Source organism: Macrotis lagotis, chromosome X (assembly GCF_037893015.1).
Source record: "Macrotis lagotis isolate mMagLag1 chromosome X, bilby.v1.9.chrom.fasta, whole genome shotgun sequence".
NCBI classification, from domain to species: domain Eukaryota; kingdom Metazoa; phylum Chordata; class Mammalia; order Peramelemorphia; family Peramelidae; genus Macrotis; species Macrotis lagotis.
Window position 1 is genome coordinate 165,398,914 of NC_133666.1, and position 144,179 is coordinate 165,543,092.

Sequence of the window (144,179 nt, forward strand, 5' to 3'; positions counted from 1 at the left end):
TTCTAATGGGTCTCTCTGCATCAAGTTTCTTCCAACTTCAATCCATCCTCCATTCAGTCACAAAAATGCTCTTCTGAAACTGCAGATCTTACCAACTCATCCCCTAGTCAATAAACTTTTGTGATTCCCTATTCCCTTTAAAATTGGGGAGGGAAGAGGAGAAAAGGAGAAAAAAAGAAATTTATTATATATTATATAAAAATTATATATATATTATAAATTTATTATATATGTAAATTAAATATAAAATTGTATATAATAGATTTTTTGTTTCATATGAAATCATTTTATTAATACTATGTTATATCTTTTATACTATAAATTAAAAATAATTTTCTAAAAATCAACTGAGATAAATAAAAATAAAAAAAATTAAATATAAAATAATCTGTTGTTTAAAGCTCTTTATAACCTATCTCCTTCCTAGCTTTCCATTCCAATTTTTTTTGGGGGGGGGGTCAATGGGACTAATTGTCCAAGTCATACACTAACTAGTTAAGTAACAAGTGTCTGAGGCTGGATTTGAACTTGGGTCCTCCTGACTTCAGGGCTGGTGCTTTATCCTCAGTGCCACCTAGCTGCTCCCTTTTACATTCCTCTTGAACTACACTCCAACCTAAACCTTCAGCACTCCAATATTCCATCTCTATGCCTTTGCACTAGCTGTCTCTTATGCCTATGTCTTCCTCCTTACCTCCACCTGTTCAGTCACTAACTTCTGTCAATATTCAGCTCAAATGCCTTCTGCTGGATGCCTTTCTCCATAGGGGCCTCAGTTCCAACTCCTGACCTTGCCCTGTAACCTCCTCCTCTCTCAGCGCTAGTGACTTTCCCCTCTGTAATGTCTCTTTCTTTTTAGCTCTATATACATACACATGTGTATAACTGTATGCATGTATGTAAATATATGTATGTGTGTATATGTATACATATATATTAAATATACTCAGTTATTTAGATGTTGCAAAATTTTTCCCTATTAGAAAATAAATTCCTTGTAGGCAAGTACTATTTTCACTTTTGGGAGGCATCTCCAGTGTTTAGCAAAGTGCCTGATAATTAGAAAGTATTTAATAAACATTTGTTATTGATTAAAGACAAGCGAATGTGAGGAGATGGAAATGAGAAACATGACATGTATTGAGTTTAAAACCAAGCATCATCATTTTCTCATTTAACTTTGTGACATTTCTAATATTAAATATTCTTTTAGAGACCTATTTAATTTCCTGATCATTTAACTCATCTCTTACTTGCTCTCATAGTTATTGATTATTGATGATCATTGGGGCTATGATTTTATTTTGTGGAAATCTACCTATCAAAACACATAGGAACTATCTGAATACAACCACAAAACAATCTTCCTACAAATAAATACAGATTTAAATAACTGGAGAAATATCAATTGCTCAATGATAATATTATCTCTAATTCATTTACTTATTCAATATTATGCCAATCAAACTACCATAAATTTGCTTTTAGAGCTAGAAAAAAAATATGACAAAATACACCTGGAAGAACAAAAGGTCAAGAATATCAAAGGAACTGGGAGGAAGGAAGAGTTATACTGCAAAGGTATAATTATCTAACAATTTGATACTAATTAAGGAATAGAGGGATGGGTCAGTAAAATAATTAGGCATAAAATATGAATGAGAAAAATGAATACAGTAGCCTGGTATCTATTAAACCCAAAGATCCCAACTACTAATTTAAGAACTCACTATTTGGAAAAAAACAAATTGGAAAAACAGAAAAGTAGTTCTAAAGAAACTATGTATCAACTCAAATCATACACTGCATAGCAAGATAAATTCAAAATGCATATAGACATGAATTAGCCATAGAGGGTAATATCATAGACAAAACAGAGGATCAAAGAAGAAATTATCTGTTAGAAAAATAGATTGAGGAAAGAGTTCATGATGAAGAATTTCACAAGAAGTAAAGATAACAATTTTGATGTCATGAAATTTAAATATTTTTGCACAAATAAAATCAGAAGAGAACGGGTAATGGGAGAAAAATTTTCATCATTTCTTTCATAAGAGTCTCATTTTTAAGATAAATGGATAGATAGTTACATAAAGATAGACAATTATACCCATATATGTGTATACACACACACATATACACAACACACACAGAACCGATGCAAATTTCTTAGAATAAAACTCATTGCCCAATTGACAAATGAGACAAGAACACAAATAATCTGGGGTTTTTTTGGTTTGTTTTGGGAGGGTTTTTTTGAATTATACATATTGATTTTATTTATTTTGAGTTTTACAGTTTTTCCCCTAATCTTACTTCCCTCCCTCCACCCCCCCACAGAAGGCAATTTGCCAGTCTTTACATTGTTTCCATGGTATATATTGATCCAAATTGAATGTGATGAGAGAGAAATTATATCCTTAAGGAAGAAACATAAAGTATAAGAGATAACAAGATCAGACATAAGAAATCGATTTTTCTTTCTAAATTAAAGGTTATAGTCCTTGGTCTTTGTTCAAACTCCACAGTTCCTTCTTTGGATACAGATGGTATTCTCCATTGCAGACAGGCCCAAATTGTCCCCGATTGTTGCACTGATGGAATGAACGAGTCCATCAAGGTTGATCATCACCCCCATGTTGCTGTTAGGGTGTACAATGTTTTTCTGGTTCTGCTCATCTCACTCAATATCAGTTCATGCAAATCCCTCCAGGCTTCCCTGAATTCCCATCCCTCCTGGTTTCTAATAGAATAGTAGTGTTCCACGACATACATATACCACAGTTCATTAAGCCATTACCCAATTGAAGGACACTTACTGAAACAAATAGTCTGTTTTAAGAAAAAAGAAATTCAAGTTTTCAATTGCCCATATGACAAATGCTCAGTAATTAAAGAAATGCAAATTAAAACAACTTTGAAGTTTATATTTCAGATGGAAAAGTTGAAGAAAAATGAAAATGATACATAGTAAAAGAACTCTGAAAAAATCACATTAAAGTACTATTGTTAGAGGTATGAACTGGCCAAGCCATTCTAGTAAACAATTTTGGAATTATGCACATAAAGTTATTAAATGGTACATTCCCCTTTGACTCATAGATACCACTATTAGATTTATACTCCCAAAAAAAAGATCAAAGAAAGAAAACAAAAGCTTTAAATGAATAAAAATATTTATTGTGCATTTTTTGTGGTAGTAAGCAGTTGAAAGTTAAGGGGATGCTGTCAAATGGGAAATGGTTGAGCAAGTTATATAATACACAAATTTGATGGACTATGATTGTGCTGTAAGAAATAACCTCAGAGGACTTTTTTGATCTGTTTCAAAGCCAAGTGAGCAGAACCAGGAGAAAAATTTATACAGTAGCAACAATATTGTAAAATAATCAGCTCTGATAATCATAATCATCAATGATAATTTCAAAGGACTTATGAAACACACTATCTACTATGGATAGAGAATTGATGAACTCAGAATGAAAATTGAATTTTTTTTATTTCCTTCTTTCCCTCTGTTTTTGGACTTGGTAAATGGGAATTTCATCTATACATCATACATATATACATATACAAATATTTGTAATAGGCTTTGTTTATCTTGCCTTATCCACTGTTGGAGGAGTAAGAAGGGGAAAGGAGAGAATTTGAAATTGAAAATAAAATAAAATTGAATTAAAAATATTTATAGTAGTTTTGTGTGTGTATGTATGGTGAAAAGAATTCTAAAGCAAAGAGGTATCCATTACTTGGGGAATGGCTATACAAGTCATGGTATATGAATATGATGAATGACTATTATGCTATAAGAAATGAAGAAAATAATTTCAGAGCAACTGGGGAGACTTATAAAGAACTGATACCAGAGTGAACTAAACAGGAGAAAAATTTATACAAAAACAACAGCATCATAAGGAAAAACAACTTTGAGTTAAGATCTCTGATCAATGTAATGGCTAACCATGATCCCAGAGAATTTATGTTGAAGCATGCCACCTATACCCAGATAATAAAATAATGGATTCAGGACAAATTGAAACATTTATTTTTATATGATCAATATAGGAATCTGTTTTGCTAGACTATACATGTTTGCAAAAGTTTTCTTCTTTTGTTTGTTTCTTCTATTGTTTGTTTCTTTTTGTCTTAAGAATTTTGCAAGGCAAATGGGGTTAAGTGGCTTGCCCAAGGCCACATAGCTAGGTAATTATTAAGTGTCTGAGGCCGAATTTGAACTCAGGTACTCCTGATTCCAGGGCTGGTGCTCTATCCACTGAGCCACATAGCTGCCCCTGTTTGTTTGTTTCTTTTTTTTTTAATTTTTCAAGACAATGGGGTTAAGCAACTTGCCCAAGGCCATATGGCTAGGTAATTATTAAGTGTCTGAGGCCGAATTTGAACTCAGGTACTCCTGATTCCAGGGCTGGTGCTCTATCCACTGAGCCACATAGCTGCCCCTGTTTGTTTCTTTCTCTTTTTTTAATTTTTCAAGACAATGGGGTTAAGCAACTTGCCCAAGGCCATACGGCTAGGTAATTATTAAGTGTCTGAGGTTAGATTTGAACTCAGGTACTCCTGACTCCAAGACAAATGCTCTATCCACTGTGCCACCTAGCCGCCCCATTGTTTGTTTCTTTCTTAATGAAGGATTGGGGGTAAGAGAGATAGGAAAGAGAAAGCATGGGTTTTCATTGTCGCTTTTTGGTAAAAAATAGACACAAGTTGAATTTTATCCTTCAGATCTCCTAACTTGGACATCTTACCTTAGAACCTCATCCAAGTCCTTTAAGTTTGTCTTAGTTCTAAAAGTCTTCAACTGAATGACCAGAGCTCCTTGTAATTCTAAGGTTTGTGACACCATCCAACTGTTCAAGCTCTGAGTACTCTGAGTTTATGAAGTCATTAGAGATAAGTGAATTTATTAATTTATTAATTTATGAAGTTATTAGAGATAAGTAGAGACATTAGAACTTTCAGGGGGAAACAAGGAAAAAGGAACTATGTATATTCCTTCTTTTGACATGAGTGATTCCATATTAAGTTAATTTAAATTTCAATATAAAGTCTCCCTTATTTCTCTGTCTCTCTGTCTCTGTCTTTGTCTCTCTCTCTTTCTCTCTCTCTCTCTCATCCTGTCTCTGTCTGCTTCTCTCTCTCTCATACACACACACACACACAAACATTTTAGCTTTATTCAAACCCCATACTATTACAGCTATATAGTAAAATAACATTGTCTTACTCTGTTCTCAGAGGCTAACAAGCCAATTCCTCAAAGTCAACTTCAAACCCAGACTTACTCTGGTGTTTTCTGCAACATAATCATATATAGATAAATATGTGTGTATGTATATGTATATATATATATATATATATATACCATATGTATGCCTGTCTGTATGTATATATATGCATATATAACATATTTTATAGAAATATACATTCATTCTTTACTACATTATATATTGTATAAATATATGAGCATATTATACATATAAATATATTCTTATTTATATATATATATATATATATTTCATCCATGTCTCTACCATCTATCTCTACATGTAGGAAGGAAATTATATTCAAGGCTCACTCAGATGACAGGGAAATTCTATTAATTTCTCTCTCCCTATGGCTTATAAAAACTCAGGGTGGGGGGGACTGATTTCCTTGACTTTTACTCAGATCTTACATGATCTTTTATTCCATGGCACGTACAATTAACATGTATCAAATTTTGATACAGGAAAATATTTGTTAGCTATTATATAGAAGAGTACAGTATTATTGTTTATGAGTCTAGAAATATATCAAATCTTTCTCAGGAGAATTTTGTTATAATCAGAATGAGACTATGAGATATCTTTCAAGATCCTTGATTTCAGGCCATAACCCCAAGTATTTCAATTCTGACTAAGCACTTATCCTTTACCTAAAAATTTAGATTCAAACTAAAAGTAAATCCCTCTGGACAAAGTAATGCTCCATCCATTATCAAAACTACTGTGAATTGAAGAGTCTTAAAGCAGGTCCCTCATGATCAACTTTAGAGGAACTAAATGACTCCCATTGGTCTTCTAATCAACACTGCTATCCCTCCTATTTATTTCCTTGCTAGAACATCAGATAGCATTGAAGAGGGATGAATGAAAGGGGGAAAAGGAGGAAATTTCTTATGTTCTTAAAAAATCTATAGCAAACAAATAAAAATTGCAACCAAATAGAGAAAGCTGGCATGTAACAAAGAGTTGCAAGGTTAAACTCCAGGAAAAAAATATTCATGATACAATGTCCTTTACTGTCCTGCTCTCTTTAACTGTGTGGTTTATTTTGTAGCAACGGGCATGTTTCCAGAGCCATTTTTCATAAGCTTTGCAGCAGATGTGATAATTACAAAAGATGCCATCATAGGATTTTGGCATTTATCTGTTTTCCTTAATTTCATTTTTTACTACCTTTCCTTTAAAGACAGCAAGACACAGACTGAGTCATAAACTGTCAAATTTCGTATCTTATGAGGCTACCAATTTCCTGAAATGCAATATGATTTAAATTTCCAATCGAATGGACAGATATGGAAATACTTCGAAACTCCAGCAGGAGCAGTAAAGCTCTCAAATGATGCCCCTCCCCCCTTTAATCTTTATCAGTTCAGTATAATAATATAGCTGGGGAAAAAATATATTTTCACATTCAAAATTAGATGAGGTTCATTGGAGCCAGAGTCTAGATGACTAGATGCAGTCTGGGACTACTCAACAGTAGCCTGTGTTCCCTTTATCTTCGGTGGCCTTAGAGTGAAAATATGCCAACTGTAATATGAAAAAATCAAGATAATAATGCTTATCGAAAGCACAGAAACAGTTGGGAAAGTGTTTGTAATCTTCTTTAGAAAGTCCTTTTTTTCTAATGATGAAAATACTAATACTGGTGATTTTTTTTATTTGGTTGCAAAGAATGACTTTGGCATGTAGAACAAGTCCTCTGTGGACAACATAACAGATGTCACTAATTTTTAAGATAAAATAAATGGAACTACAATTAAAAGATGATACCCTTCCTCTAGCTCCTTTACCATCATGACTTTTCAGATTTCATTTCCATCATCCTACATGTATGTCTGTTCACATGCATTTTCTTGCATACACACTCCAGAAAAAAAAAAAAGATGACTATTGGGAAGCTGCCACACCAAGCAAATGGATCACAGGGTCCTAGTCAGCATCCTGGCTCCAAGCAGTGGCCTCCAAAGGGAAATAGCATTTAGAGCATATGGGGATGGTTGACTGTGCTAGCTATTGTCAAGCCTTGAAAAGAGACAGCACAGGCGGATTTGCAATGCCTAGCAAACTGTCCAAAAAGGAGCCTCCAGCTAAGCAGTACTGATAGTATACATTTGGTAAGAGGCATGGAAAAGTAAAGACCACCTGGGACCTTGGGCTAATTAGATGCAATCTTCTTTCTACTTCCTTCACTGCTGAGCAACATGAGCTTAAATCTCTTCAAAGCCCCAAATTTGCAGCCATATTCATCTCATTAATTACTGTGCCTGTTTAACTTTATTTGTAAGCATGGAAGCTTTCATAATGGTTTCACATCTCTATGCAAGGTGTCAAAGAAGCATAAAAGCCCAGGGGGAGTGAGGAGAAGAAAAATCACACCCAGATTCATCTGGTAGAAATACAGCACCTCTAACACTCCCTCAAGTATTTCACAACAGACCTGCAATCTCTCTTTAAATGGTCAGGTCCTAAAAAGAGCTGCCAAGTCACTAGAGATTATAAATCTTTTTAGTTTTTGTAGACCAGCCAATCATAGGCATGTTATTTACCTGTATGCCTTATTTTAGACAGGTGTTATGAGAGGAACAATCTCCCATGTATGCTATGTTTTTCCTTAAAAGATATTGAAAAAGATTTGAGACTTAATTAGCTTAGAAGATGACAGGTTTGAGCTATTGACAAAGTTTCCTGCTGGCCTAGGTCCAAAAATAGCCTGGACAAAAGGAATTAGCAAGTTCTTCCATCAAGTTTCTGACCAGCAACACAAGGATAGGAAAGCTGCATCCAATGGAAACAATGCTATACTTGTTGATTATCCTTCCTTCCTATGGTTAAGTAATTCTTTTGTTAATCATCAGCTGCTCTCTGAGACTTTCCTCTTGTTTCCAAACCTGAACTACAAGACTCACCTGAGTCAGACCTAGCCTACCTACTATATAGATGAGTCCTTGAAAAATTATGTATGGATTAAAAATAAGCTGAGTACAGGATATCACTTCTTAAAGAACTGTGAATTCTTGTGTAAATTTAAAAGAAACCCTTTCATAATGCTACTTAAAGGCAACAAATAAATTATATGTTTTCAAAGTTCAGCATTTCATATACCAGATCATTCTAAACTAGTACACATTTATATAATTCTTCATTTCCACACTGTGAAAGTAGTACAAAAGGTTTTCTCAGATATGAACTGATAGATGAGTGAAATGTCTGGTCAAATACACCAGTCAAGTACCACGAATCTGTATCCCACAACAAAGGAGAAACTCTGGATGAACTACAAGTTTCTTAACTGATATATCAGCATCAGGGTTTAAACTAATCAGAGATAACCCAAAGCTTGAATCCCAAAGCAGAACTCTAAAGATCTTGAAGAGTGTCTGAATTCACTCCAGTGACTGAGATTTATTTTATTTTATTTTTCTTTTAGAATACATTTTTATTGATACCCTTTGTTACCAAATTTTTCCAGAAGTTTTCCCCTTAATTGAAAAAGGAAAATAAAAAAATCAGCAAAATTGATCAATGCATCAAAAACTATGAAAATATGTGCAAAGTACTCATGAATTCCTACTTTTGAAAAGAAGTGGGATAAGGATATCTTCCCAAATCCCTTCTCTGGAATGATACTTATTCTTTATAATTATGGAAATCCCTTGAATTTGGGTGTTTATTCTTTCCATTTTCATTATTGTAATCATTTTGTATATTGTCTTCTTATTTCTGCTACTCCATTCTGCATCAGTTCATAAAGATCTTTCAGTATTTCTCTATAATCAGCATCCTTTCTTTTTTTATTTGTTTTGAATTTTACAAATTTTCCCCTAATCTCACTTCCCTCCCCATACAGAAGACAGTCTGTTAGTCTTTACATTGTTTTCATGGTATACATTGATCTAAGTTGAATGTTATGATAAAGAAATCATATCCTTAAGGGAAAAAAATAAAATATGAGATAAAAGATAGTAAGATTACATAATGAGATAACTTTAAAAAAAAAATTAAATGTAATAGTCTTTGGTCTTTGTTCAAACTCCACAATTCCTTCTTTCTTCTTCCTTTCTCAATACAGATGGCATTCTCCATTGCAGATATCCCAAAATTGTGCCTGATTGTTGCAATGATGGAATGAGCAAGTCCATTAAGGTTGATTATCACCCCATGTTGCTATTGGGTGTACAATGTTCTTCTGGTTCTGCTCATCTTGCTCAGCATCAGTTCATGCAAATCCTTCCAGGTTTCCCTGAATTCCCATTCCCTCCTGGTTTCTAATAGAACAATAGTGCTCCCATCCCCCCCCACACACACATTCACATATATACCACAATTTATTAAGCCATTATCCAATTGATGGACATTCACTCAATTTCCAATTCTTTGCCACCACAAAGAAGATCAGCATCCTTTCTAACAGCATAGTAATATTTCAAAACATTTATGCAGAAAAATTTGTGTAACAATTTCTCAATGAATATCTATTTTGTTTCCAATTATTTACAATCATTAGAAGAATTATGATAAATATTTTGATGTATATGGGAAATTACATGTATTTTGGTACCTGAAGTCTTAATTGCTCTAGCTGTGTACCCCTAGAGAGCACCTGAACTCAGTGTAAGAGTCAGATTTTGAAGCCAGAGAAAATAGATATAAATCCTGGCTCTGTTAGCATCTAAATGACCCTGGACAAGTTACTTCACCTATTTGGACCTCAGCTTCCTTATTTAAAAAATGAATGAATTGTACTAGATGACCTCAAAAGTCCCTTCCATATTTAAATCCATCAGTCTATGATTTTAACTTTTGCTTATTTCCCAAAACTCCCAGCATTATTTCTGGTTCTGTCTCAGGATTTGGCATGATCTTCATTCATTTCACCAAATATCATTGTCCTACACTAATTATTTTCTATGTAACTTGGAAAAACATAAAAAAAAAAACCTGGATCCCCACCCTCAAATCTTGTGTCAATGGGTCACTACAGAGGGATCCCTTATTATTCAACCCTGATTCTAGTTCAAATCAAGAGTCAGATTAGATTTATGAGATAAGAGAGCTGGGGGGTGGACATAGAATCTGTAAGAGCCAATCTGAGCAATCCACCCTTTTATTCCTAACTTGCTACATTGTAGGTAGGAGCTTAATACATGCTTGATGATTAATTAATGAATGAATGGTACTTCTTTTCATGACTGGTTCTATTTCACCCTCATTTCTTGATTGAGTCGAGAATGATTTTTAATGAGCTTTGCAAATGCATGTATTTTTATGAGCTAAAATGGAAATCATTCACTTGACAAATAAAGGTCAGGGTCTTATATTTCCTGCCATTTATAGTATTATCAACTTCTCCTATTGGTACTCTCTGTTCACATCAAGCATTCACTGAAAGGGAGAAGTGCTTTCATGTAAAATAATGCTTCTCATATGTGATTGTGGTCTATGTAAACTGCTTTAAAGGGATTGTTTTCATTACTGCGTAACAGGTTGTGAAAAAAGTTTTAATTTTACAGAAAGTATCCATTCAATAAGAGTTGCCACACTCTCATCTTATCTGCTGATGAGTGAAACTATTTCTTCCCCAAAGAACTTTTAGAATATGGAATATATTCTATTGATGCTCTGATAAATCTTCAATTGCTCTTCCAGTCATGCCAATCATAACCCCTCTAAGCAGGGATATCCTAGTAAATTTTTAACAATTGACTCTCTAGAAAATAACCTATGTATGGCACACTTGTAAGTTTAATCTGCATTATTAACATTTTTCTATCACTTTATTAAGCCATTATAATCAACAAATATATATCTATATATACCCACAATAACCATACTGAAAATTTAATTAATTCACTCTTGTTAAATAAATAGGAGCTGGTTTCAGTATAATTGTTGTCATGTCTCTTATGTCATGTGATGCTCACCCAAGACATCTTGACATGCATGATGTTAAAGGTCCATGGATTTAGAGTTAAATAACAGGTTCAAATCTTAGCTTTTCCACTTACTACCTTTGTGATTTTAGACAAATCATTTCATTGAGTCTGTTTTCTCTTCTGTAATATGAAGTGGTCAAGCTAGATGGCCTTTAAGATTAACTCTAGGTTGAAATATGTGACCCTATGTCTTCCCATAAATCATTCACAGAGAATACACCCTTCATCCAGAAGTCTTTCTTTGTTATTTTCAATATTTCAGGGATACTAAAAAGTGCTTAGACTGTCCTCTTTTTTTTTTTAGGATTTCGCAACGCAAATAGGTTTAAGTGGCTTGCCCAAGGCCACACAACTAGGTAATTATTAATTGTCTAAGGCTGGATTTGAACTCAGGTAATCCTGACTCCAGGGCTGGTGCTCTATCCGCTGCTCCAACTGTCCTCTTTTTAAAAAACATTTTTTTGTAGCTTTTATTTTTATTTCATCTATATTTTTTCAATACCAGAGAACCAACTTTTATGACAAAAAATAGAAATCAATCAGCAAGCATATATTAAGTTTTTGTGATGTGCAACTTGCTGTGGTAAGCATGGAAGGCACAAAGAAAAAGTCAAAATGGTCCCCCTCAGAGATTACAATTCTAATAGGAAAGAAAACTTGCAAATCAAAACATATATAATAAATACAGAGCAAATGAAAGATTATCTTAGAACACAGGTGACGTGGGACAGAGAAAAATGAAAGAAACTTTTCACATTCATGTTTTCCTAAAGGGGAAGGGTAGAGGAGGGAGGGGGAGAGAGAGAGAGAGAGAGAGAGAGAGAGAGAGAGAGAGAGAGAGAGAGAGAGAGATTTTCTTACCATCCTTGGGTTCATTATAATTTCATAGCATCCAATGCCAATTATATTGTTATAGCCATTCCTACATTTACATTGTTTTTGTTATAGCTACTGTTGACCTACTTCAATTTACTTCACTTTGTATCAGATCATAGGTCATTTCATGGTTCTCAATATTTAACATATGCAACATTGTTTACAATACAGTAATATTCCAGTGTAATATTCATGTACCATTAACTACCAATCCCCTATTAATGATCATCAAATTCCCTTATTATTATTATGATGAAATCTAAAGACTCCTTAGAACAATGTTTTTAAATACATAGGATTTTAAGGAAACTAACTACAGACAGATTGAAAAATGGAAAAAGATAGATAGATTTTTCAGTTCATGGAGGTTAAGAACCCCTAAATAGGTTAAGAACCCCTAAATAAATCATAGAATGTTTGTAATTTGCATTGGTGGAAGTCTGACTGGTAAAATCACAAATCTCTGAAGTATTGAAAAAGTTAATGGAAAAGTAATTGGAAATTTTAGAAACAAATGCCAATTGAGCAGACAGTTGGAACCAGAAAATTTCTGAGAACTGGTACAGAAAAACCATAAACTGAAATTCCTTAGGAGTTGTCTAACACCATATTGCTTACTCACACATCTGGAACCTAGGACATAAGACAGTTATGCAGTAACTTGGAAATAAAGAATCAGTGCCAAAAACAAGAGACAAATGCAGCTTGGGTCATTGTTAATCCATTTCACTAGCCACTAAAAGGATATTGTCTTTTCAGCACAGGAGCCTAAACATCAGATTTTATAGTGGATACCATTTACAATCTGGTTTATCTCAAGGACAAGTAGAATTCAGAATCATGAATCTAGATCACAATGAACCAGGATTACCAAACACCTTTCATTAGTTTACCAGGATAGCTCAATCCTTTGGATGTTGCAATGACAGATTTAATAGGAGATGAATTGTGTTTAGCCATGTAGGTAAACTTCAGGTGTTGGCATGACTGTGATACATACTGAAACTGAAGACTTCAAGCATTTATATATAAGGCTTGGGGGGGCGGGGGGAATAGGGGAAAAAAACCCTAAAACTGATAGCATAAAAGTGCCACCTCTCCTAATGTGATATAAGGGTGAGCTAAGGCATCATAAATCATGGATATTTGAGAGCACATGGGTTCACATGACACAGCATTCTGTTCTATAACACAAGTCCTTTAAAAAATCTTATATTTAATTGAACTCATTGTTTCAGTGAATACTTGCTCCCAGCTCAGACAGCAACTCTTCAATCAGTATCATTTGGCAGCCTTAGAGTGAGTGTTCTTGGCAAGAGAGACTTTTTTCAACTGTGTGTTGATTGTTAACTTGGTCTGTCCACCAAGTTCCCCTCCTCCACTCCGTCATTCCCCACTCCCCACTCCCCCCCTCCATCCCCCTAGTTCACTCTAACAAACACACAAAAATCCTTGCTCTCTCCAAGCCTAGGCCTCTGACTGTACAAGCCAGTCAGCTCTATGGGGAGTCAACGATGGGGCTCGAGCCACAGCAAATGAAGTGAATGCTGAGAAACTGCCAAGTAGCCTGTTCCTGCCTCTTTGAGCTGATGTATTGTCGAAATCTGTGCCAGAGAATGGTGAGGACAGACCATTTTATTAGGAGTCAGGGCTGTACCGTGGAGTGTTTCCAAGGCGTCTTTCACATGTCCTTGCTACTCCCCTAATAAACTGGAATTAACCATAAGCAAAGGCACATGCTGTGGGGAGAGAACCCTGTAATTTTTATCTTACAGGGAGGCCCTGAAATTCTGCATTGCTTTTGGCAATGGTGGAGTTTAACCAGATGCTTAGCTACTTGACCCCGCCCCTCCATTCATTGTGAGGCCACACCTCTCATGAGCCATGTCCTGACATGGTCTGCATATATGTGGGTGTAATGTGTGGGTGGATGTTTGGGTCTTCACCTTGTATAGGAACAGGGGGGCGAGTTTCCCAACTACTGGAAGAGTGATCTCTTATAGGTCAGGACAATATCTGCCAAAATTGGGAGCCCAAACATATGAGAAAAGGACTATGGAGGACATAGGACTCATGTCTTGACCACACAAACTAATCACTTTACATCCCAAAGCATACAATGAGATGACATCTTTTCTAAGACTAAGATATGCATTCTATTGATGATATTCTGCCTCTCTCTTTTAAAACGTTGATCCCTGAGCAAAAAAAGGCTTACTGTGGTTTCATTCATTCAAATACTGTTATTTTTTTTAGTGATGTTTTCCTCTATTACAGAAGGTTTCCTTGATCTCTGATGCAAACGCAACTAAGAAAAGAGGAAAAGTCACAGGAGACGTGACAAATCAGCTCTCTGATCTTATTCCACAAACACTTCAGTATTCTCTGTGCCCAAGACTTCATGCAGGGGCAGCTAGGTGGCGAAGTGGATAAAGCACCAGCCTTGGAATACCTGGGTTCAAATCCGATCTCAGACACATAATAATTACCTAGATGTGTGGCCTTGGGCAAGCCACTTAACCCCATTTGCCTTGCAAAAAAAAAAAAACCTAAAAACCTAAAAAAAAAAGACTTCATGCACATAAGATTGACCACCAGTAATAATGATCATAGTAATAATAATAACTAACATTTATATAATGCCAAATATACATATATGCATATATGTATATATATATAAAATGTGCCAGGTTCTTCCCTAAGTGCTTTTCCCCACAGCCTTCAGAGGGAGGGGCTATTATTATCCCCATTTTATAGTTGAAGAAACTGAAACAAATAGAGATTAAGTGATTTGCCCAAGGTCACACCAGCTAGAAAGTATCTGAGGTTGATTTGAACTCAAATGTTCTTGGCTTCAGGCCTAATTCTCTATACCACATCATCTATCTACCCTAATACACACAACACAGAAGAAAACAAAAATAATGGGAAAAAACAGGAAGAGGGAAGGAAAGAAAGAAAGAAAGGAAGGAAGGAAGGAAGGAAGGAAGGAAGGAAGGAAGGAAGGAAGGAAGGAAGGAAGGAAGGAAGGAAGGAAGGAAGGAAGGAAGGAACTCATAACTTCCTCTTCCAAAAACAAACCTCTCTTCATCTGAAGTAGAAAGGACTAGACTAATAGATAATAACTCAGAATCTCTGCTTTACTCTCCATATAGTGTTTCCCAAAATAGTTAAGAACTTATTTAATTACCATTATTATTATTTAAGCAATTAGAACTTAAAAACTGCACCAACACTTTTGGGACACTCTGCATGTGTTGCCTCCAAGCAACCTCAGAGTGGGAGAGTGGCTGGCTGGAATTGCCTTTGTCTAACCCTGCTGATCAGCTGCAACCACTTATTTAGTTGCATAACACATTGTCTCTCCCATTCCCCAATTGTGCTTCTTTTGAAAAAAATTGTTTTTTGGAAGAGAATTCTGATTGGAGTCAGAGATGGGTTTGAAGATGTCACAGAAGAAAAAATTTAGGTTAAATCAACATTTATTGAGCACTTACTATATAAAACATAAAGTGCTATATATTAAGTATAAAATAATCATAAAAAAATCCATAATCATTTTTACTTTCATTGAATTTAGCCAATGATTGAGACACAGAAATTCCTTACCTTGTTTTCATTGTCCTCTCTACAGGAATGCTGGAGTCTAGATAGCATTTATGAAACTGAGTATGACTTAGGAAGCTATAAAGAGTTTCCTAAGTCATACTCAGTTCCATAAATTATGTCCAGTTATTTTCAGTCCTGTCATATCCTTCATGACATCATTTGGGGGTTTCTTGGCAAAAATCCAAGAGTGGTTTACCATTTCCTTCTCCAGATGAGGAAAGTGAGACAAACAATTAAGTGAATTACTTAGGGTCTTGATTAGTGTCTGAGGTTGTATCTGAATTCAGGTCTAATCTGACTCCAGTCCCTGCACCCTAGGAAGTTCTACTCCCAGGCTTTCCTGAGCCTTTTTCCTTGTCACTGAAGTAGACTGTATCTCAAACAGATTTACCTGTTCATCTCCTGAATTCCAATAATCCTGTAAGAGCATTCTTAACTCAGCAATCAACAGACACCAGGTATGTAATAAGAAAGTCTGGTGTACAATTGTCAAACATACAACTGCAACACTCCTGAGTGCAGCCCAACCCAGATTAAATGTAATTGGGAAATATTTCACAAAACATATAAAAAAATTCATTAGAACATTGAAAACAGTATATTTTAAAATTAAGTCAATAGATGATCTACTAGAACCCTTATGGATGAATGGGTGGTCCCATTTCTATTTGAGCTTGACAAGTGTGTTGGAAATCACATTGCATGGCTAATATGTTTTTTATGAACTTATATGTAGAGTGGATATTATATTTATTTTCTTCTCAATGGCTGGCAAGGGGTGGAGGGAAGGAAAGAATTTAGAGACTGAAAATAAAAATTAAATTTTTAATTTTTAAAAATTTAAAAGGAAATCACATGAAACTTAGAGACCTGAGTTCAAGTCACTATTTAGGTGTAAAGGAAGTCATTTAAAAACTATTCTGAGGTTCAGTTTCCCTAATTCTAAGACTGGAATAATAAAATTTGCATCATATAACTTTCATGGCCTTAATGTCAAAAGTGCTTTGTAAATTTTAATGTACTGCATAGATGCAAGTTATCAGTAGTAGGAAGGCATCCTTTCACCATTATCCCAGAACTATGTCCCAAATAATTAGCACCTGGAGACAGAGCCTACTTCCACAGCACTTCTCCTAAAGTCAATAAAAAAGAATCTCGTCTATCTCTATACCAACTCTGCTCTTTCTTCTTTTGCCTTTCATCCTCTATTGAGCAAGCGTTCTTAACCAAAGACCTGTGACCTTGCTTTTAAAAAATATTTGATAACTATTTCAATGTAATTGGTTTTCTTTGTAATCATGTGTATTTTATTTTAGGAATTTAAAAATATTATTATGAGAACAGGTCCCTTTTTCCAAGATTTCCAAAGGCATCCATGACATACCAACAAACTAAATTACAGATGAATAAATTAATGATAGGTAAACAATGAATGAATGAATGTGAGCTAGATGGAAACTTCTTTGAACAAAATGAGTTAAAGTCATGTGTTAAAGTTTTGCTTTTTGCTCCAATAAAAAGAATTAGATTTGTTTTGTCCACAAGTAAGGACTCTAGTGTTTACTAGTGTCCAGAGGGAACAAATAGAACTTGAAAACTAAGTAATATAAGAAATCCTATTTGACAAAATGGCATCCAGGTTAAATGAAAAGGGTCCATAAGGGTCTGTCATAGAGAAGTTAAAGTTCTTGTTCCAACATGAACCAAAATAATGCAGAAGCTTTGTGCACAGGTGTTTAAGTATCTTTTCTCTTCATATGAGTGAATTTACAAAGAGAGGCTTTGTCAGCCAAATTTTTCTGGACATAGAGTGGTAAAGGTAGTATATTGAGGTAGATGGATTATTATTAGACTTTGGAATCAGAAAGACTAGGATTTAAATTCCAATTCAGATCCTCTTCCTATACAATCATAAACTACTCAGTTAATCTCTCTGTGCCTCAGTGTCCTCATACATACAAAATTTTGGGATTGTACTCAGGAGTTTCAAGGTTCCTTCTAGACCTAAAGCTATGATTCTATGAACTCTTGAACTTACAAATTGATAATTTCAAAACCTTCCCTGCTTCCGTGCCCTCCTCCTTAGGAAAAGAGACACTGTAACTTCTCTTTCCTACAGGATCTCAGAATATTAATTTAAGACCAATTTTAAGAGCATAATATTATGTTTATAAAGTAATTATAGCAATTTCCTACTTCCATAAATTCTATTCATTTCCCCTCATTTTTCATATCTTTCTTTCATTTCTAAGAGGGGGAAGACTTGTGAGATAAGTAATTACTTAGCAGGAAAAAAACATCTAATTTTTTCACATTTGCAGCTGTGAAAATCACCCTGCACCTGGATCTTCCCCAATATTGACCTTTGTCCAACAATAGGAGTCAAGGATCCCCCCCTCCCCACTGAAGAGGGGATTTGAGTCAGAAAATTGGAATTGGGGAGGAGTTAAATCCATATTCAAGGATGTGCCTCAGTCTCTGCCTTCAACACTCATTAAACCCACTCTTTTCTGGAAACCAGCCACAAGAAACCTCTCCACCCCCAGAAGAAACACCTGGTACATCTGGGACAAAGGCACCAAGCATTTTACTGATGATTCAGATATGACTTCTTATTATGATATCTTGGACTAAGATAGGTTATTATGCCACACACAGAAGCAACCCACTTTAAGCAAATACAAAATACAAAATCTGAACAAAACATCCTTGTATTTAAATCAGAAATAGATTACAAAAATCACAGGTTTAGAGCTAAAGAGAACCTCAGAGGCCATCTAGCTTAACATCCACCTTTTTTTTACAGATGAGGAAACTGGAGCCCAAGGGGGTTAGATGACTTTCCTAAGATCTCATAAGTAGTAAACATTAGAATAAAGCTTTGAATTCGTATCATTTGATTCCAAATTCAGGTTTCTTTTCTCACTATCAAGCAATCTTCCAGGTGATGAGTATAATAATGTTGACTATCAAACTTTTTTTTTTTAGGTTTTTGCAAGGCAAATGGGGTTAAGTGGCTTGCCCAAGGCCACACAGCTAGGTAATTATTAAGTGTTTGAGACCGGATTTGAACCCAGGTACTCCTGACTCCAAGGTCGGTGCTTTATCCACTACACCACCTAGCCGCCCCAACTATCAAACTTTTATTATGAAATAGTGATAGTTTTATAAAAGATATGCCATCAAACTCTTCTAAATAAATTGTCATGCATATAAAATATGATTCTATTTATAACAATCCAAACTGCATTCTTTTATAGGAGCATATCAATTGCTTAAACAAGAGTCACCTACCTCAAATCTGGATGAAGTAGGGAGGAGAAAGAAGACCACTATCATTGGTCCATTTAGAAGATTCCAAATTCAAGGATTTTTTATTCCTTTACAAATATTTATCATTCAATTATTGCTTTATTTTTATTTATTTTTAAAAAATTTTCCACAGTAATATTCAAGTTCTTCTTATGAAATACCCTACACACATCCAAAAGTTGAAGCATTCAAAATGTTTTGGACTTAGCAACTAAAGAAATAAGGAAGTAGCTTCAAAAGATAACCATCAGTTCCGGAGTCTATTCAAGGATGAACAATCTATGTATCCAGCCATGTCCCCTAAAGGGTGAGAGCCCCCCTGGAGTCCTTTTCTCAGAGCACTGGACATTGAATACAACACTGGGTAAAGCATCTGAATTTCTTTTCAGCCGTTTGCTTTCAGCTGTTCACAGGAGCAGTGAGTAGTGCTGAACACAGTCCAACTCTGGTTGTTTCTCTTTTGCAGTGGAAAAGATCATATTTTAGCTCAGATGAATGCAAGCTGAATGACTTCTTTTCCTGGAAAGCATATGTTTATGCTCCCTATTTTTTACAAGAACCAGGCAGTGTAAATTTCATTTATTAAAACATGAATTTAGCACATTGGCAACAGAGTGGCAATATTTATTCTTCCTAAACTCAAAATTATCTTGGATGGTAAAAGAAATCCTTAATTATACATAGATGTAAGACAATAGAGCATAACATTTAATTTTTTTATGCTTCCCAAGAGCAAGAACAAGACTTCACACATGGTTTTGCTAAGTAAAATGAGAGACTAAAAGTTCTTAGTGTTCTTATAGTCTTCATTTCATATATATTGTGGTCTACAATTAGTAAAAGAAAATGCCCTTCTGTATGAGAAACTCAGTTTTATGAATTGGCTCAGTTTCCTCCACTGGCTCTAAGAAAATGACAGCCATTTGACAGGAAGAAGAGTCTTTCCTGATTTGTTCACTCTGTGATTCTCTAGTGCGCTATGATTACAACAGGACGCAACCAGAGAATAGAGCAGATACTGCTCTATTGGGCTGCCTGCCATGGAGTCACCATGGCTGTTGAAAAAAATAACCTCTAATGCAAAATAAAAGAGGTCTGACTGTGGGACTGAGAAGTCTACAATGCACCCTGAAAATACTGAAGTAATCTCACCTCTTGACTTCATATAGGGGGAGCAGGCAGTCATCTTGTTGATAGAGAGAGTTACTAAGAAAATAACTGAGAAAAAGTATCTACTCCTGGTTCTAACACTAGTTCCCTCTGGGACTTTGGACGGTTAATATTATAATCATTTCTGAGTTGATTTCCTCTTTAGTAAAATGATAGATTAGATTAGATTTCTCTATGGTCTCTTTTAAATCTAAATTCTCGAACTTCAATAATACTATAATATTTTGTATATTTTCAGGGTCACTAAGAGTATATCCCTTCCACTCCAAAAATCCTGCACCACTGGTCTAATATGATCTTCAAAATCCCTACCATTAAATCTGTCTTTGGGTAGAGGTCTAGAAAGTCTTCATTAAAACCCAAGTATGTTCTCTGGGGAAAGTAGCCTATTCACTGTTCCTCAAATGGAACATTCTCTCTTTTACTTTCACATCTTTGAACAGAATGTCCCTTATGCCTGGGATATTCTAGCTCTGTCTCTTTAGAATTCCAAGTTATCTTTAAGAACTCAGCTCATATCACCTCTTTTCTGAGCCACCAAATTGTTAGTGTCCCCTCCATGATTACTTCCTATTTATTTTAAATGTTTTGTATTTACTTATCTATGTACGTTGCTTCTCTGCCACAAAAATGAAGTACCTTGATGGCAGAATCTGTTTTCATTTTTGTCTTTTTAATTCCCTTACCCAGCACAGTGCCTGGCATGTGGTAGGTATTTACTAAATGATTAGAAAACTGAAATTGAACCAACTCCTGAAATAAGCAGAACCAAGACAACAATGTATATAATGATTACAAAAATGTCAATGGAAAGAACAACAAAGCAACTGAGAATGAATGCTTCAAAATTACAAAGAACAATTTGGGGCTTAACAAAAATATATAAAAAACTACCCATTCCATTGTAGTGATGGAGGAAGAGTTTTAGACCACAACACATAATATCAGAGGGGTTTTTTTGTGTGTGTATTGCTACATTTTGCTGAAATTTTTTTCTTTTTTCCATTTTCTTTGGTCTTTTTTAAAAATATCTTTGTTATAAGGGATGACTATATGAGAAGGGGAGAAGGGATGCAGAAGAAAATTCAGACAATGCAAAAGCAAGATATATCAATAAAATTTATTATTTTAAAAAGAAATTGAATCATGTCTCTGCAATATGAATATTAAAGGTCACACCATTAAAAAAATTAAAATCAGATAACTTTCAGAGTTATGCCTAGGAAGAGAAGTTTTATCCAAAGGATAATCACATAAGATAAAATAAATAATTTTGACTACTTGAAAATGAAAAATTTCTTTATGACCAGAATCAATACAAAGGATACAAAAGGAGGGTTTTTTTAATCAAATATCTCAGATGAGGGTCTGACATCCAAGATATACAAGAAATTAATGCAAATATTTAAGGCTATTCATTCCCAAATGCTTAACTAGTCAAAGGATATTAACAAACAGAACTCAAAAGAACTGCAAGTGAATCACAATTGTATGGAATATTGCTTTACCATTAATAAAAGAAGTAAATATCACAACAGCTCAGTTTCATTTCTCATTGCAAAAAATAGCAAAAATGGGAACTATCTATGTATGGAGGGTATTGGAAAGGCAATGCTAATGTATAATTGATGGAGCTGTAAACTGATACACTCATTCTACAAAGCAATTTGGACTATGCCAAAAAATGTTACTAAAGCTATTTAGTTCCTTTTTGTCTTAAGATTCACCTAAGAAGCATATACCTTAGTAGTGGGAAATGTCTACTGGTGAATTTGAAGTCTCCAATGCCTGTCTACCTCAGTCCCTGGAAGCTAAGGCTACAAATATCCCTGAAAAGAAAATATTTCTCATAACTAGGGGTGAAGGTTAAGGGGAAATAGCACAACTGGAGGTGAGATGTTTGCAAAAGCACTGAGAAGTAGGCAAGAATCTGAAAACAGCCTGCTACCATAACAGTCCAGAGAAATCACAGCTCTGACAAACAGTGTGGAGAAGCAAATTGTCTGTCACAATCCTATATCCCATCAGAAACCACCTTTTCCATATGCAGGCTTCAACTTATGATGACTAGAAGCTGCATGGTTTTCAGTTTCTCATCCAGAAAGAGAAAAGAGAACACCTGGAACTCAACACACCATTGGTGTTACTACTACTACTGGCTTCTACTATCAATCAGGGGAAAATGAGGTGTAGGACCACTTGGAACCAGATTATGACAGTTGTCTGTCCTGTCCACTTTTTCTCCCTGTTTCTCTTCCCTCTTGGGACAAGTGCATATCTATTTTAAAGCTTCTTCCTTTTTTTAAGTTTATATTTTACCTTGCTATTCACCTGTCTCTAAAAGTAAGTTTTAATAAAAATTAGATAAACCAAAACATTATTTATATGTATGTATTTCATATGTTCAAGAGTACTCAAGAACTTAAGGTAAGAAACAGAAAAATAGAGAAACAAATAAAGAGACATAGAGAAAGAGACTAAATCATTGAGATTTCCCCAGAAAGGGTTTTAATGAATGAGATTTTGTTAAATATTACAGTTACTCTTCAAAAGAAAGGAAAAGATTAAGTTAAAAGAATAAAGACCATCTTGGATTCCAGTGAACACGAAGAAGTCAGTAGTGATAGGAAAAAAGAGGCTTGATTAAGAAAACTTTCCTCCTAAACTCTCTCCCATAAAATGTCCTTGGGCAATTTTCCTATTCTTCCTGTTCAGAGGGAGGGAGTAACTAGTTCTCTTCAACAGAACTTCTCCAATCTCTAGCAGCTGTTACACCTCAAGAAGGTCAAAGATAGAAAGAACCACTCCCATACACAACAAAATATTTATAGCTATGCTTCTTGTAATCTCAAAGAACTAGAAACAAAGTAAATGCAAAATGACTATACTGACTAAGGGACATTACTGCAATGGAATATTATTGTTCTGTAAGAATTGGTGAATATGAAGAATGCACAAAGGGCTGGGAAGATTTCTAGGAGCTGATATTAAGTGAAATAGATCTAGGAAAATGATATATGTAATGACTAAAAAGATGTAAATAAAAATAATAATTATTTTTAAAACTTGCAGAGTATATAATTTTAATTTTTTGGACTAAAAGATGAGAAAATATCCCTCCCATCTTTCTTTATACAGATCAAGGATTATGAATGCAGAATACTGAATATATTGTCAGAAAGAGTTGATGTGCTGGCTAATTTTACTGAATTGCTTTTTTCTCTTATATTTTTTATATGTAGGGGAGAGAAAGGGGATGTATTTCGAAATGAGGCACTGTAAGATAAAAGTTATTCCAGTTTTAAAATGAAAAACATTAAATTGAGGCATCATTGACCATTAAAACCTTGAAATTTTTAGTTTATCAAATTAGCTAATTAGGAAGGCTGGACCAGAGGTGGCATATGCAAACACACTCATGACAACCAACTTTTGAAGGAGACAGAGATTCAAAGAAGAACAAAGACTGTGGAGAAGCAAAAAGCCAATTGTGGTGTAAGATGACTGAGAGAGAGAGAGAATAAAAAGCATTTGATTTAGAGTTCAAGTATAAGTCTCAGTTTCTGCAGTCACTTAGCCTCTCTAAGCCTCATATAAAGTAAGATCTGCCTTACCTATAATATTGGATTGATGTGAAGCTTTATAAAACTTAAAATACTGTGTAAATTCCTCTTTTTTTTATCACCCCTTGTCTAGTAGCCATTCAAAAAAATTTAGATAAATGTGAGATTTAGGGTTAGTTATGCTGTGCATTGGATAAACTTCTTGATTGATCATAAATCTAGAGCAGGAAGTAACCTCAGAGATTCTCTAATACTACCTCTAATTTTATAACTGAGGCCCAAGGAAGTTAATTGGCTTGGTTAAGGTCAAAGAAGCACTAATTATAAGAAGCAAGATGTTTGAATGCTTTAGTTTATCCCTTGCCAAACTCCAGCCTGTAAATTACTATACTATCTACCTCCACTCAAATTCACATGTTGTTGAAAGACCTAAAGAAAGTCACAGGACCATGCTGACTGATATAAATATATATTATGTAACTTCAATTGTAGCCTCACTACAACAAGGCAATCCTTTTATCCCTCCCTAATTGATTTCCCAGAGAAGTTATTCTATACCTCCATTCCCCCCTCCCTCATTTCACTTTCCCTCCAACCTACTCAGGTGCAGAGCTCTCTCTTTTCCCCTACTCTTTATTTAAAAACTCTTTAAAATCACCTTTCCTAACTTTACTCCTTTCCTAGAGTCTCTATTAATGAAGTAGTCTTTCTTCTTGCCAAGACCCTCCACATAGAATCTTCATCCCATCTGCTCCTGTCTTCTGCAGTAGAACTGTCTTAGAACATTTTGAAATAACTTGAGTTCATCAAAACAAAATGATCTATTCTTCCTTTCATTTTGCAGCATGCAGTAAAAGAATTTGCAGTCTTAATCCATTTACATCATCATTTGCATTGGATTTTCTTAATCAAATCAATTTCCTAATGATTGACATGTTAATGATTTGATTAATCCATTGGGTTTGATTCATTAACATCAACATTTCTATTTTGGCAAGAATTATTTTCAAGGAGATAATTAATGTCCTTTACTGACTGCAGAATTTCTTAAAGGCAGGAAATTAGAATTTTTTATTTATTTTACTAAAGTCTCAACTCAAAAAAGGATGATGCAAGATTAACATCTGAGTTTTAACTTTTGACCAAAGTATATTCTTCTATACCCAGAAAAGACTGTCATTCTCTAATAGGATGTATTTTCTCCTTATCATGGATGCTGATTAAAAAGGCTAGTTTTAGGTCATCATCTCCAAGAAGTCTAGATTCTCAGATGTTTGCTGCAGAAGTATAAACAAAGATAGGAGACTGGGTATTTTATCACATTATCTCTCTTTAAAAGAAGTAGAGCTTATCTAATGGTGTTGGTGGTTCCATGAATAGAACACTGAAATTGAAGTCAGAAAACCATGTGTTCAAATGTGACCTCAAATACTTACTAGCTCTGTGACCCTAGGAAAGTCATTTAAATCCTATTTGACTCAGTTTACTCACCTGTAAAAGTCAGCTGGAGGTAAAAAAAATAGTGTCATTAAGAATTGGGCACAATTAAACAGCAATAACAAAAATGATCAAATTAATGCCCTCTAAGATGTACAGAATTTTAAGTATACTTTAACTTACATCAAAGATAATACACCAGATATATCTGCTCCCAAAATACAACCTCTTTTCACACCCAAAATAAATTACATTAAAATTAACAGTTTTAAACCCAAATCCAACAATATAAGTTATATATTTCTCTACCTTATTCCATAATTTTTCAATAATTGTAATATAAAAGTAGTTAAATTTGTAAGGAAATCTAGAAATCAAATATCCCTTCGAAAAATGAAGAAAATAGGACCCAGAAAGGTTAGAGAAAATTCCTAGGATGACCCAGTTACTCCCTTCAAAGTCCTATTTTGACGCTTCATTATGGTGTAGCAGTGACACTGGACCCTCAGACCTGATACTAGTGGCACACAAATTCTGTCAGGCTCTTCTATGCTGGAAAAATTGAGACTGACAGAGTATTTACAAGTTAAAGACCAACCTAGTTGAGTACAGAGTCTGGTGGATTAAGTGGCAAAATATTTGTACTATTAACTCTTGTTACCCTTAACTGTAAAGTCTTTGCCCGATGACCAATGAGTAAATAAATTTCTCACTAGGGAAGAACTAAATCCTATCAGTTATTGTATTTATTTTTTAAAAAATTAATGAAAATTATAAAATAAATAGATTATAAATATAAATGTAACTAATTAACTAATTTATTTATAAAATACAAGCTCAGAGCTGAACACTCTGCTGGGGCTAAGAATTCAATGACCAAAAATGAAACAATCCCAATTATCCACAATTTTCTCTCTATAAATGAAACCAGAATATAGAAATAAAAAGAAGATATCACCAAGGAGACGTGACCAAAAAAGGAAGTGGGCCAGTCATGCGATAAGACAAAGGATAATAGATGGACAATCTGAGAGCTTCATTTATAATCCCTTTATTAAATACTTACAGAACTGGAAGAATACACACACACCTCAAGAGCACTGGGTGAACCAAATATGGAGAATTTATCAGAGGATATGAATAAGACTAAACAAGATGAGACAATACAGTTCTGTACAGTTCAGATCTGTACAATTCAAAAGTGATGTGACCATACACATCACTGAGATCACAGATATCATGACATCTATCTCTGCTAATGGCAGAGCCTAAGCTAGAAAAGAAAGCTGCAGGCTCTTATACCATGCTCTCTTCACTCTTCCAAGCTTTCTTCCTTCATCCATTGAAAGAGGAATTTGTTTTAATTTTACTTCTGTGAAAAATTATGAGGTCAAATTCATGTTTGGAGAGTGCACCAAGATCTTTCAAGAAGATCTGCATAAATGTAGAGAAATTAGTGTACTTCCATTAGAAGGATAATGTAATAGAGTTCCACACTGTAAACCAATTCCTATACTTCACTCTCTAAATAGACTGTAACTGTCATGTCTGTAATTTCTGTGTAATTAAATTGAAATTAAATGTCAATTTACTTTGAATTACAGAGTAATTCTATGTATACATGCTATGCGATCTGCATTTTGTAGATGACAATACAAAAGTATCTGGACAGTTCCTCTGTAATTACATAGCAATCTGATTAAGATCAGTTTGACAAAATACCTGCCAAGGAGAAAGGAAGAGGAAACCTTTGGGAATGGGAAGAGTCTGCAGAGGTTAGGGAGAGGAGAGAAAGAGGACAGTACATGATTATCTGTGGATATAAACCTCACCAGACTTGCTATTAACCCCACACAACTCAAATTGCAGAATCAATTTTACAGGCAGTGGGAGTGATTCCTTAAAAGAAGGTTTAATTATGGAACATATTAATTGACATTACTTTCTTATCATTTTTGCTCTAATCCACTGGGTGGATGTTAGATTAACAGACCACATGATAATGAAAAATTTAAAGATAATATGCTAAAACTATTAGCCAAGAATTTTATTTTCTTCAATTTTCAAAATGAATTCTGTCACAGAAACAACATCATAAGACATGCCCCTAGCAGGCTAGGCTAGCTTTTCCTTAAAAGGCATTGAATTATCCTTGAGATAAAGATTTGAGTAATTAATATAGCTTCCTGGTGACCTGGTTATAAAAAAGCCTGGGCTGGAGGAATCAATGGCTCTTCCCTCAGACTTCTGATTTATAGACCAACAGGTAAACAATACAAAGATGAGGTGTTTCTTCCAGTTGAGTCAATATTATTTTTTGCTGAATATCTTTTCCCTGATCTTTTCAACATTCTATTATTAGTTAACTGTCAGATGTTCTTCAAATATCTGTTTGTTTTTAACCTTGAATTTGAGGGGCCACACTAGTCTAAATCTATTATAGACTCCATCTACTTAGGAAAGGAACCTGGAATTATCTTATATTTCAGAATAGTATTTCTGAAAAGAAAACTATATACATATATACATATATATATATATATATATATATATATATATATTAGGATTTTGCAAGGCAATGGGGTTAAGTGACTAGCCCAAGGCCACACAGCTAGGTCACTATTAAGTATCTGAGGTCAGATTTGAACTCAGGTACTCCTGACTCCAAGGCTGGTGCTCTATCCACTGCACCACTTGGCCGCCCAAGAAAACTATTTTTAAAAAACTAATCTGGCTACAGAATATTGATAAAAGTGGGATAAGTCTGACTAGGCAGGATAAACCAGTGGAGAGAGGAAAAAAGAGCTGACTTTGAAGTCAAAAGATTCAATGCTCATTCTGTAACTTACTATTCATGTAATCCTTAGGCAAAGCAATTTGCCTTTTAAGTATTTCCTCAATTGAGGGAAAAAGCTGATTGACTGATAAAGAAGTTGATTGATGTGATCCTTTTACAGTCATCCTATTAGCAAAAATGGTCAAGGAAAAGAGAATGGATTGTTGAATGGAACTAGGGGAAAGCTTGCACACAAGTCCACTTCTTGTGAAGCTATAACCCAACCTGGAAAACAATTTATGCAAAAAAAAAATTTGAAATGCCAAAGTCTTAAGATTCTGAAAGTCCTAAGATGTTTAAAATAGGCCACTGGTCTAAAAAAAAATCAATGTATCAGCCAAAATAGAAGGGGCAACCATCTGGAAAGGAGGAAGAATAAGTGTTTGTGAGAACCAAAAAAGGCCAACAAAGATCAACTGCTGCTTTAGAGTCAGGGTTCTAAGTAGTTTTTGTGACTCAAGGATTAGATGATTCTTATATAAAAGAACCAACAAAGAGATTTCCCTGATCAATAGTTTAGTCCATACAAATACCAAAATAATTTCTAGAGATGCAATAAAAATGCCTTCAAAACCAAAAGCAGGGCCAGACTTAAATAAAGATTTCTTTGAGGTTCTCAAATATTCCCACTGTTGAAAGACCAGCTGTGTTGCACGAGTCCTTAAGGAATTGCTCTCTCTCTTCTACCTGACTCTGAAGAACCAGATATATTGCTCTCTACTCTTATTTTTCCTTAAATTAAAACTTAATGCAAATCTCTAAGCTAGACCTGCTGCTGTGAAGATGGCATTTAGCCAGCTATATGTTTGCTGGCTGGCCAAGGACACCAGCAATGTGAAATGAATCTTGATATATCTGCCTGAGTGTTTTTTAAGCTTACTGAATTTGTTGTTTTCATTTCTTATCTTATGAATACTTGAGGATTGCATACCAAGAAGTCAACAATTCCCTTAAAAAAGTAAAGTCCCATTAACATATTGCAGAAATTCCAAATTTTTTAAGGAAAACTACAAACATTAGCTATTCTAGAAAAGACCTATAAGATAAACCTGCAAATTTCTGTGCTCTTTTATACTCTCCCACCTAATCATTGATAGGTAACTAATAATATATCGCCAGGTGGTCATGAGAATGAGACTCAGTTCAGCTCTTGAAGTGATAATTGAAAGATCCTAGAGAATAATATAGGTTCCATGGGATCAGAAAAGGTTAAATATTATCCTTATTTCCAATAAAAGAAGAAAATGAAGCCTGCAAACTATAGTCCCTGAACACAACTGCAATTCCTGAGAGAATCCTAGAAGAGATCATTAAAAATTTGTGAAGATCTAGAAAGGAAATGGCAGGATTCATTCCAAACTAGCCACATTTCCACTTTTAGGGGTATATGAAATGTTTAGGGAGGACTAGTATCTCTGTTTTCAAGATTTACTGAGATCTCTTCAGGGTAGCTCATCCACCTTTGGTGTTCACCTTACCAATTCTCACCTGTGGCATGTGCAGGGACCACATCCCAGTAAAATCATGATGGACTAAACTAAGTTGGGTATAACTGGCAAACCTCAACTCTATTGGTGAGTTAGGGGGATGTCTATCTCAAACATAAAAAAGACTTCCTGGAATGAGTAGATGAGAACAACTTGACCATAAAGGCAACTGAAGCAGTTGCTGTGGAGCACTTAGAACTTGGAATTCAAAAGTGCCAAAATCATCCATTGCATCATTTGACTTTGTCTTGCTACAGGATGACTCAGGAAGAGAGAGTGGGGCTGACAACTTTGTGCAACTCTGTCTCACTTAAATCCAGTAGATCATCCATGATGTCCTTGGTCCTCTTCAAAAATGTTCAATACTTCCTCTTTTATTGAGTTAATTAACTACTAAAACAGCATAATATCATAGAGTTTACTTAGACTTTATCAAAACATTTGATAAAATATCTTACTCTATACTGGTAGGAAAAGAAACAATTGTTTCTGAAGCTGCTTAAGCAACAGAACTCAAGTAGTAGTTGTTTTGTTTAGTTTGTTGGGGGTTTTTTGCATGGCAGACAGAGTTAAGTGGCTTGCCCAAGGCCACACAGCTAGGTAATTATTAAGTGTCTGAGGCCAGATTTGAACTCAGGTACTCCTGACTCCAGAGTCGGTACTCTATCCACTTCGACACCTAGCCACCCCAAAGTAGTAGCTGTTAATTGTCATTTGTGAGTACTGAAAAATGTCTAGACATGTATTATTTTACAACTGATGAATGTATTAGTTAAAGGCATGGTTGACATCTCAAATTTGCTTTAACACAAAGATGAAAGTAACACACAGGCTAGCAAAATTGGAATCTGTTAAGATCTTAACAGTATAGATCTCTAGGCTAAATTTAAAATTCAATAGAAGTGAATAAAGTTTTTCATTTGACTTCCAAAAAATGAACAACACAAGAATAGGCTAGATAGTATATGGCTAATAAACAGTTTGTCTGAAAAAGCTCTTGGGTGCTAAGTGAGCCACAAACTCAGTACAAGTCAACCATGTGATAATGGCAGGCAAAAAAGGTACTAAGAATAATGAAATCTTACCCTGCAGTAATTGAGGCATACCTTCCAAGAATAAAGTGATGATTCCTCATTATTCTAACATGTTAAGGCCATATCTGAAGTATCAATTTTAAATCTGAGTACCAGAATTTAAGAAGGATACTCTAGAGATCATCCAGAGAAGGACACCCAATATGATACATAGCTTTGATTCTGAATTATATGAAGATCAATGAAAGAATTAGGGTTGTTTAACCTGGATAAGAGAAGACTTTAGGGGCAACATAATAATTATGTTCAAGTATTTTAAATGCTGACAGAGAAGACAGATTACACTTATTGTCTGTTGCCCAAGAAGGGAGAAGGAAGAAATAATAGATGGAAATTACAAAGAGGCAAATTTAGGCTTGACGTCAGGGAAACCTTTCTAATAATTAGAACTCTCCAAAATTGGAATGGACGACCTCAAGAGATGGTTTCCCACCACCTATTAGAGATCTTTAAATAGAAACCGAATGACCAGTCTGTCTCTTCAAAACACTAACTCCTGTGATTCTATGAATGTGTAAATAGTTTCATGTTTTGCACTTCTGTTTCTGTATTTTTAATTGTTCTTAAATCTTTTTTCTTATATATTTGACTTTCTCCAGATTATAAATCACATAAGGAAAAGAGTTGACTTCTATTGATTGGTAATTCCTTCACCATTCAAAGGATTGCACTCTGACATAGTTGAAAGTCAGTCATCTTTAGAAACATAGAATTATAGAACCTCAGTAGGTGTTAATGATTGATTACTAGGCAGGCAGTCTCTTCCAAGAGAAGAAATTGGCACAGTTTCAACTCATCTCTGCTGTGAACCTGGGAAGGTCAATCACTACCCATATACCAAAGAATCCAGAGGAATGTGTTTACCACTAGAACTTGGGCTCATGGGTATGAGAGGGGGAAGGGACTAGTGAAAAAATCTTTGAAGAACAAGGATAGATACCACTTCTGAGATAGAAGCAAGCACAAGGTGTAAATATTATTGGTAAAGTCTGCTCATGGATAACAAGGAATTTGGAACCTAAGATATTTTGAATACAGTGATTCTAAAAGGTTTATAGGTATTCTGCTCTCTCTCTCTTCTGTAACCAGCTTTCTGTGTATTCTTGTTAAGTCAGTTTATTCAGATTAGGGGGGAAAAGATGGTTTAAAAAGACAGGGTCAAATACCTAAAGAATATAATGCCTTTTGAAGAATTCATAACTCTTTAGCTGACAGATAGTAATTACATAAACTATGAAATTTGTGCAGAAGATTCCTAAGACAGAATGTCATCACATCTGGGGTAATATACAAGAAAAGTTTTCTATAGCAAATATGCCAATGGCTCTATGCAGAAAAGTTAGGATTAGCTAAGAAAAAAATAAAGATAATGAAAAACTTCCTTCTAACTCTACAAACAGAATAGACTAGCAAAAATCCTACCACTTTATAGATGAGTAAATTGGGTCTCAGAGAAGTAGTGACTTAACCAAATTCATGGTGACTAAAAATGCTTGTATTTTAACATAGGTTTTCTGACTCCCAAACCAGTACCCTTTCTACCATTTCACACTGTCCCTCAAAATAAAAGTTCTTGTTAAAATGGGGTAGGAATTAGTAGTCTCAATGAATAAAAGTCGACTAAATCTATTATTCTATTTTTGTCTAATTTAATTTTATTTTTCCCATTAAGATGAGCTCATTAATAAAATAAGATATTTGTAAAGTACTTAGTGAATTTTAAATTTGCTATGTAAATGTTATCTGGAGAGCTAGGTGACACAGTGAATAAAGCACTGGAACTGGAGTCAAGGAGACCAGAGTTCAAATATGACACCCTGGGCAGGTCACTTAAGCCTGTTTGCCTCAGATTCTTCATCTATAAAATGAGTTGGAGAAGGGAATGGCAAACCACTTCAGTATCTTTGCTAAGAAATTCCAAAATAAGGTAATTGAGAGTTAGGACACAACTGAAACCACTGCACAACAACAACATAGATATTACTATCTGGGAGCTAAGTGATTCAATGGGTAGAGCATCAGGTCTACAGTCAGGAAAATCTGAGTTCAAATCGTCTCAGATTCTTACTTGTACAATTGCTTGCATACTGTATCCCACTCTCCAAGCTCCCCAAGTTAGATTGAGAGCTCCTTGAGAGCTGGAGTTTTCTTTTACCTTTCTTTGTATATCTTTGTATAATGAATTCTTAGCACTTAGCACAATGTTTTGATACACAATAGGCTCAATAAATCTTTATTAAATGATGAATTCACTGACAGATAGTTCTTTAACTATCTGAAGAATGTTAAGATATTTCCCATAAGTCTTCACTTCTCATCTTTTAACCAGTCCTCATTTAGCATGAACTTAAAACCCTTCACTGGTTACCTTTCTCTAGACACTCTGGTATAACAATGTTCTTTCTAAAATATGCTACCCAGACTTGAATAGGAAATTGCAGATGTGCCCTGACAAGGATAAAAAGTAAGGAAATATCTCCTCCTTATTCATGGAACCCAGTACTTTCCCAAATGAAGTGTAAGATCATGTTAAGTTTCTTGGTTGCCATATATGAAGACCTAAAAAAAAACTAATGGAGTACACACATATTGGGCAGGTGGAACAGCTGTCTCTTAAAAAGGTGACCAAAAAACCCTGCATGGTAGAGCTTGAAAAGCTTACTGGGGGGAAAAACTGTCAAATCATCAACTGGCAGTTGCCTAAACTTTGTGGGGGAAAAAAATGAAACACCGACAAAACAATACTAATCTCCTTTTATGAAAGAGTGATGACCTAGCAAGAAACATGATAGATATTGACTTTAATAGGCCTTTGATTCAATTCCATAAGATATACTCATTAGTGAGATGGGAAAGCAACATAGAGGACACTTTCTTATTTTTCCTCTGAAAACAAGAGTGTAGATTTATTAAGCATACATAATTAAAGTATACATTGATCACATCGCTGACATCTTGACTCAAAGACAAGTATGCAAATCATCCTTCTCCAAATTGAGAATTGGCTCATTTAGGTAACTACTTTACATAAGGAATTAAGCCTTAATAACTTAGAAGAGGTCCTCCTAGTTAGAAAGAGAGGCAGTTCAGAGATTAACAGGACTAACTTTAGTGAGAAGGAAAATACATAAACACAAATTGAAATATTGAGAAATAAAGCAGAATGCACAATTTCTAGAGAAAGCATCTGAAAAGATAAGACAAAGAAAAATAGATACCATTTCCAGATTCCCTTTGGGGTTTCCTGGAAATGTCATTCCTCTACTTAAAAAATCCACCTTAGATGGAAGCATATTTTTTTGTTAGGTTTTTCCAAGGCAAATGGGGTTAAGTGGCTTGTCCAAGGCCACACAGCTAGGTAATTATTAAGTGTCTCAGACTGGATTTGAACCCAGGTACTCCTGACTCCAGGGCCACTGCGCCACCTAGCTGCTCTGATGGAAGCATATTTTTAAAAATTTTCTTATTTTCTTGTTTTTTTGCAATATAGCTAATCTGGAAATAATTTTTGCAAGATTTCATATAAATAAGAGACATCATATTGCTTGCCTTCTGAATAAGAAGGTGAGGGACTTGCAGGAAGAAAAAAATTTGGAACTCCAAATTTTTAAAATAAATTTAAAAATAAATTAAAGATATCTACATAAGTAATAATCATAGCATTATTATAAGTGTACTAGTTCCTAAATATTTTTTAATTTCTTTGTTAGGTTTTTGCAAAGCAAATAGGGTTAAGTGGCTTGCCCAAGGCCACACAGCTAGGTAATTATTAGGTGTATGAGGTCAGATTTGAACTCAGGTACTCCTGACTCCAGGGCCGGTGTTCTATCCACTGAGCCACCTAGCTGCCCCTAGTTGCAAAATATTTAACAAAGCTCAAATTCTTTGCCTGACATTTCAAGGTCACCACACTCTCTTATCTCTTTATCTTTCCTACCTTATCTCCTAATATATCCTTCATTCATTCAATACACTAGGAAACAATAGGCTATTCTTTATCTAAAAATGTACTCTGTGTGCTCACCTCCACCCTGGAGGTCTAGGATACCTTCAAAGTCCAACTCAAGAGCCAGTTCTTCACACCACATTCTCAGAAACCCTCTTTTTCTCTCACCTTACCTTTGGTGCTGACCTTGTGGCTTCACATGAAACTTTCATTTGCAATTTTCTAAAGCACTATCATACTGATATTTTATCTGACTAAAATTCCATAAGGACATACTTTCCAGGTACTATAAAAATGCTTTAAAGATATTTGTTGAATTAATAAAACCATTAACCATTTTTACGATTTCAAAACACTCTTATAGTCATTATCTCTTTTGATTCTCAAAACAAAACTATGAAATACATAGGACAGAAATTATTGTCCCCATATTGCAGAGTAGTTAAACAAAAGCTAAGTAAAGTTTAACCAAAAAAAAAAAGTGGCAAACTAATTGGTCCATGTTCAAATGCTCAAACAATTGGTGGGGAAGAGAATCAAATCAAGAATCTAATAGGTATTACATTTCATAGTTCAGGGTTTCTTATAAAAGCTGCTATTATTCTTATAATTAGTGAGGAGAAGGAACCATAGATTAGATTGTAAACTTCTTCAGGGTAGGAATAGCTCTTTACCTCTTTTTTGTAACCCCAGCATTTAGCACAGTATTTGAAACATAATAAATTTAATTTATTTCATAAATTTAATAAGTAAATATTTAATTTATAACATTTAATAACTAAATGTTGATTGATCAATTAGTCCAGATCATTAATCTAAAGCAGAGGTATCAAACTCTCTATCTATAGAATTATAAAACTCCTGAGGGCAAGTGAACTGGACTAAAATGTATGTATACTCAGGAATTTAACAAAATAAATGAAAAATTCAACAAAGATAATGTTAATTTGTGGTATCCAGGGGCAGCTAGGTGGCACAGTAGATAGAGTACTGGCCCTGGAGTCAGGAGTACCTGAGTTCAAATCCTACCTTAGACACTTAATAATTACCTAGCTGTGTGGCTTTGGGCAAGCCACTTAACCCCATTGCCTTGCAAAAAAACCTATAGAAAAAATTTGTGGTATCCTAAGGCAAATATTCTATCTGCATTTCTAGTTGATTTTGACATCACTGGTCTAAAGATTTTCCTCTTTCAATGCTTAATGACAACTTGCAGTGTGACCTCAGAACACCTAGGACTTTGTCCAAGGTCACCTAGTTATTGTGTATTAGAAACAGGACTTGAGCCTAAATCTTTCTTATTCCAAGACTAGATCTCTACCACCTCACACTCTTCCTCATTCACATAACATATAAAGGGGGGAAAGGAGGGAAAAAAGATGAATGTCAAGACTGAGATCAGTTCAAATTTTTATCTCTTTCATAGGCAAGAAGAAAAAAATTATTTTTGTCATCTAGATCAATGGAGAAAGAATCTAACAGCTGAAATAGTAGATTCACTGAAGCAACAACTAAGCTTAGTCACGAATAAAGAAACCTCAAAGTCTCATTTACCAAAACATTGCCTAAGTAGGGATATGGGAAGAAACACTCAACTATAGGTGAGGCTAAGGACCTGATTTTCACTGTGATTTGTTTTATGTTATTTTTAATTTATGGAATATAACAAGCATTTCTACAATAGAGTGTAATAAAAATATGATTGCATTGCAAATCTTTTATGTACAACTTTCTATTCCTTTTAAATAAAAATAAAATTATCGTGCAAATTTTTTTTTCCTTTTTTTCCTCTTCCTCTCCACACTCTAGAGATGACAAGCATGAGTCAGAAATATGTAGATAGATATGTAAAACCATTGAATGAATAATTCTATTTATCAATTAACATCTGATTTATGTTTGTTCTTACCCTAGAATAAAGCCATTTGGTTTTGTGTGAGACTCTTTTCCTGCTTCTCTATGAATCATATTATATATATTTGAGTTTATCAGCCCCTTTTCTTTATAGAAGAAAAATAGCTGACATTTATACTTTTCTTATCACACTTATGAAAAAACAGAAATTATGTACTATAATATATGAATTAAAATTATATACCAACTTCCATCAACTAATTGAACACTGTCATCAGTCTCTCCTCATGTCCATCTAGTATTTTTCCAAACACAACAAGATCATCTAGTTACATCAATACTTGCATGAAATCTAGGTCCCCAATAATTTAATTAGTCAGTGAAAAGTAATAGGAAAAGAACCTATATTTTCTAAAATTGAAAAGCAATATGAAATTATGCCCAAAGTATTATTAAAATTCCTATACCCTCTGACCCATCAATACCACTACTATATTTCCAGGGTGATTAGGGGAAAAGGAAAAGGTAAAGAATCTACATGTTCTAAAATATTTAAAGCAGCTCCCTTTGCAGTGGCCAAAAAGTGGAGAATGGTTAAACAATTATTGTATATGATTGTGAAGGAATACTACTGTGCTTGATGATCTTAGAAAAATATGGCGAGATATGAAATAATGAACAGTAAAATGAGCAGAATTAAGTGAATGTTTTATTACAAAACAGCAATATTGTTTTTAAGAAAAACTTCCAAGTGAAGAAGTCATTTGTACTATTATAAATACCCATATTAACTACAAAGGACATATGAAGGAAGATGCTATCTACACCCTGAGGAAAAAATTGATAACTAGAAATATGGATAGAATAAACATATATAGGTACATTACATATATTTGAATATATGTATTATACACACATACATATAAATATATATATATATATATATATATATATATACATGTTTGTATCTAATGTAGTCATCAAGGATGGGGGGAGGGAGAGGAGGGAAGGGAAAAACATTTACATAATAACTTTATTATATATTTAAAAGGAGTAACAAGTTGTATGTACATAATAGATTTTTAGTTTTATGTGTAACAATCATTTTTATTGAACTATGTGTTGAAAATGCTTGTTTTCGGGTTGGCTAGGTGGCGCAGTGGAAAGAGCACCAGCCCTGGGGTCAGGAGTACCTGAGTTCAAATCCAACCTCAGACACTTAATAATTACCTAGCTGTGTGGCCTTGGGCAAGCCACTTAACCCCATTGCCTTGCAAAAACTAAAAAGAAAAATGCCTGTTTTATTCAACAAATTAAAAATAATATAAAAAGAAAAGAAAAAGATAGAAAGAGATTTCTGATTAAGGAAGCAGAATTAAAAAAAGCAAACCCCATAAAACCTAAATAATAAAAGAAAAAGGCCCTGGAAAGACAAAATATAATGAAATCTGAAAAGAAATAGAGGTAAGCCCTTCTATCCAGAATTGCACTCAAAAGACAGTCAGAAGAGAGTAGAGACTGGTAGAAGGATGGAAAAAAGGAACCAAGGTCAGGTCAAGCAAATGGAGAAAAAGCATTCAACCATGGAATTGTTATACCAAAGGAAACTGATATGCTAGCTAAGGAAGGTATGCAGGAGGGAACTACCTGATAACCCTACATTGAAATCTGAAGCCATCTGATGCTTTAAACAAGGATGTCACAAGCTGCCAGTCCTAATAACTGGACACCTGAAGTCATATTATAGCTCTAGTTAGTCAAAATAGAAGCAGGGGAAAGAAGTTGCCTCAGTAAGTCACTGAGAAAAGGAAAAGGGCCAGATCCTATATTCCATAGAATAGTCCTACTGCAAAAGATGAAGACACCTCAGTACCTGCACACCAGTTCTGGGAGGGCTATGCAGGAAACCTGATATCAGAGAGATTTCCATCATCCCACTGGAACAAGTTAGGGACAAAATAGGAGAACCAATTCCTGCTTAAAGAGCATGTGAAGATGACATGTGAAGATTTGAGAATTTTGAACCCAAATTGGTCCACTAGGAAACTAATACAGAAAGCTATGTATTGAGATAGATGATGAGTCTTGTCACCAGCTACCTCAGAGGAAGTGGCATCTAGGCAAACAAAGAAATAAAAGCAAACAAGACCCAATCAACCCATACAAAAAGGGACAAAGATAAAAACAAAATCTTAATCTAAGCACTGAAGCCAAAATTATAAATAGAACACATTCAACAAAATTAAGAAATACTGTAGGAAATAAACTTAGAAGAAAAGATTAAAACAGCAGTCACAAGAAAAACCTCAGAAGGGGGGAAACAGTTTTGCCACAGGTCCTATAGGAATATCAAGAGGGAAATAAAGCAAGTGATTAAAAATGAAATTAGAAATAAAATAAGAATTTAGGAAGAATACATTTGAAAAGAAACTAAAAAGCTCTTTGCCTAAAAATTAGAATATACTCAACAGAATTCATTATCACTGAGACCATGAAAAATATTAAAACAAAATATAAATACTAAGAAAAATTAAATGAAAATGTTAGATATCTACTCTCAAAACAACTGACCTATAAAACAGATCAAGAAGAGATAATTTCAGAATCACTAGATTCCTCTAAAACTATGGTCTTAAATGTCTTTTAATTTCTGATATATTTTAGATGTCAGAATCTTATCAGAGCTATGTGATGTAAAAAATTTTTTTCTCAATAGACAATTTCTTGTTTTATCCTAGCTGCAATGAATTTATCTGTTTAAAAGCTTTTCAAATTTATCCAACTTAAATTTAACATATTTTGCTTTTGTGATCTACTCTATCTTTCATTCAATTAAAAATTCTCCCTCCAGCCATTGTTGTAAAAGATAGAGTTCTATCTATTTTCTTCCATTTTTTTTATAGATTACTATCTGTTTGGAAGTTATTTTGATATGTGGTGTAAGATATTGATCTAAACCCACTTTTTTGCCAAAACTTCTCTTCAGTTTTCCCAATAGTCCTGGTCATAAATAGAATCTTTCCCAAAACAATTCATATTCTCTGATTGAATAACTATTTTAAATAAATTCCTATTTCACTCCAAAGTGCTGGAACCATTTCTCAATAAAAAAGAAATAAATATCTTATGTAATAGTCAATATTTCTATAGCACTTTAAAGCACACAAAATTCTTTTTTATTTTAACTGTTTTGAAAAGTAGGTAGTTTAAACCTCATTAACACTGTTTTAAAGATGAGGAAACCAAAGTTCAGAGACTTATCAAAGGTCAAACACTTACTTGAAATGAGCATAGAATTTAGAGTGAAAGGAAATTGAAGACCTCATTTTACAGAAGAAGAAAATGAGGATAATACAGGAGAAAGGGTTGAGGAGTGTAAATATTGTTGGAGTTGTTGCTGTTTTTAAGAAAAAGAATAGAATCTTAAAAACTATAGATCAGTGAATTTGACTTTGTTTTCTATTTTTAAAAAAATGACAGAATGGTCCATTAAAGAGATAGTGAATATCTAGAAAAGAAAGTGATGATTATAAAGAGCCAGCATAGCTTCATTAAGAATAGATTGGGCTGTTATAAATTTGCCTGAAATATTTAACTTACTTTTTATTATTTAATTTACTTTTAAAGTTTTTATTATTAAATTCATGAATTTATTTTTAGGTTTTTTTGCAAGGCAATGGGATTAAGTGGCTTGCCCAAGGCCACACAGCTAGATAATTATTAAGTGTCTGAGGCCGGATTTGAACTCAGGTACTCCTGACTCCAGGGCCAGTGATCTATCCACTGTGCCACCCAGCCACCCATGAATTTGCTTTTTATACAAGGTTTCTAACTAGTAAATGAAGATAATGAAATATAGTTAATTGATTTTAGCAGAGAACTTGATTTCTCATACTATTTTTTGTGCAAAGTATGGGGATATATGGATTAAAGCATAATAAGATTAGATGAATTCATATCTGGTTGAATGGTTGACCCAAAGAGTAGCTATGAATAGTGTTGTGTCAGTTTAACAGGCAGTCTCATTAGACATACCCATCTATGCAATCATGCTAACATTTTTATAAATTGCTTTGATAAAGCTATGGATGGAATGATTATTAAATTTGTATATCTGCAAATGAGGAAAAGAAGGAAAGGAGTAAGGAAGGAAGAAAGGAGGCAGGGAGGGAGGGAGAGAAGGAAAAAGGAGGGAGGGAGAAAATAAGTCTAATAAATATTTCATTAAGTATCCACTATAAAAAAGCACTTTATATACAATCTTCATTTTGTATTTTATATTCACAATGACCTTTTGAAGTAGAGAATTAGACCATAGTTAAGATACTGAAATTCATTATAAATAAATATAGAGTCTTACACTTGAGTTCAAAAAATCAACTTCATAAAACCAAGATGTAAGAGAAAGATGAAAATATACCTGAAATAATCCTGGGTGTTTTAGGAAACAGAAAGGTCAAAATGAGTTAACTATGTGATAAGGTAAACCAAGAAGCTAATGTTGCCATGGATAACAATTGGAAATTAAGAAGGTGATTTTCTCTCTGTATCTTGGGTCCAGTTAGACCACATTTGTATTATTGAACTCAGTTCAGGGCATTTCAATAAAAGGACACTGATAAACAAGAGTGTCTAAAGAAGAACAACCAGAATGGTAAAGTATCTTATTATATCAATTATCAAACATTTATTAATCATCTATGATGGGATATTGGAAAGCACTGTTCAATCATAGACAGAAATTCCCTAATATTTATCTAGATTCAGACCCTGGGGAGTTTTTGAGATTGTACCTGAAAAACTGATTTCTCCTTTATCCTACAGACTTGGTCAGAGCAGAAGTCCTTAAAGGGTGTGAAACCTGGAATCAGGGGAAACCAAGATGAGAAGACAGAAATGGTGTGGTGGGTTATAAGGAGAACAATAATGGCCACCTTCAATATCCATAGCAGAAAAAAAAAAGAATTGGCAGTGGGCTTGTGACAGAAGTCTCACTTAAAGACTAGAAATAGAGGAACAAGAGACTGAGAAAGTAGAAAACCCAAGGAACAACTGTCAGAAAAGGAAGTACATAATTCAACAACATGAGTTATGTCTGGATAGATCATGGTCTTGCTGAACTCTGGGATAATTAGAGTAAACATGATGAAGATGTCATGGTCCTCTTCAAGAACAAAGGATAAAACAACAACATGGGATGGACACTGCAGTTACCAAGACAAAGATGAATCGATCTTTTCCCTCAAGGTGCTTACACTGTATCAGAGGAGACAAATACACAAATACACACACAGAAAGAGAGCAATATTGTGTGTGTGTGTGTGTGTGTGTGTGTGTGTGTGTGTGTGTGTGTGTGAAAGAGAGAGAGGGAGAGGGAGAGAGAGAGAGAGAGAGAGAGAGAGAGAGAGAGAGAGAGAGAGAGAGAGAGAGAGAGAGAGAGAGAGAGAGAGAGAGAGAGAGGTATAATATGGCTAGAAAGTCAATTGGAAGCTGGATACACAGGTCTCTAAAAGTCAAACAAACATAGAAGTTTACACTTGCTTTTAAAGGAAATTGAAGTGTTAATGAAATTCATTGAGTAAAGAAATGATATGGTTAAAGCTTTGCTTTAGAAAAATCCCTTTAATATAAATGTAGAGAATGGTTTGGAAAGGGGAAAGATGAAGCAGAGAGAGCCAAATTGTATTGTACATTGTATTATTGCAGAAGTGGTGAAAGTTTGAACTTGTGTGATGTTTATATGACTGGGAGAAAGGACTCCACTGAACAAAGTAAGACTTTTTTAGATCTGAGAAGACTTAATGAGGACATGATGATTGGGTTCAAGAATTTGAAGGGTTATCATGTAGAAGAAGGATTATACTTATTCTACATGGCCCCATAGGGAAGAGAGATGGATGAATGAGAGACACTGCAATGATTTGAATCAGGTCAGGAAAAATTTCCTACCTGTTAGAGTAATCCAAAAATACAATGAGCTGCATGGGAGAAAGTGAATTCTCTCTCTCTCTCATTGGAATTCTTTGTGCAGAAGTTGTTTGACTATTTGTTGGATTTTAAATAGGATTCCTTTTAAGTGAGGTCAGATTCCAGGGCCACTGAGATCCCTTCAGACCCCCAAATTCTGTAATTAGTTTTTTTGGGGGGGAAATGTATGTCTTTTTAAAAAAAAGATTTTTGACATTTCCCTTTAGGTTCTTATTCCTCTAATTAGACAAATTGTTAATTAGAAGTGCAGGACTTCTTGGGAGTTTAGGTTTTAAGTCTTTTTTTTCAAGCTTGTTAACTTTCTTAGCTTGCATTTGAATTCTTTTTTAAATCCAGCATTGTGAGGTAGTGGGAGAAGCACTGAATTTGGAATTAGAATCTGTCATCTAAAACTAGAAGACCCTAAATACATCATTTAACTTTGTACTAACAGTTGTTTTAACTGTAAAATGAAGATAATAATAGTATTATTTTGTAGATAATATTAAATATTCCAATACAATGGATCTCTGATCTTTGGATAATCCTCTGAGTGATACAAAGATGCCACTCATCCATACTGTCTCACGATCTTGGAACACTTGTTCATGTTTTCTCCCAAGAACTTCTTCCAGGGTCTACCCAAAGCTCAATATCTTCCTCTAGTTATCTTGGCATTATAGGGGTACTATTATGATAAGATATCTGTTGAGAGGTTTAGGGGACACACCAGGTCAACCTCTTAATTTTGTGGTATGATAGAATTATCTTCTTTTCAAGGTGTACATGACTTTGATGTCTTTTATATTACTTCCGGGACATAATTCTTCATTGAGAGTATGCCAAAAATTGTTTCCTCCTTCATATATATGGTCCCAGCACCTATCACTATACCTAGAATACAAGAGGTACTTAATAAATGCTTATTGATTGATTATTCTGTTGAAACCAACTTACCCATCATGACTTTTTCCATTGCCTTTTGAGTGGTTCACACTTAAACTGGCATTTTGTGATTTGAAAATAGAATTCAAAAATCATTGTCAAATAGATGGGCCTTTTTCATTTTTTATTATTTTACTTTTGGGGGGTTAGGGAAAGAGAAAAGCTAAAAACCATTAAAGGCACTGCACAGTTTCTCAAAGGTAATATGGGCCACTCCTGTCCACTTATTCATATCTAATTATTGTCCTTCTCTAGTGTCTCTCCAAAATATATACAGTATTGAACCAGCACTGGACAATGAGTATTCTTTATCCATATGGGGTTTTTTTTTGGGGGGGGTGCATGATTAAGTTAAACTTCTGAATGAATATGGATCTTATTGAGGCAACTCTACAAAGTCCCAGGATCTGATGAAGGACAGTAGAATGTCAGCTACAAACAAGAGCAAGTTGAGGGTTTTGTTATTTATAAAGAATCCCTCTTTCATTTAGACCCTATATTGCATGGCAGTGGCAAGAACCTTTAGTGAATATACATATCTGTGTTTTATGACTATTGTAATGAATAATCTGAGGATCTTCACTTGTACTTGTTATTGTACCTTTCAAGGAGTGTTATGGGATTCTGAAATTGTATTGGATACAGTATTGGAGATCTTTTAAGCCTAAATTTTGCTGTATCAAGCCATCATTTTTTTTTAGTCAAACAATGATCTTCAAAATGAAATTGTGCAATTGATACATATTTCAGTAAATTTTGTAATTTTAGATAAGCAACACTGTTGTGGATTATAATTTTTTTTGTAAAGTCTTATCTTTACCCTTTTTATAATTTAATCAAGTATGTCTTCTATACATATATAGCTTGTTCTCTTTAAAAATCACTTAGAAATGAGAAAAAAAGATTTATGGATTAACAATTATTTGTTTCCTTAATAATCTTTTAAGCTAGTAACAATGTCCAATATTATTCCAGTTTATTATCATTTCTTCCTCCCAATATATTAAGAATTGCTCTCTTGATGTCCTCAATATGACCTCTAACATAAACCTCCTTAGTTGCATACTAAGTCTAATACAGTTACCCTTCCTACAGATTGTTTTTGTAACACCATTTCTACTTCTCAAAAAATATATTGGGAATAGTTATGATATAATATAAATATGCCATTGTCACTGAGGGAGAAAATAGTCTAAAATAGAAACCTTGATAAGTCTTTTCAATTTTTCATATTTGTTGTTCACCTTCCAATTTTATCCTTAAATGGTCTCGGGATGATTTGACTTAATTAGGTTCAGCTTTATATAAATCTGTTTTCTCTCTGTTATTATTCACTATTTCAGGAAAAATTCCTGCTCATAATTCCCTACCCTCCTCCTATATAAGATGTTACATACTAGTTTCTTTTATATGAGTATTGCCCATAGTTGTCATTTCTCTCTAAGTGCCAAGAAGATGTGAATGTTTTCTGAATGAAGTGGCTCCTAGGTTCTTTTGGCCCCCTCATTAAAGCAACTGATAAATCAATTAAACATCTTGTGTAGCTCTCATATAGGCCATAAGATCTTGGGAAAAAGACTCAAACTTATGACAATTTGATTTTTTTTTTCTCTTCAAGGTATAGGCACTGGAGTCTCTGATCTAGTCCAGGAGTTTATATCACAGAGAAGGGGCAGCTAGGTGGGTACAATGAATAGAGTACCAAATGTGGAGGCAAGAAGATCTGGGTTCAAATCTAGCCTCAGAGCTTTACTTATTGTATAGGACTGGGGAAAGTGATTCAAACCTATTTATCTCAATTTCCTAATCTAGAAATTGAACTAGAGGAGTAAATGGCAAACTACTTCAGTATCTTTGCCATGAAAATCCCAAATGGTGTCTCTAGACATTGGATATGACTAAAGATCAACAATTACAACATGGATATCAGACTCATCACTGTAGCCAGCCCAGCCATGAAGTTGAGGAATGAAAGTTTAAGAATGCAAGTCCAGTTGTGCCTTTGAACTTGAACTTGTGAGATGTTTTCTAAGTAGGGAACTAATCCCTGGGTCTAATCCAAATCATCTCCCTAGAGACCAAGGTAATATAGGGGAAGTATACCATCAAGTATTTTTATGTTTGGTCTTATTTTTATCTTTGAAATAAATAAATTTCCTTAACAAATGATGATAGATTGTTTAGATACTATTCTTTTTCCATTTTTCAATTTTATTTGGTAGTTTCAACAGATTAGGTTGGAAATGTTTTCTTTGTATCTTAGCTTCTTTTGATTTTAATTCTTTATTCTAAGTTGATTTTGCTTCTAACCAATGCTTTAATAAATCAATAGGTCCACTATTTACAAAAGGCTAATTTAAAATTACTCCAAGCGGAGTCCATCAATTGCCCATCAACAGGAAATAGCTGAACAAGTTATAGTATATTAATATTATGGAATACTTTAATGCATTTAATTGTAAAAAAATGATAAAAATGATAAAATGATAAAAAAATGATTTCAGACAAACATTAATAAAATAACAACTATGTTATAAAGACATATGACTTTGAAAGATTTGAGACTATGATGAATACAATGACCAAAATAAGAACTCATGACAAGACATGCTACCGTTCTCCAGGTATAGAGGTGATATACTCAGGTAAAGATTTAAATTTTGGAGGTGGGGACAGAGATATGACCAATGCAAAAATTTATTTTATAATGGGTTTTTGTTTTCCTTGCTTTCTCAGTGAGGGGCTAAAGAGATGGAAGGGGAAAAATGTGGACCTGAAAATTAAATAAATTTAATTTTAAGAAATTAACAGTCTTCACCTTTCTGAAAAGATATGATCAATTTCATTTCTTGTTTGCTATTATATGAGTTGCTGGCATGTTCAAAAACCTCTTCACTCTTTTCTTGAAGAAAGTATTCAAGATGCACTGAAATGAAGCTTCTGTGTAGTCTATAAGCCTTTAGCTATTTCATTTCTTAAACCAGAACCATATTTTCCAAAAAAAATTTTGCTTTCTTTAAGAATGCACAACTTTGCATTTTTTCAGCAAGTTAGAAAGTATATGTAAATTTAATTTATAGGGTATCACTGAGTTCTTCATAGAATTTGTTTACCTTCTCATTTTCTATAGGGGAAAAAACTTCATTTATCATAATCAGCTGTCATATGAGATAAATATAAGATACCTTTACAAACAGTGAAATGTTATACACATGTAAAGTATTTTATTAAAAACAACCAGATAATTCAGAAATGGAAATGATCTTGGAGACTATGCATAATCCAAAGTTTTTATTCCACATGTATGCAAGGAAGTTCAGAAAGTTCTTATAATTCCAAACTTAATGAATTTTAACATTTTTACTATATCACCCTCCCTCACATTTTGACCTAGTATAGTACCACCAATGCTACTGAGGGATATTTCATAAATGCTCAAAGAGGAAATAAAGATGCCAGTTCCCCATGAAGTATGGAAATGAATGGAGACATGACCAGGATTTTCTTTTTGCTACTTTCTATAGCTAGAATAGGGTTCAGGACTTTCATGAATTTAATCTTTAGTATACTCCTAAGTTCTTGGAACTTGAATTGGGCAAGTAAAGACTTGAGAAAAGGGTTTCAAGAGCCAAGTCCTTTAGAAAATAACACTGGTTCTATTGCAACATCTCATTGTGCTTAAGATATAAAGTTTAAAATTGAAAGAAACTTTGAAAATGAACTAGTCCTTCACTTTATTTTTATTTTTTTTTAGGTTTTTGAGAGGCAAATGGGATTAAGTGGCTTGCCCAAGGCCACACAACTAGATAATTATTAAGTGTTTGAGACCGGATTTGAACCCAGGTATTCCTGACTCCAGGGCCGGTGCTTTTATCCACTGCGTCACCTAGCCGCCCCCAGATGCCTTCACTTTAGAGATGAGGAAATTGAGGCCAAAAAAGTTTAAATGGCAATCAATATCACATAGGATTTAAATCCACTTAAAATCCATTGCCCTTTGCACCTCTCTATAGAGAAAGAGGAATGAAACAATGAGGGACAGTGGCTGGAGTTGACCACTGGAAGCAGAAAAATTAGATAAATCAAAGTGTTGTTGTTGTTGTTGCTCATTTGTTTTAGTCATATCTGACTCATATTATGACCCCATTTGAGATTTTCCTTAGCAAAGCCACTGGGGTGATTTGGCATTTCCTTCTCCTACTCATCTTATGGATGAGGCAACTTCAATGTCTGGCCAAGTCACTTCATCTGTAAAATCCTCTTCATCTCAAGCCCATCTCCAATTATCTTGACTCTTTTCCTGCAACTAGATTTTGACATTCTGGAATGGAGAGTGAGATGGATGATTTTAGACAACTCTGCCTTACTTAAATTTAATTCAAAGCATAAGTAAAGACTACACCTGTGAAGTCATTGATTCTACTTGAAAGTGAAGAATAAACAAAAACAAATGAGGAAAGTGAGACAAACAGGACTAAATGATTTGCCCAGGATCACACAGCTAGCAAATGTCTAAACTCATATTTGAACTCAGATCTTCCTGGTGCTCTGATTCCACTGTACTTGTTGTCCAGATAACTCAAGCCCCTTGCCCATATTATTTTTTCATTGGCAATATTTATATAATTACAGCTAAGTGACATAGTGGTTAGAACATTGGGTCTGAACTTAGGAAAATCTTAGTTTAAATTTGAGCTCAGACACATATTATGTGACCCTAAACAAGTTATTTAACCACTGTCTGCTTTAGTTTTCTCAGTGTAATATAAAATGGAAATAACACTAGCACCATCTCCTAGGGATCATGTGGAATATTTATAAAGCACTTAACATAGCATCTAGAACATAGTACGATCTTAATAAATGCTTGTTCCCTCCCCCACTGTACTCTCCATTTCATTTTATAAATACAGAAGCAACCTGATTTTATCAATTTCCTGACTGAACAAATATAGGCTGGCTCCTGTTGAGCAGCTGCATCAAAAGGAATGTGATTGTGAGAGTCAGAGATGCATAAAACAGCAGGACCAACAAAAAGCAGGCTCAGCAACAAACTAAAGTCTTTGCACGTGAGCAACATGGAAAAAGTGTTGATCCTGCACTGGTATCTCAACCCCAATTACACACTTAGAAGTATTTGTATTTCAAATATTATCTTCATGTATGAATCATTTGAGCACAGGAACATATATCAAATTCAGGACCTAACTAGGTCACTGAGATCAATTGGAGAGAAAATATTGTGATGGAAAGATTACTGACCAACCTTGCAGTCAAAAGACGCAATTCAAATCCTAGCTCTAACACTGTGGGAACTTGGAAAAGCCATCGAATGTCTTAGAACTCTTGTTTACTCATCTGTAAAATGGGGATGAAAAAAACTTATATTATCTAATTTATAGGACTAATAGGAAAGAAGGTTCTTTATAAACCTTGAAATGGATAAATTTGAATTATTATCTTCTACAAGGAAGATTGTGATTATGTTGACCCTATTATTCTCAAACTAATGGTTCATCAACTAGTACAGAGTTGCTATTGTTTAAGTCCCATTGATAAATTATTGAGTAGTGCTTTGTTGGTTTTTGTTTTGTTTTGTTTTGTTTTGTTCTTACTCTTACAAAGCATGTTATAATGGGAAAAAGTCTGAACTTGGTGTCAAAAAACCTGGGTCTAAGTGCCAGTTCACATTTTACTCAATTTATAACTATTAGTTAAGAAACTTAAAGTCTCCAAACTTCAGTTTCCCTATCTGAAAAACAGAGATATACTACCTAATCTACAAAATTGCTCTTGAAAACAGAGGCTTTGCAAAATGAGTTAGTTTCAAAGCCAAATGTGGTTGTTCTTGAGAGTGGAAGAGTTCCAAGTAAGATGGTAAAGATTTATCAACATATTCTATTAGATGGACATTTCACAAACAGAAAATTATAACAAAATAGAAAAATGGCTTTGGAATGTCCTTCAAATTAAAAAATGTATATATTTAGTAAGTATTTTTACCTATAAAAAGTAAATCTGTAATACCTTGTTAGAGTAAATGGAGACCATTTTACTTCTAGGGAGAGACAAGCAACTATGATGGACTTGCTCATCTCAGCAGTATAATAATCAGAGATAATTCCAAAGGACTTGTAATGAAAAATACCACCTACATCCAGAAAAGAAACTGAAGTATGAACACAAATCAAAACTTGCTATTTTCAATTTTTAAATTTCGTGTTATGTATTATGGTTTTTGCCCTTTCTTGTTTTTATTCCCTTTTTAATTTGATTCTTCTTTCACAGCATGATTAATATGGCTATATAAATAACATATACATGTCTAACCTATATTTGATTGCTTTCTGTTAAGGAGAGGGGGGAGGGAAAGGAAGGAAGGAGAAAAATGTGAAATTCAAAAACCTTACAATACATTATCTTTGCAGGTAGTTGGACATATAAATAATATATTTTTAAAATTCTAGTGGAGATGTGAAGAAAAGATTCAAGCTTTAAAATGTTAAAAATAAATAATAAAGAATTAAAGAGAGAGAAAGTACAAGGTAGCTGGGTGGAAAATGATACTAGCACTTGGGAAATAGGGAGGAAAGATTTCATTTAGGAGATGGCACTTGATTTATGTATTAAGGGAAGAGAGGGATTGCACTAGGTAGCAGTGATGAGTGGGCCATGCATTCTAGGTATGGCGAGGGAACCAATGCAAAGACAAGAGTCAGAGGAGATGGACTGATATGTGCAGAACAAAGAAAAGCCAGATAGGTTGAATGGTAAGAGTTTAGAGATGGAAGTAATATATAATGACAAAAAGATTTATGGGAGGAAGGCACTATGTCCTTTGCAAGAGCTTCAAAACTAAAATAAAATCTTCTCTTCCCTGAAGGAACTTACGTTCTATAGAGAATACCTCATGCATATAAGTTACTAAACGTAAAGTAGACAATCTCAAAAGGGAGCATCCTAATAAGAAAAGGTCTCATAAGAAAGGTGGTACCTAAGCTCTGCTTTGAAAGTAACTAAGATTGAGAAGAAGAGAAAATGTATTCCAGACACAAGAGTCCCTTGGGCAAGGTGTAGAGGCAGGAGATGGAGTGAATACAAACAGGTAGTTATAGATTTATACTTCTAGCTGTTCAACTGAGGTCCAAACCATGCTATTTCTCTACAGAACTAGGTTGGTGGCATAGCAAATAGAAGGTTGGGTCTGAATTTAAGTGGACCTACTTCAAATCAGGTCTTCCAACATTTACTCGATGTGTGACCCAGGGCAATTCATTTTTCCCCTTTGTCTGCCCCACTTTTCTCAACTATAAAATCAAGATGATAATAGAACTTACTTCCTAGGTTTATTGTGAGAATTAAATGAGATAATGTTGGTAAAGCTCAGCAAGTCACTTAATCTCCTCAGTTTCCTCAACTATAAAGTTATGATAATAATAGCACCTACCTCTCAGGGTTTTTGTGAGAATTAAACAAGATAATATTGGTAAAGTGCTTAGAACAGCTCCTGGCAAGTTGAAGATGCTTAATAAATGTATATTCCTTCCTTGTTCTTCCTCCTTCAATGCATAATCAAGAACAGGAACGCCAGGCCTTCAATTTATAGGGAGAAAGCTCTTATTTTTTTGTGAGACTTCATGGCAGTTCTTCTCCTTTGCTGACTTTCTGATTAAGTATATGACCCTTTTTTTGTAATTGGCACCTTATTGATTTTACCATCTGCTGGTTACTGCTGGAATTGTTTTATGTATTTTAATTAAATGTCATTACTTTCCACTTGCACCCTACAGTTACCATTCAGGGTCTAATTTTAAAATTCAAATAAAGACTTCTTTCATCTCTCCAGAGTGGACAATCTGCTCATATTTCTTCTTCTGAAAAAGAAGTTACCAATTCTTTTGATTTTTTTCCAGTCCAGCTCTTACTCCTCTTCACAACTTAAATGATACCTAACCTTCAGCTTGCAAACCAAAGCACTTTTGTTCCATAAATGTGGAACAAAGAGGATCAGAGTGAAGCCCTGCAGTGATTCAGAACTGAATAGTTCATTCATACAGTTTTACATTTTCATCCAACCTGAATCTGGGTGGGTTAACATTTCCAACAGAAAAGAATTTACCTTGCTTGACCACAGTTTATTCTGGTTTATGGAGCATTCTATTTGACCCCAAGTAGCCAGATTGGGATGGCAGACCAAGTGATTTCAGAATTATTATTGGTTTATAAAGATCTTTGCTTTATGTGGGGATGAAAAGCACTTTAGAAATACATGAGATTATTATAGAAGAAGTCAGCTTAGAAGAAGGCATTATTAACAAGTGCTGCTTCTAATATCTTCTCAGGTGGCCATTAAGAGATATGTTTGAAGCTGCAGATAGGAGGAGATCCAATTACATCTTTCTGATAAGAAATGTTTTAAGTGTCCAACAAGTGCTAATCAGAGAAGGTCATCAGAGAATTGCAATTTCTAATAGAAGCAAAAAGCAAATTACTCCCCTGAATGTAACAGCCTGGAGACTAGTTTAAGCACATTACATTCCAGAGATTTTTAAAATAGTCTGGTTATATTTACAAAAGCAATGCCCATAATAACATCTCCATCTTCCAGTTTGCCCCCCCCCCCCCAAGTCAGTTGCATTCTTAAAGACTAGAGTACATTACTATTCTTCTCTTCAACTCACATCTTACACCAAAATGCTGTGTTTAAACATGAAATTAAATTTAGGTAGCATCTATTGAACACATCTTAATATGAACAAGATATTCCTGTATTATTTTTCTCAGATTTCAGTTTGTGTTCATTTGATTCTACAAAAAGCATTTACACCTTAGCCTGTGCCTCAGACTGAAACTATGCATTTTGGGCAATGGGGTATCTCACGGGCTCATATAACAAATAAGATGGAGAGATAGCTCCTGTATAGTATTGCATTCTATAGTATAGCAGAATATGGCACTTGGAGTCAGGATAATCTGGGTTCAAATTCCACTTCTGATACTAGCTATATGCCTATGAACATTCACCTGATCTCTCTGAACACCCTCAGTTTATTTAAATATAATGGGAAGAATTATACCTATAGAACCCCCCTTATACAGTTGCTGTGAGGTTCCCAAGAGTTGATGTACACAAAGAATTATGTAAACAATTATGTAAGCAAGTGTTATATAAATATCAATTTTTTTATACCAAGGCAGTAAAAAAAAGGATATTTACAGTTTCTTTTCTGGATCACCAAAATAAGATAAGGATTTGAGTAGTCATAAAATTGAATGATTCTAAATTCTGATTTTTTTATATGCTTGAATAATATTCAAGTGTCCCCCCCCCAAAAGTCATAGCAAATTAAGCAAATTTACCAAATTAAGCACATTTACCAAATTAAGCAAATTTACCAAATTAAGAGTATTCATTTCTTCCCTATCATCACCACCCCCAATTAATAGAATACAAGTTCTCTTGGAAATTATGCTCATGATTGAAAATCTGAATTAGAATAGGGTAGATCCCTTACAGTTTCTATTCAGATTTCTTAATTGATGACTAATTTATTTGGTTAACATCAACCAAAGTGAAAATCTACAGACAATTTAAGCAAGTCCTTGTTCTGTATACCATATCTACATACCATATGTCACAGAAAAGTGGAATACTCAGGATGTTGTTGAGGCCAAGTGGAATTTGATCAAGGAGCTCTTCAGAGTGCAATTCTTCAGTTCAGTCTGTTACCTCTGAAAGTTTAAATTATCTCATTAGGGAAATACATGAATACGTGATTCCTGATTGCTCCACTATATAGAGATTACAAGGTATTTCATTGATTGCTCTTAACCTTCCAATAAATTTTCCAATACAGTGATACATAAGGGATGATCCCATTTCAGAAATCATAGTATAATATTCAAAATATTGGTCTCACTCTCATTGGTCTCGCCTATGGAAATCCTTGCCAACCTAGGTTCAGCTCAGATACCATTTTCTCTAGCATTTATTGATCTCTCTATCTTTCTCTCTTGCCTTTCTCTGTCTGTCTGCCTCTGTTGCTCTCCCCCATCGCTTATTTTGCTTCTTGTGTGTCCTTCTCTTCATCTTACTAACTTGACTGTTGTCACCTTGAGGGCAGGGACTGTGTCTTATATTTCTTTTTATCCAATGAAGTGTCCATCATCTTAAATAAAGTACATCAATGCAAAATATTTGCATCAAAGCAAATCACAAACCCTCTACCCAGTCAATGATAATCATCAATCTCCTGGTGATAAGCTCCTCCATATTCAACTTCCCACCTTGATAGGAGCTTCCAGATAAAGCATAGATATGGAAAAAAGTAACCTCCATGACATGGTGATGCAAGAGTAACACAGAGGAGATATTCAGCAAAATGATAACAGAGATGATAGTTAAGATGAGGAAGAGAAGGATTAAAATGAATTCCTATGGCATATATATATATATATATATATATATATATATATATAGTGCAGATATGTCAACTATATACACACACACACACACACACACACATATATATATATATATACATATATATATATATATATATATATAATATACTGCTATTTCATAGATGCTAGCCTTGCCACCCATCTAGATTGTAAGTTTCTGAAGGATAAATATCATGTCTTAACATTTCAGCTTTCTCTTCCACAGCACTGATCAGTGTTGCATATGCAGTATACATTCAATAAACAGGATCCAAAATTTAATTGATTGTGTAGTTGATATCCAACAGCAATCAAAAAAAGTTAAAACAGGATGTTCCAAAAGTCTTAGTGCCATTTTAAGGTTTAATACCTTATATTATCCTATCTTAAAGCTTTAATATCTCAAAAAAAGCACTGAGACTTTGAGGCATCTACATATTATATTTGTGTTGATATTTCTCTTTTTCAATTTAATGTCCTGGGCCAGCTAGATGGTGCAGTGGAGAGAGTACTGCCCTGGAGTCAGAAGGACCTGAATTCAAATCTGGACTCAGATTAATTACCTAGCTATATGATCTTGGGCAAGTCACTTAACCCCATTGCCTTGCAAAAACCAAACAAAAAAATTTAATGCCCTGCTGCTTATTTGACTAAATAGCTTCTGACATCTTTACTAGAGATTTTAAGTACATGCAAATAGCATTCTTCATTCTGGTAAAGTGTTTTTTTTTCAGAACTATACTTTTATTCCCAAAACTAATTAAATGGATTTTCATATCTTTCTATGTACTTATAAACATGATAAAGACAATTAAAGAAGCAATGAATTGGCAATCAAAAGAATGCAGCATATTACTTTTCTGATTCTTAATAGGTATTAGCTATTATATATAAATATGATATATGATATAGATACAGATAGTATTCTACACAAATCTCTAAGATAGAAAGTCACAGAAAATGTGCCAACTACTTTGGTAGAGGGAGTTCCCTAGATCATTGAACTCACAGGTTCATTTCCTAACTCCTTATCTATCAATCAATCAATCAATCAATCAGTCTTCTATCTTCTATCTATATCAATTTGGACACCAAAAGGATCTGTAATATAATCAGTTCAGGAATTCCCTCCAATGTTGCAAATAATAGCCCATCCATGTTTGCCCATTCTGGAAAACTCCATACCATGTTCTATAAAATTTTTCATAAGGAGAATCCACCCAATATGCTTTCCCTTGACATACAGAAGACACCTGTGGAGTACTCAGGTGCATATCTTTCATGTTATGTTCTTGTTATCTAATCTCTCTTTTCTTTCTTTTACATTACTAAGAGTCCCTTATTATTTATATGCTGCAGCTTGTTCACACCTAACATGCATCTCTGATAACCAGTTTTGGTTCTTCAGAGATAGTGATGTTGCACATCTGGTTACCATATGATAAGATTGGTAAAATATTGGTATTGAAAAGATAGGACTTTGTTTTCATGGAAAAATTAGAGTCAATAAAAGAGCATCACAATTTTCTGAAAACACTCCAACTTGCTTTCCTCTCATTAAACTTTGGGCCCAATTCATCATCCATATGTATTGCCTGTTCCAGATATACCTAAATATAGACAAGTTCTATAGAGTATCCAAAAAAATGCATGTTGAAATTTGAACATTAGACATCCTTCATCAAATGTCTTTTCCTGGATGAACAGACTAAACTCCTCTGTGACATTACGATTGATTCAAGGAGGCTCTTCAGTATTCTGAGGCTTGATCAACATCTCCCACAAATATAAACGACTAGAGAACCTCAGCAGTATAGGGAATTCTCTCTTGATATGGCCACTAGGCTTGATTTCCTCCATCACAGTGGCAAGTATCATTAGTGAGCATACATCTTCTTAGAACTTTCCTGATCTCCATATTCAAAAGGTTATTAAATAGCATTATTTTCCAAGAAATTTTAAGTAATATTGATGTATACATAGGAGATATCCTGTTATAGTCTATAGTCTATAGTAGTTATAGTCTATATTTTGTAAAGTTTTCTTGTTTCCTTCATAATACCCTTATCAAGGATCCTTTAATTCATATATGGATGACTCAGATAAAGCTTTTATATAGTTTTAAGAATTAAGCAAATAGGTTAATAGTAATTAAGGTTTTCTAGGACACTTTTTCTGTGGATTAATAATGTACATGGTTTCTTCTTTTCCTTCAGATTCCTCCTATGTTGGGCCATCAACATCTCACCTTTATGTCAACTCCAAAAACAGATTTCCCCTATATATACTTGAAACAATCTATGTACTTTTCTTATGTTCTCATCAGTATCATTTCTACCTCCTCTAGAAGCACAATAGGTTTTGGGACATGATAGGTCAAATAACTTTAGCATTATTATCCGTTTAAAAGAAAAATATTAGTGACTTATAAAAATTTCTATTTTTCTACTTTTTGTAGTCCTGTTTTCATACCTGAATAATGTATAATATTGCACTCTCTCTTGCTCTCTCTCTCTTTCTACCTACACCCTCCAACACACACACACACACAAACACACACACACACACACACATACACACACACACAAATAACCAGGTGTTTAATAACCAAAATAATAACTCTTTTAATCTGCTTAATTTGAATATTAATTTACATAAGTTAAAATTCTGGATAAACTTACTAGAGTCAATGTAAGGGTCATTTCTATTGTCCTTTAGCCTTTTTTTTTTATAATTTTTTTTTAGGTTTTTGTTTTTTGTTTTTGCAAGGCAATTGGGTTAAGTGGTTTGCCCAAGGCCCCACAGCTAGGTAATTATTAAGTGTCTGAGGCTGGATTTGAACTCAGATACTCCTGACTCCCAGGCCAGTGCTCTATCCACTGCGCCACTTAGCTGCCCCCCATTAGCCATTTTTTAAAATTGCCTATTATTTGATTAAAAATAATTCAGGGAGGGGCAGCTAGGTGGCAAGGTGGATAGAGCACTGGCCTTGGAGTCAGGTGTACCTGAGTTCAAATCCAGCCTCAGACACTTAATAATTACCTAGCTGTGGGGCCTTGGGCAAACCACTTAACCCCATTGCCTTGCAAAAAATAAAAAATAAATAAAAAATAAAAATAATTCAGGGTTAAAAGTTCTAATTATATGCTATATATTTCCCATATTCTTTCTTCATTTTTTAAGACATTCTGCCATTATTTACTAGCATAGAAGTCAGTGGTCTGACTGTACATGGACAGTTGACTCAAAGATAGCACAACAATAATAATGTTTTCCTTTAAATAAAATGTACTGGGGTGGCTAAGTCGCACAGTTGGATAAAGCACTGGAGTACCTGGGTTCAAATCCGGTCTCAAATACTTAATAATTACCTAGCTGTGTGGCCTTGGGCAAGTCACTTAACCCTATTTGCCTTGCCAAAAAAAAACCCTAAAAAGAAAAAAAGAAAAAGAAAAAAGAAATAAATAAAATGTACCCTATTTAATTCTGTAGTGAGTAGGTGTCACTGTGGAGCAAAGTTCATTGAACCAGTTCTTTCTTTACTCCTCCTATCAATAAATGGTCCTGAGAAAATGACCTTTCCTTCTGGTCATCTTGACATCCCATATCCTCCTCTTTGGGTTAGAGATTGGAGCTTCTCATAAAGTCTTTTCCCTGGGTTATTAGATCAATTACATCTAGCTGTAACATTGAGTTCATTTTTAAGCCTAAGGATAAAATGACTCCTTGTTCCAAGTGAATCCCTTTCTCTGCTATCTAAGGAAGCTATATGAAAAACAAATTATTAATAAAAATCACATATAACTCTTAAACCTCTCAGATACAAACTGATATCTCAAAAGTAGGACAGGAAGATGGGATCATTGATCATTGTTCTGAAAAGAACTTTAAGACTATCAAGTCTAGTAGCCCTTTCAATTTATAGATGGGGAAACTAAGAAATAGAAGTAAAATAACTTTCTCAAAGTCCCACAATTAGTATCTAAGGCAGGACTTAAGCTCCCATCTTTCTATCTGTTCATTTGTCTATTTATTTCACTATCAGTCTTTATCACCTTCAGCTATGTTTTAGTTCTGTGTATCCTGGCTAACTATTATTTCCATGATGCAACTCATATATGAAGTAATTGTACAGATAAGCAATAAAATATTCATTATTAATAATGAATGCTATAGTCAGCAAAGGCTCAATGTAATGAAACATTTCTAATAAAGTGCAATATATATCTATACATTTATAAATATTAAATATATATATATGTATATATATACATATATATATATATATGTCACATAGAATCATCCATTTACGAAAAGTCCAAGGGAAGGATACATATCTTTGGAAAAAGTAAAGCTTTTCAAAGACTGCTTCAGTATTTAAAATGGCAATGGTAACAAGTAGACTCAACTGGAAACCTTTGTTCTATTTAACAACAGCTGTGCCCACCTAGACTTTTACCCAGCAAAACCTGCTACTAGATCTGTATCCCAAAGAGATCAATGAAAAAAAAGAACCTATATGTGTATACACATGTATATATCTACTACCTCTTATCATGGAAACAAAGAATTGGAAACTGAAGGGATGTCCATCAATGGAGAATTTCTAAACAAGTTGTGGCATGTGATTGTATTGGAATACTATTGCGCTATAAGAAATGATAAAGAGGATGGTTTCAGAAAAACCTGGGAAAACTTATATGAACTGATGCAAAGTGAAATAAGTAGAACTAGGAGAAAAGTGCACATAATAATAACAAGATTATAACTGTTCAACTATAAAAAACAACTATTTTGATATAATGTTCCAAGAAAATTTCAAAAAATTCATGATGTAAAATACAATCCATCTCCAGATAGAAAATTGATAGATCCTGAGTAAAAATGAAGCATAGTTTTCCTTTATTAATTGTTACTTTTTTTTTACAAAATGGCTAATGCAGAAATGATTTGCAAGACTTTATATATGTAATAGGTATCCTATTTCTTGTCTTCTCCATAGATGGGGGAGAGTAAAAGGGAGAAAAAGAATTTAAAACTGAAATTAAAATTATATTTTTTTAAAAAATGCTTAGCATGTCACGGAATCCTCCCATGCTATCTTATAGACATGCCTATCCATGTGCTTTGTATTCTCTGTTCCATTTGCTTCATCTCTCTGTAATAGATTGTATTTCCTTTTTTAAAGCTCTTGGGCACTGCCACAGTCTGTCCCAGTTCAATGAGGTGAAACAGCCCAAGTTTCTTGAAAAGTTTGGAAGGCATACCTGCCCCTCTAAACTCCAAATCTTTATATGCTGGTCATACCTCAATATGCTTTACATTTCTTCATTGTGTTATTTGATAATTTCCTTGTTCAGGTCCTACAAATTGTTTTTTAAAGGGAATCTTCATGACATAGAGGTATTAGATTTCTGTGTAATCAACAAATCTTTGTCATATTCCTCTGTGTCTCCCTCTATCTCTCTGTTTCTATCTGTGTGTCTTTGTCTGATTTTCTCATCTGTCTCTCCCTATCATTCTATCTTCATCTTTCTCCGAACTTATTTCTAGCTCATTTTCTCTGCCTCATACAAACACATGCATTCACATACATACATACCCTCTCATATGTTTGTGTATTATGTGTGTATGCATTCTGATCAACATCAAGAATAATAAATAGGTTGGATTCAGAAAAAAATTGGGAACTCTTTTATGAACAGACACAAAGAGAAGTGAGCAAAGCCAAGAAATATTGTACAATGATCAACTATGAATGACTTTCACTATTCTCAGAAATATTTTGATATAAGACATTTATGAAGGATTTATAAAAAATTCTATCTACCTCCAGTCTGAATGTGGGAAAAATGTACTTTTTTAAACTTTATTTTTCTTTTTTTTAAATTTTTATTAAAGATATTATTTGAGTCTTACAGTTTTTCCCCAATCTTGCTTCCCTACCCCCACCCCCACCCCACAGATAGCACTCCGTCAGTCTTTACTTTGTTTCCATGTTGTACCTCGATCCAAATTGAGTGTGATGAGAGAGAAATCATATCCTTAAAGAGAAGAGAAGTCTAAGAGGTAACAAGATCAGACAATAAGCTATCTGTTTTTTATCTCTAAATTAAAGGGAATAGTCCTTGCATTTTATTCAAACTCCACAGCTCCTTATCTGGATACCGATGGTACTCTCCTTTGCAGACAGCCAAAAATTGTTCCCAATTGTTGCACTGATGGAATGAGCAAGTCCTTCAAGGTTGAACATCACTCCCATGTTGCTGTTAGGGTGTACAGTGTTTTTCTGGTTCTGCTCATCTCACTCAGCATCAGTTCATGCAAATCCCTCCAGGTTTCGCTGAAATCCCATCCCTCCTAGTTTCTAATAGAACAATAGTGTTCCATGACATACATATACCACAGTTTGCTAAACCATTCCCCAATTGAAGGACATTTACTGGATTTCCAATTCTTTGCCACCACAGACAGGGCTGCTATAAATATTTTTGTACAAGTAATGTTTTTACCCTTTTTCCTCATCTCTTCAGGGTATAAACCCAGTAGTGGTATTGCTGGGTCAAAGGGTATGCACATTTTTGTTGCCCTTTGGGCATAGTTCCAAATAGCTCTCCAGAAGGGTTGAATGAGTTCACAGCTCTACCAACAGTGTAATAGTGTCCCAGATTTCCCACATCCCTTCCAACAATGATCATTATCCTTCCTGGTCATACTGGCCAATCTGAGAGGTGTGAGGTGGTACCTCAGTGAAGGTTTAATTTGCATTTCTCTAATAATTAATGATTTAGAGCATTTTTTCATATGGCTATGGATTGCTTTGATCTCCTCATCTGTAAATTGCCATTGCATATCCTTTGACCATTTGTCAATTTGGGAATGGCTTTTTGTTTTAAAAATATGACTCAGTTCTCTGTATATTTTAGAAATGAGTCCTTTGTCAGAATCATTAGTTGTAAAGATTGTTTCCCAATTTACTACATTTCTTTTGATCTTGGTTACATTGGTTTTATCTGTGCAAAACCTTTTTAATTTAATGTAATCAAAATCATCTAATTCGTTTTTAGTGATGTTCTCCAACTCTTCCTTAGTCATAAACTGTTCCCCTTTCCATAGATCTGACAGGTAGACTAGTCCTTGATCTTCTAATTTGCTTATAGTATTGTTTTTTTATGTCTATGTCCTGTAACCATTTGGATCTTATCTTGGTAAAGGGTGTGAGGTGTTGGTCTAATCTAAGTTTCTTCCATACTAACTTCCAATTATCCCAGCAGTTTTTATCAAAGAGGGAGTTTTTATCCCGGTGGCTTAACTCTTTGGGTTTATCAAACAGCAGCTTACTATAATCCTCTCCTGATTTTACACCTAGTCTATTCCACTGGTCCACCATTCTATTTCTTAGGCAATACCAAACAGTTTTGATGACTGATGCTTTATAATATAATTTTTGATCTGGTAGTGCTAAGCCACCTTCATTTGCATTTTTTTCATTAAGCTCCTGGCAATTCTTGACTTTTTATTTCTCCATATGAATTTACTTACAATTTTTTCTAGCTCATTAATGTAATTTTTTGGAATTTTGATTGGTAGGGCACTAAACAGATAGTTTAGTTTTGGTAGAATTGTCATTTTTATTATATTAGCTCTACCTATCCATGAGCAGTTGACATTTGCCCAGTTATTTAAATCTGATTTAATTTGTGTGAGAAGTGTTTTATAATTGTTTTCAAAAAGATTCTGAGTCTGTCTTGGCAAATAGAGTCCCAAGTATTTTACACTGTCTGAGGTTACTTTGAATGGAATTTCTCTTTCTAGCTCTTCCTGCTGTTTCTTGCTAGTCATATATAGGAAAGTTGAGGATTTATGGGGGTTTATTTTATAACCTGCAACTTTGCTGAAATTGCTAATTGTTTCCAGTAGTTTTTTAGATTATTTCTTGGGATTCTCTAGGTAGACCATCATGTCATCTGCGAATAGTGAGAGTTTTGTCTCTTCCTTCCCAATTCTAATTCCTTTAATTTCTTTTTCTTCTCTAATTGCTGATGCTAACATTTCTAATACAATATTGAATAGTAGTGGTGATAATGGGCACCCTTGTTTAACCCCCGATCTTATTGGTAATGCCTCTAGCCTCTCCCCATTGACTATAATGCTTGTTGATGGTTTCAGATAGATACTGCTAATTATTTTAAGGAACAATCCATTTATTCCTACACTCTCTAGTGTTTTTTAATAGGAATGGATGCTGTATTTTGTCAAAAGCTTTTTCAGCATCTATTGATATGATCATATGGTTTCTGATAGGTTTGTTGTTGATATAATTGAGTATACTAACAGTTTTCCTAATATTGAACCAATCCTGCATTCCTGGAATAAATCCTACTTGATCATAATGTATTATCCTAGTGATGACTTGTTGTAGTTGTTTTGCTAAGATTTTATTTAGGATTTTTGCATCTATATTCATGAGGGAAATAGGTCTATAATTTTCTTTCTCTGTTTTAACTCTTCCTGGTTTAGGTAGCAGTACCATATTGGTTTCATAGAAAGAGTTAGGCAGAGTTCCATCTTTCCCTATTTTTCCAAAGAGTTTATATAGGATTGGAACCAATTGTTCCTTAAATGTTTGGTAGAATTCACTTGTGAATCCATCAGGCCCTGGAGATTTTTTTTTAGGGAGTTCACTAATGGCTTGTTGAATTTCTTTTTCTGAGATAGGGTTGTTCAGGTATTTAATCTCTTCTTCATTTAACCTGGGCAACTTATAGTTTTCTAAATATTCATCCATTTCACTCAGATTATCAAATTTATTGGCATAAAGTTGGGCAAAATAATTTCAAATTATTACTTTAATTTCCTCCTCATTGGTGGTGAGTTCACCTTTTTCATTTATAGTACTAGCAATTTGGTTTTCTCCTTTTTTTTAATCAAATTGACCAGAGGTTTATCAATGTTATTGGTTTTTTCATAATACCAACTTTTGGTTTTATTTATTAATTCAATAGGTTTTTGCTTTCAATTTTATTAATTTCTCCTTTGATTTTTAAAATTTCTAATTTGGTATTTGATTGGGGATTTTTGATTTGTTCTTTCTCTAATTTTTTTAGTTGCATGTTTAGTTCATTGATTTCCTCTTTCTCCAATTTATTCATATAAGCATTTAGAGCTATAATATATCCCCTGAGTATCGCTTTGAATGAATCCCCTAGGTTTTGGTATGTTGTTTCATTATTATCATTATCTAGGATAAAATGGTTAATTATTTCTATAATCTGTCTTTTGGTCCACTCATTTTTTAAGATGAGGTTATTCAGTTTCCAATTTGCTCTGGGTCTATATCTCCTTGGCCCAGTATTGCATATGACTTTTATTGCATTGTGATCTGAGAAAGATGTATTCACTATTTCTGCCTTTCTGCAGTTGATCATTAGGTTTTTATGTCCTAGTACATGGTCAATTTTTGTATAAGTTCCATGTACTGCAGAGAAAAAGGTATATTACTTCCTATCCCCATTTAGTTTCCTCCATAAGTCTACCATATCTAATTTTTCTAACCATCTATTTACCTCCCTAATTTCTTTCTTGTTTCTTTTATGATTTGTTTTATCTAGATTTGATAGCAGGAGGTTGAGGTCTCCTACTAGTAGAGTTTTGCTGTCTATGTCTTCCTGTAATTCTTTCAGCTTCTCCTCTAAGAATTTGGGTGCTGTCCCACTGGGTGCATATATATTCAATATTGAAATGACTTTATTGTCTATGGCACCTTTTAGGAGGATAAAGTTTCCTTCCTTATCTCTTTTAATGCTATCTATTTTTGCTGCTGCTTTGTCTGAGATAAGGATTGCTACCCCTGCTTTTTTGACTTCAGCTGAAGCAAAATATATTTTGCTCCAACCTTTTACTTTTACTCTATATGTATCTCTCTGCTTCAAATGAGTTTCTTGTAAGCAGCATATTGTAGGATTCTGGTTTTTAATCCACTCTGCTATTTGCTTACATTTTAAGGGAGAGTTCATCCCATTCACATTCAAGGTTATGATTACTAATTCTTTATTGCCCTCTGTGCTATCTTCCCTCTGTTTGTATTTTCCCCCCTTTCCCCTCCTTTTATCCATATTCCCCAGTATTTTGTTTTTGAATACCACCCCCTTCAGTGTGTTTGCCCTCCTATATCACTCCCTCCCCTTTCTTTCCCCTTTCCCTGTTCCCTTCCCTTCCTTTTGTTATTTCCCCTTATTTCCTCCACTCCCCTTCCCTTTCTCTGTCCCCCCCTCCCCTTTTCCCTTTTTACTTCTTGAAAGGTTAGATGTTTTATAAGTTAACTGAGTATGTGTAGGTTGACTTTAAACCAAGTCTGATGAGAAGAAGATTCAGGTGTTTCTCCTCTGCTCCCTCCTTCCCCACTATTACCATAGGTTTTTTGTACCTCTTAGTGTAATGAGATTTGTCCCATTCAATCCCCTCCCTCCTCCCATCTCTTTCCTGTCCCCCTTTTTAGGGAGATAGTGTATTTTTTTAGATCATTCTATCTAAGTCATAGAAAATTCTGAGTGTCTGTCCCTTCTAGTTCAGTATGTTCTGTTGAATAGAGTCCAAATTCCTGAGAGTTATTAGAGTCTTTCCCCCCAGTGGAGTTAAAGCCAGTTACATCCCATTAGATATCAGTGTCATGGATAGGTCATGGATGTGCAGCATTTCTGGCTAGGTATATTCTCTCTGTTAGAGTTACATTTCTCAGGATTCTAAGGATTTATGAGAGTCTCTACCCTCCCCCTCCCCCATGCTGGGATATAGCCACTTTCAACTTGCTGGATTGCATTTTTTTCCTTTTACCACCCCCCCCTTTTTTTACCTTTTCATGTGTCTCTTGAACCTCCTGTTTGATATCCAAATTTTCTGTCTTTTCATCAGAAATTTTTGGAATTCTTCCATTTCGTTAAATGTCCATCTCTTTCCCTGGAAGAGAAGGCTCAGCTTTGCAGGAAAGTAGATTCTTGGCTGCATTCCAAGCTCCTGTGCTCTTCGAAATATCTCATTCCAGGCCCTTCAGTCCCTTAAAGTTGATGCAGCCAGGTCCTGCGTGATCCTTACTGTGGCTCCTTGATATTTAAATTGTTTCTTTCTGGCTGCTTGCAGGATTTTCTCTTTTATCTGATAGTTCTGGAGTTTGGCCACAACATTCCTTGGTGTTTTCCTTTTAGGATCTTTTTCTGGTGGGGATCGATGTACTCTTTCAATAACTACTTTGCCCTCCGATTCCATGATGTCAGGGCAGTTTTCCATCACTAGATCCTGTAATATTAGGTCCAGACTTTTTTTCTCTTCAATGTTTTCAGGAAGTCCTATAATTTTCAGGTTTCCCCTCCTCGATCTATTCTCGAGGTCAGTGGTTTTGTTGATGAGGTATTTCACATTTGCTTCTATTTTTTCTATTTTTTGATTTTGTTTAACTGACTCTTGCAGTCTCTGGAGTCATTAGTTTCTGTAGACTCCATTATTTTTTGGGGGGGAGGAGTTTTCTTCATTAACCTTTTCCAATTGGTCAATTCTACTTTTGAAAGAGCTTTCCATTTGACCAAATGAAGTTTTAAGAGAATTAATTTCTTTTTGCATTTGCTCATTTGAGGATCTGAGAGAATTATTCTCATTTTGTAATTGTCCAATTGATGATCTGAGAGATTTATTCTCCTTTTGTGTTTGTCCAATTGTTCTTTCTAAGGTTTTGTTTTCTTGTTGCAAGGTATTAATTGTCTCCCCCAAATTTTCCAGTTGATTTTTAAACTCCTTCCTTATTTCTTCAAGGAAGTCTTTCTGTGCTGGAGACCAGATTGTATTCTCCTCAGATGTGCCAGGTCTCTCTGGGTTGGAGGTCTTTCCCTTCCAGGAATTTTTCTATGTATCCACCTTTCCGCTGACCCTTCTTCATTATGCTAAGACCTTGAGTTGGGTGGGGCTGGTTCACCTGGGCTTGGGATTTCTAAAGGCTTTACTGAGTGCAGTTTCTCTGGCTGGCCAGTAGGAGGTGCTGGTTGCCCTCTCTGGGGTGTCTGTGACCTTGGTTGCGAGGCCTTCTCCCTTTGCTTGAGGGAGGGAATTGGAGCTATTGAATTCTTTTGCCTTCCATCAATGGTGGGCATTACCCTGGCCTGAGGTGATTCCTCAGCTGGGCTGGTTCTTTTGCTCACACACCTGGGCCTGGGGCAGAAATAATTTGCATTTGTTTGGGAGGAGGCCTCAGTGCAATGGAGGCATGGGTTCAGAGTTTCTCAGACCTGAGGAGCCCAGGGATGGTGTCCTCAGCTGTCCTACACCAGACCTCTCCCCACAGCCCCTTCCCCAAGCTCCAGGGGGACAGCCCCAACACCAGCACCTCTGCTTCCCCGCGGACCCAAGCCCCCTTCATCCAGCCCCACCCCTGATCCAGCAGGTCTGGCTCTCGGGCCCTCAGACTCCCGGTTCCAATTTAGCTGTTGGTCTGGCTGATCTTCCCTGGGAGCTCAGACTCACCTGCCAGTACTCAGCCAAGGCTGCTGCGGGAGACAAATCCTGAGGTAGATTTTCCTCTCCTGGCTTTTCTTTCTGTGTTTCCTGGTTTGCATTTCTTTTAAGAGGTTTGTTTCATGTGATAGATGGGGAAGAGATCAGTTGACTTTAGAACTGTGCCTGTCTTCTCTCCGGCATCTTGGCTGGAATTCCTAAACTTTATTTTTCTTTGGGGTTTTTTTTGTTCAATCTTCTCTTTTGCAATGTGGCTAATATGGAAATATGTTTTGCACAACTGTACATATATAATCTACATCAAAATATTTGCCTTCTCAAACATGAAGGAGGGGAGGGTGGGAGGAAGGAAATTTGGAATTCAAAAATTATTTTTACATAATTGAGAGAAATAAAATTAAAGCCATCTTTAAAAATAAAAATAATAATTTTGAAAGAATAATAAAATCACAGAGCTAAAAGGACTCAGAAATATTTTGGCTCAATTCTCTGATTTCTATAGATGAGTAAAATGAGACCTAAGAAAATAAAATTATTTGCTCATGGTTATACAACTAGTGAGTAGCAGGGTTAATTCAAATCCATGTCTTCTGAATCCAAATCCTTTGCTATTTCCACTATAGCACCTGCATTATTTGGTTTTTATTAAGCTCAAAATCTATTGAAATAGCACTGCAACTTTGGACTTACAATCAATCGATCAGTCAATCAATAAATATGTATTAAGTACCATCTACTATGTGATAGGCATTGTACCAAGAACTGGCAGTACAAAGATCTCAAAGAGCTAACAATCTTATGAGAGGGGTGACAAACTAGTGCAAATGATGCCTACTTGCACCATGAACTTAGGGAAGTCATATTATTTTAGAATTTAAGGATGCGAGCATTCTTAGAGATCAACTAATCCAACCAATTAAAAAAACCAAAAAAGGTCAAGTAACTTACCCAAAATCATATGGGATGCAGAAATATTAGGTTTCAAATCCAAGTCTTTAAGTACAGTATTCTTCCCTTTGAAGACTGATCTTTTTTCCTTGATTTTTTTTATCAATAAAATAGCAATAATTAAAAAAAAATGTTGATTTTTAAAGTATTTGATTTTTTTCTTTTTTAAATGGAATGTAAATTTGAAGCATAATTAAACTTAAAACAGAGTGGAGTCCTACCCTGAAATCCCAGGTCCTTTAAGGTAAGCTGGAACTGATTCAGTACTCATCTACTCTTATTCAGCAAAGACTTGAAGAGAGGCCAGCAACCTATAAAGAGAAATTTACACCAAAGAAAAATACAATATAAAATACAGGTTCACTTCAGGTTTGGTTTGGAAAACATTTTGATGTTGAGTTTGGTGCCAGATCAATAGATTTGCAAACACATAGCCTTAGTTCCATTTCATATTGTTATTGGGTTTTTTTGTTTTTTTTTTTTGGTTTGGTTTGGTTTTTAATTAAAAAAAGAGAAACAACTGGTTCAGTTTCCATTTCAACTTGTCAGGCATTAAAAAACTAGTTATTTGTACTAATAAAATTAAAACATTTTGTCCATTCTAGTCTATAATTTATAGCTCAATTCAGTATTCTGATCAACATTTAGGAACACTTAGGAGACACAATGGTTAGATCACTGGACTTGAAATCAGGAAGCTGATGATGTTCAGGCACTTTTGGTTCTTTATGATCCAGTGGACCCTACTGTCTAGGAGGTTTTCTTAGTAAAGACACTAGAGTGCTTTGCCATTTCCTTCTCCAGTGGATCAAAGCAATGAGAGATTAAATGATTTGCCTAGGGTAATAAAATTAGTATCTGATGCCAAATTTGAGCTCAGGTCTTCCTGGTTCTAGATCCTTTGCTCTCTCCACTAAGTCATTTAGCTGTCTTAAAGTTTGGAAGATCTGAGGTCAAATCTAGCCTCAAACACTTACAAGCTATGTGACTCTAAGCAAGTTATTTAATCTCTCTTTGCCTCACTTTCCTAATCTGTAAAATAGATAATAATAGCACCTAACTCAGGGGATTGTTGAGATGATCAAATGAGATAATAATTCTAAAGTTCCTGGAACAAGTAATCAAAAAAAAATTAGCAATTTTTCTGATTTGAATGAAAGCCCAGATGGAACCCCTATAAAAGTTAGAAGAAATTGTTAATACACTGTGCAATATAGTCAAGATCTGAAAATCTCTTCACAAACTAGAATGATAAGGTGAATCTAATAAGATGAAATTTAATAGGGCTAAATATAAAATATTAAATAATTGAACTATAGTCATATTGAAAGAGAAATAACATTTGTTCTGTCAAGAAGACAAAACTAAGAGGAATAAGTAGATAGCAAAGAAAAGCATATTTTTGTTCTGTGTGAGATAGGCCTTTCTAGCAACTCAAAAATTTATAAATATCTAAAAGTAGAATGGAAGGAAGAATGTTATATGGTTAAAAACCAACAACCATTGGATGTGGTTGAGAGAATCTGATTCAAATTCTATTTCTGCCACTTACCAAATGTAAATTTTATCTCTCTAGGACTCAGTTTTTTATCTATAAAATAGATCATCAAATATTTATTAAGTAATTATTATGAAAGGATTGGACTAAATGACTTATAAAGTCCCTTCCAAATCTAAATCTATGATGCTATAATCCTATGACTGTTACCCCAGTGAATGTTTCTCATTGCTTCAGGAGATTCACCTTCACTGAAGGTCATCAAATAGAGGCTTCATTGATTGTGAAGAGAAAAGTGTTGTTTGGATATTAGTTATGTTAAATGATTTCAAAGTCCCTTCCAGCATAGAATCCTATGGTATTATAAGTGCTAGAAGAGCTAGTGTTTACAAGTGGTATAACAGGAAAAGTGCCAGACCTGAAGTCAGGAAGTATCATCTTCAGTAGTTCAAATTTAGCCTCAGACATATCCTAGCTGCGTGACCCTGGGCAAGTCACTTAACCTTGGTTGTCTCACTTTCCTTATTTGTAAAATGAACTGGAGATCGAAATGGCTAATCATTTCAGTATCTGCCAAGAAAGAACATAAATGGAATCACAAAGAGGTTGAAATGACTAAACAGTAAAATATAGTCCTTTGAGATTTTTAACGTACTTTCCAAATATTATCTCATTCTATCCTCATAACAACCTGAAGTGGGACAGGGAATGAGTGTGATTATATTTGCCATATTACAAATGAGAAAACTGAGGCATACAAAGGTTCATTGACTTACTCAGAGTCACCCAATTAATACATATTTGAGATTGTTTCTTTTCATTTTATTATTGAAGGCAATGGGATTAAGTGACTTGTCCAAGGTTACACAGCTAGAGAATTATTAAATGTCTGAGGTCAAATTTGAACTCAGATCCTCCTGACTCCAGGGCAGGTGCTCTTCCACTATCCCTGAGACTGAATTTTAATTCAGATCTTCCTGATTCCAAGTCCTGATCACTATCCATTATGCCACCTAGCTTCCAGGATATAAACTTGTCTGGGTCAGAAGGCAATCCACATAATTAAGTAGACACAATACAGAGACCCAAGCTTTTAGACATTGAGTGCTTTTTTCCTGCTACACTTGAACCAAAAGTAATAAACACAATAATTTCATAATAATGGAAGTGCCTGATGCTATATTCCAATAAAACTGAGCCTGCTCATAAAGTACAGAATTCAGAATGAAGTTCTGCTTTAACTAGGCAACAATTTTAGCAACATACAGAACTTGAAGTATAGCCTATATGGCAAAGAATTGAAGAGGTAATGTGAGGGAGAAAGAAGGCTGACCTAGTCTTTTTATAAAAAAAGGACATCTGATCACAGCATTTCGTGATAATGGTAGACTGCTAAGGGATCTGCCAGCTATTATTGATTTTAAAAATATACAACACTGATGGGCTTCTAGATTTTGTATAGGTGATTTTTTTTTGAGATTTACCTCTTATCCCTTCTTCCACTATGTTTTCCATAAATTCAATCCTACCCATTAAGACAGAATGGATATTTCTTGATTGTGTTCCTTAGGGATGCCTACAAAGCATGAACTAGGATCTCATATTTTCCCTTTGCCATTGTATATCTGATGGAAGATCATCTGATGGATGGTCCAAAGTCAAGCCATGTTGTTACAATTATAACTACACTGAATTAGACTTAAAAACTATATCAAATTTCCTAGTATCATAGATTTAGAGATTGAAAGGACTATAAAAGATCCTCTAGTTCAACTCCTTCACCCTTCATTTTATAGACTGAGAAACTGAGATCTGGAAAGGTAAAATAATTTGCCCAAGCTCATCACGGGGTAGAGAATAACAAGGTCAAAATTTTAACCAGGTCTACTGAGTCTAAATCCAATGCTCTTTTTAACTCTACTATACTTTTTACTATACTGCTTTACAAATCTCTACAATTCATTTATTTAACAGGGATCCCAAAGCACTATTTTGACTGTTTACATAGTCTTTAGATGGCCACAGAAGAAAATTTAGATAACCAAATGTTTTCTCTCTTTACAATTCGTCCACTTCATTTCATAAATACATTGAAATAATATAAACTGGAGGTAAGCCAAAGAACAATGAAATATATGAAAAAATGTATTAAAATGACATAAAATATCACCATAGAAGATTTACTTGCTTATAAGAAGTGTGATATAGTACATTATCATCATCACTATCATCTATCTGATTAGAATGTTACAGAATGACTGCAGACCTATAGTTTAATGAATGGCAAGGTTGGATACATGGAAAGGCAGATGCAATACTCTATTTCTTCAGGGAAAATTCAAAACCTGAGGTAATCGATCCTGCCAAAATATTAGCCTAATAACTCCCCAGTAACCAGATATGCATCTTCTACCAAAATTACTTCAAGCCCAACTCCCCATTTAAAAGTCCCAGATCAGGGGTGGAGCCAAGATGGCCACAGGAGAAGATCCTCTCTTAGGTTCTCTCTCTTTTTAATATTTCAAAATTTATAAAATAAGGATTCTAACTAAATCTTCAAGAGAAGGAACCCACAGAGGGATCCAGTGAGGCAATTCTCCAGCCCTAGGTAACCTGGAAAAGTATGGAAAGTCCCCGCTCCACAGAGTTAGAAGGGTGGCCACCAAACTTCAGCCTTCTGGAGGCAGCCCCAGGGTGCTGGGAGTCGGGGCTCATGACAGCAGGGTCAATTTCCTGACCTAAACTGTGGGAGCACCAGGCACAACTTGGAAGATCAGTGGGGGACCTCTCTCAGAGCAAGCACATGAAACCCAGCCCTCAGGGCACTCAGCAAGCAGCATGGCAATGGCAGCCCAGATCCAGGAATCAGAAGCAGGTGGAGCCTGTAAGCAGGAGCCCCCAGGTTTGAGTGCTCAGCCTAGGTAGGGGAGTGGAGAGAGACTTCTGAGGTCTGTTCTTTGTACCAGGAACAGGACCCTGGGGTTCTGACTACATTCAGATCCTGATCACAACCTAGGCCCCCATAGAACAGCAAGGTCCCCCCCACACACACATCAGTCCTGTGGCAGAGGGGTGTGCTTATGGTCATTCACAGACCAGAATGGAAGACAGAGCTTCACATATGGAGATCTTTGAGGAGGGGTGTCCCAAAAATACTCAAAAGCTCAGGAAGCACCACAAAAACAGGCACAGGCTGAAGAAATGAGTAAACAGAGAAAAAAGAGGAACACCATTGAGAAATACATTGTCTATGATCCCAAGAAGGATCAAAATACTCAATCTGAAGAGGAGGAAGTACAAGCTCCTGTATCTAAAGACTCCAAGAAAAATGGAAATTGGGCTCAGGCTATGACAGAGCTCAAAAAGATTTTGAAAATCAAGTGATGGAGATAGAAGAAAAATTGGGAAAAGAAATGAAAGAGATGTAGGAAAAACATGAAAAAGAAGTCAGCAGCTTAGTCAGGAAGATCCAAAAAAATGCTGAAGAAAATAACATGTTAAAAATGAGCATAGGTCAAATGGATAAAACAGTTCAAAAAGTTATTGAGGAGAAGAATGCTTTAGAAAGCAGAATTGGCCAGATGGAAAAAGAAATAAGAAAGCTCTCTGAGGAAAAAAAATCCTTCAGATGTAGAATGGAACTGAGGGAAGCTGCTGACTTTACAAGAAATCAAGATACAATACTTCAAAACCAAAAGAATTGAAAAATTAGAAGCAAATGTGGAACTTCTCATTGGAAAAAAACTGATCTGGAAAACAGATTCAGGAAAAATAATTTTAAAATTATTGGTATACCTGAAAGTCATGATCAGGAAAAGAGCCTTGACCTCATTTTTTAAAGAATTCCTACAGGAAAATTGCCCAGATATCCCAGAAGCAGAGGGCCAAATAGAAATGGAGAGAATGCACAGATCTCCCTGAAAAAGAGATACAAAAAAAAAACCCAGGAGTAGTATAGCCAAGTTCCAGAACTCCCAAGTCAAAGAGAAAATATTATAAGCATCCAGAAGGACACAATTCAAATATCGTAGAGCAGCAGTCAGGATCACACAGGACTTAGCAGCAACTACATTAAAAGCTTGTAGGGCTTAGAATATAATATACTGAAAGGCAAAATAGCTTGGAATGCAACCGAGAATCAACTACCCAGCAACTACATTAAAGTCTCATAGGGCTTGGAATATACTATTATGGAAGACAAAAGAGGCTGGAATGCAACCAAGAATCAACTACCCAGCAAAATTGAACTTACTCTTCCAGGGAAAAAGGATTTCAATGAACCAGGGGAATTCCAAATGTTCCCGTTGAAATGGCCAGAGCTGAATAGAAAGTCTGATCTTCAAATACAGGACTCAGATGAAGCATAGAGAGTGGAGGAGAAGGGTTAAATATAGGACTTAATGAAGATGAATTACATGTATTCCTGCATATAAAAATGATACTGATAATACTCATATGAACCTTCTCATTTAATACAGCAGGTAGAAGGAGCTTTTATAGATGAAGCACAGGAGAGAGCTGAATTTGAAGATATAATATAGTGTAAAAATGAAGTCAAGGGCTAAAAGGGAAATGTAATGGGAGTAAGAGAAAGGGGAAGCTTAGATATTTCATATAATAAGATTTTTTCATATAATAGATATTTCATATAATAAGATTTTTTTATTACAATGAGCTATTGCAATGATATGGAAGTGGGGAGGCAAGGGGGAATAAGGGAAATTTTGCTCTCATCAGAGGTGGCTAGGAGAGGAAACAGCATATATACTCAGTGGGCTATATACATCTAGAGTAAGGAGAGAAGGGGGACAGGGGGAAGGGGGGATATGAGTGATGGAGAGGGTGGACTGTGGGGGTAGAGTGGTAAGATATAACACATTTACTTTTTTACTTTGTGCAAGGGGATAGGATTGGATGGCCTGGATGGGACCATAGGACCAGGTGGATGCTGGCCCTAAGGGCTTGTATGTGGGCTCGAGGCCTCTTGGGCCCAGAGTCGGGGATCTGTCTGCTATGCCACTCAGCTACCCTACAACACATTTAATAAGAGGGAGAGAGTGAAAGGAGAGAGAAAATATAGTATATGTTAGTGGGGAAGTACGAACAGAGGGAGTTGTGATTAGTAATGACAATGGTGGAAAAATATGGAAGTAGCTTTCGTGATGGACTTATCATAAAGAATGTGATCCAAGGGGGCAGCTAGGTGGTGTAGTGGATAAAACACCGCACCTGGAGTCAGGAGTACTTGGGTTTAAATCCGGTCTCAGACACTTGGTAATTACCTAGCTGTGTGGCCTTGGGCAAGCCACTTAACCCCATTTGCCTTGCAAAAACCTTAAAAAAAATGTAATCCACCTGAGACAGAGCTGGAGGTGTTGGAACACAGACTGAAGCACATTTATTATTATTATTATTAGTAGTAGTAGTAGTAGTAGTAGTAGTAGTAGTAGTAGTAGTAGTAGTATTCATCTTTTGGGGGAGTTGCAGGGCAAATGGGGTTGGGTGGCTTGCCTAGGTCTGCACAGCTGGGTGATTGTTGGGTATCTGAGGCTGGATTTGGACCCAGCGAGGGCTGGTGCTCTGTCCACTGTGCCACCTGGCCACCCCTACCATTATTATTTTATTTTGGGTTTTTTATTTTGTTTTTTGCAGGACAATGGGGTTGGGATGTCTTGCTCAGGGTCACACAAGTGGGTGATTGTTGGGTGTCTGGGGCCAGATTTGGGCTCAAGTGCTCCTGGCTCCAGGGACAGTGCTCCATCCACTGTGCCACCTGGTTGTCATTATTATTATTATTATTTTATTTTTTCTCTTTACTTTATTGCTCATACTGGTCTATATTTTGGGGGGAGGGGTATTATGTTTACTTTTAAACAAGAATATTTTAGTAATGTATGAAAACCATCATTTGTACAAAAATAAGAATAAATAGATTGTTCTCTTGGAAAAAAAATAAAAATAAAAAATAAAAGTCCCAGATCACCTCCTTCCCCAAGACTGAACTGTTGATTAAAATTGTGTATTTTATGTGAGAAGAGGAACTAATTACATTTCAGTATTTTTCCAGATCCATGATATTATCAATATGAATATTCCTTTTCAATTGAGATAATAATTAAAAAGTACTTAACTTTTGGCTGGGGACATAATAAGCTCTTAAAAAGTGTTTGATCCTTTTTCTTTGTCCTTACTTTAAATCATATGGATTGAAACTCAGCTGCACATTTCCTTCCTTTGAAATTCTTATCTGTGTACTACTTCCTTAGAGGATCTACCCAACACACTGGAGGCCTTTCTCCTAGTCTTTTAATATTTCATTTATATCCATGAAAAACGCAGGCTGTCTATCTGTTTTACATTTCTCTCAGTATATTCCTAACCTATTTCTGATTATATAGAATCCTGTTGAAAGCCTATATAATACTTCTAGATCAGGGTTCACCTTTGGAAATGTACTAAAACTTACACACATATTGTGTTTTTACATTGTCCTCTTGGTAATCTGTAATTTGTTTCATGATTCAAAGTCACATAATATAAACAGAAGATTTATATTTAATAGGTATATATTGATAATAAGGAGTAGTTTGGGATCAATGAATATATAATTTCCTAAATGACACAGCCCAATTTCCTCTTCTTATTTAAGGCATTGCCTATCTGTGAAATATATTCCAATGGATTAATACAATACAATCCTACCACATTGTAATAATGGGCATTTTTTAGTTCCTTTTATTTTATATATATATATATTAGGCATGTGTGTATATATATATATATATATATATATATATATATATATATATATATATACCTAATTTTATATATGTGTGTATATATGTATGTGTGTGTCTCAGTTTTCACCCTAAATTAATATGCAAATATTATATTATGGATAAGTGAATGTCATGGTCAATGCATGATTTTGTTTTGCTTGATCATATATATATATTTGTTATCAGAGTTTTAGTTTTCTTTTTTTAGTAGAGGAAGAAACTGGGGGAAAGAAAAATACCTTAATATTTTAAATAAATTAAAAATAAAAGAGAAGGTAGGAATTGCAACTTCCTCACCAAAAAAGTCATAATTAATAATATGTTAATATTATTAATATGTTAATAATTAAGTCCATCATATATATCTCTCTTATTGTATGTGGGCTTGTAACTTATTGTAACTTATTGAATCTTTGAAGACTGTGGAATCCCATGATTTATAGTTATATGGCACCATCATAAAAATGTTGATGCAAAAAATATATGCTTTTCTTTCAGGGAGACTTGAGATTATAGAAAGTATTATATAATTTCCTATACTATCAAACATTTCCTACTATTTAAATCATTTATTTGTCTCTGGTGTCTCTTCAAGATGGATCAATTCAATGGACTTTCCACCCAGTTACATTTCATATACTAAACAATTGACTCTTTCTCACACTTTTTTCATTTTAAGTAGACTGCTAGACCAAACATTTTTGAAAATTTGAAATTTTCATTTAAGAGATTGTAATTTTCTGAGGTTTGATGTGCTGATAACAGCATAATGTTAATCACAACCAGAAGCATAGAGAATCTCACCCTCTACAAGGAATTTATCTTTCATCCATATTCCTTACTGAACAGCCCCCACCACAATAACATTATCGACAAGGATGGATCTCTTTGTCTTATACCTTGTTTGACAATCATAATCAGAGGATCATCAAAGTTTTCTTTTTTTGATGCATTATTTTGTAAGCAAAAAGTGTCAGAACTTGCTTATGACTGAAGATATGGTCTGTTATAAAAGATCATATGCAAAATACCTTCCATTCCATTGTCAAATTTTCATGAAGAATATCCAGTATAGAGTAGTGGTGGAAAGAACTCTGGATTTTGAATCAGAAGATGTGGGTATAAATTCCAATTCTTCCTGTGTCACTTTAGACAAATAGCTTCACTTCTTTGGACCTACATTTCTTCATCTGTAAAATAAGAGATTTGAACTAAATGATCTGAAAAATCCTGTGACATGATGCATGCAGAGTTTGTTCTCATAAAGAGTGTATCTTTCCAAACTTTGATAAATTCATGATTTCTTCAATGTGGATGCTTCCTCCATGGATATATATCAAAACCAATCCACACTTAATTATCCTCTGTGATTCTTAGATCTTTCTATAGTCACTGAATCCTCTCCTCACTAGCCTGTTTTATGTTCATTCTTCCCAAGTTCCCATGCCCATCCTGTTCTACATAATGTAAAACAAATTTTCTCAAGAGAGAGGCAACAAAAGTTAAATGGCAAACAGATCAACTAAAAGGGTTGTTGTTGTTGTTGTTGCTGCTGCTGCTGCTGCTGCTGTTGCTGTTTGGCCTTTGTGTTTGAAAAGTACCAAAGGCATCAGGGTAATGTCTTGACTTGAGCATGAGTTGGATTTAAGTGAGACAGAGTTGTAAAAAGTTTGTTTGGGATTTATTGTTGTTTATTTGCTTGTTTTGCCATTTGCCTTGCTCAGTGAAATTTGATATCAAGTTCTTTTGGAATCTATTCCCTTTCCCATCCTATTACTCTTCCAGATGAGTATTGTAGCTATAAGCCAGGGACAGGAAACATCCTTATAAGAACTTGGAAATCATTTGGTCAGTCCCTGACATGGCAATCCCAGATGGAACTCAAAATCCAATTAATTTAGGAACCTTTAGGAAGTGGATTAATTGAAATGTTTGACCAAATATGCCAGGCTAATTTTTAAGCTCATGATTTCATATGGTCCAGGATTTATGCTATTAATATCCAAATGGCCATTGGCAGGAAAAAAGTTTTCCCCACTCCTGCTATAAACAGCACCTCTCTGCCTCCACTTGTTTCTGAAGAAGGGGTAGTTGTGTCAGGAAAGTAACAAGCAAAAAAGTCTTGCTGAGCTGAATCCATTGACTAGAGACCCAGAAGTAAGATAACATTTATCTCAGGTCTTGGGGCCAGTTAAGGAAATGTTGTAGATTGAAGACAATAGAATTTAAAAACAAGGCCTAGATCCTAATAGATATAGAGAAAATCAGGACTGAGCAGTTGGGTGGTTGGTTTTTTATGAAGCATTCTTTCTTTCTTTCTTTCCTTCCTTCCTTCCTTTCTTTTTTCTTTCTTTCCTTTCTTCTCTCTCCCCCTTCATCCTTTCACAAAGGAAAGTTGTATGCTGTTTCCAGAGATCAAGAATGAGGAAGACCTCTCTCTGTCCTCTACCACATGTTGAAATGGTTATTGGAGAAGCACGTTGAAAGAAGCAAAATTACATTGAACTCAAGAGGCAACACCAGTAACCTGAATTACAGTTTGTCATTGATATAAATGTTGTACCAATAGGCCACTATAGGGTCTAATCTAGCAATATTCTAAATCAACTAGTAGTGCCATGGAGTTATGATAAATTTACTCCCTTTCTGCTAGGATAGCCCACTAATTTCAACAGAACTTGATATTAAAACCTCTTCTCCATTGAATTCATGATAAAATATTTCCATTTTGCAAAATCTTAATGCTAGATTTATAGTAACAATTCACAAAGTTGATTTCTTTGTCATTATTTCTTGTCTGACACTGAAAATGTAAAACACAAGCTGATGCTTTAAGCATAATCTACCAAAAATGTGCAGGAGAACAATTCCAGGGTAGGAGGGGGGCTAAGTAGGTAATCAAGTTCTATACTCCCTTCTACCCCAAATATTCTATGATTTTATGATGCTGCTCAGTTTGAGAACACCATATAAATAGGACTATTATCTCCCAGGTACCTGCTATGTCTTTGGTTTAAAATAGTTAAATCCTCTGCTTCACTCCTGCCAACTGACACGTTATGGAATCAGGGATCAGCCACTTATACAAAACTCTGTCAAGAGCCAAGAACCATGAGCATTTCCCATTCAGACACTATAATAAGCTTGTTTCTAAACAAACAATGAAAGGAACTCCACATTTGTCCTAGGAATATAGGGTGACAAGCACTGATGCTGAAGGCTGCCCATTTTGGCATATGAAACTGATCCTTTCTAGTTCTAAGCATACACTGACTTCCTGTCAGTCAACTATTTTTTTAAGCCTTAGATTTTTCTCATCAGTAAAAATGAGATAAAAATAATTACATCACCTTCCCCTAGAGTTGCTCTGATCACATAATTTGTTGTTGTTGTTGCTTTGTATTTCTTTAATTTTTTATCACAAAAAAATTGTATGTGGCAGCCCTCTATATCAGTGTCTTAACCCCCTTCTAGAAAATAAGCTCATGAAAAAGGGATCAAGTTATATTCTGTTATCTTCTCTAGCACTTAACCCAGTATTCTCCATAAGATGTTTGATTTAATTCATTATCTTCTATTTTGAAATTCTGACTCTCCAAATTTCATCACTGTGACTCAGCTGCTTTTTCACCCTGGAACTGCCCTCCACTCCTGGAGACTTCTTGTCCTGGAAAATTCCTCCACATACTGACCCCTTTATACTCCTGGGAAGTTCCTTCTGGGGCCTTCATGTTAAGGACAGACCCAAGTTTGTCATGCTTCATTCCCCTACCAATTGTGACTCCAACTTTACCACCACATTCCACATGTGAATATTTTCTCTTCTACCTCCTCACAGTGTCTTCCCCACTTTTTAGCTCTCTTTTATGTGTCGTCTCCCCCGTTCCAGTAGAATATAAGTTCATTGAAGGCAAGGGCTATCTCTCTTTTTGCTTCTATTTGTTTCTTCAATGCCTAACAGTGACTGGGGCATAGTAGGTTCTTAATAAATGCTTGTTGTTTTTGCCTTAATAAATATTTAAAATTGAATTAAAGGAGATAATGTATTTAAAACAACTTATAGCCATAAAAAGATTGTGGTTATAAATATGGAGAAGTCATTATATAACACAGGGCATTGTCTTAAGTTCTATATGCTATTATAAAGGTAATAAAGAGCAGTATTATCCTGAAGGACTTACTTATGTACTTAGATGAAAGGATCATTACTTTGGAGATAATGAATTAGAGCTAAATAGATGGGAAATCCACAAGCATTCAAAGGAATATTTTACAAGAGACACTTTTAATACAACACAATTTTTATGGGGCCTGGAATTTAATGGAAAGGAATATCAATCATCTGTAGTGTCCAACTTCTTTTCATCTTTGTTTCTGTTAACTTATAAATTAACCATATTGTCTATTTTTAAAAATCTTTTCCATTTTAAATGTCATTCCTAATGATACCAATCGCTCCCCACCCCCGCCCTTCCCAATGTGTAGCCTACACAGGGTGAACTTCACTCTCCTTTCTGGCTTTTTTGATTAATTTTGGTGTTTTCTTATTTTTATATTTTAGTTTTCTTATATTTTTATTCATTCTCTCATTTTCTTATTCATCCCTATCCCAAGATCCATAGGGATGCAGTTACATTTGGGCTCCAAAGGACCAAGGATATATATAGAACTGTGCCAAGAGTGAGGTCATTCTCCCCAGAGACCAAGATAGTACATCCCAGGTGTTGGGTGGAAATGTTTGCAATTTTGTTCTTTCTATATTTTCAAAGTAAATATCCTTTTATAAAAGCTAATTGATGTCAAATGGTGAAATGGAACTAGAATAGTAGTTAGTTTCTAATGGCTATTATTGGAGACAATACAACTAGTGGGACTCAAGCCAGTAGGATTAGAAAAGAGACTTTCTAAACCCTGAATGGTACACTCTAGAGCCTTAGGGGAAAATGCATCAGCCAGAATCTGAAATGATGAATTCTGAGATATATTCAATTCATTGTTTGAAATAAGCAGTATGCAGTAGAGATTCACAATTTCATAGAAAATCTCTCTCACTCTCATTCTCTCTCTCAATATTTAAGTTCAGAATTCTTTTACTATAAATATTTTGTTTTTTCCAACTACATATAATGGTAGTTTTAAGTTCTGAATTTAAAAATATATTTTTAAAGCTCTTTCCTCCATTAAAAAAATCGACCAGTGACTCATTTTGTTCTTTAACAAAGTCTATTATTCAAAGAGTGTTGTAAGAACAGTAGAGGACAAAGCATTTCTCCTAGTACCCGTAGCACACTTTCCCACAAATACACCTAGAGTACAAGAGAAGAATAAGAGTAGTTATAAATGTAAAGTAGAGCAATAATAGACCTTTCCTGTCATAATACAGATGATCAAAGTAATTCAGAACCCTAAAATGAGATCTTTCAAAGATCCTTCATTCTTGTAATATTTGCTTGAAGCAGTGTTGTCATCAAAGTCAAGTTGCTCCATTGAACTGAATTTTAAGACTCAATATCTCTAGAGACTTGGAGTTCAGCTGGCCATGCTTTGACTAGGGTGTTGCATCAAGACTATACAGGCTAATCTACTGCTGGGCTAGGTTGAGGGACTCACTCAGTAGCTGTGCTCATTGGGCTGTTGCTGAAGGGTTGGGTTGGGCATGCCATGTTACTGCCAGATAATAGTTTCCAGGTACTCTATCACTAGGTAAGTCTTCTAGTTAGGTTGCTTAACCCTGAATCTTCCCAAGGAGTCACAACTCTGCTGGACAGGTCCATCTGCTGATCTCCTTTCTTTACTCCTCATTCTTTGGTGAGAAACTCCAGTCTTCACCTCCATCTACTGGCTTGATATGACAACTGGAAGGCTCCAATTTTTTTTCAGCTGAAGCAATAACACAGCTCCAAATAGATGCCCTCAGAGGAAGGAGATGGGAGAAGTTTAGTCTCTTCATTAGATAAATTACACCTGACCTGAAGCCCCCCTCCCTTAGTAGACTATGTCATGTCTCCTATGGGCAACTAATTTCAATTCAATTTTACCTCTCATACCACTCAGGGAATCTCATGATGATGAATGGCTAGAGACAATGATATGAATACAGTCTGTGCCCTGAAAGTTCTTTGCCTCTCTGGACTCTCCATAAACAATCGAGGTATTCAAACTTCTTGCCTTTTCTAAGATAGAAAATAAGTCTTTTGCATCTACAGATTTTCTCCTTTATAATTTCAATGTCTCCATTTTTTTTTTCTAGGCAATGGGGTTAAGAGGCTTGCCCAAGGCCACGTGGCTAGGTAATTATTAAGTGTCTGAGGTCGGATTTGAATCCAGGTACTCCTGACTCCAAGGCCAGTGCTCTATCCACTGCGCCACCTAGCCGCGTCTCCATTTTTTAGCCATTGCTGACATTTTTTGCTTTTTATGAAATTTCCCTCAGAGTCTTATCTTACACAGAGGGAGAAGGAAAGAGACAGAGACAGAGAGAGACAAAGACAGAAAGAGAGAGAGAGAGAGAGAGAGAGAGAGAGAGAGAGAGAGTTGTTTGTATTAATGTAAGTCAGGAAGACCTGAGTTCAAATGTGGCCTCAGATACTTATAATTTGTGTGACTCTAGGTCAGTCACTTAACTACTATTTGACTCAGTTTCCTCAATTGTAAAATAATAAGAATAGCAGCATTTACCTCTCAGGATTGTTGTGATAATCAAAGGAGATAATAATTGTAAAATGCTTAGTTATCATAGTGCCTGGAATATAATAAGTGCTATTTAAATGTTAACTATTAAGATTATTATGCTTGTTGGTAAGATCTTAAATGCATAATTGTCATTGTGCTTGGTAGTAAGGCCTTTGAGGTCTTCTTAAGAACTGTGAGAGGCAGCTCTAATACCAGCACTCTCTTAGTTCAGTTTCTACATTGGAGCAAAAATGAGTCATTGAACAATTAGCAAAAAACAATTAGTATTGCCACATAGTATTATGCAACAAGGATACAGTGGCACTTAGTTTTTCTGTATTCTGACCCTGCCCCCAACTTCCATAAGAACCCAGAGCATATTCTCATTGACCTCTCCTTGCTGAACTTCTGAAAATTTACTCCAGGAGAATGGGAGAAATCTCATGTTAAGTATCCTTATTGCCAGAGGTAGCACCAGAAGCAGGGATGTCGCCCAGGGTTCAATGTCCTCTGCATTATCCTTCCTCCCCAGCCCTGTCAAAAAGTTCATCCCATTCCAAAATCTTTGGACAATTACCAATTGTAATGGTCTGACTCAGGCCAGTCCCCTGATAGTTTAGGTCTGAAACTGGAATGAAATGAGACACTCATAATCTATCAAACAACAATAGGAGGTTTATTAGCCATACCAGGGGAAGGATGCTGAGAGTAGGGAAGGAATTTTTATCCAGGATAAAGCATTGATTCAGTCGAGCATAGCTTCCCAGTGTTGTTCATGTGTTGCCCCATACTCTGAAACCCCAACAGTCCCTTGTACTTTGTTTTATATCCAGGTGACCAGGATACCAAATGACCCCAAGCATTAGACTCCTGAGTCAATCAAATCTCAAAAACAGTTTCAATTTCTTTTAGGACAAAAACAGTTTCATTTGCATGGGGAGAGAGAGGAAAGAGAAAGATCAGGTTATTACTCCCATAACGTAAGTGCTGATACAGTTAGAGTATTTAAGGATCAGGAAATTTCAAGAGGAGAGTAAAAAGGAAAGCTAATGTGAGTTCCATCAATAGTGCTCAAGAAATTATCATGTGTGTATGCACTTGAGGCTGAAATGATAGGAAAACAAAGATTTAGAGAGGGAAAATTTTTTTTAAATAGTCATTCCTCAATGAGAGTAAGTAGTGGAATAGTTGTTCCACATAGTTTCTGTTGCTATCAGAAGTAAAACCAGTATGTAAATATTAACAATGCCCTTCCTGTTCTTCCCTATTCCATTCTTCTTTCATCTGGAGTGATAGAGTATATTTTTCAGGATTAGATTGAATGATCAAAATAATGAGAGAATTAGATATCATAAATGGGAATTTAGTTTTCAGAAGATTCCCAAAGATCATGTTTTTTTAGCTGATACCACTACTACCCCTAACCCCCAAATGACTTCCTTTATCTTTAGGATATCCCTGTTTTAAATTAGCTCTAGAAATCAGAGTTGATTGTTTCTTCTGTTTGTTATAAATTTGGTCAGGGCTAGACTATAAACTCTGCACCATGGGTCTCTTTTGCAGAACGTCACCAGAATTCAATCAATGTGATCAGAAAAAACAGTGCATATGTTAGTGATCTTTTGGACAGACTGTTGTAATGCTTTTTTATGATTTTCCTGAGGGGAAAAATATTCCTACATAGGTTCCAACATGTGCAAAATGCTGCTGTCAGAATTTTAACTTCTAGTAAGTAGCCTCAGCATGTCGTTCCAATCACAAGGGAACTATATTGGCTCTTTGTCAAATGTTGAATTGATTTTAAAATTGCTTTGATGACCTATGTAGTTGGTACACAGTTTGGAGCCTCTGTTTATCTCTCCATATGAGCCTCGTCAAAGCTTGAAATCGTTTAAATCTTGGACTGTTGGCTATTTAAATATAAGCATAAGTCATGTAGTGCATGTGCTTCTTACTGCTATTTATGTGCCTCTCATTTGGAGTTCACTTCTGGCTGGTGTCCAAAGTTCTGAATGAATAGACCCCATTTACATTGAAATCTCAGTTTTATCTTTACATGGAACACTTTTGAATTAAACATGTATATATAAGTCATACATGCTTTTAGTTTGAGTTATGCAGTGAGAGATTGGGAGATTAAGAGAGAAAAGAGGGGGAAAATATTTCTTTTTAAATGGCCCAAACTGCTAGTTAAATCAGTTATATGTTATCTATTTTACTTTATGAGTGCAGGGCCAGGTGTTACATTCTGCAAGGGATCTGACTTTTTCCCAAATCTCCCACCAGGGAAGTTTAAGAAATGCTTGCCAGCATAGAAGGATGCATCAAAATTGGACTCGGGAGTAAACATTTTTGTTCACTCAGGAATTGATTAATAAAAGGATGACAAAAAAAACCTGAAATTGAAAACCAGGAGGAAAGGTGAACTACAGATCATGGTGAAAAACTATGTCTTTTATAGAATGTGTTAGATTAGTAAGGATAATAATTAGGTGAAATTAGACAAATGGAGAGTATTACAGTAATGTGATAACTTGACAACCAAATTCACTAGTGTTTTCTTGTCTTGGCAAGACTGGATATGAAGGTCTCTAATACATGTGCATTTTCCCCCAGAGTGGTAGAAGATCATATTCTCTGAACTTGGGGGTGCATTAGACTAGAACTGAACGTGGGATATCCATTAGATTGCAATTATGAGGAATGTTTATCATGAGAAACTGAATCAGAGTGGAGGTTAAATGAGCCCCATTTTAGATTCAAAATGCTAGTTCTCTTGGAACCCAGGCCATAAAGACCAGTAATTTTACATAGTGCTTTGTACATAGTGAGTAGTCAATAAATTGAATTGATTCCCAATCAGTATCCTCATATATAATAAAGTGATTGTTTCAGACCAATCCCCAAGGAACAAAAATACCCATATCATTGTTGGTGTCCATGACCTACAAGAAAAAAAGGAAAAATAATAGATTCACATTGTCATCTTGTCAGGATTGTACTACAATTAGTAGACAAGAAGTAAAAAATGTGATGTCATGGTGTGGTCCTGATTTCTAGATCCTTCCTTCACTTTCAATGGTCCAAGCTCCCAAATTCAGTTTAGAGGAAATTGTATAGAATATATTTTGCTACAGGAACAATCATAGTCCTTGCTCTCAATTCCAAAGTAGTAGCCAAGAAGTCTATAGAGCAGACTCAGTAACTGATGCTAAAAAGCTAGAACAGCAGAGCTTTATAGGGTCCATATCTTAGTAGTCCAGAAATTGTCACTTCAGTGGTAGTTCTGTCTGCCACAGGTATTGTGCTGCCTTTTCCACTGAAATATTTCAAAAATAGAGACCCCCTCAATATCTCTCTGTGTCAAGGATACCCATTCTAGATAGATGGGACATCTGAACAGAAATTCAAATGACCTAGAAGCTAAGTTTTGATAGTCAATGCATCCTCTTCACTACTATCATCCTCCAGCAGTTGGGAAAGGGTTCTGGGGACAGTAAACTTTACAAATGTTTAGGCAAACAAAGTTAGATTTCTATCATTAAAATATTAGAAGCTTGATTCTTGAAACATTCCTTAACTCATATGTCCATCTTTAATTCTCACAATTACAAGATTGTATGATTTTTTTCAGCCTACAAAAAAAAATATTTCACTTTGAACCAATGCCATCATTTTGTAGATAAAGAAAATGGGACTCACAGAAGTTAAATGGTTTATCTAAAGTCATACAAGTAGTAGTGCAAGTAGGTGATGCTTTGGTTGGAGTACTATGCTTGGAGTCAGGAAGACCCACTTCAAATTTGTCCTCAGACACCTGGTGGATGTGTGATTCTGGGCAATTCATTTAAACCCTTTTTGCCTCAGTATCCTCAACTATAAAATGAACTGTAAAGCCACTTTATTGGTTTGCCAAGAAAATAAGTCAATACAAAACAAGGACAGCTGCAGGTTAAAACATACTTGAACCAGGGTTTAAATCCAGATTGTCTGGCCATAAAGTCACAAGATTCTAAGCAATTTAAGGGAAAGTTCATGTAAATCAGAACTAGGATTGATATGATGTAATTTACTTTACAAAAACTTGATAGATGCCTATGGTTGCTATCTTTTAGACAAACACAAGAGTTTATTTAGTTTTTCAACACCCTGATTCTTTCACAAGTAACCTAAAAATCAGTTTGAAAGAAAGTTAAGCAAAAAAAGAAAAAGTAGTTAATGGGATGCAGTGACCCCATTGTCATCTTTAGTTTTCTAACTATGCAGTTTTTCCCCATATACTTAGATCTCCAATTTACTATAGTCAATTAAAAAAAAGAACATAGAATCATAGACCTAGAAGGAAATTTGGAGAGTTTCTAGAAAAACTTCCTTATTTTAGAGGTGAGGAATTCTGGGTCATAGAGACTGGACAACATACCAATGTTTACATAGTCAATAAAGCTAAAGAAAGATATATTTTAGGTTTTCCTTGGGGGGGGGGTGGAGCTAATATGGCAGAGTGAAGGCAGGAAATACCAGCAACTCTTCCCCAGACCACTTAGAAGATCAGTGGGAAAGTTATGTTCTACCTGCTATGTAGGTAGAAAGTGCTATAGTGCAGGGCCACTGGCAACACAGGAGCATTCCAGCCATCCAGGAATAGCCAGTGGGGTACCTGGATCCATGGCAGTAGGGCAGTTTCCAGACATCTCAGCTCAGGGATTGCCAAGGACAACTTGGAAGGGCAGCAAAAAAAACTTCCACACCAGAGTGAGAGCAGAGCCCAGTCCAGCCCGGGTCTCAGCACAGCCCTGGCAAGGGAACCTGGAGCAGGCCTATGGAGTCACCCAATAGGAAACTACCTGTCTGCTGCTTCCAGAGCACTCAGTCTATGGATGGTAAGGGGGTTGGGGAAGATTGCAGAGGTCCCTTTGCCATTTCTGAGGCAGGACTCTTACTTTGCCCATACTCAGATCCAGATTGCAGTCTGGATTCCAGTCTCAATGAAAAGGAGGTTTATTGCCATAGAGGTGCAAGAATCCTCCTCACAGCTCCAGGGCAGGGGGGTAGTGCTTGTGGTCATCCACAGAGCAGAGCACAGGAAAGAGAGCAGTCAGACCTTGGAGGAATTAAGTTGGGGGGTAGTCCCCAAAACAGCTGCAAAACTCTCAAAAGCTTGGAAAAGTGCATCTTCCACCCTGGAAGCAGAGCTCCACCTTAACAAAGAATTAAAATCAAGTCACAGGCTGGAAAAATGAGCAAACAGCAAGAAAATAAATCCAACCATAGACATTGCTTTGGTCCCATGGAGGATTAAAATACACACTCAAAAGATAACAAAGTGAAGTTTCTGTATCCAAAGCCTCCAAGAAAAATATGAATTGGTCTCAGGCTATGGAAGAGTTTAAAAATGCTTTTGAAAATCAAGTAAGACGCCCAAAGAGCAACAAAAATGAGCATACCCTTTGATCCAGCAATACCACTACTGGGTCTATACCCTGAAGAGATGATGAAAAAGAGTAAAAGCATCACTTGTACAAAAATATTCATAGCAGCCCTGTTTGTGGTGGCAAAGAATTGGAAATCAAGTAAATGTCCTTCGATTGGGGAATGGCTTAGTAAACTGTGGTATATTATATATGTCATGAAATACTATTGTTCTATTAGAAATCAGGAGGGATAGGAATTCAGGGAAACCTGGAGGGATTTGCATGAACTGATGCTGAGTAAGATGAGCAGAACCAGGAAAAACACTTATACACCCTAACAGCAACATGAGGGTGATGCTCAACCTTGATGGACTTGCTTGTTCCATCAGTGCAACAACCAGGGACAATTTTGGATTGTCTGCAATGGAGAATACTATCCTTATCGAGATAAAGAGCCATGGAGTTTGAACAAAGTTCAAGAACTATTCCCTTTAATTGAGGGAAAAAACCATTATCTTTTTGTCTGATCTTGTTATCTTCATACTTTTTGTTTCTTCCTTAAGGATGTGATTTCTCTCTCATCGTATTCAATTTGTATCAATGCACAACATGGAAACAAAATAAAGAATGACTGTGGGGGAGGGTTGGGGGGAGGCAAGTAAAATTGGGAGAAAAATTGTAAAACTCAAATGAAATATTAAAAAAATTAAATTAAAAAATTTTTTAAAAAAGGAAATCAAGTAAAAGAGATAGAGGAAAAATTGGGAAGAAAAATAAGAGCAATATGGGGAAATCATAAAAACCAAGTCAGCAGCTTGATGAAGAAATTACAAAAAAATACTGAAGAAAATATCTTAAAAACTAGCTTAGGTCAAATGGAAAAAAGCAGTCCAAAACAACAAACAGGAGAAGAATGCCTTAAAAATAGAATTGGCCATTTGGAAAAGGAGATACAAAAGCTCTCTTTCAAATACAGAATGAAGCAAAAGGAAGCTGATGATTTTGTGAGAAATCAAGAAACAATAAAACACACCCTAAAAAAATGAAAATCTAGAAGAAAGTGTGAAATATCTCATCAGAAAACAACTGACCTGGAAAAACAGATCCAGAAGAGATAATTTTAAAGTAATTGGGTTACCTGAAAGTCATGACCAGGAAGAGAATCTAGACTTCATTTTTCAAGAAATTCTCCAGGAACTATGTCCAAAGGACAACAAAAATGTGCATACCCTTTGATCCAGCAATACTACTACTACTACTACTGGGTCTATACCCTGAAGAGATGATGAAAAAGGATAAAAACATCACTTGTACAAAAATATTCACAGCAGCCCTGTTTGTGGTGGCAAAGAATTGGAATTAAGTAAATGTCCTTCAATTGGGCAATGGCTTAGCAAACTGTGGTATATGTATGTCATAGAACACTATTGTTCTATTAGAAACCAGGAGGGATGGGAATCCAGGGAAGCCTGAGGATATTTGCATGAACTGATGCTGAGTGAGATGAGCAGAACCAGAAAAACACTGTACTCCCTAACAGCAACATGGGGGCAATGATCAACCTTGATGGACTTGCTGAATTCCATCAGTGCAACAATCAGGGACAATTTGGGGCTCTCTGCAATGGAGAATACCATCTGTATCCAGAGAAACAACTGTGGAGTTTGAACAAAGACCAAGGACTATTACCTTAAATTTAGGAAAAAAACCTGATATCTTCTTGTCTGATCTTGCTATCTCTTATACTTTCTGTTTCTTCCATAAGGATATGATTTCTCTCTCATCACACTCAATTTGGATCAATGTATACCATGGAAACAATGTAAAGACTGACAAATTGCTTTCTGCAGGGAGTAAGAGGAGGGAAGTAAGATTGGGGGAAAATTGTAAAACTCAAAATAAAGAAAATCTATAATAAAGAAAAAAAATAAATTCTCCAGGAAGATTGACCTTCCATCCTTGAAGCAGAGGACAAAATAGAAATTGAGGGAATCCATCCACCACCTCCTGAAAGAGATCTCATAATAAAACCTCCCAGGAAATTTTTTTTAAGTTTTTTATTTATTTAAGGCAATAGGGTTAAGACCTTGTCCAAGGTCCCACAGCTAGGCAATTATTAAGTTTCTGAAGCCAGATTTGAACTCAGGTTCTCCTGACTCCAGGGTCAGTGCTCTATCCACTGTTCACCCAGCTGCCCCACTCCCAGGAGTATTATAACTAAATTCCAGAATTCCCAAGTCAAGGAGAAAATATTACAAGTAACCAGAAAGAAACAATTCAATATCATGTAACTACAGTCAGAACAAGAAATGATTTGGCAGCATCAACATTAAGGAGCTCTAGGACTTGGAATATGAAATTCCCAAAGACGAAAGAATTTGAATTACAACCAAGAATCAGCTACCCAGCAAAACTGAACATTCTCTTTCAGGAGAATAGATGGGCATTCAATGAAATAGGGAACTTGCAAATTTTCTTGTTGAAATAACCAGGGCTGAACAGAGAGTTTGATCTTCAAGGACAGAACTCAGGTGAAGCATAGAGAGGGTGAAAGGGAAGGGCAAATACTGAGGGACTGAATGATCTTGAACTGCTTATATTCCTGCATGGGAAGATGATACTGATAACTCATATGAAAATTCTCATTTATTACTTTGGGCAATTAAAAGGAGAATATATAGACAGGGCACAGATGGGGGCTAAATATAAAGGTATTATATATAAAAGATGGAGTTAATGAGTGAGAAAAGAATGTTTGGGAGAAATGAAAGGAGAGGTAGAACACGTTAAGTCATTTCACATAAAAAGGGCAAGAAAAAGTAGAAGGAGGGATGGTGAGGGGAAATGAATGAGCCTTCACTCTCATTGGAAGTGTCTCAGAGAGGAAATAACATACACCTAATTGAGTATAGAAATCTATCTTACCCTAAAGGAAAATAGGAGAAGAAAGGGATAGGAAAAAGGAGATGGGGGAATGGAGACAGGGGGAAGGTGATATAAGAGAGAAGAACATGGGAGAGGGTAGTCAGATACAGCATACTTTTAAAGAGGGACAAGGTGAAAGGAAAGAAAGAATAAATAGGGGTGAGGAAGAATAGAATAGAGGAAAATACAACTAGTATTAGCAAATGTGGGAAAAATATTGAAACAATTTCTCTGATGAACTTATGATAAAGAATGCTATCCATCCCAAAGACAGAACTGATGGTATCTGAATACAGACTGAAGCACACATTTTTTTCTCTCACTTTATTTTTCTTGAGATTTCTCTTTCTTTGTGGGGGGGGAGATTATATGTTTACTTTTATAATATGACGTGTGAAAAAAAAGAATAAAAGCAAAGCACTCTAAAAAAAGAAGGAAGGATATATGTTTAAGATAAATATTTAACAATGAATTCTCCAAAAAGGTATGAGCCACTTTTAAGTTTAATCTGTTTTAAACTTAGCTATGTGGTACAGGGGATATATGCTGGACCTGGGCCCAAGCTCAAATCTGAACTGAGACACTTAATAGATGTGTGACCCTGGGCAAGTCACTTAAACTTGTTTGTCTCAGTTTCTTTATCTATAAAATAAGTTTTAAAAAATGACAAGCCATTCTAGTTTCTCTACTGCAAAAAATTCCAAATAAGGTCATGAAGAGTCAGATCCAACTGAAAAAAACTGAACAACTGAATATTATTAACATATTCTCTATGACTTTCTTAAGACTACATCAAACTCAAATAGAAATAGAGCTATTAAATCCCAATGGATCCACATTGACTTAGAAAATGACATATTAACATTATATTTTATTACATTTTTATATATTTGTTAAATATTTCTCACTTCCATTAAAAAATTGGTCTGGTTTGTATTCAGTAGAATTACATAGCCTGAAGCTCAGTGTTTGAAACTTCTAGACTAGACAATGAATAAAACAATAGAGTCCAATACCATATGTTAATTTGGGGACTAAATGCTCAAATTTCCGATCTGGCTCTAGAGAACCAGTTCAAGATGCTCCAACACACAGTGGCAAAAAAGAAGTCATTCTTACACATAATTGTGGGAAGACTGAAATACAAACATTACTGACTCTCTTACTTACTTTGTCATGTCCATGAGCAGTCCACTTATTATTGTACTAATATGAGAGGCAATGGAGTATAGAAGTTAGACAAACCTAAATGGAATTCCCACTTCTTTCACACTGAGTCTGTATGAAGCTACTAGGTCATTAATGCTTCTAAGACCATAAGTTGCAAAAATAATTACTTGACACCAATTAAATCACAAGTTTAGATTTCTTGCCTCTCCACAAGTTTATATCCCATATTTGTACTGTATATTGAAAATATCAGCAAAACTAGATATAAATCTCTCTTTCTTATAGTTATGCACTCTATTTATAATATATTAGATATATAAACTTGATCCTGTGATCCTAAACTACATGGTACAAGTATAGCAAAATTTAGTTCAATTATTTAAGACAATACAAGAAAAAATAGAAATGAACCACATTAAAGTGTATGACTCCTATTGCCTCTGGTATTGCTGTTCAGTCACATCCAACTCTTCATGACCCCATTTTAGAATTTTCTTGGCAAAGATATTAGAATGGTTTGTCATATTGTTTTCCAGTTCATTTTATAGATGTGTAAACTAAGAAAATAAAGTTGTGACTTACCCAGGGTCATACAAATAAGTAAGGTTCTAGGGTAAGATTTGAACAAGTCTTACTGACTCTAGGCTTAGCACTCTATCCACTGGGCCACCTAGCTGCCCCTTCTTTCTCTTAATAACTAGCATGAAAAGTTGATCTAATAACAAGAAAAACTATGTATGATACCAAATTGTGTATTATAGTACTCTATAAAATGTGACTAGAAGCATTATGAAGAAAATATTGATGTTAGGATTACATTTCTTCACTAAAATATTTGTGAGACTTCACACCTCTCAGACTGACCAAAATGACCAGAAAGGACAATGATCAATGTTGGAAGGGATGTGGGAAATCTGGGACACTAATACATTGTTGGTGGAGCTGTGAACTCATTCAACTTTTCTGGAGAGCAACTTGGAATTATGCCCAAAGGGCAACAAAAATGTGCATACCTTTTGATCCAGCAATACCACTACTGAGTCTATACCATGAAGAGATTATGAAAAAGGGTAAAAACATCACTTATACAAAAAATATTCATAGCAGCCCTGTTTGTGGTGGCAAAGAATTGGAAATTAAGTGAATGTCCATCAATTGGGAAATGGCTTAATAAACTGTGGTTTATGTATGTCATGGAACACTGTTGTTATATTAGAAACCAGGAGGGATGTGAATTCAGGGAAGCCTGGAAAGATTTGCATGAACTGATGCTGAGTGAGATGAGAGGAACTAGAATAACATTGTACATCCTAACAGCAACATGGGGGTGATGATCAACCTTGATGGACTTGCTCATTCCATCAGTGCAACAAGCAGGCACAAGTTTGGGATATTTGCGATGGAGAATACTATATGTATCCAGAGAAAGAATTGTGGAGTTTGAACAAAAACCAAAGACTATTACCTGTAATTTAAAAAAGCATTATCTTACTATGTAATCTTGCTATCTCTTTTTCTTTATTTTTCCTACTTAAGAATATGATTTCTCTCTCATCACATTCAACTTAGATCAATGTGGAAACAATGTAAAGACTAACAGACTGCCTTCTGTGGGGGGGGGAGGGAAGCAAGATTGAGGGAAAATTGTAAAATTCAAAATAAATAAAGTCTTTCTCTTATAAGAAAAGAAAAGATTTGTGAGAGTTTGTGCTCTAACAATTTAAGAAGTATATATCTATATACGATGTCTAATTGTTTTGACAAGAAACTCAAGGCGGGCAGGCTTCCCCACAAATTAGCAGAGAGCATGACAAAATTGAAACCTGAGTTATATTCTAGATGTTTACACACACACACACACACACACACACACACACACACATAATGTTAAGGGGATATGGCAGTTTATTTGATATTCAAAATAAATCCTTATATTTTAAAAATTATTTTTAAATCCCTAAATTTTTTCTATTTTGCTCCAAAATTTCCTTGATCTAACTTTGTTTACAATATATTTTATAACTCTAGTCTACTAACCAGAATTTTGGGGTTCTGCTCATATTTCAAGCCCCAACATGTTCCATGACCACATTTGTTAGAGAAATATTGTCCTAAAAAATAACAGAACAGGGTTTCTTCCAGAAGGAGATCTGAGAGAACTACCCTTGCCCCCTAAAAATCCAGGCTTAAGATGCCTATTAGTTGAGGGGTGCCCCCCTATGACCCTGTGAAGATGAACAAAGCATGTGAATGTTTTTAAGTTTAAAAAGAGCACATGTGGATGAAAGAGTTAGCTCCCTGTTTAACTGAAATACAAACAAGGCCATTTGGAGCCCAGGAGTGCCAGATAGAGTACATAAATAGTTACCAAGAGCTCCATTGGCTTTTAGCTTTAAGTTCATTATATCTATCTTATCTAAAGAGCAAACTGCAAGTTAAAGCCCAGCATGTTTAAATTTTAATGTATTATATATCTAACAGCATAATTCATGCAATACTGCTGCTGCCTATGCCATTTGTATTTAGTCAGAGATTTATTCTGAGTGGCCCAATTAATGCTTTTTCAGAAATTGTGAATTTGGAGTAATAAAGTAAAGTAAACAGAGATCAAGGTACCAAGGGAATAGTGTTTGAGACTTCATTGCAGCTGAGTTCCCAAAAAAGTGGTGTTAGTTATTGTCACTTCTCTGAAATCCTGATGTTTGTTTATTTGGTATGAAGTCAATATTTGGCACACAGTGTTTCCTTCAAGTATCAGCTAACTTTCTCCTTCTAAAATAAACTTTTCCCAGTCCATCTTAATTTTAGGACCTTTCTTCTACTATGTCATTTTTCACTTAGTTGTTTGCATTTTGTCCTCCACAGAGCTCCTTGGGGGTAGAGGTTGTCTTTTGACTTTCTTTGGAATTCTAATGTTTAGCCCAGGGCCCAAGTAAGAAATGCTAGCTGACTTAGTGACTAGAGGAGGAAGCAAGGAAGGAAGGAAGGAAGGAAGGAAGGAAGGAAGGAAGGAAGGAAGGAAGGAAGGGGATGGAGGGAGGAAGAAGGGGGAGGAGGCAGGAAGGGAGAAGGAGAGAGGCTGGAGGAAGTGGGAGAGAGAGAGAGAGAGAGAGAGAGAGAATTTTAAAATAATTATACATTACAAAGTTGTTTTTCTCTTTGTACTGTTTCCCAATTCAGGGTTAAGCTAATGCCTTGAATCCAAGGCCATCTCCAATCTACTGATTCTTATCTGACCACTGGACCCAGATGATTCTGGAAGAAAAAGTGAGGCAGGTGACTTAACCCAGCAATGCCCCATTCAAATCCAATTCACTTGTTTGTCATGACATCATGATCTTCTTCAAGAATGAAGGACAAACATCATCATCACTTCCCATTTAGAAATTTTGTTAGGCATCATTTTATTCTCCTGTTTTCATCCATTCCTGGGAAAAACTAGTTTTAAAGCTTCAAGGGACTTAAAAAGTCGATGAATCATTCTCTCGTGTTATAGTTAAGGAAACCAAGACAGAGAGATGTTAAATGACTAGATCTGATTATACAGCTTATAAATGGCTGAGGCAAGATTGAACTCAGAAATTCCAGACTCTAAGACCAGAACTCTATTTACCAGCATTTCTCTGAATAGTCACACTAATATAAGAAAAAATATCTTTAAAAGTACACAAACAGGTGATGGTGAACAGCATATGGAAACTATAGCATTAGTAAGAGGGTCAGGAATGAAATGTACACTTCAATAAACATTTATTAAGCAATAGTAATGTGACAGATCCTGTGTTTGAGGTCCTAGGTATTTCAGACATATATTTGAGACATAAAAACAAAAATGAAAGAGTGACCTCAAAGAAGTAGAAAGGAGTTGGTTTGTACCAAGATATTTTTTTAAAAATTTTCTTCCCATCCTCACTTATGACTTCATCAATAAGATGTCTCCACCAGTAAAAATCAATAACTCAATAAGAAAAATTTTTAAAGCACCTACTTTGTGATAGGAACTGTGCTAAGCTCTGGACACACACACACAAACACAAACACACACACAGACTCACACACACACACACACACACACACACACACACACACACAAAGACACACAAAGAAGTAACACTTCTTGTCCCCAAAGAGCTTAAAATCTAATAGGGGAGACAACTTGCAAATAAATAAGTATAACATACCCTATAAACAAGATTAGTAGGCAATAGTTAAAAGGAAAATCAGAAGCTTATCTATGTTTAGTCTTGGGTCATTCCCTGGGACATTGGCCATTGTGGTAAATGACTTCATAAGTGATTTCTCATTGAAATACAACCAGTATGAGCCAGAGGTATAATTTAAATTTTAGTTTTCCTGAATCCCAATCCAGTCCTCTCTCCAATAGTGGTATTGATTTTGCTTTTGTTTTAGGAATTGATTTTGCGTTAATCCAGACCTGTGATTTTTATTGATTAAAAGAACTTCTGGTGAGGAAATGTCCTATGCCAATATAGATCAAGCAACTCTTCTACAACTTACAGTTTTAAAAAGTTGCCTCTGGTTAAATGTTTTCACTAGGGTTACACAAACCCAGTGCATTTTCAAAAATTATTGAACCCAAGCCTCTGGATCTCAGAGGATAGCCCTATATTTTCTAAACCATGTTATTTCTTTCTATAAATAATGAGAATCAGGTTGAAGTAATGATAAAGAAAAATTCCCTTTAGTATTTGGTTGATAACATTTGATCATGAAAGACCAGAATTGTGACTAGGCAAGTAGACCAAAAAAAAAAAAAAGAAGAAGAAGATCTTGGACAGTGATTTAGCTTTTTCTCTTGCAAGGCTTTTTCTTCACTTACTCCTTCTTTACCAGGTAGGATAGAAGAGACTTGAAATTAGAAGTTTAGGATACTCCAAGATTCAGAAGTATTTACTACTTATTTAATAATATCATAAGATACATACTAAGTGTAGTTTACTTTTCAGAGATCAAAACCAGGAAACACTATTCACCTGGAATTAGAATGAGATTTCCAACAAAGGGACTAGGAAACTCAGGTTAAAGAAAAGTTAACCTGGAGGGTGTTAGCTGACTGGACCTTTGTTGCTGTAGTTGTAGTTGTTTTATTGTTGTGGTTGTTTGTCCTTTCTAGAAGAAGACCATGACATCAGGGGCAATGCTATAATATGCAAGTGAGTTGGACTTAAATGAGGGAGTGCAATGCAAATTCAACAACTTCACTTTATCCTCTGGAGCCATCTGGGTTCAGTGGCCAAATATGCATCAGAACAACCGTAGATGACCCTAGATGGAGTGGAAGAACTTGCTCTTTTAAAGCTAAATCTTCCCAGGTCACAGGACTTGTTCTTCATTCCAAAGAGATTGGTGGCTGAGGTTGCTGGGAATTACTTTGAAGAAGATGGAATCAGTCACACCAAAAAAGGAAAAAAGTGAAGCACATCTGTTTGTATGTTTATGTGTGTTTGTGTAAGTGTGAGTATTTCTGTTTGTGTTTCTCCTCAGGAAAAAAGTTATTGCTATTCCAAGACAAGGACACTTGCCTGCCTAAAAGAACTTTGAAAATCTCACTTTAACTAAAAGAACACAACAGAGCCCACTCTTATATGGAAGAGATATCCAGGTATTTCAGCAAATCCCTAAATCAAAAACAGGGAGAAACACTTCAACAACTGGGATCATTCAGTAGAGCCTACCTGTCTCACAGAGCAGTATGCATCAGAGAACAACTGCTTACAAGACAGAAGACATTGTTATCCCTGAATAATTGGAAGCATGACTTTGCTCCCCACTACTTTGGTCACACATATTCCCCATTTATGTATCCCTATAAGTGATGTTCCTGTATGGGTCCCTCCATGTCTATTTAATATGTGTATTCCTGTTGTTTCACTAAAAATGAGTGCATTTGAGGAAGAGTATGCTCTAATTATGGTAGAAATGTTTTATTGATACTTATGATATTTTTAATGAAATGTTTTATTAATATTTATCTGATCCATCTTTGAATTAAGTATGTTTTACATCATCAGCCAATTAAAGGTAATAAATATATTGGTGGGACATCATGGGCTACAGGTTTTGGTATCACATTATTATTTTTTTTCAAGGCAAATGGGGTTAAGTGGCTTGCCCAAGGCCACACAGCTAAGTAATTTTTAAGTGTCTGAGGTCGAATTTGAACTTGGGTACTCCTGACTCCAGGATGGTACTCTATCCACTGCACCACCTAGCTGCCCCATTGGTGTCACATTCTTAAGGGTATCTTAAATCTGGGGTTGCTATTTCTAAAGAAGTCACTTTTTTGAGTTGGGGGAATGCTCCCAAGGCAGGGACCTGATTTTGCTAGGGAACGTCTGAATCTGCTGGTCAGATTCTCCAGACAGCCTCGGTCGGTCGTTTCTGACCGGGAGGAAGGAGAGGGCGTTTACTCTCAGATATTGCCTGAGGGACATATCCCTATTGTGTTGACTATGCTTTCTTTCTCTCCCCTTTCTCCTTCTACTCTAATCACGCTCCTTGCCGTGCTGGCCTGTCTGATTGTGCCCTGCTGCCTCCTTCTCTTTTGCCGAACGGGAACTTTCCAGTTCTGCCACCTGTTAGGATTGCAGCCTCGGCTAGTAGACAGCATGGGGGGCCGGAATAGTATTCCCGCCTTTGAGCCGGAGGAAAAAGAGGCCGTTGCAGCGCAGCTTTATAAACTCTGCGCTAAGCATGGCCGTAAATTACCTATCAAGACGTGCCGTGCTTTTGTTGAGAATATCTGGAACATCTGCCCTTGGGTGCAACATAGTGGGATCCAACCAGATAAATGGAAGGTGGTAGGGCAGCAGATGGCCTCCTATAATGACACCTGCCCGGGAAAACTGACCCCCAAGGATTTTACAGTGTATAAGATAGTGGATGCAGCCCTGCATCCCCAGAAGGTGACTTTGGCACGAACAATCAGCACTCAGGTGGGTAGCTCGTTGGCGGGATCGGATTCAGAGAGCCCAGAGGAAGAGGGAAGGCCACCCCCTCCCCTGTATCCGTGGGAGGAACTTAGAAGAAACAATGGGGGAACAAGGGGCCCCCAGGGAGAAGATTCAGGGCCGGAAGTTTCCGAGCACGGGAAGGGAGGGGTGCAAACAGTCCTCAGGGGTGGCAGGAAGAGGAGCGTGAGTAGGTGGGACCGGGAGGCTGCTGACGAGGAGGGAGGAGTCCGCGCTGATTGGACAGCTGCCGCGCCCCAGGCTTGGCGGCCCAGCCAGGAAACAGAGGCAAAAAATCCCCCGTGTTCCTTGTCCGCCCTTCAGAGATCCCCTCAAGGGCTCCGCCCATCCGGCCTACTTGCCACCAGTGCCTCCATAGCAATAGAGAAAGGGGAGGAGGTGGACTGGGATGACTGGGGCCTCTACCCGGTATTTACGGACCCCCTTACCGGAGCCCGAGACTACCGCCCTGTCCCTTTTAAGATGCTTAAGGAACTTAAGGAGGCCGTGACTAAATACGGCCCAAGCTCCCCTTATGTAAAAAGACTGATGCAAAACCTCTTTGCTACGCACCCTTGGACCCCTGCTGACTTTGACGAAATTGCAGCCGCGTGCCTAGATGCCTCCTTATATTTAGCTTTTAAGGCTCAGGCCCGCAGAGAGGCCTCTAAGCTGGCAAAATCCCGGGGTTATACTCCCCTGGATTTAGCCATTGACCTCCTGTGTGGAACTGGAGCCTATACTGACCCTGCTGTTCAGGCCCAGTATGGCCAGTTTGAGCTAGAGACTGTTAAAGAAACACATGTTGCAGCTTGGGATAAGATTGGAGCCATGAAAGGGGGGAGAGCCACACAGAAGTTGGTTGGGCTGAAGCAGAGAGCAGATCAGACACCCCTCTCATTTGTGAACGAGGTTAAAGAGACAGTGACTCGTATAATGGGAGACGCCCCGGGATCTGATCTACTTATGAGACAATTGATTAAAGAGGGTCTTCGCCCCAAAGGGATCGCAGCCATTAGCAGCCTTCCCCCCGACGCTTCATTAGAAGGAATTGTTGACAAATTGCTGGACATGCCCAGCGAGGATTCAATTCAAGCCTTAGTGACTGCCATGGAGAACCGGGAGGATAGCCTCCTGACCGCCCTTCACGGTATGCAGGTGAGACCCACCTGTTTTGGGTGCGGAAAGCCAGGGCACCTCAAAGCACAGTGCAGGCAGCGGCCCCCCTCCACTTCAGTTCCGACCTGTTATTCCTGTGGAAAGCCAGGTCACATAGCCAGGTTCTGCCGATCCAAAGGGAAGTCGGGAAAAGGGAAAGGGAGGGGCCCGGCCGCGGGGCCCCCCCCCCCGTGCTCGAAGACAGCGGCCCCATTACTGTGACTATCCCCGTGAGGGTTGACTATAGAGAAGGGACACAGCAGAGAGAGATCGGGCCTTGGGAAACCTCGATGATTCCCATTGAGCTAAATATTTTCCCAGCGCTCATCACAGGGGCTGAGAGATGTGTGGACTTAGTCACCCATACCCAGGTCATTTTTGGTCCCGGAAGTCCCACATCCGTAAGGGTCACAAACCCCCACCCCTTTCCCACCTTGGTAAAACAGGGCCAAGAGGTAGGAAAGGCGCTGCCCTTGCGGACCCCTCCCGCTCATGTGAACTGGGTCCACCCGGTCAGCTCTGGGCGACCACTGTTAACCATCACGGTGGAAAATCAGAAGCTCGAAGGGATAATTGACACTGGAGCCGATTGCTCTGTCATAAATAGGGGACAGTGGAGGCGCGAGTGGCCACTCCTACAGAGCCCTCAAGCAGTGACGGGGGTGGGGGGCAATAGATCTGCCATGAAAGCAGCACACGCCTTACGGTGGTCAGCTTTGGAAGAATCTGGACTCTTCACCCCACTGTGCCTACCCGACCTCCCTTATGCATTATGGGGTAGAGATATCTTGAGCCAGCTTAACCTGACACTTGCCACCCCTGATAGCCTGCGGGGAAATTAATTGGGGCCACTCTAGAGATGAGCTTTTCCCCCAGAATAACATGGATTAATAAGAAACCTATTTGGGTTGAGCAGTGGCCCCTGACAAAAGAAAAGCTCATCGCCCTCACAGGCATAGTAATGACCCTCCTGCACGAGAACAAAGTGGAACCGTCCCTTAGCCCGTATAACTCCCCCGTCTTTGTCATAAAAAAGAAAGGGGGGAGTTGGAGAATGTTGATTGATCTTCGGGCAGTAAATGCCAACATGGTACCCATGGGGACCCTCCAACCTGGTCTCCCTATGCCCACTGCAGTCCCGCAAGGGTGGACTATTATAGTGATTGATGTTAAAGACTGCTTCTATAGCATTCCCCTCCACCCGGAGGACAAAGAAAAATTTGCCTTTTCCCTCCCCGCGATCAATTTCCAAGCCCCCAGTAAACGTTATCAGTTCACCGTCCTACCTCAGGGAATGGCCAATAGCCCCACCCTGTGCCAGCTGTACATGGATACTCTGCTACATCCTATCTTTTTAAACAGAAAGGGGGAGTTGGCAGGTCACTGACCCATTCAGACCTGTCTCAGGTACTATTTACCATGAATTTCCTACAAGTCAGGGATGACGGCACTACAGCCGCCCAGAGATTTTTCTCCCCAAAAGGACATGCTAAGAAAGAACCAACGCTCCTGCCCTCTCCCACCAAGGCCCTACCAGGCTCTAAAGTCATGTGGAGAGATGAAGAGGGAGGTTGGCATGGCCCTGTAACGGTAAAGAACAGAAGACAGGGCCACCTGTCATTTCATCCCGAGGATAAGATAGAAGAGCCAGAAAGATGGCTCCCTGTTTACAAGATAAGAGACCTTGATTAATGCCCAACCCTACGGGGTGAGAGGAATTTCTTTCTTTTTCAGGCCTTCTGATCATCGTAGGGATCCTTGGAGGTGCTCCATCTGAAGGAAATCCGACATGGGGAATACTCCGAGTTATTCCCTCTCCCCTTCCGGTAGCACGGAACTCCCCGATCTACCCTCGCCTGCTAGTGACCAATACATCGATGGGGCTCCCTTCTGCCTCGGTGGGGCCCCTCATGTGTGGCCACAGGGGAAAACATCGAGGATCCCATACCATGGAGGGATTGCCAGATGGCGGGAGGATACCCCCTTGAGGGTGAACAAGGATGCTGATTCTGGGAATCACCCTACTTGTTGTCTGTTTCTGCCGCCTAGCTAGGCGACAGAGGGGCTATATGCTTCTTACTCAGAAAGCCTTCATGACCTAAGACAGGGTTCCTCGCCCCCGGCGGATCCCCAAGTCTGGCTAGCCGCCATGCATGACATGTGACACCTAGGGGTAAGACGAGGTAAACCCCAAGACGGGCAACTTCTCCTGACCCAGCCACCTAAGACAGGCCCTGAGGGTGTCGGGCGCCTAGGACGGGCAAGGTCCTGGGTTGAAGGAGATGACCTAAGACAGGGTTCCTCGCCCCCGGCTATCAGAGGCCAGTAGAAATGACACCGCTTAAGGCTAACCTCAGCACCGCTTAAGGTCACACCAAGTGATAACCTTGTAAAACAGAAAGGGGGAGATGTTGGGGGCGGGGGGAAGAGGCTTGGCGGTCGCTTAGAGGGGGAAACATAATCACCTTATAAGGGAATGTTACAGAACTCGGCCCCTCATTGAGTAAGAGTTCATGGGAGGGAGGACAGAGGGGATAAAAGTGTCTGCTGAGAGGTGGGGGGGAGCGGGAATGTGATCACAGAAGAATAAAGACTGATTACCCACCTCAGGCGCTCTGTCTGGTTCTTCCCCCATCAAAGAGTGGGGGCCGGGGGTACCCCGAAGACTCATCACGCGTTGGACTGGTGAGTAAGAGGACGGACTAGCATAAAGAAGCCGGCGTTGTAAATAAAAACCCGGCAATTACTGAACAAATTTTATACTGAACAAAATAGACAAAAACTGAAACTTTATTTTCAATATTACCTGACAAAACAAGTATCAAAATGTCACTTCACATAGCAATATATTTTGAGCTGGAGGATGCTCAGTGGACACCTAGTCCAAACCCCTAAATTTACCTTTGAGGGAACTGAGGCATAGAGAGGTTAAGTGATTTGTCTAGGAATGTTCAAACTGTAAGTGGAAGAATTGGGATATGTTGAAGTAAGGCCCTCTAATTTGGTCTAAAGGTTTCTTCACCATATATCACACTACTGAAAATAATTGGGCAAACATCTAGTTTCATACAAGAGAAGACTATGACAGAACAATTGATGTGATGTGAAGTATTCTTGTGACTGATAATGATATTTGCCCTTTGTTCTCAAAAAAAGACCATGACATCAAGGAGGTGATGTCATGACAAGCACACAAATTGTATTTGTGTGAGGGACTGCTATGCTAAGTCAACAGCCTCACTTGCTCCTCCAGAGTCATCTGGATCCAGTGACCAGATATGAGTCCTTTCACTATTACAGGAGAGAAGGAAGGAAAGTATGGTTTCTTTCACAGATAATATTAACTGAACCCCCTTTCTTTTTGCCCCCCCCCAAAAGCCAGGTGACAATTTCTCATTAAACTTAATAAAGGAGAAAGATTTTCAAGGACCAAATGATCATTTTTTCCATAATAGCGTAATAAGGTAAGTGGGTCAAGTCCCTTTATAAAATAGGTTAGATCATGAGGTTAAAAGTCTGAGAACATTCCACTCAATATCTATCACTGAGATGTTCCAAATGCTCCAAATTTTGTATATACTAAATACTCCCACACCATTAATTATATTCAGTCTGAATTGGCCCCAGCAATATTGATGGAAGAAAAACAGAAGAATGCATCGGTAGCTAGGAAAACCTGAGCTCAAATCTGTCATCAGATACTTAATAGCAGTATAACTCTGGGGGGAAAAAAATCACTTTTATCTCTGCCTACTTCAGTTCCTTCAACCATAAAATGAAAGTCATAATAGCATCTACCTCATTGGGTTGTTGTGAGGATCAAATGAGATATTTGAAAAATGCTAAGCACAGTGCTTAGTATATAATAGGTACTTAATAAGTGCTTGTAACCTTCCTTCCCCCCTTCTTTCCTTCTTTATCTAACTTTTTTTCCTAATATTGTATCCTCAGCAAGATGCCTGGAAAGTAGTAGACAATAAAAGTTTTGCAATGATTACCAGTTACCAATTATTAGGCATCTACAACATTTGTGAACCTAGGCCAAGTATTAATAATAATAATAATAATAATAATAATAATAATGTTTGTCCTTCATTTTCAAAGAAGAGCACAACATCATTATATGACTAAAGTAAAGCAGATATGACCACTGCCTTCTAGGAACTTACACTCTACAAAACATTTAATCACACAAACTTCTTTTTTTCCCCCATTGCCTGTATTCTTCAGATATGAATATTTTTAAATTCACTAATTAAACACATGCTTATTTAAATGTGATCTTAAAAGTTCGTTCCTGATGCTCCAATAGTGTGGTTTCTCAGATTCTCTATGACAGCATTTGTGCCATATGTGTTAAGAAATAACATCTCTATGACTAAGGACAAAATCATAGCCAACAGGGATTCAGTAATTTACTCATGTCTTTATTCAAATGAAGAGATAGGAAAGTCTATAAAGAAAATCCAGAAAGGCTGTAGGCTAACTACAGTAACTCATGGAAAAAAAAGTAGGTTATAAAATGCAGTCTTGTTCATAAAAGCAAAATTTCTGAGGGCAAGTTAGCTGAATGTTTTTTTTAAAGAAGTACAATTTAATCCAGTTATAAAATGAATCATACTTAAATCAAATCAGGATTCTTCAAGTTGACTATAAAAAGAATCTGAAAGGGAGATAATTTTCTTAAAGAAAGCTATTGTTCAATGAGACCCACTGGTAAATAATATATTATAAACCATCATAGGAAAACGGTCTTTTTTAAGCTAGACCCTAGCCAGGGTCAAACTAAGCTCTTTGGCCCCAATAGATCAAAGGATATGAATATTTTTTTCCTCTAAAGAAGAAATACAAAGTATTGTCAGGAAAAAGTTCAAATAACTAAGAATTTTAAAAATACAAATTGAAATAATTGAGTTTCTATCACATATCCAGCAAACTGAAGATGATAAAAAGACAGTAACAGTGTTTGCAGGGCAGTGGAAAAAATGGGCACACTACTTCACCATTGGTGGGCAATGAAATGATCCAACTGTTCTGGAAAATTGGAAACTATGAAAGAATAGTGAATGAACTGTTCATACCCTTTGACCCAACAAAACCACCATAAGGCACATACCCCAAGGAGGTCATGGAAATGAGAAAGGGTCCTATATGTAACAAATTATTAATAGCAATACTTCTGTGAAAGCAAAAAACTAAAAACAAAGTATGTACTCATCAAGTGGGATGGTTGAAAAAAGACTATGATATATGAATATAAAAGACTGTTATTTTAGAGATTTTTTCCATATCATATTCATTACTTGATTTATCCCTGCTCTTCCCAGTCTCTATACATCAATCCATCTTTTATTCATAAATTTAATTATTATTCCAATTACATGCTAAGATGCTTTTCAACATTCATTTTTCATAAGATTTTGAGTTTCACATTTTTCTCCCCTCTTCCCTTGACAATAAGGAATCTGACATTGATTATACATGTACAATCATATTAACATTTCCAAATTAGTTGTGTGAAAGAAGTATCAGAACTAAAGGGGGGATGGAATCATGAGAAAAAGAAAAAATTTTTTTAAATTTTTAAAAGTGGAAATAATATGTTTTGGTCTACATTAAGACACCATAGCTTTTTTTTTTCTGAATATGGATGCTTTTTTCCCATCACAAGTATTTTAGGATTGTCCTTATCATTGAACTGCTAAGAGAAACTAAGTCAATTATAGTTGATCATCGTACAATGTTCTTTTGATTTTGCTCACTTCATTCAGTTTCAGTTTACACAAGTCTTTTCAGGTTTCTTAAAGAATAATAGTATTCCAGAGGCAGCTAGGTGGGGCAGTGGATAGAGCACTGACCCTGGAGTCAGAAGGACCTGAGTTCAAATCCAACCTCAGACACTTAATAATTAACTATCTGTGTGACCCTGGGCAACTTACTTAACCCCATTGCCTTAAATAAACAAATGAAAAACAAACAAAAAAAGAATAATAGCATTCCACCACATTCACATAACACAATTTGTTCAGTCATTCAACAACTGATGAGCAGCCCCTCAATTTCCAATTCTTTGATACTATAAAAAAACAGTGGTATAAATATTTCTGTAGATGTGGGCCTTTTTGCCCTTTTTATTATATTTTTGGGATATAGAGCTAGTAGTGATATTTTTGGATTATTGCCCTTTGGGCTTAGTTCCAAATTTCTCTTCCAGAACTGTTGGATCAGTTCACAACTACCAACAATGCATTAGTGATCCAGTTTCCCATATCCCCCCTCCAAACACTGATCATTTACTTTTTTTTGTCATGATGGCAAATTTTATAGGTGTGAGATGGTACCTCAGAATTGCTTTAATTTGTATTTCTCTAATCAATAATGACTTAGAGCATTTTTCATAGCACTATAGATAGATTTAATTTTTTCAATAGAAACTATGCATTCATATCCTTTGACCATTTATCAATTGGGGAATGACTTGTATTCTTATAAATTTGACTCAGTTCTCTAAATATTATAGAAATTAGTCCTTCATCATAAATGTTAGCTATTGAAATTGTTTCCCAACTTTCTGCATTCCTTTTCATCTTGGTTACATTGATTTAATTTCTGAAAAAAAAAACTTTTTAATTTAATATAATCAAAATTATTAATTTTGTGTTTTATAATATTCTCTATGTATTTTGAGTCATAAACTCTTTCCCCCTCTCTATAGACCTGACAGATAAACTATTCTTTATTCTCCTAATTGGCTTATGATATCAAAATTTATGTTTAAATCCTGCACCTATTTCAATCTTATCTTATCTTACCATAGATTTGGTCTATGCCTAGGTTTTGTCATGCTAGTTTCCAGTTTTCCCAGTTTTTGTCAAATAGTGAGTTCTTAGCAGAGGAACCTAGAGTCTTTAGTTTAACAAGCAGCAAATCATTTACCATCTTGTGTTTTACCAATCTATCCCACTGATCTACCACTCTACTTCTTAACAATACCAAACTGATGACTGTTATTTTACAACATAACTTTAGGTATGGTAAGGTCTCCTTCCTTTCCATTTTTTTCATTAATTTTTTTTGCACCTCCAGATAAATTTTGTTAATATTTTTCTAACTATAAAATAATTTTTGGTAGTTTGATTGGTATGACACTGAATAATTTAATTTGGGTAAAACTGTCATTTTTATAATATTAACTTGGTCTACCCATTAACTTGGTCTACCCATGAGCAATTGACTTTTTTCCAGTTATTTAGATCTGACTTTAATTATGTGATTAATTGTGTTTATGTAATTTCTGAGTTTATCTTGGCAGGTAGATTTCTGAGTATTTTATTGTTTATATTATTTCTTGCTGCTGAGCTTTGTTGGTAATATATATGTATATATATATATATATATATACATATATATATATATATATAAAAGTTGATTTATGTGGATTTATTTTATAGCCTGCAACTTTACTAAAGCTGCTAAATGTTTCAAGTAGTTTTTTAGCTTATTTTCTAGGATTCTCTAAATATATCATCATATTATATGCAGAGTGAGAGTTTTGTTTCCTCATTGCCTATTTTAATTCTTTCAATTTCTTTTTTTTCTTCTATCACCCCTGATGTTATTGGAAATGCTTCTACTTAATCCCCACTACATATAATGTTTGCTATTGGTTTTAAATAGATTGTTTATTGTTTTAAGGAAAATATTCATTACTATCTCTAGTGTTTTAGTATTATTGGGTGCTGTATTTTGGCAAAAGCTTTTTCAATATCTATTGATATTGATTTCTTATTGATATGGTCAATTATTCTAACAGTTTTCCTAATATTGAACCAACTCTGAATTGCTGGTATAAATCCTACCTGGTCATATAGTATTGACCTAGTTATAACTTTCTGTAACCCTTTTGCTAATATTTCATTTAAAAATTTTGCATCAATATTCACTAGGGAAATTGTTCTAAAATTTTCTTTGTCTGTTTTGACTCTTCCTGGTTTAGGTATAAGCACCAAATTGGTTTCATAGAAGGAATTTGGCAGAACTCCTTTACCTATTTTTTCAAATAGTTTATATGGAATTGCAATTAATTGTTCTTTAAATGCTTGGTAGAATTCACTTGTACATCCATCTGTTTCTTAGGGAGTTCATTGTGGCTTGTTCAATTTCTTTTTCTGAAATGGGGTTATTTAATATTTTATTTCTTCTTCTGCTAATCTAGGAAATTCATATTTTTATAAATATTCATTGATTTCACTTAGATTATCAGATTTATTGACATAAAATTGGGCAAAATAGTTTGAAATTATAATTTTAATTTATTCCTCATTGGTGGTAAATTCACCCTTTTCATTTTTGATAGTGATAACTTGGTTTTCTTCTTTTTTAATCAAATTAACTAAAGTTTTATCTATTTTATTATTTCCATAAAACCAACCCAGATTTATTTATTAGTTCAATAGTCTTCTTAGTTCAATTTTATTAATCTCCCCTTTGGTTTTCTTTTTTAATCAAATTAACTAAAGTTTTATCTATTTTATTATTTCCATAAAACCAAATCAGTTTTATTAGTTCAATAGTCTTCTTAGTTCAATTTTATTAATCTCTCCTTTGATTTTCAAAATTTCTAATTTAGTCTTTTAGTGGAGATTTTTAATTTGTTCTTTTTCTAGTATTTTTAGTTGTATTAGTAGTCCAATTAATTGATCTCCTCTTTCTCTTTTATTTATTTTTTATTTTTTAGGTTTTTGTAAGGCAAATGGGGTTAAGTGGGCTTAAGGCCACACAACTAGGTAATTATCAAGTGTCAGAGGCCAGATTTGAACTCAGGTACTCCTGACTCCAGGGCTGGTACTCTATCCACTGTACCATCTAGCCTCCCCCCCTCTTTCTCTTTTATTCAAGCAAGCATTTAGAAATAGAAAATTTCCTCTCAAAGCTTCTTCAACTCTATTTCATCTTGGGTATGTTGTTCCATTTATTTCTATTGTATTGGACAAAAATATTTATTATTTCTATGAAATGTTGTTTGATCCACTCATTCTTTGACATTAGGTTATTTAGTTTCCAATTAATTTTAGTCTTTCTTTCCACAGTCTTTTATTACACATAATTTTTATTGCATCATGATCTGAAAAGGATGCATTTAATATTTCTGTCTTTCTAAACTTAATTGTGAGGTATTTATGCCTAATTTATGCTCAATTTTTGTGTAGGTGTCAAGTAGCACTGAGAAAAAGGTATGTTTCTTTCTGTCTTCATTTCTCCAGAGGTCTATTTTATCTAACTTTTCTAAAATTCAATTCACCTCCTTAATTTCCTTCTCATTTATTTTGTGGTTAGATTTATCTAATTCTGAGAGAGGAAGACTGAGGTCCCCCACTAATATAGCTTTGCTGTCTATGTCTTTCTGTAACTCATTTAGCTTCTCTTCTAAGAATTTAGATGCTGTATCACTTGGTGCATATATATATATATATATATATATATATAAAATATTGATTTTACTTAATTGTCTATGACATCTTTTAAGAAGATATAGTTTCTTTCCTTATCCCTTAATGAGATCTAGTTTTGTTTTTGCTTTGTCTGAGGTAAGGATTACTAACTGCTGGGGTTTTTTTCAGTTCAACTGAAGTATAATATATTTTGCTTCACTTTTTTACTTTTACTCTGTGTGTATTTCTGCTTCAAATGTATTTCTCACAAAAATATATTGTAGAATTATGGTTTTTAATTAATTTTGCTGTGTCCATTTTATGGGAGAGTTCAACCATTCATATTCAAATTATGATAACAAACTTTGTATTTCCCTAAATTCTATCTTGCTTCTGGTTGTACTTTTCTCTCTCATTTTACCCTCTCTCTCATAATTAGTGTTTTGCTTCTAACCATTCATTCCATTTATCTGACCTCCCTTTTCTTTTACTTTCCCCCCTCCGTTTTTCCTTCCTTTTTATCAGCCTCATCTTCATGACTCCCCTTCCCTCCTAATTTCCTATAGTGTAAGATTAATTTCTAAACCAAATTAAAAGTATATGTAATTTCTATTTTGAACCAAATCTGATATATGAAAGATGCAAGCAATTCTCACCCCTCCCTTCTTCCCCTCTACTGTAATAGGGCCTTTGCACCTCTTCATGGGATACAATTTACCCCCATTCTACTTTCCCTTTCCTACCATCCCAGTAAAATTCCCTTTTTAAATGTCTTTTTCATATCATCCCATCAAAATCAACTTATGCCCATACCTTTTGCCTAAGTATACTCCTTTTCATAGAGATACAGTTCTCAAGAATTATAAATATTATCTTCCCATGTAGGTTGCAACCAGCTTAATTTAACTTAATAGCATTATTTTTCTTTTCTCCTGTTTATTTTTTTATGTATCTCTTGACTCTCACGTTTAAAGATCAAATTTTCTGTTTGATTCTGGTCTTTTCAAAAGAGAAATTTGTAAGTTATCTATTTTATAAATATCTTTTTTTGTCAGTTTTGCTTGGTACTTGATTCTTGGTTATAATTCAAGTTCCTTTGTCCTCCAGAATATCATATTTCAGGTTTTTTGATCCCTTAATTTTAATGCTGCCAAGTGTTATGTAATCCTGACTGTGGCAAATTCATATTTGAATTGTTTCTTTCTGGTTGCCTGCAGTATTTTCTCCTTGTTCTGATAATTCTGGAATTTGGTAACAATATTCCTTGATATTTTCATTTTGGAATCCCTTTAAAGAAGTGATTGGTGAACTCTTTCAATGTCTATGTTACTCTATATTTTACTCTCTGGTTCTAGGATATCAGGGCCATTTTCCTTAATGATTTCTTGAAAGATGTTGTCCAGGCTCTTCTTTAGATCGTGGTTTTCAGGTAGTTCATTAATTCTTAAATTACTCATTCTGGATCTGTTTTGTAAGTGAGTTGCTTTTCCAATGTGGTATTTTACATTTTCTTCCATTTTTTCATTTTTTTCCTTTGTTTGACTGATTCTTGATGCCTCATCAAGTCATTAGCTTATACTTCAAGAAATTATGTTCTTCAAGTAGCTTTTGAATCTCTTTTTTAATTTGGTCAATTTGACTTTTGAAGGAGTTGCTTTTTTTTGCCATTAACCCAGCTATATTTTGAAGGAATTATTTTCTTTTTCTAATCACCTAATTCTATTTTTAAAGTCTATTTCTTTGACTATTAGCCCAATTGTATTTTTTAAAGGAGTTGTTTTCTTCAGTCAATTTTATGTTTCCTTTTGCAATATGATTCTTTTCCCAATTTTTCTACTTAATTTTTAAAATCCTTTTTGAGTTCTTCCATGAGTTCTTTTGGGGCTGGAGAAAGTCATATTTCCATCTGGGGTTTTACATGTAGTATTTTTTCTGTTATCTTCTGAGATGTGTTGTGCTCTTCCTTATCTCCATAGTAACTTTCTTTCATCACAATTTTTCTCTGAATTTTCTTACTCATTTTGAGTTTAACTCCTGGGTTATAGGGATGCTGTTCTAAGCTTTTTGTGTAGGATAAGAGGACCACTCACCGACCTTCTGCTTGGGGAACACTAGAGCCTTCCTCACTGTGATGGAGTCATCCAACCCAGTTGTGCCAGCTGAACAGGGGGGTCTGGAATACCTGTGTTGGAACCTTCCCAGATGGCTTGCTATGCCATTGATGTGCTGACCTGGGGTCCAGGGGTCTCACCACAGATCTCTGCTGTGACTGAGATCCTCTGGTTGTCCTCCTCCACATCCTACCAATGTTGGTCTTAGCTCCCTGGACTGGGCACTACTCCCTGTGTCAGCCCACATCTCCCCTCCACCCTAGTGATACAAACATTTCTGAAATCTTTCTGAGGTTTCTTAAGATGGAAAATGCTTCACTCTTCTTTTATGTGTTCTGTTACTCCAGGAATTTGTTTAGAGGCTTGATTAGTTATTTCTGAGGGAAGTCCAGGAAAGCTTAGGGAAGTTCCTGGAATCTTTCCACCATCTTGCTTCACCTTCCAAAGTCATACTTTTTTTTTTAACAGGAAATCCTAGCAGTCTTATTGGATTATTGCATTCAATGTTTGTGATTCTAAATCTGAACTCTTCCACTGATCTCATCTTTTTCCTTTCACTTCAAAGTACCTGTTCTCTTTACTTTATTAGTTTAAATAGTATAACACTAAATCTATCAATTATTTTAGCTACTACATTTTTCTTTTATTAATGCTGCCTGACTATGGGTAATAAATATATTTTCATTATTTTAGCCATCTTTTTTTTCTTTCAACAGTGTTATGCAGTTGCATTTTTTATATCTTGCAGATTGGCATCTGCATTTTTTTAATTTTTTTTTATATTTTTTCATTTGTAGTGCTTTTGTAGTCCTTTTTAACCTTCCTTTAAAGGCCTGTAAAAAAGGCTTTCTTTCTATAATTTACTGGACTTTGTTATAATAGACATATTGATGATTTTTCGGATTCATTTTGTATACTGACAATTTAATTGTATTGTTATTTTTGTTACTGTTGTTTTTACTGATTTTCTAAATAATCCACCATACTATCTCAAAAAGAGCTAAATCTCTCTCCTTTGATAATATTTATAACTTTATTTTTTGTCCTTTTCTCAATGCTTCCATTAACATTTTTAGAATTATATCAAATTATCATGGGGGAATCATTGCTTTACTTTTTTATTTATTTTAGGTAGCTAGATGTTATGGTGTATATAATATTGCACTTCAAATATGGATCACCTGGAATACGGGTCTTGACTCAGATATTTACTAACTATATAGCACTGAGCAAGTCACTTATAGTCTCTCAGTCTCAATTAATAGGAATAATAATAGTGCCTCAGGGAACTGCCAGGTGGTTCAGTGGATATAATGCCAGAACTCGAAGCAGGAAAACTCATCTTTCTGAGATCTAGTCAGTTCTCAAATATTTACTAGCTATGTGACAGTTACTCAATTCATTTAAACCTATTTGTCTCAATTTCTTCATATGTAAAATGAACTAGAAGAGGAAATGACAATCAAGTATCCTTGCCAAGAAAATTCCAAATGAGAGCATGTTGAACATGACTGAACAACAATAGCTCCAATTTCATAGGGTTATTGTGGGGATCAAGAGTTATGTCAAGACATGTAAAGTGCTATGGAAAGCACAATAAAAATAATAGCTACAATTGTTAGTTTGATTTGAAAACTATATACTATTTCTTCATTGAAAATAATTGATTTTTATATAGATATGAACTTTTATCATAATAAAATGACCCATCATAGTTATAATTTTTAAGATTTTTTTATTATAAATAAATACTATACTTTTCATTATCTATTGAGATAATCATGGAATGGAGGGATTAAAAAACAACATGTTAGTTGTTTTTCCTATTGTTAAATTATCTTATTTCCTAGAACAAATCCAATTTTGTCATAACAAATGATTATTTTGGAGAGATCACTTGTTACACCAAATTAATTTATGATACTGGTTGATGTTGCTCTTTCCCTATTTTAAACTTCCCTGCTTTAGTCTTTAGAACTATTTTGATTATAAAAGAAGCTTAGCAGAATTTTTTTTTCTCAATTCTTTGTAATAACATGCATTGCAGAGTTACTAATTATCTTAAGTATTTGATGGAATTAAACTGTAAATCTATCAGTACAAGGATTGTTGGGGGGGGTTTTCCCTCTCTGGATAGGTTCATTTTCTGAAATTGAATTGTTTAAACTCTATTTTGTATTCTTGAGAGGGATGAATACATTACAAGCATATATAGATTTTTTGGCTAAATTTTCAGTTTTATGTATAGTGAGGCAGTATAGTGACAGAACAAAAACTTAGCTTCAAGAAAACTTGGGTTCAAATCCCTTCCTTAAAATATATCATTTGAAAAAAATAAAATAAAATATGCCATTTGCAATCTTGTTATATCATTGAACATATAAGTATCCATACACAAATCTCTAACACTATAAGTTACAAAGAATTTTTTGCTAGCTATTAAAAAAAGAGTTTTTCATCAGAAATTCTGATTAACTGATGAAATGACAGATCTAAAATAATATGCTTTGTATAATTACTTTTATTTTTCTTTGTTTTGAGTTCATTCTGTTCATTTTTATTTTAATTCAATAAACATTTCAATTTGTTTTTCTCCCATTTTTTTATTTTGAGCTATAATGGAGGTTAAGTGACTTATCCAAAGTCACACAGCTAGTAAGTATCAAGTGTCTTTGAACTCAGATCCTCCCGATTCCTGGGCTAGTGCTCTATTCACTGCACCACCTAGCTGCTGCCCCCTATTTTTTTAAAAATAAGTTGAACAAATGTTTTAATATTTTTGATAATCTTTTCAAATAATCAACTTTTAGTCTTGTTTATGTTTTCTATCTTTTAATATTTTATATAAATAAATATAATTATATAAACAATATAATAAATATTTTCTATTATATCTATTTCTTTTCTCTATTTCAAGACTTTTTCATTTGAGCTTACTAAATTTGAACTCATGTATTTGTTCACTTTAAAGTTTTAAAAATTGCATGCTTTCATTAATTTTATTTTTCTATTTTATTTATATTATTGCAGTGATAAAAATTTTCTCTGAGTACTATTTAGCTATATGCCAGAAATCTGGGTGTGTGATTGTATCATTACAATTCCTTTTTACATAGCCAATTATTATTTATATGATTCCAATAAATTTCTATGATTTCTCTGTCATTTAATCCACTCATTTTCTTGACATCATTATTAATTGACCACTTAGATTCATATGTTTTTGTGCATATTTCCTATATCATTTATTTTATTACTTCATGGTCTATAAAAGAAATGATTAATAATTCTGATTTTCTAAACATTTATTTACTATTTCTCTGTTCCAACCCATGGCCAATTTATAAAAAACCCCATGTAGTACTAGGAAATTATGTAAATTATTTAATGTTTTGATCTGAAAATAGCATAAGCTTTTTAAGATTCAATAACTCCAAAATATGTTTAATATTATTTTCCTTTTGTTTGCCTTCTGTTGGTTTATCCAGATCTGAGATAAGATTATGAAAGTCTTCTACAATTATTTTGCTGTTATGTTTTTTGTTTTTTTTATTTTGTATTTTTTTCAATTTTCCCCCTAATCTTGCTTCCCTTCCCCCAACCCCTACAGAAGGCAGTCTGTTAGGCTTTATATTGTTTCCATGGTATACATTGATCTAAGTTGAATGTGATGAAAAAGAAATCATATCCTTAAGGAAGAAAAGGTAAAGTATTGTGCCTAATTGTTGCACTAATGGAATGAGTAAGTACATCAAGGTTGGTCATCACCCCTATGTTACTGCTAGGGTACACAAAGTTCCTCTGGTTCTGTTCATCTCACTCAGGATCAGAACATGAAAATCTTTCTGGGATTCCCTGAATTCCCATTCCTCCTGGCTTCTAATAGAACAGTAGTGTCCCATCACATACATATACCACATTTTGTTAAGCCATTTCCCCAATTGAAGGATATTTACTTAATTTTCAGTTCTTAACCACCATGAACAGAGATGCTATGAATATTTTTGTACAAGTGATGTTTTTTATAATTACTAAAATATTTTTTGTTTAAGAGTAAACATAATACCCCCTCCCCCAAAAAATATAGACCCTCATGAGAAATAAAGGAAAGGAAAGAGAAAAATATGTGTTTCATTCTGTGTTCTGATACCATCAGCTCTATCTCGGGTGAATCACATTCCTTATGATAAGTCCATCATAAAAAGTTACTTCCATATTTTTCCACAGTTGCTGTTGCTGATTGTGATTCCCTCCACCCATTCCTCCCCACTACTATATATTATATTTTCTCTCTCCTTTCACTCTGTCCTTCTTCTAAAATGTGCTATAAGGTAGCTGAGTGGCGCAGTGAACTGATCACCGACCCTGGGGCCAAGAGGCCTGGAGCCTACATACCACCCAAGAGAAGCAGCAACCACCCAGCCCATGGTCCCAGACAGGCCACCCAATCCCAGTCCCTTGCAAGAAGTAAACAAGAAAATGTGTTATATCTCATTATTCTCTCCTATGATCTACCCTCTCCTCTATCACCCACATTCCCCCCTCCCCCTTTCCCCTTTTCTCATTTTTATCTAGATGTCTATACCCTTGAGTGTGTATGCTGTTTCCTCTCTGAGCCATTTCTGATGAGAGTAAAGGTCCCCTCATTCCCCTCACCTTCCCCCTTCCATTTCAATTCAAAAGCTCAGTGTATATATGTGTGTGTGTGTATACATATATATATATATGTATATATACATATATATATATATATGTATGTATGTATGGCATTCTTCTCCACAATAAGTTTTTGAACTGTTTTATCCATTTGACCTATGCTGGTTTTTAACATGATATATATATATATATATATATATATATATATATATAGAGAGAGAGAGAGAGAGAGAGAGAGAGAGAGAGAGAAAGAGAGAGAGAGAGAGAGGAGACATAAATATACATATATATGTATATATATATATATATATATATATATATATATAGTATATGAAATATCTTAGCCTATTCCACCTCTCCTTTCTCTTAATCTAGTGCATTTCTCTTTTAGTCACTGACTCCATTTTTACAATATCTTCAGATTCAGCTCCCTCCTGTGCTTCATCTATACAAGCTCCTTCTACCTGCTCTATTAAATGAGAAATTTCAAATAAGTATTATCAGTATCATTTTTCTATGCAGGAATACACACAGTTCATTATCAGTAAGTCCCTCATTTTTTACCCTTTCCCTCTGCTCTCTATGCTTCACCTGAGTCCTGTATTTGAAGGTCAAACTTTCTGTTCAGCTCTGCAACAGGAACATTTGAAACTACCCTGGTTCATTGAAATTCCATCTTTTCACCTGGAAGAGGTTGTTCTGTTTTGCTGGGTAGTTGATTCTCCATTGCATTACAAGCCTTCTGGAATATTATGTTCCAAGCCCTATGAGCCCTTAATGTAGTTGCTGATAAGTCCTGTGTGATCCTGACGGGGGCTCCACAATACTTGAATTGTGGCCTTCTGGCTGCTTTTAATATTTTCTCTTTCATTTGGGAATTCTGGAACTTGGCTATAATATTCCTGGGGGTTGGGTTTTTTTGGATCCCTTTCCAGGGAAGATCGGTGGATTCTCTCAATTTCTATTTTGCCCTCTACTTCTAGGATATTAGTGTAATTTTCCTGTAGGATTTCTTTAAAAATGAGGTCAAGGCTCTTTTCCTGATCATAACTTTCAGGTATCCCAATAATTTTTAAATTATCTTTCCTGAAGCTGTTTTCCAGATCAGTTGTTTTTTCAATGAGATGTTTCACATTTTCTCCTAATTTTTCATTCTTTTGGTGTTGATTTATTGTGTCTTGACTTCTCATAAAGTCATCAGCTTCCTTTAACTCCATTCTACATTTGAAGGATTTGTTTTCTTCAAAGAGCTTTCTTATCTCCTTTTCCATCTGGTCAATTCTGCTTTTTAAAGCATTCTTCTCCACAATAACTTTTTGAACTGTTTTATCCATTTGACCTATGCTGGTTTTTAACATGTTATTTTCTTCAGAATTTTTTTTGGATCTCCTTGACTAAGCTGCTGACTTCTTTTTCATGTTTTTCCTGCATCTCTCTCATTTCTTTTCCCAATTTTTCTTCTATCTCCCTTACTTGATTTTCAAAAAATTTTTTGAGCTCTTTCATAGCCTGAGTCCAACTTCTGTTTTTCTTAGAGTCTTTAGATGCAGGAATTTGTACTTCCTCATCTTCAGATTGACTATTTTGATCCTTCTTGGGATCATAGAAAAAGAATTTCTCCATTATGTTCCTCTTTTTTTCTCTGTTTGCTCATTTCTCCAGCCTATGCCTGGTTTTGGGATGCTTCCTGAGTTTTTGAGCATCATTGGGACACCCACTTTGGAGAATTTTTTCGGACACCCCACTGGGACCTTTATTCCTCCAAGGTCCTATGCTCTCTTGCCTGTACTTTGATATGTAGATGACCACAGGCACTCCTCTATGCCCGGGAGCTTTGAGGAGGGTCCCTGCTATCTTAGTAAGGAAGGCCAAACTGTAACCTGGATCTGAGTGTGGGCAAACAACAGAATCCTGCCCCAGGGATACCAGAGAGATTTCTGCAGTTTCCCTTGACCCCCTTACTGTCTGTGGGTTGTGCTCTGGAGGTGCAGCTGGTTTCCCCAGATTCTCGCTGCAGGTTCTTGTTTCAGGGCTGCTCTGAGGCTAGTGCTCCTCATTCCACACTCATTCTGGTGCAGCAGAGTTCTCTCACCACCCCTTTAAACTGTTCCTAGTGATCCTCCTGGGCTGGAGTGGGCTGGGTTGGGCTGTGCTGAGCTGTGACTGGAGTTTTTGTTCCAACCCCTGGTCCTGGTGAAACATACCTTTCCTATGGAACTTCTAAGTTATCTTGGACTGGGAAAACGTATCACTCAGTCTTTCTGTGCATTCTGCCCTCTAAATTTTGACTAGATGCATAATTTGATGGCTTTGGAGATATTAGGGAACAAATTTCTGGAAAATGCTGCCTTCAAGCTGCCTTCTTGGCTCCCCCTCCTGCTATGTTTTTTAATTAACATATCCTTTATAAATTTTTATGTATATTTCATACATTGATATTGTTACCTTTAAAAAAATTATAGTTTCCTTATTTACTTCTCTTTATTTTATCATATCATATGATTGCAGTTCCCACTTTATTTTTAGAATTAACAAAGGCATGATAGAGCAGCTGGCTTGCCTAGTGGATAGAGAGCTGGGCCTGAAATCAGGAAGATTCATTTTCTTGAGTTCAAATCTGGCCACAGACATTTACTCAGACATTTAATCCTATTAGCCTCAGTTTCCTCATACATAAAATAGGTTAGAGAAGAAAAAGGCAAATCAGTCTGGTATCTTTGCCAAGAAAATCCCAAACAGGGTCACAATGAGTCAGACATAGCTAAAACAAGAACAAATAAATATTGTAATTTTATTCCATTGATTCATTTTCATTTCATATGTTTTCATTCCAAAAGTAGATGAATTTCATGTATATAGCAAACTATTGGGTTTTGTTGTCTTATCTATTCTACCACTCACATTTTCTTGGATTATTTAATCCATGCAAATTTAAGGTCTGTAATTACTAGGTCTGTAATTTCTTATACCTATTTCTTTTGAATTTATCTTTATTTCCTTCCGTGTATAAGTCAATACTATATTCCTATATTTAGATTGGCTTAAAATGGATTGCTGCTAGTGTTTCCTCATGACTCCTATAATCCTACTGCTTTCATTTATTTCCCTTACACCAAGCTTCCTAACTTTAACTTATCTTATTCATTTTTCCTTCTGTTTCTATTTTGATGAATAAGATTTCACCCCATTTATGTTCTTTTCCTTTCCTCATCAATATCTTGAGTAGTTCGAAATCTTCAATTTTTCCCTATCTCAAATCTCTTATTTTATATAACTTTGTTTTAGGTTACTCTTTCCTAATAAATTGTATTATCCTTATTTTCCTTTCTTCCAGTTTATTCTAGATGTTTTCTCCAATTCAGCTCTTACTTATTCCTTATTCAATCATTTCCTGTTCTGTATATTTAGAGTTCCTTATATTCTAAATTTTAACCCCTGTATCTCAATTTTATATTACTGCATGTAAAGATTGTTCCTTTTTACTGCTGCTATTCACTATAAGAAATAATATTTCATAAAGGAAGCTGGGTTGAAAGGGAGCAATTTCTATCTCTGTTCCTAGTATGATCAATTACCTGGGGCCAGGTAATCCTCTCTAACTCCATACTCCTCATACCGTACAATACTGACTGAACTTGAGGACATATATGTCTTCTGGGTAGTGATATCATGTAGGAGGGTAGTCTCATAATGTGCAAATTTCTTAAAAATATAGTTTCACAACATACAAATTTCTCCAAGCTGAAGTCCATTATATGGTCCCTATTTCTTACCAAAAACATTCACCTGTGCCTTCCACCACCAGCATGCTTACAGTGTTCTCTAATGGTATCATTTCATTTTCCATTCCAAAGTAAAATTTCCTTCTAGTTCTCCCTAGCCATACCTTTTCCCTTTTCTCCCACAGCCCACACTCTTGTTGAGAGATTGGAGAAAATGATTTCTCTTTTCTGCTGACCTGTGAACTGGGCACATGTCCAGTTTCTCTGTTTTGTACCTTCCCTCTATAGCCATGATGTTATCCTTCCCATAAAAGGTATTGATATATTAATTGACTTAGTCCACAGGACTTAGTCCACAGAATATTAATTTAGTTTTTCTTCCTTTCCTATACTGATGTTTTAAATTTTCCTTAAGTCTTTAAACTCTTAGAGAAATTTTAATCTCTTGATTATCCCTCTTTGGTACTTCCTTTGGTAATCCATTCAATTTCTTTTTTCCAAATAATAAATTATAGATATGAGAACTAATTATTTCTTGATAATTCTACTCTTTGGAGTTTTATTCCTTTTGCTTGTAGTTTTAAATTCTAAAATTTTGTTTAAATCCTAAAATCTTGATCATTTCTTTTTTAAAAAAGAAATGCACTAAGTTCCCTCTTTTTCATAGAGTGTGTATCTTTTGTTATTGTTGTTGTGATTATCAGGCTTGATTTTGAAGGATATATTTAGGGGTTCCCCTTTCCTTTTTGAAATGTGCTATTCTCTTTGATTTCTTATGACTTTTTAATAACCTTATTTAAATTGACTTTACTTTTAAATAATTTTCTTCTGACTGCATGGAAAATTTGTTCTTTATTATTAAATTATAGAATTCAACAGTTTTTTATTTTTAATTTCTCTGGTAGAATTTCTTTCTTAGGGTGTTTTCTCTGTGGAAACCTGCAAAGTACAATCAATTGTTTGATTTTGTTTTCTGCATTTAAAAGTTCTGAGATTTTATCTATTTCCTACAAGTTAATATTCAGATTTTTTAATATTTGTGATACTCAGAGCTATTAACATGACAAAGACAAAAAAGAATATGGTATTTGAGTAATAGATCCTATCCTTTTTGCCTTGTGTTTATTTTTTTTCTTCTTTTCTTTTTTACCAGTTACATGTAAAAATAATTTTAACATTCATTTTTAAACCTTTGAATTTCAAATTCCCTTCCTTCTTCCCACCCCACCCCCTCAGTAAGAAAGCAGGTAATTTGATATAGGTCAAAACTGTGTAGTAATGCAAAACATTTCCATAATAGTCATGTTGTGAAAGAAAACATGTCTCCCCTAAAAAAAGAAACCATTAGAAAAAAAAAAGAACATTTCGATCTGTATTCAGAATTCAGAAACCATTAGTTTTCTCTCTGGGGATGGATAGTATTCTTTATCATAAATCTTTCATAGTTGTCTTGGGTCACAATATTGCTGAGAAAAACAGTCATTCAAAGCTGATCCTCCATTGCTGTTACTTTGTATATATTACATTTCACACTGTATCTGTTCATAAAGTCTTTTCAGGTTTCTTCTAGAGAAATAGCATTTCATCATAATCACAAATCACAATTTATCCAGCCATTTCTCAACTGATGGTCATCCCCTCAACTTCTAGCTCCCTGCCACCAGTAAAGAACTGCTATAAATATCCTTATTCATATATGTCCTTTTCCTTGCCAATTTTCATCTCTTCTGGAATATAGACTTAGCAGTGACACTTGTTAGGTCAAAGATGCATGATTTTGTAGCCCTTTGGGTTTAGTTCCAAATTGCTCTACAGAATGGTTGAATCATTTCACAACACCTCCAACAAATGTTTAATTTTCCCTACATCCCTTGAACATTTGTCATTTTCCTTTTCTTTTTTATTAGCCAATTCATTAGGTATTTCATCATTCAGGCAATTCAACAGAATTGTTCTAATTTGTATTTCTCCAACAATAGTGAGTTAGCACAATTTTTATTAATATGACCATAGATAGCACTGATAACTTCATTTGAAAACTGTTCGTATCTTTTGATCATTTATAAATTGGTGAATGGCTCTTATTTTTTTTAATTTGACTCAATTTTCTATGTTTGAGAAAAATGAAGGCTTTATCAGAGAAATGTGCTTCAATTTTTTCCACTCTTATGATTGCTAACTGTATTTCCCTACATCCTGTTCCCCTACGATTCATTCTATACTCTCTTTCTCCTTTTACCCTGTCCCTCCTCAAAAATGTTTTACTTCTAACTACCCCCTCCTATAATCTTCTCTCCCTTTTATCACACCACCCCTTTCTCCCCTACATTACTTACTCTCTGAGCCAGTTCTGAGGAGAGTAAGGCTCAGTCACAAAAATCTTCTTTTGCCTCTTTTATGTGAAATAATTTACTCTATTCTATCTCCCTCTTTCTGTCTCCCAATATATTCCTCTCTCATACCTGAACTCCATCTTTTTAATATATTATCCCTCTATCTTCAACTCCTGTGTCCTATCTATATATGTTCCTTCTAACTATCCTAATAAATGAGAAAGTTTGCATGAATTATCAGTAGCATTTTCCCATGCAGGAATATAAGATCACTAAATTCATTATGATTTCCTTTTCCAGCTTTTCTTTTTAGGCCCCACTTGAGTCTTGTCTTTGAAGATCAAATTTCCTGTTTAGCTCTGCTGTTTTCATTAGTGAAGTTCAAAGTCCCCTATTTCATTGAATGTCTATCTTTTCCCCTGAAAATTTTTCTGGGGAGTTGATTCTTGGTTTTAATTCACACTCTTTTGCCTTTCAGAATATCATATTCTAAGTCCTATGATATTTTTATGTTAGAAACTACTAAACCTTGTGTTATTCTGACTGTGGCTCCACAACAATTGAATTATTTCTTTTTTTGGCTGCTTGCAATATTTTCTCCTTAACCTGGGAGCTTTGAAATCTGACTATAATACTCCTGGAAGTTTTCATTTGGGGGATCTCTTTTCAGAGGTGATGGATGGAATCTTCAATGTCTACTTTATCCTCTGGTTCTAGAATATAAGGGCGATTTTCCCTGATACCTGCTTGATAATAAAATGATGGTTAGGTTCTTTGTTTTAATCATAGTTTTCAGGTAGACCAATAATATTTAAGTTATCTCTTTTGGATTTATTTTCTGGGTCAGTTGTTTTTTTCAATGTTTCATATTATCTTTTATTTTTTCATTCTTTTGATTTGTTCAATGTTACTTGGTTTCTCACAAATTCAGTAGCAATATTGTGCTCTATTCTATACTTTGAGGAATTATTCTCTTCAGAAAGCTTTTACACCTCCTTTTCCATTTAGTTAATTCTGTTTCATAAGGAATTTTCCTCATTGGCTTTTTGGACCTCTTTTTTTCCATTTGGCCCAGTCTCACTTTTCAGATGTCATTTTTTCAGTATTTTTTGTGTCTCCATCAAGACGCTGACTCATATTTCATGATCTTCCCATTTCATTTTCATTTCTCTTCCCAGTTTTTCTTCTCCCTCCATTATTTCATTTTCAAAATCCTTTTTGAGCTCTTCCATGGCCTGAGACCAAAGCATATTTTTCTTGGAAGCTTCGTATATAGGAACTTTGATTTTGTTATTTTCTTCTAGTGTATGTTTTGATCCTTCTTATAACAATAGTTACTTTCTATGGTCAATTTTCCTTCTGATATTCTTTGCTTATTTCTCCAGTCTATGAATTGATTTTACCTTTTTGTTATGCTACAATCCTGCTTCCAGGGGGCACACTGCTCAAAGATTATGGGAGAGGAGGAGATTGTGCATTTCTTTTCAGACATACTTCTAGGGACTTGCAAGTTTTCAGTTCTATGATCTAAGGAGAAGTTTTTTAGTACTCTCCTGTCCTATGTTCTGGTCAATGAGTGACCACAAGTATTCCTTTCTGCCCAGAACTTTGAGGAGGAGCCCCACTCCCTTGCATCTTCAAGCTCTTTTGTGCTACTGCTCCTTCTCTTCCTGGGAAGCTCCTGGAAATCAATTAACACATGATACCTATGTTTGTTTCTAGAACACAGGATATAACTTTGTCCTCCCTTCTCTGCCACTGATTGCATACTAACCAGACCTCATGATATCTCCTCTTTCCCTCAAGGGCATCTCTCTTGGGATATAACCAAAATACCTACAAATTTCTTATTCACTCTTCTTTTGCTCTGAACCAACGACTACTTCAAGCATCACAAATTGCAAGGAGAGACCTTTTATAGTCTAGCACATGTTTAAAGGTGCATTATGTTCCTTATTCTGAGAATATTGTACTTAGCCATCTAAACATGAAAAGAACATAGATGGTAATGGTGGGAACTGTCATCATCTCTCTTCATAAGACTAATGGCCCATACTTAGAGAAACTATCCACAACTGGATATTAGGCAAAATTGGGTTTTTTTAATATGATTGTACTATTTGACATTCAGGCCAGTCAACAATGCTTGCAGTGATAGTTTCTTTTGTTGAAAGGATCCAGTGTTCTTGTACCTAGCGGAGCATCTGCCATGTCCTAAACAAAAATGCATCTATTTTGTTTTCAAACTGGTGAAGGTATCTGCTCTTGAATTCTATTGATCAGTGGAGTTTACCTTAATGAGACATCCTCTCAGCTGCTTCTTGTTCACTTGATCTTGGTCCCATAATGATGTTCCCTTGATAATCTACCCTTCCATTAGTCTATGTGACCTATTCAGCATAGTTTTCAAGGGTACATTTAAAAATCAGGCAAAACATATCAAGTCCTATCCAGTGATATGGTGTGTCAAAGCACCTTTTCTGTGGAAAAGGTTGCTGTTTTCCAAAATCAAAGTTCCTTTTCATACTTTATTCATTTATCTATAAACCAGGTCCATTTTTGTTTTTTGAAGTCTGTCTTTAAAGGATGAAGTTCTGTGACCTTCAAGAGGACTTTTTGTTGGAGACCATGCCATCTTCTTATATAGTAGCCCAGAGGCCCCAGAGGAGTATGGATTTTCCTGTCTTGAAAATACAATTTCTGCTTCACAATAAAGGACTCAAGCACATTTCACCATATTGGAATCAGTGTCTTTCAGGAACAATTCCCAAAATAGAAATCTCAGGTAAGAGAGTTAGAGGTTCCCCAAAGTTAACCTTTCCATGGAAATAAGGGTCTAGTTAATGCACCAAGAATCATTCTGAAAGGTAATATATCTGGTGCCTGCCTCAAGGAAATTTTGACTCCAAAATACTGAGGATCACTTATTGTTTCTCTCATAGTAAGTTGCCATAGACTTCATTCTTCTTAATTTTTTTAAAATTTTTTTTTATTTTTGCAAAGAAAATGGGGTTAAGTGGCTTGCCCAAGGCCACACAGCTAGGTAATTATTAAGTGTCTGAGACAGGATTTGAACCCAGGCACTCCTGACTCCAAGGCGGGTGCTTTATCCACTACGCCACCTAGCCACCCCTTATTCTTCTTAATTTGAGAAAACTAGAACCTTGCTCTGGGGCCTTAAAATCTTCCAAAGCAGAAGTTTGTCGGGCTCCCCTGGGATGCTTTCTTAGTCCCTCAGTAGATTGGAATTTCCAGAACATGCAAATAAAAGCCATGATTCTTTACCAACCATTGGACTTCCTTTATTAGCTACTCATCCTGCACTGCATCCCCTGTGTACAATCTACCTAGTATGTTCCCAGGTATTTTACTGAGGCTGTCAGTTGCAGGATTATGCTAGGTTCTAGGTTCTACTTCCCATCCTTGAGTGAGGAGATAGTTCACCACACCAACCAATGCCTCCATGGCTTGTCCTATGACAGCCTTGATGGAAACAGTATAACAGGAGTGAGATAGCCTCTGGGCCTCTAGTAATGGTGGATGTTATGACAATGGGCAGGTGAATTTAGATAACTCCTAAAACTGCACTGGGAATATGTATTAGAGGCCCTCTCAGCTGAAAGTAAACTTGTCCTGACAAGTATTAATCAGGTATCAATCAGGTCTGTGATTTGCCTTATGCTACCTCCTCCACTATATTAGTCATATCAGCTACCCCTTATCTAATTTGTACTAATTTGTCCACTGTGATCTTCTAAGATCCATCTGTTTTTGGTCCAAACAACAATGGATCACTGTACAGTCAGTGTAGGATAATACCCTAGTCATTCTCATCTCCATTAAGTGCAGTTGTTTCTTTAACTCCTCCCGGAATTCAATATTGTTTTGTATTAACTATGCAGGATGGCATAGACAAACAGTGAGTGGATGTGTCTCAACAATACTGGGCAGGATTCCTAACCCTATAGTCCTAACAGGGAGTACCCCTATTACTGAGTTTTCAGGATGATTTGCTGTTAGTATAAAGATATAGATAAAAGGCCTACTCCCCCCAATAACTGGATTTGTACCTGTGCCCTTGGGGTGGCCTTTCCCCTCACCTATTACCCCATCATCATGGAAGATCTTTAGTTCACCTGAGTTTTCTCCCAGTTTCAAATATGGAGACTGCTATAGACCTGTTTTATTCTGGTAACTTAAGGGTAAGGTCTTCTGTTTTCCATCTGCCTGGATGTTTGGTTGGGTTTAAGGGAAGCGACCCTTTCCCTGATGGTTAGGGGACTATAATTTTATGAAGTCAGAATAGAAAGGAACTGGATTTGGTGAGAGTAGTTGACCCAGCACCTTCTACTACTTCTTCCAAAATTTTAGTATTTTGTATACTAAATATTTGTTATAGATATTTCTCTTGCCTAACCTTTGTTTTAGGGCAACTAGGTGATACAGGATAGAAAACTGGAACTGAAATCAGACTCATCTTCATGAGTTCAAATATTGCCTCATATACTTATAAGCTGTGTGAACTGGGCAAGTTACTTAACTCTGTCTCTGTTCTTCACCTATAAAATGAGTAATGGTGGGAGAAGGATATGTCAAACCACTCAAACATCTTCAATGAGAAAACTGCAAATGGGGTCACCAAGAATCAGACACTGAAAAATGACCCAAATGAACATCCTTTGCTTCATCAGTCAATACATAGCTCCTTCCCCCTTTATCCTTGACTCCCATCATCCCTGATTCCACTATTAATGGGCCTGGTTATACAATTTCCTAAGCTTGACCCCTTGAACATTTGTGAACAGCTTGACCACCCATAGATCAGTTTGTACTTCTAGGGATGCTTGGTACTAGTACTATATAAGGTCATTAGTTGGCTAGGGTCCACATCAGTAGGGTTTGCAGCATTTGCACCAGACTCAGGATGTCTATAAGGCTGTCTAAGACTAATCTTCAAATCATCATAAATACTTGCCACCATCTGCATTAAATAAATTGTCCCTTAAGCCACCACGATGCCATTTAGCATTAGGGAAAACATTTTGGTGGGTCATTTCTGAAGACCCCCCCATCTCTTGAAATAAGGACAGAGATCTACACATGATGAAATTGATTACTTTTAGATGCTCCTGGAGGAGTGTTGGTCTTTCCCCAAAAGAACAAGCAGGCTCAGATCCATTTTTATCCCAATTCCTCCCTCCATTCCCTTTCTTTGCTTTGCATGGCCAACTGAATGGATTTATCGCCTAATGCTGGGTAGGGTCAAGATTTGAGGGTAGGATTCTTCAGTCTCAAGATTCCCTCCCCAAGAACCAGCCCCCAAAATACAGAAAATATGCTTTCAATCCAACTCTCTCTTCTCTTTTCTTTCACTTCATTTTGAAGAATCAGTGCCTGCTATTTCCTATGGGGTTGGCAAGGCTAGAGGGAAGAGGGAAAAGAGAGAATGGTTATATCCCAACAGAGTGGTGGCAGTCATGGGAGTCTCTTTTGACCTGAAATCCAGATAACATAGACCAATATCTAAGCTTGTCTGTACTCTCTGGGTAGACCCTTGGGAGCCAAATGCTGAGCTCAAAGTATTAAAGTTCTCTGTTAATTCATGAGTTCAACCTTACTTTGGGCAGTTTTCTTATCTTGAAGATTTAACTCTAATTACTCTATCTCTGGCATAATTCCTTTGTTTTCCAGTTTGGGGGGGGGTTGGGAAAGTTTTGCATAGTGTAACTGATCCAACTTCAATTTTGAGTTTTAGATTTTGGGGGTTAGGTTTTTTTATTACTATAAGTGGTATAGTCAACTTCTGCTTTTTTCATAATTTAAAACATTGAAAAACTCCTTTTTTTTCCCCTTAAGGACACCAAGGATCTTTTTCACAACCTATTTATCTTTCCACTAACTCATAAGGCAATATTAAACCAGGGATGGGAAAAACCAGAGATCTTTTTTTATTTCACTTCCTGATTCTTGTACTTATCTCCAGTTGAAATACTTTGAATACCATTCTATCTCTCCCAAACCTTAAAAATGAAGAAGTCCTCTGGCATGAATAGAGAGCCAGCCTTGAGACTAAAAGGATATGAATTCTAATCCTACCTCTGAATTATCCTGGCTATAAAAAACCCTGGGCTAATCATTTAATCTCTGTGCTCTGGACAAATCTCTAATAATGTAATATTTTAAGGCTTGCAAAGCATTTTGCAAATATTATATCATCTGTGCCTCCCAACAATCCTGAAAGGTAGGCACTATTATTATCTTCAACTTGTAGATGAGGAAATGGAGTCAGAAAGAAGTTAAGTGACTTGCCCAGGGGAATGTCTGAGATCTTTGCAGTTGCCAATTATTAAAGATTTAGAGATTGAAGATTTAAGGTCACAGAAAAGGTGAGGAAATTCATACTCTCTCTGGGAATTTAAAACTACTCTGGATTTTATTTTACAAATATTGTTACAAAGTGTATAGGCCAAAATTAGTAAGAAAAGCAGTAAGCACTCTGAAGACAGATCAGATTAAGTCTGAGAGAGAGAGAGAGAGAGAGAGAGAGAGAGACAGAGAGAGAGAGAAGTTACCATGAGGCTTGGCTTAGCCTGGCCATATGGCATGAGACTCACTATGCTCCATGTGCATAAAGGAAGGACATGATAAAGCCCCATCCTTCTGGATGGGAGCCCAGAAGAAGCAAAACCCTTGAAGGGGCTGTGCTTCTTATTAAATACCCTTCTATAGTAGGTTAAATAGAGGGTGGCACTTAGGGAGTGGTCTTACAATTTGGGCCAGGTATCATGCAATGGGAAGCTACATACTGGTCCTTCCTGTCCCAAGGTGCTTGACCCCCAAGTTCAACATGTTCCTGTCATGCCAGGGTCTTTGGCCAAGGTTAGGTGAAGGAAAAAATGGGGGATAAGATACAATCAACAGTCATGGTCAGTTTACATCTCAGGAGCAAACAGCCCTCCACAATTAACAAGATTGTAACAGTATTCAAGCTATATTCATAATTCTCTACATCATTTCCCTGCATCAAGATTACATTCAAACTCAGGTCTTCCCGACTCTAGTCCCAACTGACTCTATCCACTGCCCTATTTAGCTACCTCTCAAATATGACAAACTGAAGAGAAGGGGGTCAAAGTCTTTTGAAAGAAGGAAAGTCCTCATGTGGGGTCTCCTTATAATAATGAAATCATAGGTCAAATACCTATCCCTATTTTTTATAATATTATTCATTGGTTTTTGATTTACAATAGAAAGTCTTTTTTAACTGAAAATTCATCTAAACTTGTTATTTTTGTTAGAGAGAACAGATAATCTGAATACTCTCAAGGAATCCTGCCTGTCCCTTCACTCCTCATTCCTAGCACAGGTATTGTTAGAAGGAGCTGTCCTCCTTTATCTGAGTTCATTGTACAATAAAGTGCATCAGTTATTCACTGATGAAAATGAGATGGCAACAACAAGCAATGGGAGACAGTGTTGTTTTTCATTTTGCATTGATACTCTCTGCAGAAGCATGCATTTCTCACATTCATCTTCTCAAGGCCTTTATTGTCCCAGTATCCTGTTACAAATCAAGCCAGCGCCTGCAGACCCATGAAATCCCATCAGAATGCTGAGAGCAGTGTATCACAGTACCAGGCAAGGGAGTCAATGCAGAACAATAAGTATAATAGGGAAAGTATTAACCCAAAATGAAATGGGGACAGTGTGCTGCATGCCAACACCATTAAAGTGTCTCTTTTCTGGCTGGAAAACTACTGCACCAAATATCAGTGACTGAGCTTTATAACCAAGCAAAATTAGAGTGACTTGAACCAAGCCTTGGAGATAAATAGCTTGAAGTAAACACTGCTTTGCCCTTGCCAGCTCTCCCAGAATATTCATGGCACCTCTTTCTTTTAAGTGAACAATTTGGAGGTCTAAAGAACAGTTTTGAGCAATGATAAGAAACTGCAAAGAATTCTGGATCTATGTAAGTGATGAATATTTTTTTCTGACTTTGATCTTTTTTTCCCCTTTGATTCACACATATTTGTGCATTATCAGTTTCAGCATCTAATAATAATTCTCTTTTGACTTGTTTGGAAAGGCAGGGGTGAACTTATGCCAAGGAATCAAGATGAACTTTAGGGTCTGCCTTAAGAATATATATTTCAAGGTCTTTATCTTTCAGTGACTTACCAACTAGGTCTTCTAATGGATGCCTATAAAGCAATTCTATGGTAGATTGCCAGCTTCAGTCTCGATCCTTATCTGACATCCATATGCCATGATTGCACCCTCTAAACTACAGACCTTACCCTGGAGGACTTAACCATTTCAACTCTTGAACTCCTGAGGCTTCTCTCTTCTGATTGGTGAGTGTATAGGCATCTAGGGGATAGAGCACCACAGGAAGACTTGGCTATGTGAATCATGTTAACTTCTATTCGCCTCAATATCCTCAACTGCAAAAATTGGGGAAATAATAGCACCAACTTCCTTGAGTTGTTCTGAGGATCAAATGAGATAATATTTATAAAGTATTTAGCAGAGTCTTAGGATATTCAGAAGGCACTTAATCAGTTCTTGCTTCCTTCCTTCCTTTTTCACTACCTTTTTATACTAGTTATCTTCCTAGCTCTTCTCCTCCTTCCAACTCTGGGATCCTAATTAATTCTTATACTATAGTTTTATTATGACTTTAGAGAGCAAAATACCCCATCTTTGGCCATCTCTCCCCTATGTACAATTGTGTCCCCCCATAAGAATATAAGCTTCTTGTGGGAAGGAACTATCTTACTTCAGTATTTGTATGGCAGCTGCTTGGCACAAATAAAGTATTTAATGAATGTTGATTCTTTCATTTATTCATTTGCCTTACAACAGACAAATTATTATCATTTGGAAACAGATTGATCTAAGTCTCCCAAATATGATACATCTGAAGAAATAGTATTCATCAAATAAGGAGACAATGAAAGGCAAAGAAAACACAAAATAAATCCTCAATTTCCTAATGTCATTTCTTGCAGGTCTCTCTTCCATAATTCTGAAGCTTGCATACCACATACAAAAAGATAACTTGAATACTTAAGTTACTATAGACACTAAGTAAGTTGGAAAAATGGGACTGCATTGCATATAATTCAAATTAAACAATATACTTTAACCTCAGTAATATTAATAATTCATGTTTAAGGATTTCTTCACCTCTCTTAGGGCTTGTATAGGTATATTCATAGAACAATGAAAGGTAAAATGTACTTAAAATTGATTGAAATTTTATATCAAAGAGTCTTGAAGGTGAAGACAAATTAGCATTAAAGTTTTCTAAATAATTTCCTCCTAAGCTGTCATTCTTTCTGTGACCTTTGAGTACTTGAAACTACTTGTTGGTTTCACTTAGTAAAAACTGAAAGTTGTGAAGGCATTTCCAAAATATTTAGTCAATCCCCATAATAATAAAGATAGCTGACATTTACATAAGCACTTTAGAAATACGTTATAAGTTGTATATATTTAAATAGATTGGACTGGTTTCTTTTGAAGGGGGTAAGGAGGTTATCTTTCAGAAAATGGTTGGTAAAAGGAGTGGGACTTGCTGAAGAAGCATAAAAATCTCAGTATGTGGGGAGTTGTTTTGCTGGAAATTTAATTGAATTCCCCCTGCCCAAAGGAAATCTTTATGACCTAACTTCGCTGGATAAATTCAGTCAGGAACAGTATGTTTCTATTAATAATTGTCTTCTTTTTAAAATCTCTTGTAAATTACTTTATTTTTGCTGCATTTTGTTCATAAAAGTTTCATTGTTTTCCCATCATAAGCCTGAATCACTAAACTGGTCAGAACAAAATCTGGTCTAGATGCTATAGGGAACGAGATAGCACAAGAGAGTGTTGGACTTGGAGCCAAGAAAGCCTGAATTCAAAACTAGCCTCAGATACTTAAGAGCTGGGCAAGTCACATAAATTTTGTCTCAGTTTCACCACATGTAAAATAATGGGGATTATAATAGAGTTAGTGTTGTGAGGATAAAGAATCCAGGAGCTGAGAAGGAAAAAAAGATTAAGATGCCAAATTAATTGAGAAAGGAAGGAGAATAACTAGAAGGTCTGTAGACAACAACTACCAATATTTTAATTAGGTGGCAGACATGGATCACATGAACCTCAAAAGAGGAGAGGTTACTGAGTAATGGTACGAAGGGGAAGAACCTACAAGGAGCAATGAAGAGCAAGGAGTATTCCATCTCTCTCACCTCAACTAGCTAGTGGAGGGTAAAGAGTGAAGGTACAGTCAATACTGAAAAGAGTGGGCAGGAATGATTCTGGGGCTCCATGTTTCCTGTGATGAATCACTAATCAATCCAGGAATGCAGGTGTAAAAAGAAAAAAGGGGATTTATTAAGAATAAACAATATAAAGCCACAATACAAAGAAAGTGATAAAGTTAAGAGAAATTAAAGGTCATGTGTATTTTAGTAATACAAAATAACTGGGCAGGCCAGCTGCTAGATTAAAGCAGGAAGTTGGGAAAGAAAGAAGAGGGGCAGCTCAGGCCAGAATCTCCTTAAAAGCCCCCTCAGGATCCATGGGAAAAAGCAGTGTTTTGGGAGCTGCCCAAGTCCATTGGAGAGTTTGCCTTTTAGGAGTGGTCAGGAATCTTGCACTGTACAGTTTGAATCTAGGCAGAGTGGTCTCAAGATAATTTTTCTGCATCCTACCAATGAGAACATGGCCAGGGTCAGACTGGAGGTCAAGATGAAGTATTTTAACAGAGGGTTATAATCAATAGAATTATGATATTTTAACAGTGCAAACAAAAGATTTACAAAATTTGTTTACAATTAACTGCAATATTGCCTATGCCCAAGATTACCTGCATCAGGAGGATATGTTGTGTCATGCTTCAATAATAGCTAGATGATGGAAAGAGTGGGAGAGAAAAAAAAAGATTTAGGGGGGTGGCTAGGTGACATAGTGGATAAAGGACCGGCCTTGGAGTCAGGAGTACCTGGGTTTAAATCTGGTCTCAGACACTTAATAATTACCTAGCTGTGTGGCCTTGGGCAAGCCACTTAATCCAATTTGCCTTGCAAAAAAAAACCTAAAAAGAAAAAAAAAAGATTTAGAATAAAGCTTATGGAACAGGCATTCCAGAAAGTATAGTGAAGAATGGTAGGTAGAATTTGGTTAAAACAGAGTTGGAAGATTGAGGTATATGAGAATAAGAAATTGAGGAGTGGAGGATGAAGAATTTTAGTTTAGTTTGACTGAAAAGTAGCCTATATGGAATGAAAGAGTAATATAAGAAAATGATAGGATGGTAGAATGGCACACAATCCTTATTAGAAAGAACACAAGTAGAGAGCATGAGTGGAGAAGCACAAATACTTAAAAAAACAGATTAAATGCTCTACAATAGAGTACATATGACTGAGGTTCACACATAGAATATGAATGATCAAGACACCCATAAAGGAAGCAACTCATGTCTCTACTGCTATACGTCAATAGAAATCATCTGATATTGTCATCACCTATCCCCCTCTGGTCCTGCTTTGTATGTAGCCTCTGATGGATCTGTGGTCTCTACCAGGCATTGTTTCCTATTGATTTTGTGTGGCAGATGCTCTGAAACTCTAACGGTTTCATGGTTGGTACTGCTCTGTACCAGGCATTGTTCCACTGGGCACATGGTAGTCAGGTGGGGAAATGAAACCTCTATTTCTAATTTCTTGCTTTATCTGGAATTTTTAACTTGCATGTTCTATTTCTTCCTCAAAGGATGAGTAAGTACCTTACTGCTCTTTTAGTTTACTACATGAAATTTGGGTTTTTTTTTTAAATTTTCCTGGCACTGACCTTTCAGAAAACAGAAGTCCTAACCTATCCATATCACTGGCTATAGAGAAAAACAAAACCAAAATCTTTTCTGGGGAAAAGTCCTTCCTAGCTTTATTTTTCACCCAGAAGTGAATCAGTTTCTTAGAGATTTAGCTACAATGTGCTTTCCTTTTCAAAATGATATCTTCCACCCTCACCTCTGGCTAAACTGCACAAGGCCTGATCCTGAGTTGTCTATCATATAACTGTGTGACCATCTTGCTGCCCATGAGATTAGGGTCACCAATTAAAGATAGAAATTGTTCCTGAAAAACAAAGGAATTTTATGCTTCCTGGGATATTAAAACTGCTCAGGATTTGTTATAAATATATTGCAAAGTAAACAGGTTAAAATTTTTCTCTTCCCAGATTATCAACAAGTACTTCCAGGGCAGGGAGTGAATATAACAAAAGGCTAGGTAAGGTTGCTTGGGAGACAGAGACAGACAGAGAGAGAGAGAGATAAGGAGAGATAGATAAAGAACAGTCAAGCTGAGTAAGAGAGTAAGTACTCAAGAGAGTAAGCCAGTTCCAAACTGGGGTCCAGCTCAGGTTTTTATAGCCAAAAGGGGAAATCCCTCCCCACTTACATGACCTAAACCAGGTAAAAAATTGGAACCTGGGGGTTGAGATTGAAGAGAGAGGATACAAATTTTACATTTAACAATGAAACAATAGGAATCAATAGGAATCTCAAGAACAAAGAGCCTTCCACCCTTTAACAAGATTTACAGCATTAAAGATTACAGAATTTGTTTCTGATAATAAATTTTCTATATTCATAATTCTCTGAATCAATATCACTTGTCCTTTATGGATCTCAGTTTCCTCAAATGTAAGTAGAAGAGACTGGATTAATGATCTCTAAACTCTCCTCCAACTCTAATATTCAATGGTTCTAGAAGTCTGTCATACAGATGCTGCACAAAGCTTTACAGGACACTTATGCCAGTTTCTATTTTTGAAGTGGTGATGTACTCATTTGGGAATAGCAATGAAAAAAGTAAAACTGTAATTAATTATTCTTTTTATTGACAGACTGCTCAGAAGATTCTTCTTGCTATGAGCTTGTTACTTAATGAGAAGTGCCATCACTCTTGAAGGTAATAAACCAAAACAGAAAAGTTAACTTATAACCATGGATATGGAGAGGGTATCTAGAGGAGATACAGGGTGATAGATTAGCACAAGAGAATTCATTTTATTTAATTACCCAAAAAATGAGAGGACATGGTTTGGGCTCTGATACCACAGTTCCTTGTCTTAAGATAAGGTATTACTAAGTTGTTCTCTATTATAAATTGGTTTCAGTCTCTCAAAGACAGTAAAGAGCCTTACCAACCTTTCCAACAACTTTAAGGTAAATGAGGTCACAAATAAACAACCTATGTTGTGGATGTTATAGAATCACAGAATATCAAGTCAATAGGCATTTATTAAGCACTTACTATGTGCCACACACTGTGTTGATCACTAGGAATATAGAGAAAGGTAAATAAATTGCATCCTAGACTTAGAAGAAACGTCTGTCTAGCTCCTCTATTTTGCATAGGATAGAACTTCATCCCAGAGAACTTAAGTGACTTGTCCAAGGTAACTGTTCTTAAAAGGAAGAACCAAGAATAGAACACAGCAATCTCAATGTTAATGGCTCCAATACACCCCATCCTCTAACCCATATAATAATGGTTGACTCCTGGTTGGATTTTCTACTACTTCTAATGGATGCTATTCATCACCTGGGTCCAACACACTCTGTAATGAGACAGAATTTGGCAATCTCAAGGAAAAAATCAAAATCCATACCTCTGAAGCAATTTGAAATCCAAGCTGAGGAAAAGATTTGAAGGAGTAAATTATCACTACCTTGTAGTTAAAAGTTAAGTTTCTTTATCAGACTCAGGGGAGTCATGAGGTAGTTACTTTATTCCATATCAGATGTTAACACCCTAGTGACTAAAGGGGCAGACAACCATGTAGGACTTGTTAAAGGGGCTTTTATTCCTGAGAACTTTTATGGAATGAAATTAAAACCCCTATCAATCTTCCTTCCTTAAGACAGTAAAGATTTTTCAATATCTAGAAGTTCTTTCTCAAATACAGCGAATCTTCATTTAAACTATAGAAGATGAGATGGAATATTTTGTCAGCTGTGACCTGGAATTTAAAAAAAATCCCCATTGCATTTGTGAAAACAACCCAATCTCCAGAACCCAAGTTAGCAACAGAGCATAGCAATAGAAGGGATGGGGTTAGGGTGGAGGGAGGAGGGATAAGGAAACAGTATAATGGTGAGAGAACCTTTTAAGGAAGTTAGGTCAGGAGCTGGATTGTAGCATCCTGTAGAATTCAGATTTGTGAATGAATGATGACCTTCAAAATGTGAAACCTTCGAAAGGAATTAACATGGAGGTAAAAAGAATAGATGGAGTCTAGATGGGCTATCTGTGAAAGTTGCTAATTGCCTTCCTGAGCCTAAGGTTACTGAGAATTTTCTCTTTTTTGGATAGCAAATGAAAAAGGAAATACAAGAAAATTTGGGCTCTTTGCCAGTAATTGAATCCCATTCTTATCTCTTCACTCAATAGGAGTGGAGCCTGGAAAGGAGCCTGAAAGGTGTAAAACACACCTGGTCTTTTGTTCCACAGTCAAAACTAATGAAATGGAGGCAGTTTTTAAATAAAAATTTATTTCCACCAAGGGTACTCCCCAACTTTTTAGTTTTGTCAATAACTGGAAATGAAAGTACCAATAACTAACTTCCTTATCATTTTGCCAATAGATCATTTCCCTGGAAATTTCTGCTTCATATGTTGAAATATAAAAGAAGAACCCATCTATATTCTAATAAAACCAAACCTAATTCCAAATTTTCACTCTAGAGACTTTAAGAAATCTGGGCATTTTTTTCTCATTTTCAAAATGTTTATGAATGTTGTTAAAATTCTCCATTTGAAGAAATTAAAAGACAATACTCTATGAAGCTTGATTATGTTGTTCATTATTCCATCATCTATACTTTATCTGAAAACAATATCATGTGATCTTAATCCAACAGTTTTAAATAATCCTACTGAGCAAAGTGCTTATTAAACAATTTGTTGAATATAATTATAGAATATAACTCCAACAATTGAAAAAAATCTTAAAATGTTAATTTTGAAAAGATCTTGATCTAGGACACTTATCATCATCAACATCATATGTATCTTTACATCAGCAACCTTTAATTCCAATAGTCATTTTTCAGTAACATTAAGTAACTTTTCCCTTTGAAACACAGCAGCAGAATATTCCCCCATCTGGAATGTCAATTCTACACATGTATTTAGAAAATACAAAATGAAATGACTTAATTTTTTTTGTCTCTAATTCTGGCATCAGTAATACCAATCATCTGGTGTAGTTCCTTTAGGTATAAACTTCAGTCAAAGCCTTTATTTAAAGAATTGATGAACATGCAGTTTAGTGGGAGGTTTCTTTCCATTTTTAGTTTCTTCTCTTCTCTTCTGGTGTAGTTCAGTTCCCAAAGGTCTTTTTGTTTTGTATTTCTCTTTTTTTTAATGGTTTCAGTTTTCTGCTTTCTTGCCTTGTCTATTGGACATACCTTTGTGTAACTTATTGGATGAATTTCTGACAGAAGACTGTAAAATTTTGTCTTGACCAAGAGGTAAAAGAATAAAATTACCTTAAAATAAAATAAAAGAATAAATTTGGGTTTACAACTCAGTTTCTGGTTCCAAACATGCAATTCTTTTCCCCCATACCAGTGATAATGAAACAGAAGACTGGGAAGAGAGGAGGGGGGAGCACAAAAATACCCAAGGTCTCAGTTCAGTACATTGTAAATGATTTCTTTCAACAGAGGAAGGTTGAAATAAATTGGGAAATCCATGTCCAACAAGAATTAAATTAAATAATTTAAGATTATCGAAATCACCGGATTCATTCCAGGAATCCAATTTGGAATTCTGACAAGCATTATAAATAGGAGTAATGTTAGTTCCCTCCAAATTTCCATAATACAGTGGAGTGGTTTTCTTTGATTATGAAGATCCTTATTTAGCATAAGAATATATGTATATATGCACATGTATGTATATAAAATATGCATGCATGCATATATGCATGTCTCAGTACCTACATCTGATAAAATGTCATCAGAACTGTAACTAGGGTAGGGAGAACAGAGCTTTTCTCCAGGGTAGATAATTTAGAGGACACCAACAGCTATATCCTGAAGGCATTTCTTTCTATCAGACCTAGTCTGTGAGAAATACGTTAAGGGCAAGCAGACAAAATCATTTTGTCAATCAATTTCATTGAACAGTTTTTCTGTCTAACAAGAGAAAATTTGGACGGTGGTGAGGGGTGGACATATTGAAAAATGAGGGTTAAGAATATAGCAAGAAAACCTATTCCCCCCTGAGTGAGACTATAACTGAGTGAAGCCTCCATCATGGTTTGATGACCCTCCCTTTTCCCCAAGGCCATGTCAACAGGAACTGCTTTCCACTTCTTCAAGATCAGGTGGTAATAGAGACTATACAGCACTGTGCACATTGATCCCATATATATGAAAAGATACAGAATTATCTCTCTGATAGGGTAAAACAGAATCTGAATAATTATGCAAATAGGTCTTGAAATGTCAATTAGTCAGATACTCACAGAAAGATTGTGAGCTCAGCTATCTAGCCAATAGATAGCAGACCAGGAGTATGGGAGGTTTATCCTAAGGATTAGGATAAAAAAGGGCTTGCATGCCTACATACTCTGCACTTCTCCTAGAACAATAACTCAGGTAAAGGAGATTGTGCCTGCTTCTTGAAGAGTAAATAAACTACTTTTTTTTGTTCTCTGGTCAAGGTCTTCTGATTATTCTGTTTAAGGAGAACCAATGCTGTAACATGATTCTGATCCCACCCACCCACCCACCCCCAAAAGTGCACACACACACACACACACACAATCCCTAATTCACATGGATTGGGACCCAGTTTATGAAGATATTTCCAATTATATAACTTATGTCAGTTATTAAATCACCTGACTCTTCCCATCAAGTTATATTATTAACTAGTCAGCTAAACTCAGTTTTCCCCCATGCTAACATAGCAAGCAAGGAAAATACATTGAAAGTATAAAATGTTTCATTGAAAATGAAATAAATATAAAATAATATGAAAACAACCTCAAACATTCTTTAACTAGTGTCAATTTCCTTCCCACAATGCTCTGGAGTATCTCCTTCATCCCCAACCATCACCTCTGTGATGCAATCACTCTTTGAACAGGTGTGGTTTCATGGGAATAGAAGTACTGGAAACTTCCCAATAAGCAATCAAGTAAGAAGTCCAGGCATGCTAGAAAAGAACCTCATTCCCCTCAGGTGTATCTCTCTTACTATATATATGAGCCAGACCTCACCAAAGGAGGATACTGAAGTCCTCAACTTGGGAATCACTGATTCTTTGATTATAATTCTGCAATAAAATTGATCAATCAATAAAGCATTTATGAAATTCCCACACTTGGATTGATTACTGGAGATATCAAAGGAAAAAAGAAGAAGAAAGGGGGAAAAAAGAAACAGTTCTTTTCCTGAAGGGGATTACATTCTATCAAGGGAGGGAATATATGGGGGGGGGGGGGGAACTGAGCAGTAAAAGCAAAAAAGTTACCCTCATGAAGGAAGTAGTTGTAAGCTGAAATTTGAACAAAACTAAGGATTCCAAGAAGCAAAAGAGAAAAAGAAATATACTTTAGGTCTGGGGTCAGTTATGTAAGATATCTAAGGATTATCCCAGGTCCCAAAGTTGAAGACTGAGAATCCATGATGACTATAACAGAGGATGAGTGGATATATTGATCTGATCTTTATCAATACTTAACGTATTGCCACATTATAAGGAATATCTCTTAGGGACCATATATTTGCAGTTCAGCTATTGGTAGTTCAACTGGAACAGTGAAGCCTTATGGCCCAGTCTAGCAACCATTTATTTGCTAATACGGATTGTGCTAGTAATGGATGTGTAGTCTGATTCCCCAGGTAGTTAATAAATGGACCATTTCTAAAATTCTTTGTTTGGTTTTTACTCACCACAACAACAGTCCAATCAACTGAGTCATACATTCAGTATTTGGTTTTATGATTTTAGATGTTTTCAAAATTGATTTAACTATCCTTTTAGTTGGGATTTTTCATAGGCAATATGTGGACAAATTTAAATAATTGGTTTTGATTGCTTAGGCCCAGCAGGACTTTGCAACAAAATGCTATCTCTTCCTCTCCTTCTCTGGCCCCCACCCCAGGAAAAGAAGGAAAAGGATATATGAAAAGTTTTTTTTATTTGCTTTTTTGTTTTTGCTTTTTGTAAGGGGCAAATATTTTCTAATTAAAAGCAGAAGATAAAATTGACTAGATGCATTGGTGTTCCTAATTCTTCTTGCCACTGTATCTGAACATCATCATCATGTATAAGAGGAAAAGAGGTGAACTCATTTCTCCTTGCACCTATATCAAAATAATCACCACAATTGTTGAATGTGGAAATTCCATTACCAACTGAGATGACAGCTTAAAAATGTAGTGGGAATTGTCTACTAAGGCAGGTGGTTAATATTAAACCCTAGGAAGGAGAAGCAAAAGAAGACTATTCATTTCCTTCAGGGATTCAGACCTAAAAGGTCTATGACTCTCTTGAAGATAATGGCGTTATGAACACAAAAATACTACCTCAAATAAAATTATCTGATATTAAAAATATCCCTATAAACACATGTTTAATGTATAGTGATGCTGCTCATATCTTGAGTAAGAAGGTTTGAAATTATCATAAATCTTAGTTTGAAATCATTAGGCTATTATATTGCAAAGGGTGCGACTAAAGTGCAATGCTTTTTCCAAGAATAGTCTACTAATGTCTTCTTTCTTGATCTCTCTTCTTCCATTCAATTTCCTTGTTCTAAAGATATTTGATGAATTACTTGATGGTGCTGGAGTCTTGATCCAAGAACAAAAAGAAACATGTATGTTGACTTGAGACTAAGATAAGGGCTCCACATGTGTAAATAAGCCCCCATAGAAGTAAGCTCACAATGTAAATAGGATTTATTTTATTAAAGTATTTGGGGTATAGCATTATCACATGTTTTCCTGTAAATAGATGGCCACCAACATCATCATAACAAGGTATATTCTTTCTGAGCTACAGTTTGTCTCATGAGCTTATCTTTATTCTTTTTAGGAACATAAATTATGTTTTTTGTTGATATGCTCTTCTATTTGGTGTAGCTTGCATTAGTCCAGAGATATGATTATGGTTTCTCTTTAAAAGAATGGAAGCTATTTCTTTTCTTCCCCACCATGCCTTAGTTCATGCTGAAAAAGGACAATACCACTCTATTTCTTTAAAAGGTTAAAACATTTTCCCACCTTCCTTTCTATGTTAGCATACAAAGAAGAAAGTAGGTGACTTATGTATTTCACATTTATCAGAGACTTGGACATATGTAAAAATGCAAAGGGGCACTGTCAGTAAATAAATGATGTGAGTACTACTGGTCACTTTTGGCTAGCAGCCTGAAGGAACAAATCTGTCTCCTCCCTCTTCCTTTTCTAACTAAGCACAAAGTGAAATGGGATTGATAACAAGTAGGTCACAATTCACTTAGAGATTAAATATCTTTGAGCTAACACCCCTTTTGTCAGAGCAAATAGTAAAAGGAAATATAATACCCAAACAGTCCAAAAATTCAAATGTAATGGCTACTCCAGTTTCAAATAGTACCAGGCTATTCACTCAGCTTCAATTACCACCATCCTGCCATGGCAGACCACCAGAATCCTAAAGGAAGTGGAATAGGAAAGCAGACATCAAGAGATTAAATATTTATTATTTTTAATGTTATTTTATTTTGCGATTTCAATTATATTCAAAGTTAATTTTCAACAGGCATCTTTTTGTAAGTTTTTGAATTCCACATATTTCTATCTCTGTCCCTCCCCCCCATGACAGTGAATAAGTTGATTTACGTTATACTTGTACAACTTGTATTGTTAACCTCTTTATCCATTACCCTTTTTCTACATGGTGTGAAAATGCAGCCTCATCTGCCTTGTCCTTTCCATATATCTCAAATCTAAATCCAAATATATCAGTAAATTAGTGATTTCTAAGGTAGAGTCTAGCCTATCTATAACATTATTTATCAGGCAGCAATCTAGGAGCCTAAGAGTTAAGGTTTCAAGATAAAATGCTATAATCCACTCTGTTCTATTGGCTATAAACATGCACATTAATTACTGAATCTATTTGTAGATGATTCTTCCCTATCTCTCAGGGGCGGGGGAATAAAATAATAATATCATCAAAGCAATATCTACAATGTACAGAAATTTAAAGTATCATGAACTTGAAATAGTCTAGGAAAAATGCAAAAGGATGTCTAACTCTCTGCCATTCTGTTGCTGCCATTAAATATAAAATTATATCAAATGTCTATCCCAACAAGTCATTCAGATTAACAAAGCTATCACCACAGTGCAAAATTTTACCTGCCAGAATCAATTAATTTAGCTCAGTAGAAAAGGATTAAAAGTATCCCAGATCCTCCTCTAGGAAAGTCTAGAGAGAAAACACAAACATCTTCAATTAAAATTAAAATTTTTTAAATGTGTTTCTTTGTCGTAATTGGGAAGTGAAAGAATAATTTTCAAAAAAGTAAACATGAAATTTTTAACAGTAAGTGAAGAAAAGTTTTGGTCTCAGCCTACCCAATGACAAAGTGCTAAGTAGTGTTAGTGTCCTCTTTAGAAATGATTAAAGGCATCCTGCACTCTCCATAAAATTCTAGTTCCTGACACATTGTGATATAGGATTTCTTGCTACTCTCTGCCCTGTCATTACCATCCTTATTACAACACTCAGAAACCAGGGCTCTTGGTGATGTTGTCATATTCAACAAAGGGTACATTGTGTCTGCAATTTCTCCACTGTGCATTGTATATGCTCAGCATGAGCATGTTTGTGTATCAGAACATGACTCATGTCTTTTAAATCATTCAGCAAATAAACGGGGAAAATGAGGGATGAGTGACCTGATTCAAAGTGAAAGTGTCCTTCATTTACTGGATGATACGGCTATTTGAAGAATGCACTAAGTGATTTTCTGGCTCACTCAGTCATGTTGGATGTAATGTTTGAGAAGGGATAGGAATAGTCAGTGTTGTGCTGTTTTTATGGAGAGTTCATTATCTCTTGACAGAAATAAAATTTTCTTCCTCTCTTCCTCAAGAGTAACAAAATTGGAGAGTTTCTCTGGTTCAAGTACCTCATCTTACAGATGAATAAACTGAGGGTTAAAGGAGTGAAGTGCCTAGCCCCTTAATCAAAAAGCCAGTTATAGAAGAAAAGGGAGAATGCTCTGTCTCTGGAGTAAAAGGGTCTACACAAGTACCTAAGTACTGATGCTTACTCCCTATATGACTGACCTTGAGCAAATAACTTGACCTCTCATTTTCCTCATCTACAAAATGGGGAATTTAAGGTGGGTGATCTCTAAAAGTCTCATTTCAGATCTATGATTATGTGATTTGTTATTGTAATCTGTATTCAAGACTAATAGATCACAACAGATAGTATAGATGAACTTACATTCTGATACTGACTTTGTGTAAATGTCATTGTGTGTGTGTGTGTGTGTGTGTGTGTGTGAGTATGTATGTATGTGTATATGTGTGTGCTGGGATAGGGGAAGGAGCTGATTTGGTCTGTGAGTTCCTGAAATCAGTGATCAAGATAACATCAATATTCTCTAAAATGTTTGGCACATGGTAGGAGCTCAAGATTGTTCTTCACCATACTTTTTCACTGAATATGACTTGGGTTGTGTTTAGGAGAAAAAGAATTTGTGGTTCAAGGAGATAGCCAACTCTGAGGTGATCAGTATCATTACAAAATGCAAACTTAGGCATGACTGGCTAGATTGAGGAGGGGAAAGGAAAATGGATATTTTAGAAAATGAAAGTGATATAAAAAAATTAGGGATAGCTATATGGTCCAATGGATAGAGTACTGGGCCTGGAGACTAGATTATCTCAAACAATGCTGGCCTCAGACACTAGCTATGTGACCCTGAGGAAGTCACTTAACCCTGTTTGTCTCACTTTCCTCATCTGTAAAATGAGCTAGAGAAGGAAATGCCAAACTATTGCAGTATCTTTGCCAAGAAAACCCCAATGGTGTCATAAAAAGTCAGATATG